The following is a 109,119-nucleotide window of genomic DNA, read 5'->3' on the forward strand; positions in this document are numbered from 1 at the left end:
GCATACTTTAATTTAAGGGGGTACTACACCCTGGCCAATTGTGTGCCTATTTTTGCATTTTTCTCAAAAATTATATCGCATTGGTGACAAGTAAGATATGTATATTATAGGGGCAAGGACTACAACTACTGCTCTGGAAAATTTATTTCAGCACAGACAACAGTTGTGGAGTTACAGTAAAAAATGAGGGAAAACCAATATTTGATCAATAACTACTTGCCTTGAGTTGCTGAATTTTCAGTGCAGTAGTTGTAGTCCTTGCCCCTATAATATACATATCTTACTTGTCACCAATGTGCTATAATTTTTCAGAAAAATGCAAAAATAGGCACAAAATTGGCCAGGGGTGTAGTACCCCTTAAAGCAATAATGTGTGATTTGCATAAAGACTAGATTCCTATTTAAATGTTTGTTTTCACTGATCACATTATCCCCTTTAAATTTTCGAGCCACACAAATGAGGTTTAACAAACAAAATTGCGATTTCATTTTAGCGCCTACAATGCGTGTACTACGCTCGCCGATCGTAACATGTAATACTGCACACGGAGCATCGCGCTCTACGTGTGTACACATAAGCTGACATCCACGGGAGATGTTCAAGCAGTGGATCGATGAAATCTGAATAAAACCGGGTCGACCTGGTTTTAAAATAAAAAGTTTACTAGTTATTAAAGCACTTCAGGCTTAGTCTTTTTCGTGGTATTTTAGTACACCACTGGGCATTATAATTATGCAAAAAGTAGAAATCCAAGTAAAATTGAGGGCGTCGCTGTGAAACAAATCACACATCATGGCTTTAATTAAATTAAGCTTTTCCTGATATAGGTGTCACACATTCAAAAACAGTTTTTATGGTTCAGTGAATAAATTAAAATGAATGCTGCAGCTTATTTATGTCTTTCAATAGAGGTTATCCGTGTTCTATAAGCTGCATATCCTACCAGCGACTCCTATACCTTTCAAAATAGCCCGCCAAAGTCATGCAGGTAACTCTGAGGTCGTGCATTGAATTAGTTTGACTGAGGAATACTACGGGAACCAGCGCCTTTTGTTAGAAGTCACGCATGAGTAAAGTGGATAACCTCTATAATGAATAGGCCTTCTTTCATGTGAGATGGCTTCCAAGCATAATTCCTCTCTGCTGTTGGTCAAGCTGGTTCCCCGCATGCTGCAGGATTTGCTGCAAAGTCCTTGAAGGTGGTCTTGTCCAGTTGTCCCTCACTTCTCCGCTTGTAACAAGTTGAGTCTTGATAACGGCCGCCATATAAATGTTTTTTGAACCATTCAAGGAATGACCAATGAAACAAGTGTATAGGGATCCAGCATAAAAAATCTCACCAGGAATCTGTTGCTCCATTGGTTAAATTAATCAATGAACACAAGATTTATCATTGAAGTTTATACAGTTTTTCCTTCCTAATAAATTTAATTAGAATGAAAAACTTGTTAAATTTATGCATTTTAATGCATACAAAAGCCAATTTATAAAAGTGCAACTTTTGTTGATAAATAAAACTTCATAAATGTGTCCATCCTCCACAACTGAGCCCAGATGTCGCAAGTGCCACTATTGAGATATGCTCCATCGAACTTAACAATAAACAATAGGAAACAAAGGATTTATTGACTGTTTTATTGATTTTTCACGACTTAAATGTCAAGTACTATAGACATGATATACATCATTTTAAAGCTAATTTCAAGCAGAATATTTTGGTTGAATATCTCAAAAATGATGATTGGCGACTTCAGGGCTCAGTTGTGCTGAGGGGTCACAAATGGCTATATCATTACTCACTGAACCATAAAATATGTTTGAAATGTGTAAAAATTAAGTTAATCAAGCGCTATCAAGTATTATCTAACCTCACCATTTTAAACTTGAATATTACATGGATTATGATTATGTCCATGTATTAATTTTTATAGTGATAGCTAGAGAAAAATTTGTGGAATTAGTTAAAGAGACTGGTTTTACAATGTAATTTAATTTTATATAGTGGCAACTCTTTATCACGAACCCTCTTAACATGAAGTTCCTGATAACAAGAAGTATGTTTTACATTCCCAAGCATACATTGCACATGTTATTAGAACTGGATAACACGAAATCCTGATAACAAGAAGTAAAATTTTAATTCCGCACAACTTTGTGTTAATGAGTTTCCACTGTAGTTAGAATCAGTACCAACACAAATGTCTTATATATTATGTGATTACAAGTATATAGAGATGGTTCCTCAATAGTGTTTCTAAAGTAATGTTTCAAAAGGGCATTTCGTGATCCACAGCCTCATCCCCCACTTTTCTCAAAAAAAAGTTGAGATTTTTATACCACTGGAAACCTCTGGCTACATAATGTTTATGTACCAAAAATTTCTTGCAGATTAATTCGTTGAGCAAAAATATCGTCATTTTGAATTTCGTTCTGATATACCAGAACGAAAAATGTCATAAAAAGAGGATGCTAGGATCACGAAATCCTCCTTTAAATGTTCGCTATGTTAAAAACAAGGTTCGCTATATTGAAAAATAAGGTTAGCTAGGCCTGGTTACGTTTAGGGTTGGGGTTGGAGTACTGGTCAGGGGTAGGGTTAGATTAGACAAAGTAAACCTTATTTTTGACATTTCGACCTTTGACAAACAGAAGTGGGCTACCATACTATATGGATTTGGAGAATGTAATTCATATCAGCAAATATAATATGCAAATAAAACTTTACTATAAATAAACAACAAAACAACACTGCATCATTTTGTCTTCTTACAGTTTTATTTGTGTTATCAAGATGAAGATGACAAATTTATCATTCATTGACCTGTGTTATGTTCAATGGCATCGCATCTGGGAGGGGTGTTCATTCCTGCTCCACACTTGTTTTTCCTCCCAGTCATGACAAAAAAAAATTCACATAAAATCAACTATTTTGGGCCAAAATTGTCAAATTTAAGGAAATCTTTGCTTGATCCGAGGCTCTCCTCTCCCCCATCTCCCATCCCCTTTCAAAGTTGAAAAATCACGTAAACCTGGTAAAATTCAAATGGAGTGCCACAAATTGCTTGCCTCCCCTCCCCTGCCAAATATTGCTCCCACGGCCTGCCACCCCTCTTTAGCACATGCCAAATTTTAGGGTTCCCAATTTGCAAACTTTAAATGGTCTAGAGTGCGACCGTAGCAGGAATTTTTTTTAATATTTAAAAGGTGCCCCATAAATGTGTGCCAATAATTGCTTGCCCCCATCTCGGCCTGGGCAAAATCCCCCCCCCCCCTTCTCCTCCACTCAAGTGTACAAAATATTTTATAGCGGTGAGACAAGCAAGACAAGACAAGATATTAAGTTATCAGCGAATCGATGCATGATCTGTACGCTGATAGCCACACCAGGCGTTTTGTGCAGTAGCAGACAAGACAAGCGCCCGTAAGTATGGGTGACAGCAGAGAGTAGTTATTCTTGAGAGGGCACTCACCTCATTTGCATGGCAAAATTACCCGTCTCCTCTGCAGCCAATTTGGTTTCGCTCCATCGAAATCAAGCTGGTCACGGAGGAGACTACTTTCCTTTGTGTTTGTTCATTTGTGTATGGAGAGCCCTTCTTGGAGTCCGTTTGGACTCAGGCTACGCTCTCAGCTAGAGTCCGACGCTGCATTGTACTAGAAACACCTTCTCTGTGAACTCGCTAGAGCAAGGAAAATAAAAACTGGTTTCATTACTATCTGTTTTTGAGCTTTTTTGCAGGTCTGCGACCATGGTGTTACCACAACTGTCTTTGCGTCATTAACATGTGCTGGAGTCTAGCACAGGTCAACCAAAGTCCCGGATTTTAATAAGACAATAATGATTGACACACACACCAGGAAGTTTCTCATCCAAAAGAATGAGAAAATTTAAATTCTCACCATTTTGGCCGTTTCTCATCAAAATGTCCGTTTTCTCATCCAAAACTTCCTTTAGTGTATTAAGTTAGCTTAGGCCTATTGATCCTAAATTTGCTGGTAGGGTAAAACTCGTTTTAGGGGGTGTTTAAAAAGTTGGCCACACATGCGTATAGGCCTACATTATCATACTTGAGTGCCCCTCCCCGGTGAAATTTGAGACTCATTTGGTCACCGTCCTAAGCGTCCTTGCCCACACGAGTCGCCCAGGAGTAGGCCCTACCCGGCATTATGTTAAGGAGAATACACGAGAAAGTATTGATTCGTAGATCCGAATCCACGAGCGATAGCGAGTGGATTGGGATCTACGAATCAATACTTTCGAGTGTATTCTCTGACTTAAACCATTGCCCCAAATATAAATAGGCCCAGAGAGTGGATACATTTTATTAATTATTTATTTATTTATTTATTTCAATTTCTTTCTTTCTTTCTTTCTTTCTTTCTTTCTTTCTTTCTTTCTGTCTCTCTTTATTCATCTTACTATAAATAGGGAAATGTTGTATGTATCTATGTATCTATGTATCTATCTATGTATGCCTATAAAGGCTCCGTCAGTTTCGATCCAAATGTCGCCAAATTCATACGGGAGATCGATGAATATACGGGAACGTGTTTAAACTTTATTTGGTTGAAAACGGTCAAGAATTGGCTGCAAAAACAGTGAAAATATGGGTAAAAACGGGTTTTTGTTATGAAAATCGGTTGTCAGCATACGCGTCACTGCAGCTGGCCGGCAGCGCGTCGGCGCCTCGTGCGTAATGCGCACTACGCCAATGGGCGCGTAAACGGCGCAGAGCCACGCGACTAGCGAGCCAGAGACCAGTGGACATGATAATACGGAAAGAAGGAAAAATAAAGGACAAAAAGGTATATGGACGGGTCACGGGATTATGATAACGGGTGAACAGATAAATAAAATGTACCTTTTCAATGATTCTACCTGTTCAGTAATTATTCCTCTTATAGTGAACGCTCCCATCTAGCGGGGACCCGCGCGTATGGGGTTATATCAGATGAGAAATTGTTTTTAGGTACCGCACCGCTCCCCGCAGCCCCGCACCGCAGCCCCGCATCGCTCCCCGCAGCCCCGCATGAGCCCCCCGCAGCCCCGCACCGCAGCCCCGCACCGCTCCCCGCAGCCCCGCACCGCAGCCCCGCACCGCTAAAAGTTATATACACCGTCCGTCAAGGTCATCGTAGAGCTATTTTTGACACTACATAATGTATTCATTATTCTAGGAGTGTGGAAGAGGGGGAGGTTGGAAAAAGGAGGTTTTTAAAAATCCCACAAAAAACACCCCATGGTTAAACTATGGTTTTGAATAGATAAATGGTTGAAATGGCAAGCCCTTTGTGTAGATTTTCATGTTGGACCCTCATCCTGCATACACTTCAAAGTTGAGGTACTGCGTTTATCATTTATATTTAAAGCAATTTCATTTGAGACCAAGGAAAAGGCATATAATAATTTATTAAAGTAAATGATTAAATTATACTCATGATATGGTGTGTTTTTCCCTGCAATGAAAAGCTGCTCTGTTAATTTAGACAATCTTGAACTTCAGCAGCGATAGAAACACCAACATGAAATTAGGAAAAGGTGTCGATATCGTAAAGCATTTTTAAACATTGTAGGCCTATATGCATCGTTTTTTGATCAACACTGTTAAAACACAGTCTATTAAAACAAAGTATATTACTATAAGGGAGAGGAAGCCAAGCCAAAATGTTTGAGAGAACCAGTAAAACATTACACGTGATTTGATATGCTTTCAACATTCACAAGGAAACTGGTCAAGTAAAGGTATCAAAGCAATTGTTCAAGTTTCCTCTTTGCACGAATCCATCCATATCATGATAATTTGTAGAAGAGATCACTTTAATGGTAAAGGAATTTTTGGAACACCCTGTACTTAAAAATATTCATAATAAACACTTACTTTAACCATAACCCTATTAACCCAATGGGCTTCTAAATTTAAAAAATTTCAAATTTCAAATTCCAAAATTAGCCAATGGACGACTATTATAGCCAAGCCTCTGCTGTGCGGGAATGCGGTGCGGGGCTGCGGGGAGCGGTGCGGGGAGCGGTGCGGGGGCTGCGGGGAGCGGTGCGGTACCTAAAAACAATTTCTCATCTGATATAACCCCATACGCGCGAAGCGCGGGTATCCCGCTAGTCTTACTATAAATAGGGAAATGTTGTATGTATCTATGTATCTATGTATCTATCTATGTATGCTATAAAGGCTCCGTCAGTTTCGATCCAAATGTCGCCAAATTCATACGGGAGATCGATGAATATACGGGAACGTGTTTAAACTTTATTTGGTTGAAAACGGTCAAGAATTGGCCTCAAAATCAGTGAAAATGTGGCACGTTGCTATGCTGGGTAAACAAAAAAGGGAGTCAGTTGTCAAGCTAGCCCGTTCGCGTCGTACGGGCGTATCTAATGCCAAGCCGCTCGCGTAGCGCAGCGATAGCGCGCAGGTAACGCAGCACTACGCCATGTCGCGGGTAAACGACGCAGAGTCGCGCAATGAATGATAATACGGGTGAACGACCGACCGTAGGCGTAATAAATACGGGGAAAAGATGTGTGTTAAAAGGTAAAAACAACATGAAGAGGTGGGCCTACTGTAATTAAAAAAGAAAACAAAATGAGGACAAACAGGTAGGCCTACGAGTATGTGGGTTAGCCTATAGTTAGTCAAAGTAAGAAAATGAAAACGGGAATAAAATAGGCTAAAGAAGGAAAGAATAATAAAATCTAATAAAATTAGATGATTTAAATTTAAAAAAAAGCTATTAAACTGAGGACAGAACTAAATAAATAACATGAAAACGGGAAATCACAAGCTAAGCAGCAAATAAAAAATGAAGTCAACAGGAAATGTAAGAAAGGACAGATTTAGAAAATAATGGGAACGGGATTGAGTAAATAAAAAACATGGTAACGGAAATTTGCAAGCTTAGCAGCAAAATGTTTTTTAAAAATGGAACAAAATTGGCCCATGTAGAAGAAACTAAAAAGAAAGAAAGAAGCTAAAATGGAAACTTAGGCTTAATGAGGGTCAGACTCAGATAAATGAATTTTACCTTTTCAATGATTCTACCTGTTCAGTAATTCCTCCCGTTTTAGTGAACGCTCCCATTTACTCACCTAGCGGGGACCCGCGCGTAGCGCGGGTGTCCCGCTAGTCTTACTATAAATAGGGAAATGTTGTATGTATCTATCTATCTATCTATCTATGTATCTGTGTATGCTATAAAGGCTCCGTCAGTTTCGATCCAAATGTCGCCAAATTCATACGGGAGATCGATGAATATACGGGAACGTGTTTAAACTTTATTTGGTTGAAAACGGTCAAGAATTGGCTGCAAAAACAGTGAAAATATGGGTAAAAACGGAGTTTTTGTTATGAAAATCGGTTACCAGCCTACGCGTCACTGCAGCTGGCCGGCAGCGCGTCGGCGTCGCGTGCGTAATGCGCATTACGCCAATGCGCGCGTAAACGGCGCAGAGCCACACGATTTGCGAGCCAGAGACCAGTGGACATGATAATAGGGAAAGAAGGAAAAATAATAATGGACAAAAAGGTACATGGACGGGTCACGGGATGAAGCGGTACTATAAAGAAAAATTAAATTAAAATGAGGACAAAAAGGTAGGCCTACGAGTAATTAGATCAACGGGTTAAAGTAACTAAATGAAACGGGAACGAAACAAAGAAGGAAAGAAACTATTCAGGAAATGTAAGAAAAAAAGAAGCTAAAATAATGAGAACAGAATTAAATAAAAAACATGGAAACGGGAAATCACAAGCAGCAAATAGAAAAAAAGATGCTAAAAGGAAATGTAAGAAAGAACAGATTTAGAAAATAATGGGAACTGGGTTAAATAAATAAATAACATGGAAACGGAAAATCACAAGCTAAGCAGAGGAAACTAAAAAAAAATGTTAGAAGAGACAGATTTAGATAAATAAAATGTACCTTTTCAATGATTCTACCTGTTCAGTAATTCTTCCTGTTATAGTGAACGCTCCCATTTACTCATCTAGCGGGAACCCGCGCGAAGCGCGGGTATCCCGCTAGTCTTACTATAAATAGGGAAATGTTGTATCTATCTATCTATCTATCTATGTATCCATAGACATACCACCTAGACCTGTAACTGCCCATCCCTAACCATGGCAGTAGGTGAAGCCACGTATCCAAGGTGATTTTGGTCGGGTGGTCGGACGCGGAGAAATAAGCGTTCATGTCTGGAACGAAAAACGCGATCGTTTGCGTGATTGCTGCGCCGTTATCGCCCGCGTCAAACGCAACATGTTCTGCAGACGCGAACATGTCTGCTTGTTTGCGTCCGGGTTGCGTCCTTGTCAAAATCGTTGCTAAGCAGTGTTGACTTCACTACGCAAACCAAAGTTATAGGTCTAGGTTCTTGTTTGTCTGGGTATGTATCTATGTATGCCTATAAAGGCTCCGTCAGTTTCGATCCAAATGTCGCCAAATTCATACGGGAGATCGATGAATATACGGGAACGTGTTTAAACTTTATTTGGTTGAAAACGGTCAAGAATTGGCTGCAAAAACAGTGAAAATATGGGTAAAAACGGTTTTTTGTTATGAAAATCCTTTGCCAGACTACGCGTCACTGCAGCTGGCCGGCAGCGCGTCGGCGCCTCGTGCGTAATGCGCACTACGCCAATGGGCGCGTAAACGGCGCAGAGACACGCGACTGCGAGCCAGAGACCAGTGGACATGATAATACGGAAAGAAGGAAACATAAAGGACAAAAAGGTACATGGACGGGTCACGGGATTATGATAACGGGTGAACACGTCCGCAGACACGCTATGAGAGGACGTATAAATACGGGAAAAAGATGTTTGTTGTTTAGAAAAGAAAGTGTAAGAAGAGACAGGTTTAGAAAAATAAAAGGTAACTTTTCAATGATTCTACCTGTTCAGTAATTATTCCTGTTATGGTGAACGCTCCCATCTAGCGGGGACCCGCGCGAAGCGCGGGTATCCCGCTAGTTTATTTAAGTATTTATTTATTCATCTTTTCATTATTTTTTATTCACTTATTTTTTTATTGATCTATTATTATTTTATTTATTTGAAATTATTATTATTATTTCATTTATTGCATGAATATTTATTGCATGACTAGGTCCAGAGAGTGGATACATTATTTATTATTTATTTTGTATTTATTTATTTATTTTTTATTTATTTATTTATTTATTTATTTATTTATTTATTTTTTTATTTATTTATTTATTTATTTTTTTTTATTTTTTTTTTTTTTTTAATTTATTTATTCTCTGTTTCTTTCTTTCTTTCTTTATATATTCATTTTTCTCATTTATTTAATTATTTATTTATTCATCTTTTCATATATTTTCTTATTCATTTATTTATTTATTGATCTATTATTTATTTATTTGAAATTATTATTATTATTTCATTTATTGCATGAATATTTATTGCATGACTAGGCCCAGAGAGTGGATACATTTTTTATTACTTTTTCTTTCTTTCTTTCTTTCTTTCTTTCTTTCTTTCTTTCTTTCTTTCTTTCTTTCTTTCTTTCTTTCTTTCTTTCTTTCTTTCTTTCTTTCTTTCTTTCTTTCTTTCTTTCTTTCTTTCTTTCTTTCTTTCTTTCTTTCTTTCTTTCTTTCTTTCTTTATTTTTATTCTCTCTTTTTATTCTCTCTTTCTTTCTTTATATATTCATTTTTCTCATTAATTTAATTATTTATTTATTCATCTTTTCATATATTTTTTTAATATTGATCTATTTTTTATTTATTTGAAATTATTATTATTATTTCATTTAAGGGGGTACTACACCCCTGCCCAATTTTGTACTTCTTTTTGCATTTTTCTCAAAATTATAGCGCATTGGTGACAAGTAAGATATGTATATTATAGGGGCAAGACTACAACTACTGCACTGGAAATTTTATTTCAGCACAGACAACAGTTGTGGAGTTACAGTCAAAAATGAGGGAAAACCAATATTTGATCAATAAATCAATAACTACTTGCCTTGAGTTGCTGAATTTTCAGTGCAGTAGATGTAGTCCATGCCCCTATAATATACATATCTTACTTGTCACCAATGTGCTATAATTTTTGAGAAAAAAAGCAAAAATAGGCAAAAAATTGGCCAAGGGTGTAGTACCCCCTTAATGCATGAATATTTATTGCATGACTACGCACAGAGAGTGGATACATTTTTTATTACTTATTTTTTCTTTCTTTCTTTCTTTTTTCTTTCTTTCTTTTTTTTTTTTTTTTTCTTTCTTTCTTTTTTTTTTAAAAGCACTTCTAATAATATTTAGTCTTCATTTAAAATATTTCATTCACTTCCAGCATTATATTTGTATATTATTAAGAACATGCACTAATGCGGCATTGAATCGATTTATATTACCTCACTTGTTATTTTAACACCTTTAAAACCACTTGTTGAGTCATCGAATTCCTCCGTGGTCTAACGGGCTAAGGCGCTGGATGTTTAGATTTTCTGTGTTAGACCTATGTAAATGTATTCTTTTATCATGTTGCGGGTTCGATTCCGTGGGTTTTTTTTTTTTTTTTTGGTAAATTAAATTAATTGGTGAATTCAATAAAGCATTCACTGCCAAATTCAGTGTAATAAAAACATGGTAAAGACAAACCTTTCATGATTTGTGTTCAAAAAACAAAATATTCCATGATTTTACTACGATACGTCAATGGCAGACTTGACTAAGCATTGTTACGTGAATCATCGACAAGGTAGCAATAGTGTAGTGGTCAGCATTGACACCTCTCACGCGTGCGACCCGGGTTCAATCCCCGGTAGATTCGGTGGATTCGAACTTACGAATCCACACTAAACCGTTGATTCGTTCAGAAAAGTGTTGATTCGTAGATAATAATCAACAGTAAATTGAATAGAGTGACGTCACGGCAATGGTTTAATAATTATTAGTGGTTAGCCTCCCTAAATACAGTCGCGTATCGTGTTGTCAATTATCGTTACTTGTGTCCATGGATATGACCCCATGTATAAGTAGGCCCCTAGTCTTCATAGAATTCACACAGTCTATGCCATGTCATTTACGGATACAAAGAGGATAATAATGTTGAGGGCGCCCACAAAATCTTACACCGTCTTACACAATGTTCCAAGGCAAAGTTCAGTTTAATATTTACTCATCGTAAAAATACAGACGTTTTATTATGTGATGATGTTGTCTGGATGGGTGGACAGTTGTCACACTGTGGAAAAACAACAACCGGGAATCCGCATTCATTTACAAATAGCTTTAAATTAGTATCACATAGTGGCCTCCGTGCAGTGGAAAACCTTAATTCTTTCATCAAAAAGAAATGAAAATGACAAAAAACCGGATCCACCTGTACGCCTATAAAATGGGCACAGAAATTTGTCTCAAATATGAATGAATTTTAAGAAACATACGGGATATGATGAACCAATGACCTGACGCCATGATAGTAGGATCTATTACATGAAGTAGGCCTAGGCCAGTGTTTCAATTTGGATGATTATATATAATATATTTTAACTTGGGGCTTACGAGTAGGCCTAATCAAGGTTTAATAATGAAGAACTACCACTTAAAGCCATATTACAACATTTCCAAGCTTTTCAATAAAAAATAGAATTGTATTTTTTTTTTGGTATAAAATGTTAGTTTTCACTGTCAGATATGTTATCTTTTAATTTGGGCCCAAACAGACGAGGCAATACAAAGAAATCGATATTTATACCAGCGCATATGTCGCCAATGGGACCCTCATTCGAATGTGAGTTGTGTCGGTTCTTTAACTTCTTTTGATATGTCACGACTGCGCGCCCGCACGCCATGTACGTACTGTGTTATGCACATCGTGTACGCCTTCGAGTAATATTTCCATCGTTATAATAAATCATCTTCAAAATCTCGGATTTTGACAAAACTACAGCACCTCAAGTCTTGATTTTTGCAGGGTATGTTAGTTTACTAATGTAAACAAGAAATGTCTTTAAAAAAGACAATGCCTCAAGAGATTCCAGCGGGCACCATCTGTTATTTGCCATAAGAGATACTTGAAATGCTAGCTTTAAGCCTAGTACAAGGAACTTATACGATGTCCTCATATTCACAAACTGATACTATCTGTCCATCGTATAAGACTATTACCGTAAGGCAGCGTATTGAATGAATATTAAACAGTCAAGAATAAGCTCCGCCACCCGCTGTTTCGGATCCCTCACTGTCTCCCAAAACATCAAAAGCGTTGCGCGTATACTTAAGACTGTCCTTTTCACACAACGCAGACAAAGTAAGGCCAACTTGCCTACAAATGGTCAAATTTTGGCAAGAAATATCTCTGTGTAATCCTATGCAAGTCCCACATCACATCCATCACATCGATATCGGCGATCGTATTTTTTTTACTGAAGTTAGGCTAGGCTGGTTACCACCAGCGTCATGCGCGTGACGTGACACAGCTAAAATAATCAACCGGAAATCGGGGATCATTAAAACGTCAACAATTTCAAAATACGCAATGACAGTAAACTTAATGGCGAGCGGTCCCAATTTTGAGCCATACAAGTTTACGTGGTGAACTAGCTTTATTTAAGCCATCTTGCAATGGTAATAATTCTGATGTATTTAATGCAGGAATATACACACCCAGTTTTTGCCCACTTTGTACATAAATTTTAAATTTACACCCCAGTTTTTAAATTTACACACCCAAACCTTCTGATCCTGCCTAAGACCCTGCCTAGCATGGAGGACAGGCCTAGGCAAAATAAAAGCTTTTTTCTAATAATTTCTCCATAAGCGTCATTTATGTCAACAAATTGTTCGCAAATCCACAGCAGGGTTGCAAATATACCATATGTCACTCGGAGTGCGACAATTTGTACAGATAAATTTATCACAGGTATTTTTCTATTAATTTGGCCATTCGTCTGCATATTACCAAAAATAATGCATTTTGGGCGACCGTTTCTCCACGAACGTTATTTATGTCGACAAATTGTTCGCAAATCAACCACAGGGTTGCAAATATACCATACGTCACTTTCGGAGTGCGACAATGTGTACAGATAAATTTATCACAGGTATTTTTCTATTAATTTGACCATTCGTGTGCATATTACCAAATAATTTTTTTATAACCCATTTTGGCCCACCGTTTCACCGCTGAACGTCATTTATTGCGACAAATTGTTCGCAAATCCACCGGTTAGTTTTAAGAATATAATACATGGCATAAAATGTGACAATTTATCAAAATAAATTGATAATGAACGCTTTTGTGGATATTTGCCAATACAATTATACATCTGACATGTATATGAATTATGATTGGAAACAGGACACCTCGCCCACACGCAACTTCGCCTACACGGCATCTCGCCTACGTGCCATCTCGCCCCCTATGCAATGCAATGCATTGCAATGGCGGTTGTGGATGTATCATGACGATCGATGTGACCGGAAGGGTCGTGTGTTCCTGTGTTGGTAGCAGACTATACGATCAAGGATTCGTTCCAATGAATGCACAGGAATATTCAACAAATTTGTGTGTGTGTGTGTGTGTGTTTTATAAATTGAAGCCCCTACCGTCCCGTCCCGGTGTAGGAATTCCCGGTGCAGATTATGTTCGGTTTTTAACACACCGTGCTGATGTGATTATAACAATATTTTTTTAATATTTTAATATGTGCATGCATTTTTTCAACATGCATTTTTAATAATTTGATAACTTCGTGTTAAAGTGTGTTATACGTGAATTTTTATGAAGATAATTATAAAGAAAAATATGGCAGTCTTAATTTTTTTATTTTTTTTTTATTGTTAAAACTTTCAGCCTACTTTTAATAACTTGATAACGTGATAAAGTGTTTAAAATAAATTTTGGCCATTTTCAAGGAGCAGGGCCTGTGCTGTGCGTTTTGCCCCTTTTTACACCGCGGGTATTTGCTGCCGACAAGTTGACAAGTCCCCTGCGTGACTGCCAGCCAAACCACGGAATTGCCCGGAAATGGAATATACTGGATACGTTGCGTGCTGCGGTGACAGTGCCATTGATTTACCCATGTCATACCCGGCGATTTCGCGGAAGTCTTTACTTGCCAGCGTGTTGGAGGACGGGTAGTGTGTGCAACAAAAAAATTGTAATTGCGGGCCGTGTTAAAACATGTTTTGTGCTTGTAAGTCCGTACCATGCACACGAAGACGAAGGAAAGCCATTGAATTATGATACAAAATCATAAGGGTAATGAAAGTTGATTCCAAGTTTCCCATCATCGTCATCACTTTTTTACATTATATTAGCTTATATTTTCACGAACAATAATTAATTTAATATGTCTGAAATTAAGGCCTTATAAATGTATTTTTATGTTAAATACTTAGGCCTATGTATTTTACTTTTACAGATATGTTTTCATGAACAAAAGAATCAATTAAGCCCTATTATATGTGTTATTTTATTTTACAAATTATGTTTGCTTCATATAAGTTCATACTTTTTAGTGTTAAATTAATTATGGCCAGTATGGCCTAATAATTTATATAATATGGCCAAAAAAGCGCTTGCGAGTTTTGTGTATTTTTATTTAATTAACCGAATCATTCATTTTACCGGCTCAAACTCACTTAAAATAAAGTTAGAGATGTTCAAAACTTTTAAAACTTGCAGTCCTATAAAAGATATTAAATCAGAGAAGATCTTCTTTGACATAGCCTAATGAAACAATTAAGGGAAAAATAATTTTTCAAAGACAAATGCGCACAACTAGCAAAACAAACGCCAGCAGCATGCAGCTTTGAGATATTTTGTGGGGTGCTGTGCAGTGACTTATGCCCCATTTTGCACCGCGTGTTAACGGCGGATATTCATTAGCTACCACTTACACGAAAACGCCGGGTGTGATTATGTTCAATCAATGGTACCATGATCCAAGCACGCAAAAATGCCAGAATACACCAATGTACCTTCCTTGACAAGGCCGGGCCCCGCGCGCGGCCGCATGGCATACACACAGCATACACACTGATGTACGATCGATTGCTTGACAAGTCCCGGTCAAGTATGCTCTCAGTTTGATTAAGACCCCGAGAATTATACGGGCCATGTTTTGTGCTTGCGACGTAGGCCTATCGGAGGCACGCGAAGAAGAAAAAAAAGTTGCAAACGTTTGCAAAACTGGTTAATACTAAATACGATTTCGGTAAAATTTTAATTTGGGGTTATTCTTTGTCAAATATTATTAGTATTAACGTGCTCCCTTATAGGCCTACACATCCAAAGACCCATCATTTTCTTATAATTGTTTTCACGCAAAAGACTAGCCCCCAAGGAATATTTCCTCCCAAGACCATTAAGTTTTAGAATATGGCCCAGAAAGAACTCTTTTCTTTTCTTTTTTCTTTTCTTTTTTATTGGGGGGGGGGGTCTTCCCTCAAAAGGCCTCCTTTGTTAGCAACTGCCCTCGAAAGACCTCTTTTTTGGATCCTACTCCTATTTATTGCACAATCCCCCCCCGAAATACCTTATGAGCGCGAAAATGGAAAATGTTACTTTTGCGCGCATAAAACTGAATCTGGAATCTGTGTTTTGTTTTCTTTCTCCTATAATTCTATAATGACTTTGGTTTGTTTATTTGTTCTCTCTACGTCCACTCCCGCATACACACCCCACCTAACACTCCATACACACCCCTTCATGAACACATCTCGAAGAATCAAGCGCGGAAATTGAAAATGTTACTTTTGCGCGCATAAATCCGAATTTGAATTTTTTGTTTTTGTTTGACGGTTGTGTTTGTTAGAAATCAGTAAAGAAATATGATGTGCATATGTATAATATACAAGAAGGTATACACATGATAAATGAAAGAAAGATAATAATTATAATAATAGAAACAAGGAAGGAATTATTTTAGACAAGTGTTAATTGTGTGTATGCCCAGCCTGATCATGCAAACGACATCCGAGTAATCCGGAGGCACTCCCTATCTGAAATGGCAGGGATGTGCCTCGGCCATGTTAAAAGTAGGGGGCATTCAGGTCAAATGTACAATTACAAAAATATGGGGTCATTCAGTACACAACCTGAATAAAAATGGGGTCATTCGGTATGAAACTTTGAAAAAAGGATGGTCATTGGGGTATTACAAAAAGTAAAATGGGAGTCATTGAGGACAGGATTGCCAAAAGAGTATCATTAAGTACATCAATAAGTGCCAAACTGCGTAAAAACAACTAGGCCACCTTGGAAATGTGAAAAATCTCATTATTTCTGGAGGAGAACACAAATACCACCTAAATTTGGGAATTAAAAGGGGGTCATTGGGTATAGCAGGAAATAGAAAAAGGGGTCATTGAGTACATGAATATTTTTAAAGGGGGTCATTGGGTAATAGGTAGGACCATAACACAAAAAAGGGGTCATTGGGTACAAGCCGGTTTGAAAAAGGGGTCTATCCTGAGGCACATGATGCATATCTGTCATGGAAGTGCCCCCCCCCCCCCGGAAGACCCATTCGAACATGAACAGGCAAAATAATGATTTATATGAAGTTTAAAATGAAATCATGTATGGTATTTGATAGACCTAGAAGACGCGGTGCGCGTGTTAATAGGATCTAGGAAAAATAACGAGTTATATGAAGTTTAAAACGAATAAACATTGCACAGATAACAAATCTTGTACATTATTCATGTAATTTGTATTAGTGTTTAAACCATTTTTTGTTCACATATCTTGTTGTATTGTAGCCTTTAATGTTTTAAAATGGATACCAATGAGTTGATTCTTCTACTTTGGAGTTGTGAATTCAAATTACCCTCAAATTCATCATTCATCATCATTCATCATCATGTTGGGGGTACCATACAGAAAAAGGTACAGTGTGTTTGTGATGCATTGTACATGTATGGTAAAACAAGCTATTATTTTTCAGGAATTTGTGTTTACGACATTTGTGATTGTGAGTCAAAATTGAGATACTAGAAGTTTCATGTTTAATATCAACTGTTTTAAAGATCCTGATTTCAAAATCTGGTGGATATAATAGCTTATAGTACCATACATGTACATGCACAGTACAAAATTATTAACATTAGAAATTCAGTGATCATTATAGATGTTGAGACTTGTAGCACATAGCATTCCATTCCTGTTGCACCCTGTGTATTAACCATGTTAACAGATGTAAATGGCTAATCGACAGTAAGGCGAAGGAAAAAAAGAAACCCTGTTCTACAGGTGGACGGACTTTTCAAGTAGGGTCGGTCGTTTTTTTGTTTTTTTTAATAACCCTAAAAATCACCACAATCTGTAAATAATTTGCAATTTCAGAAAATACAAAAAAAATTGTTCCTGAAATTTCCAAAATTTGGGTCGGCATTCATTATACAGGAAAAATTTGTTTCCCTTTGTCTTTTTTTCTTGGACAAAAATAAGGTCGGTCGATGATTTTTTTCTGACTTCGGAATACATTTTTTTTAAAACTTGAAGCGTGATTACTGATAGCACATAGAGTATCCAAGTTCCTGTCCATTAATAATGTACAACTTGATCCAAAAATAGCATTTTTTTGGTAGCAGTATTTCTCCGGTTTCCAACCTTGAATAACAAGTAATTTATGGCCTATAACTTCTTTTTAAATTGTAATTTCCATGTAAAGCTTATTTTGTATGTTCTGTTTCTGTTTCCCTGTTTGTAGATCTGATTTTCACCAAAGGTAGATTAACTGTTGGCGGAGACTGGGAATGGGTGGCGAAGTTTCTAGGCGTCAGTGGGCCGAATGGGAAATACTTCTGCAACTCATGTCTTGCTGTTACCACAGACATGCCCAAGAGTGTACCACATGCTATGCACATATTTCCCAAATATCAGGATAAGACTCAAGGTAGAAGCAAAGTCCTACCAGATGACAGTGACTTTCTGAGGACTTTCGATGCATGTCATGTCAAACACGAGGAGTATGTCGCGGCTGGTGAAGACAAAAAGCATGCCCAGAAGTTTAATAATTGCATCCATCCGCCGCTCATTAGAGGACCAGAATTCACGGTAGATACCATCAGCACTAGTCCCCTTCATATCAGCCTTGGCCTTGGCCTTCAGGTTTTAAACATTGTAGAAAATACTGCAATAGCTCTGGATCAAGAAGTTAAAGAAGCGCATGGAGACTATTCTCCATTTGAAACTGTTTTTAATCATGAAAAAGTCATTCTTAAGAAGTGTCAGAATCTCAATAACAAGATTGAAGGAATTCAGGAAAAGATTTCAGTAGCCAAGAAGAACAAGAACTATATAACATCAAAAAATTAAAATAAAATAATTTTCCTAAAATGTTATATTCATTTTAAGTTCAGATTTCCGGAAATTCCCGAAAATTTCCCGAAGGGGGAATATACCATATCTCCGGAAGGGAAGGTGGTACGAAGGTCAAACAAGCACCAAAATGTGTATTTTCACCCACACTATAACGTTATACCAATAACTCAATTTCGGCCAGGGGTGGTCGTAAGCCCTTTTGCATCTCAGCTCTATTTGCCTTGTGTTTATTCCTTTGTTTACATATAACAGATTTAGTAAAGATTGAAGGACAATTTTATGTACACTGTAAATCCAAGTGTTTAGGGTTTCTATAACACTTTTTAAACACTGCAATGTGTTTTATTTTTCGTTAACACAGTAAAGGTATAGGACCTTAACACCTAAACACCAAAGTAAACACAAAGTAAACACATAAACACAAATAGTAAACATATGAGAGTATTTAGATTCTAAACATTCAACATGTTTACTTTCAAAATTATTTAGAAAGTAAACACACCAAATGTTTACAAAGTGAACCAGTGACTAAGATATGACGTATTCACTTCGCGACAGCTAATTACATCAAGCAATACCATGGAAACGACAAGGATTGATATCGCACTTCGCACAACTGTCAGCTTGATGGGTTTTGGTTTCAAACGGATTTCACACCGTGGAGATCCTGGGTGCGATTCCCAGCTCTGCCAATTTTTGTTCAAGAGGGAAAAATACTACACTTTCTGAACTGCGAATTTATTTTACGCGCAAGGACCATGATTAAGAGTTAGACCATTTCTGATGGCTGTGTCTCTTACCACTCATACAGACACACCCCTTCTGGAATCCAAACCACGGATCGCCCTCTTGAAACCTCTTAAAGTTGCGTGTAAATATAATCTACTATAAAACGTTGACAACGTAAAGAAAACAGCAAGTGACTCTAATCCAGCGGCGATGTAACATATGTTTAAATTACAGTCTCCTTTATCTGTTGTTTATTTTTCAAAACTTGCTGGTCACAGCTACCGCGTGACTCCAAATGTACGGGAGAAAAAATATAAATGCAGTTTTAGCTTGACCATTACAACAAATGTGCTTGGTCTACGGGAAATAAACTTGTTTTTTGTTTAGCCTAACAATAGGTTTTTCATTAATTTCTACACAATTTCCTCTTTATTTCTATCTTACTATAGGTCTGGTAGAAAGAGGGAACGCGACACCCTGGAGCAAGAAGACAATTTTTGGAATATTTCCTATAGAGGTAAAATATGCGTCATTATACACTAATCACCAAAAGTATTTGAACCAGTGCCGCCGAGAGCCATTACGGGCCCGGGGGCAATGTGAACGCACGGGCCCCTTTGATCAGTGATGACGGTGCAGGACTTCATAAGGTTGGTGTAAAATCCTTGAACATATGTTGCAGCGGAGCGAAAGTAGCAGTTTAGCTGCCAATAATCAAATAATAATGAACATTGAAGGAGACAAATGCGTGCGAAGCTCCGCACAAATTTGCAATTTGAATGGCATTTTGCTCCCAGATTAAGTTTCTCTTAACAACTTCCACGCGAATTTAAAGCCAATTTGAAGCTAAATTGATCCAAGTAAGAATCAGTGAATTGGACAAATGCGCGCGAAGCGCGAGAAAATTTGTAAAACGCTTTTAAGAGGCCGTCCATAATGTTTGCCATTTTAAGTTACGCACAAAGCGTACGTACACCACCAGAATCCTATTGCTGCCGTACTCTGGTACTTACTCTGTGTGTACTCTAGTGTAGCTACAAAGTAGCTGGGCAGCAGTGTACCTGAAGTGTAAGAGACTGAGTGGGGGAAGTGGGTAATAATTCCGGGTTAAAAAAAACAAAACATAAAAGTGAAAAATAGAACAATAGAAACCGGACAGAACTGGCGGTCAACCGCCTGTCGAGTTTTGATTTCATCCTTAACTTAATAACCAATTGACCTAAGAAATTTTAATGAATTGTTTAATTCGTTGGAACAGTTTATATAACATACCAACACCAACAGTGATTTTCTCTTAAATGTTGAGTCTAGTATGCACAGCGGTCCTTACCCATTTTGGAGCAGCTGACCCTGTTATGGGTGGGAGACAGTGGGAGAATAGAGAGATTGCGAAGAGGCGTTCACTGCAAACGCCATACGGGATACGGATTACGGCATTATGCGGTAGAACGTGATAATGCCGTTCACATCCAAACTAGCCTCCTACACAGCCAGTTTGTGTCGGTCCTAACGCTCGTCGTTCCTAGTAATGTTTGTGATAGCCGCATAGAGCTCATGGTGGCAAATATATCTAAAGATATACGCTGGCGAAGTTACGTAATTAATCGGATTAATTACCATAGCAATAGGTGAAAACAATTTTGAACATATCGCGCTGCACTATGAGCAGGTTAAACTAATCACCTGTGTACATAAAGCCAAACAACCTATACATCTTCCAAATCTGGGGAAAATAACGAGTTACGTGAAGTTTCAAAAACGTAACACTTGCAGCTGTAAATGCGTAGGTCTTTTAGTTTTAGCTTTAGTCTTTCACATTATCATTTCAGTACACCCATTATAATCATTTTTTCTCTTTCCCGTCCAATTATGCTTGTTTTGTACTCCGTCGGTAATCAAATGGTTCAAACTATAAACGAATACCGTATTAGATTGTTAAACCCGGTTTCCTCCTTCAGGCATAAGGCCAAAGTCTTTCTTTCCTTATGTCCTTAATTTTCTTTATTCAATCCTGTTCTTTCTTGAGGCCCTAGGCCTAATTCTTTTTCCCTTTGATACGTTATTGTATTGTCAATGGTCATGTCATATACATAAATAATTCAAACTTTCTGACTTTGGTTTGAGCTGAGACTAAAATACCTAAACCCTTACTTGCATTTGAATCAAATAAATATATTATATAGGATACATGCTAAATACTTGAAGCCAAAGCAATTAAGTATAATGAGTCAGATCATGCTGACGGTGTTTATGCTACATCATATGCGCAGGTGCTCCTTTGTTAAAAGGAAATCCCTGATGAGGAACGGTCAAAGAGTAGTTCTCGCCAGTCAAGAAAGATAAACTGTGAAAGTCCACTTCCCGAAAAGGAACTTTCACCAGTTCGTCTTCATGGTCTTTCTTACGCCATGTGAGATACTATTAGTGATCATATATTCTGAGCTAAGCATAGTTTGGTAACTATAAAGAAAAAAAGGTCCTACTCGTCCGACTGTCAAAAAGCTGAGACGGTTAAATAAAAGCATTGCATGAGTACGACATAGAGTAGGCCTACTAGCTTAAACATATAAATCATCATTATCAGTTTGTTTTATAAAGCAAAGTTTCAAATTATACGACATGCATGAATAAAGTACACATGACATAGGCCTACGTATCTTCCAAATCTAGGTTTATCAAACTCCCAGATTTGGAAGTTATATGAAGTGGTCCTTTTTTATTGTTATTCATTTTGCATTTATATTAAACAGGACAAAACACAAATAACTTGAGAAAAAAAAGATAGAAAGAATAAAAAACAACATACACAACACAAATACAAAAGCATCTCTAACATTATAATATAATGACTAGTACAATATTATGCATATTTTTTAATTCGTTTTATACTTTGTTTGTCCGTGGGCACACGAGAAAGACAATAATATGTTATATTAATTTATGTAATTACTAATTTTCTTTGTTGTTACATTATTTTCTTACACAAAACATTCCCATTTCATACGAAGTGGTCCTTCAATAATGTGTGATTTGCATAAAAATAGCTTCCTATTTAAATGCTAGTTTTCACTGATAGCTCTTATATATTAGCTCGTACTGATCACATTATCCCCTTTTAATTTCGAGCCAAACAAATGAGGTAAATTTAAAACGAAGAAAATTGCTATTTCATTCCAGCGCCTACAAGGTAGCTCGCCGATCATATTATTATCGGGCGGGAGCTAAAGGAAAATTATGGACCCAAATCATACCGATCAGATAGGGCCTACCGCAGAGTCAGACTCAGATGCCAACAACAACCCACCAGGAACCACGGAAATCCATCCAAAAGTGGCAATATAATAAGAAGAAGTTAAGAACACATGCAGTAAAACATAAAATCAGACCAAATAAAAGAGGCGAATAAAAGTAAAACAAAATTGTGACTAAAAATATTTAAAAAAAGTAGAACCACATAACAAAACAATAACATAACACATAACACATAACAAAAAGTAGAAAAACAAACATAAAAATAGAACAAAAAGGCCTAAATCCAAAAGAAAGCAAGACTAAAGAAAAGCATACGCAAAAAAAAATAAAGAAAGAAAGAAAGAAAGAAAAAAGAAAACCATAAAAATGGAAAAACAAAAATAGGACAAAAAAAGCCCAACCCCCAAACATGTCAGAAAACAATACCAAATAAACAAAATCAAAAGGAAACAGTACAAAATAAATATTAATTGATACAGACAAAATAAAACAAACAAAAACGCATAATATACAAAAAACAATACGATCGTACCAAATTAGTATGTAGTAGGCTACAAAAAATTACAAAATAAAGAAAAGGATAACCAAACCAAAACGAGCCAAAATAGAACTAGAAACGTAACAAAAACAAGCAAAAAGGCCTATCCCAAACAAAGAAATTATTCACCAAACAAAGAAAAGCATAAACAATACACTAATTAAAGGAAAAAACTAAATTGAAAATATATAACCCAAAACCCACTCAGACAAAGCTCTAATAAATCCAAACGAAGAAAAACAAATAAACAACATAACAAATTATAGCAAGAACCAAGAACAACAACAAAGCCAAACACTAAAAAACATTACGAAATATGAAAGAAGAATATTACAAATTACCCAATAAAGAAAACATCCAAAAGTCCAAAAGACTATTAAAAAAACGGTACCGTAGGAAACGTAGGCCTATTAAATTTTGATGCACTATACTTTCCTTATTTCGAAAACGCAATACTGAGCTACTATTCTAATTGCCGATATAGCTAAATTAGGTGAGGGGGAAATACAACTATTATACTTCTCAACTTCAAATCACCACAGCACCATCATCAAATCATCACCTATCGACACCGGGCTATTCTCAAGACTACAACAGGACGTGGTCACTATATTCTCGTCCATTCAATGGGGGCGATTTAATGAATACATCATTGATAGTACGATCTGAATACACACACATCCTGTGCGCATCGATCGTATACATCCACAATGCCATTGCGTTGCATTGCCGCAATAGCTAATTAGGGGGCGAGATGGCACGTAGGCGAAATGGCGTGTAGGCGAAGTGCATTGTGGGCGAAGTGTCCTGTATTCTTATGATTATGTCTTCAGGCTGTCTTCAGTCAGTAGGAATTCAGATGAGTACATGCAGCTGAGACTAGTCAATGCTAGTCTCAGGTTGTAGTAAGCTACAAATTTCAAATGTAGGATTTGTTCTCATTGCTTACCTGTGTTTCACATCATATTTTGTGGTCAAAATGATTACAAATGTGTAATTTGCAGTCATTTCCGACGGCTAGTAAGGATTTGAATGCACACTAAACCCCGGGCCGTGACACTCGTATTCAATCCCTGTATAAAAGTGAACGGCAGTTGACACATCGTAAGTTTGAGTGACAGTTGCTAGGCATTTTAAATACAAGATGGCGGATGTCGATCGAGTACGTGCTATTTTATCAGCAAAAATACAGCTGATTTAGCCAAATTCAACATGGGGTCATCGGTTATAATATTTTCTTAGCATATTGAGCTAACACCACAGCTACATGGTTTTTCACAATATACTAGTAATAAAATAAAGAAAATCAGTAAGCTTAAGACGAATATTACCAGGGAAGTGCAAATTGCACTTCCCTGATATTACCTAGGGGAGATCGGGGGAAAGTGGAACATATTTTTTGTCCAGCCCAAACAGGATTACGAGCAAGCAAGGCAAAACGTAAGGTTTACAAGATACATATTTGGTGCATACGCACCAATATGAACCTCGCGCCAATCAACCTTTTTGTTCCTTATGACCGGAGGAAAAGTTCGACATATCGCACGACTCTTTAGGATATTTGATTAAAAAGATACAGAGTTAAGTGCACAAAGTACAATAAGTGACTATATCTCATTAACCAATGATCGTACAGATACGCGACCACTGAATTTTTTGTTCCTTATGACCAGACGAAAAGTTTGACATATCGCACGAATCTCTAGAATATTTGGTTAAAAAGATAGAGGGTTAAATGCACAAAATTGGAAAAGTGTAACAGCTCTATCTCATTAACCAATGATCCTACAGATATGCCACCGCTGACTTATTTGTTCCTTATGGCCAGAGGAAAAGTTTGACATATCGCACGACTCTGTGGGATATTTGGTTAAAAAGATAGAGGGTTAAGTACACAAAGTAGAAAAAAGTGACTATATCTCATTAACCAATGATCCTACAGAGATGTGACCACTGACTTTTTGTTCCTTATGACCAGAGGAAAAGTTTGACATATCGCACGACTCTGTGGGATATTTGGTTAAAAAGATAGAGGGTTAAGTACACAAAGTACAAAAAAGTGACTATATCTCATTAACCAATGATCCTACAGAGATGTGACCACTGACTTTTTGTTCCTTATGACCAGAGGAAAAGTTTGACATATCGCACGACTCTGTGGGATATTTGGTTAAAAAGATAGAGGGCTAAATGCACAAAGTAGAAAAAGTGACTATATCTCATAAACCAATGATCCTACAGAAATGCGACCACTGACTTTTTTGTTCCTTATGACCAGAGGAAAAGTTTGACATATCGCACGACTCTGTGGTATATTTGGTTAAAAAGATAGAGGGTTAAATGCACAAAGTAGAAAAAGTGACTATATCTCGTTAACCAATGATCCTACAGATATGCGACCACTGACTTTTTTGTTCCTTATGACCAGAGGAAAAGTATGACATATCGCACGACTCTGTGGTATATTTGGTTAAAAAGATAGAGGGCTAAATGCACAAAGTAGAAAAAAGTGACTATATCTCATAAACCAATGATCCTACAGAAATGCGACCACTGACTTTTTTGTTCCTTATGACCAGAGGAAAAGTTTGACATATCGCACGACTCTGTGGTATATTTGGTTAAAAAGATAGAGGGTTAAATGCACAAAGTAGAAAAAGTGACTATATCTCGTTAACCAATGATCCTACAGATATGCGACCACTGACTTTTTTGTTCCTTATGACCAGAGGAAAAGTATGACATATCGCACGACTCTGTGGTATATTTGGTTAACAAGATAGAGGGTTAAATGCACAAAGTAGAAAAAAGTGACTATATCTCATCAACCAATGATCCTACAGAGATGTGACCACTGACTTTTTTGTTCTTTATGACCAGAGGAAAAGTTTGACATATCGCACGACTCTGTGGGATATTTGGTTAAAAAGATAGAGGTTAAGTACACAAAGTACAAAAAGGATGCAGCCAAAGATAGGAGCTTGTAGTCACCTGCTCCGCAGCCGACTGATGATTCCGCTTTGCCCCGTGTTCCACTTTGCCCCGATCTCCCTAAATATTCGTCTCAGGCTGAACTATTTAGCTACCGTTCAAAAAATTCGACATTTTTGTAAGACGGGGGTGCAGGCCCTTTAAATATCCCTAAAATCCTTCACAGATACCTTATTTCAGATTAACTTCTTTAAAACAATAAAAACTTTACACATTCAAAGCTTTATATTCTTTTCAAAGTCCAGAATCAAGTCAAACATTTTTATAATCACTCTTCAAGGCAAACATTTTACTACAACCCCGTATAAAGAATTTATGACCGTCCCTGTCATTTTTTTTTTCTAATGCATAATTCATTAGCCCGAAATGCAGACTCATTGAGCATTTTGTACTGTAAGAACTTCGTGGCAACATGGAAAACGTCGCCCAAATGTACTTGACAGAATGATTTGTCATGGCAATCCGGCCATTATTTCGCCCAATAGTCGTGTTTCATGTTCCAATTCGAATACATACTGCTTTCGGCAGAAAAACAGAATTTTATTGATGGTGTCCTCCTCAGCAAATGTTATAATATGGCTTTAAGCAGCAGACAATCATTAGTAATAGTAGGCTTGTGCATTATAAAGTAGAGACTGAAATTCTAAAAACATTGTCTTATTTTTACAGTAAAGGATGTGAACAGTCACGATGGCCTTGCACACATACTCTAGTGAAGGGACTCAGATTGCTCTGAAGAGGAAGTGGATCATGGACGCATAGGTACGTTAGTTTATCAAATTCTTAATTATCAATACTAGTCTATAGGCCCAATATGGAAAACTACATCTGGGGTTCTAAATAGGTGGCCCGCTGACCACTTTTGGTTAGCCCCTTGAACAAACATTGTTCTAAAAAATTTCTAATATTGGAAAAGTTTGGGATGTTTTTGTCTAGGAAAAGTGACCGGGTACATATGGTACAACTAATAATTCCAACAAATAGGGCCTAATTGAGGTTTGCATTAATATGTGATCCCTGTTATGTTATTGTTTGCTTCCTCCATACCCCATCACTGTTCCTATTTACCCCTCAAAACAATCACCAAAAGTCTCCTTGAAGATAATTGTTCAATAGCCATGTTGGCGGCCTAAAAATGTAAAAAAATAAATAGATAGATAGCAATGTAGGCCAACCCTTTAACAGCTATCTAGCTAGCACATATTTTTGCTCTATTCAGACAGCTGCAGTAACACAATTTATGAATTATACCAATTTGCATTGCACTATCCCTATAGGACATGTGGAGGGCAAGAGGGATGGTTTGTGCATGATTTCTTTTATATGTACTATAACATTTTCTTTTTTCTTTTATCTCAGATTACTGGCGGAGATGAGAGTTTCTACCCCGGGTTTCTACCAAACCAGCTGCAAGGACTCCAGATTATTTTGTCCAATCAATTATTGCCACCATGCAGTCCCGGGGGGGGGGGGGCACTCAACTTAAATTTTGGTAGGGGTGTGCGGCGCGGAGCGCCGAACTTTGGGAACTGAGAACTGATTTTCGGGCAAAATAGGGGCTTGAAGAACTGAAATTTGGGCCAAATTATAGGCTGTTGAGCTAAAATTTCCAAATTTTTTTCCAAATTTGAGCTTAAAGAGCTACAATTGTCAGAGTTTGAGGCTCAAAGAACTGGATTAGATTCAAATGTGGGGCTTAAGGAACTGCCGAAGAGCCTGAAAAAGGGACCCTTGACCGCCGCACATACCCGTACCACCTTAACATGTGAGTGCCCCCCCGGGCATGCAGTACATTGAGATTCTTTGTCTGATCAAGGACAGTGCACAATTGCCACTGGATGCCATGACAGTGCTATCGGCTTCTGGAATACTCCTGCTGGCCTACCCCGCCCCCAGTTAGTGAGATTTGTGAGGCTTGTCCGATCAATTGTACAAGTGTACAATTGCCACTGGATGCCGTGACAGTGCAATCGGCTTCGGCTTCTGGAATACTCCTACTGGTCTAGCCCCCAGTTAGTGAGATTCCACCCCTCCCCTACCCACCCCTTTCTTATCCTCTCCTACTGGCCTAGCCCCCAGTTATTTAGAGGCTTGTCCGATCAATTGTACAAGTGTACAATTGCCACTGGATGCCGTGACAGTGCTATCGGCTTCGGCTTCTGGAATACTCCTACTGGTCTAGCCCCCAGTTAGTGAGATTCCACCCCTCCCCTATCTACTCCTACTGGTCTAGCCCCCAGTTAGTGTTCTCGCCCCCCAGTTAGTGAGATTCCACCCTCCCCTATCCACTCCTACTGGTCTAGCCCCCAGTTAGTGAGATTCCACCCCTCCCCAGCCCCTCTTTGCCCCTCCCTCCCCCTCCCATTGTACTAACATTCTCTTGTGTGTGTTTTTTTTCTTTTTTCTTTTTTGTATCTCAGATGGATGGTGCAGATGAGGATTGGGGTTACTACCAGACCAAACCAAACCAGACCAAACCAGACCAGACCAAACCAAACCAGACCAAAGCAGCTGTAAGACTCGTGAGGCACGAAGGGGACACTACCAGGTAGAAATAACTTTCTATTTCCACACTGAACACTAACAGTCATTGAACCTGGTGACAATTGAAATCAAATGACAGTTAAATACCAAAGATCAAAATTTCCATAATTATGATGGACAGCTTTTAATCTCAGCTACATACACTTTATCATTAGATTAATGCAATTTACTCCAAACTGTTAGATTTCAAAAATATCAATTTTTAATCATTTGCCATAAAATGTGTATTATATTGCGATTTCAAAAAATCAAAGAAGGACATTCCCACTACAGACCATGCATCAACAGTCAAAGTCCCCTTGCATTGTATGCTGTGAATTCTCGCATATTCATGAGGGCTGATTGTTCAATCGTGCCTTGTCTAACAATCACGCTAACGTTGCGTGCCTTACGCGTTAGAGCATTGCGCGCCTTTGTGATTATGCAATAGACCATAAACTTTTAATGTTTTGGACTTTTTAAACACTTTTAAAAGCACTTTGAAAAAGTGCTTCCAAGTATAAAGATGAAGCATATAAATTAACATACACATATATTTTAATTTCATTCTGAAAGGCAAGTGGTCATAATTTTTCATATTCTGTTTTCTACCTAACATTGAGGTACCATTAAACACCCTTTGACTTGCATTAATCCTGTTATTTTGATATGAGAAGCAAAAACGGGAAGGATAGTACCACTTTTTTACACAATAGTAATGAGAAAAATATGAGCTTTCATTCTTGTGATACCAAAATCTGTTTCGATATAGAAAAATGGGACACGATCTGGTCACGCCATTAAATGTTTGTATATTTCTATCTCTATTGCAGGCCATTGGTATAGCGAGCAGAAGACGGGATGATGCTTGATGATTGTTTGTTTGTTTGTGTCTTTGTTTATTGTTATGCAAGATTCTTGAATCACCCGATTCTTCGAATCACCCCGATTCTTCGGAATCATTGTTGGATAGCATGCGTGTGGTTGGATAGAAATGGGAACCCTGTGTCCTGTGCCGTCCTGTAACGAGAATTTTAGTGGGCTATATTGTGTGGGCTCAGATGTCATAGTTTCCTTGAACCACATTTTTGGTGTAATCTGCTACTATTCTCAGTGAAAATGCTACGCGCTGCAGGCTTAGTCGGCATTAAGGTGGGGTTGAACTGGATTTGCGTGTCCGGTTGTAGTTGTTACCCTTATGAGGCACAGCCAGCTCTGTCTCATGGTGTGGGTTCTCTACCCAAAAGAATCATAACCAAAAGGGGCCTACCTTGACGTGGTGGTTATGCTTTAAACTAGACGGCTACCAACTGGCATATGTATAACAAACAAACACATCCCTAAAACATCCCACCAACAACAAACAATTTGAACCGTTTTTGCTCATTTGACCTTAGATGACCTGTAATGACCCCGAGATGACCTTCCAATAAATTGGCTCTAAATGTTGAATGTACCCTTAAAGTTTCATGCCCATATGACAGTTTTTACTAATTTGACCTCAGATGACCCCTGGTGACCCCTAAATGACCTTCCAAATATTTGGCTCTATTTGTTAACTGTACCCACCAAATTTCATACCCATACGACAGTTTTTACTAATTTGACCACAGATGACCCCTGGTGACCCCCAAATGACCTTCCAAAAATTTGGCTCTAAATGTTGACTGTACCCTCAAAATTTCATGCCCATAAATGACAGTTTCACTAATTTGACCTCAGATGACCCCTAAATGACCTTCCAAAAAATGTTGAATGTACCCTTAAAGTTTCATGCCCATATGACAGTTTTTACTAATTCGACCTCAAATGACCCCAGGGGACCCCGAAAGGACCTTCCAAACATTTGGTTCTAAATGTTGGCTATACCCGCCAAGTTTCATGCCCATGAGACAGTTTTTACCAATTTGACCTTAGATGACCCCTGGTGACCCCCAAATGACCTTCCAAAAATTTGGCTCTGAATGTTGACTGTTCTCACCAAGTTTAATACCCATCTGACAGTTTTTACTAATTTGACCTCAGATGACCCCTGGTGACCCCGAAATGACCTTCCAAAAATTTGGCTCTAAATGTTGACTGTACCCTCAAAGTTTCATGCCCATATGACAGTATTGACTAATTTGACCTCAAATGACCCCAGGTGACCCCGAAATGACCTTCCAAAAATTGTTTCTAAATGTTGACTGTTACCACCAAGTTTCATGCCCATACGACAGTTTTGCTAATTTGACCTCAGATGACCCCAAGTGACCCCGAAATGACCTTCCAAACATTTGGGTTCTAATCGTTAACTGTACCCACCAAGTTTAATGCCCATCTGACAGTTTTTACTGATTTGACCTTGGATGACCCCTGGTGACAGGTGACCCCGAAATGACCTTTCAAAAAGTTTGGCTCTAAATGCGGACTGTACCCACCACGTTTTATGCCCATCTGACAGTTTTTACTCATTTGACCTCAGATGACCCCTGGTGACCCCAAAATGACCTTCCAAAAATTTGGCTTTAAATGTTGACTGTACCCACTAAATTTCGTGCCCATATGACAGTTTTACTAATTTGACCTCAGATGACCCTTGGTGACCCCGAATTGACATTTGTAAAATTTGGCTCTTAATGTTGACTGTACCCACCTAGTTTCATGCCCATCCGACAGTTTTTACCAATTTGAACTCAGATGACCCCTGGTGACCCCCAAATGACCTTCCAAAAATTTTGCTCTAAATGTTGACTGTACCCACTAAGTTTAATGGCCATCTAACAGTTTTTACTAATTTGACCTCAGATGACCCCAAAATGACCTTTGAAACAATTAGGCTCTAAATGCGGACTGTGCCCACCATGTGTTATGCCTATCTGACATTTTTTACTCATTTGACCTCAGATGACCCCTGGTGACCCTGAAATGACCTTCCAAAAATTTGGCTCTAAATGTTGACTGTACCCTCAAAGTTTCATGCCCATATGACAGTTTTCACTAATTTGACCTCACATAACCCCAGGTGACCCCGAAATGACCTTTCAAAAAAGTTGGCTGTAAATGCGGACTATACCCACCACGTTTTATGCCAATCTGACAGTTTTTACTAATTTGACCTCAGATGACCCCTGGCGACCCCGAAATGACCTTCCGAAAATTTTGTTCTAAATGTTGACTGTACCCACTAAATTTCGTATCCATATGACAGTTTTACTAATTTGACCTCAGATGACCCTGGTAACCACCAAATGACCTTCCAAAAATTGAGCTCTGACCCCGAAATGACCTTCCCAACATGTACCCACCAAGTTTCATGCCCATCTGACAGTTTTTACTTATTTGACCTCAAATGACCCCAGGTGACCCCGAAATGACCTTCCAAAAATTTGGTTCTAAATGTTGACTGTAACCACCAAGTTTCATGCCCATACGACAGTTTTTACTAATTTGACCTCAGATGACCCTTGGTGACCCCGAATTGACCTTCGTAAAATCTGGCTCTTAATATTGACTACCCACCTAGTTTCATGCCCATCCGACAGTTTTTACCAATTTGACCTTAGATGACCCCTGGTGACCCCCAAATGACCTTCCAAACAATTCGGTTCTAAATGCGGACTGTACCCACCACGTTTCATACCCATCTGACAGTTTTCAATAATTTGACCTCAGGTGACCCCGAAATGACCTTCCAAAAATTTGGTTCTAACTGTTGACTGTACCCACCAAGTTTAATGCCCATCTGACCGTTATTACCATTGTACCCACAGAATTAAATTCTGTGATTGTACCTCAGATGACCCCGAAATGACCTTTCAAAAAAGTTGGCTCTAAATGCGGACTGTACCCGCCACGTTTTATGCCTATCTGACAGTTTTTACTAATTTGACCTCAGATGACCCCTGGCGACCCCGAAATGACCTTCCAAAAATTTGGTTCTAAATGTTGACTGTACCCACTAAATTTCGTGCCCATATGACAGTTTTACTAATTTGACCTCAGATGACCCCTGGTAACCACCAAATGACCTTCCAAAAATTGAGTTCTGACCCCGAAATGACCTTCCCAACATGTTCCCACCAAGTTTCATGCACATCTGTCAGTTTTAACTAATTTGACCTCACATGACCCCTGGTGACCCCCAAATGACCTTATAAAAATTTGGCTCAAATGTTGACTGTACCCCCAAGTTTCATGCCCATACGACAGTTTTTACTGATTTGACCTCAGATGAACCTTGGTGATCCCGAAATACCATCCAAAAATTTGACTTGTAAATGTTGACTGTACCTGCCAAGTTTCATGCTCATAGGCCCTATGACAATTTGACCTTGGATGACCCCTGGTGCCCCCAAAATGACCTGACGATTTGACCCCAAAATTATGCCAAAAACCTCATCAGGTCAAGATTTCCTGGCCCCGCTACTCCCCACTAAGTTGCATCACTGTACCCCGGGCACTGTACCCCATACGGATCTCCATATAATCTGTTCAAAAGGTATTTTGCTTGTTACACATAAATTATGCAAATTAGGTACTTAGGGGAAACCGGGGCAAAGTGGACCACGGGGCAAAACGAAACACCCCCGATTAACTTCTTTATTATGTTGCCCTCAATCTCCAAGTTCATGTAAACTGAGCTCAAAAAGAAACTTATAATTTTTCACAAGGTCATGTCTTGAAATCCTGTCCATCAAATTGAACCAAAATTTGTTGTTCACTTAGGGATTCAATCATGTTTCACCGTTGTTCATCACCGATTAACAACGATGCGTCCGCGTCGTCTGAGTGGTTTACTTCGCGAGGGCAGCTTTAGCTCCAGTACAAAGGTATAGGAAGAATTGTTGAATTGCATTTCAACAACTCTTCCTATACCTTTGTACAGGAGCCAACCGTGATGAACCCACACTTTTACTGTAGCGTATACGCGAACGCGAGCGAGACTACGCGTTACGCGAGATCGCGTAAAATTCGTCATGCCTGGAACCTTTGTGCGTATGCCAGCTTACAAGTTGAATTCAGTATTTTTCAGGTAGCGGCTAAACATTGCCGTTTTATTCTGTAGTTTTATTGCTGATATCAAAAGAGAAACCATCGAAGTTTTTGTAAGGCTGGGTGGCAATGATGAACTGACATTCCTCGTAAAATAATCGTGAATTATACGATTTTTAGCTTCTTTTCGTTGTTGAAAGGGATTCAATCATGTTTCACCGTTGTTTAACAACTCGCGTCCGGCGCGTCTGCGTGGTTTACTTCGCTCGGGCAGCTAAAGCTGCCCTCGCAAAGTAAACCACGCAGACGACGCGGCCGCTTCGTTGTTAAACGGTGATGAACAACGGTGAAACATGATTGAATCCCTAATTTGTCAATTCTTTATTGGGTATATTATATATGTCTTTTAATGTAAACTTTGCTGTAATTTAGCCTGCGGGCTACAATGCATTGTGTTAATAAATTAGGGGTTCATTCATATATTTTCATGACTAAACGATTGTTTATGCCCGAGGGCTTTAGCCCGTTCATACATACGCAACATTCTGCTTGCTGTTATTTTCCTCCAAAACTAAAAATACCATCATTTTAAACTAAAACTACCAGTTCCTTATCATTTTTAACAGTTTCTCCATCGCTAATTGTAAGAAAACGTTTACTTGCTCAGTCCACCGTGCTTGGACGCGCGCGAACATCGTGTACATCACTCGCGCTTTGCGTAAATAGCTCGTGAACATAGACGCGTAATATCCTACTCGCGAGCGTCCATCAGTTCTCGCGCGGCTTGTTTATGACCGGAACGCCGGGCATAAACGTTGTTTATGCCCGCCTATCGACCAATCACGCATGCTGTTATATAGCGAGTATGTATGAACCATAAATGAATGAATGAATGAATGAATGAAACACCGGTTTAGCCTACTTCAATACTCTACTCTTAACACATGTCAGTAACCAAGCAGTTATCCAACTGACACAACAGCAAAATGCACTGACATGGAACAGCTTCCTGGACCACATTCACAGCCCAGCCCTGTTTCATGAAAAAAGTGTATGGAAAGCAGTACCGTTTTATCATCTGTGCAAGGATCTTGTGTGCATTCTCACAGATTTTTTGTGCTGGGTGCCAAATGTTGGGCTGTGAAAGTGGAGGAAGTCCAGGAAGCTGTCCCATGACAGTGCATTTTGCTGTTGTGTCAGTTGGACAATTTAATACTGACATGTGTTTTGAGTAGAGTATTAAGGTAATCCTGTGTGTAATTTTGGTTCATTTTGATTGATAGTATTTCAAGATATGACCTTGTGATTCACAAGTTGTAAAAAATTATAAGATTCTTTTTGAGCTCAGTTTATTTAGAACACTGCATGGATCCAGCATTGTTTGTGATAGGGGGCAATTGAGGGAGCATACTGCAGTTACTGTCCGTTTTCCTATACACAATACACAGTGCTCTCACCATTGACGTGTGACCTCAACAAATGATGTATGTTGGGAGAATGGACACTTGCCTAGTTAACATCACTGTGTGAAAATAACCAGCCAATATTTTATTTATTCTCCAAAACTTCTAGCAAATATATTTCTCTAACATGACCTAAAATTACAGCTAGGTTAGATGTTCAGAAATGGTCGTACTTTTGTAAAATATGAGTGAGGGCAAGGCATAGCTAGCCAACTCCCCGTGTTAATTGAATGGAGATTTGACCGAAAATATTGGTATCGGACCGCTCACTTCTGAAGGATGCCACAAAAAAACGGTAAAAGCTACATTTAAATTATTCTAAATAGGTTCTAGAATATAAAGTTTTGTAACATGTCCTAAATTTTTAGCTAATTTAGATGTTTGGAGAGGGTCGTACTTTTGTGTTTTAGGAAGGATATGTAAACGACAGATAACACCAAAAATATGAAGAAATTATTTCCAAACTGTGTTAAGTCAACAATCATTATGTTGCTCATTTTGAAGAATGCTGGTTAACAAAAAGCAGTTCTTTGTGTCATTTCGTGAACAATGGTACACATACCATTGTTTCCTTTCGTTTCCTTTATAATCGGTTACCCAACTGAAGCTGTAATACCAGCTTTATTGCGATGTCGCACATTGAAAACAGACACTTGTACACAACCAGAGAAGATCTGATTTAATCAGTTGAGCTGCTTCAATGAGTGTTATCTTGGTTTAATAGCTTTTAATGGGGTTTAAGTCCTGCAAAGGTCGAGATGAATTGTACTGTAGACATGACTGCATCATGGTCCGGTATGTGTTTGTATATAAAATGTCTGTTTTTCATTATAATTATATTTAACCCGATATTTATAGATATATTATTATTTATTATCTGCCAAAGCACTGTGCTTTTGCTGTATTACTTCCGACAGCCATATTAATGGTAACAGGAATAGCATACATTAGCGTACAAGATAGTGATGCATGTCAAGAAAAATCTCACCTGGTCGGGGCATGACATGGCCGCCTTCTATTTAGGTGCTGGTACGTAGGCCTACAGGTGAATATGGGGCTGTGCAATAATTATGAGCTCCCAGGGGGGTAAAATTTCCAAATGGCTCGCCAAAATTGCTTGCCCCCCCTAGCTCCCTTGGCCCGCCAAAATTGTCCCCCCGGCCCCCCCCCTCGGCCCGCCAAAAATCTTTGCCTCCCCCCTTGCACATGCCAAATCTTGGGGATCCCAATTTTCAAACGTAGTGCTCTATAGGGTAAATTGGGGTAAATGGAACGCTGAGAATACAATTCCCTCAATCAAGAAAAAAATTGGGCAACACCATACCGACTGTTCCATTTACCCCAACGCCATATCACGTTCTGCTTTCGTTTCATACCACAAGCGTGGGTTTTCTAGGTATTTGAGTGGAAGAGAATCTCAAATGTTGTCACTGACCTTGAAGTGGTGCTACGGTTCAGTGAACATTACTAATTTAAGGGTATTGATTCCTAAATATTTGAATGTTGTGCTGAGAGTTGTCTTACAGTATTGGCAATCTGTTTGTTTTCTACAATAGCATAAATGTTTAAAACAATAAAATAGCAGATTTTAATGATGAAATTATGCAAATTCATATGCTAATTAGCTAATTAATTCGTTTGGTGTTCCATTTACCCCACAACAGATCCACTTGGGGTAAATGGAACACGGTTGACTGACTTCAAATATATATAACATGTTAATATTTTTTTTTACTAATTGGTTTAATTATTATGAAATTAGGCCTATATACTACAAATAACTAATTCATGGTAGATTAGGCCTCCTATTGATTTTTTAAAAATCTGAAAACCATTTTTTTCTGTTATGTACCGAGAGAAAGTGTTTTTTACGTGGTATTTTACCATGTTTATAAAAAAACATGAACACAAAATTATTTTTGTTAATCTTTTGTTTAGTCACAAAATATATGTTAAATAAAATATTCTGATTTCCTTTTAATGTAAATATAGCTATGAATGTAGGCTCCTTACAAGTAATGCCCCTTGTTCCAATTACCCAACCCACTGTTCCATTTACCCCAATTTGTTGGGGTAACTGGAACACCATGACCATGCATGTATTTGGACCGATACAAGAAACAAAGCCATAAAATGAGAGTTTATCTGTTAAAACAAGTTGTAAAAACATATTATCTACTTATTGAAACAAACAAAATTCATTATGAATACCCTCTTGACCACAGAAAGTGATTTATTACTTAAGCGTTCCATTTACCCCAATTTACCCTATAGGCCTACATGTTGCAAAAAGCGCAGCGAGCAGGAAAATTTGCAAAGCGTTTCCGTACGGTTTTCCTAAGCCTTTTATTTTTTCCTTGAGCGTTTTAGCCTATTGAGGCGCCTAAGACCGGGCCCCGGACCGGGCCCCATGTGCCAAAAATCGCTTCCCCCTCCCTCTCGGCTTGCCAAAAATTGTTTGCCCCCCCCCCCTTTCGGCTCGCCAAAAATTTCTTGCACCCCCCCAATTTTATCCTCCCCAGGGCTCATAATTATTGCACAGCCCCTACTGAATGAAATGGATTCTGTAGGCCTAGGTGCAATCCCGAGGTGCAATTTGCCGTGAGCTTGCAAGTGTATTTTTTCACCAGCAAAATTGTGAAGGAAAACGCACAAAATAATAAAATATAGCCTATAATAAATCATTTATCATTTTTATCAAAATATTTCCCCCGTGTTCCTTGGAATTTTTATATCATGAAAATCAGCCCCGGAAATCAGCTTGCATGTGAATTAGAATCGCAAGCCATCAAGACTTGAGTGTTAGGGTCTCACCTCAGGATTTACCCAATGACAGAGGGAGGGTTTCTCATAAATGTAATAGCCGTCTCTACGAAATTTGTCGCATTCCCATTGGCCAACGCAATCGACACAGCTGATGAGTCAGACTGGGGCGAAGTCTAATCGAAAGGTTGCTGTCATAAAAATAAAGATGACCTAACACCAAAATATATAGTTTTGTGTTTTACTTGTCACAAGAAGGGTTGGCTGCAAATTACATATTTTGAAAAATATTACATATGCTAAAGTATTTTCTAGCTTATTTTTCTCATGCAAGCTGTGTGTAATATTGCGTCATATAAAATCAATTTGCTGAAAGAGGCAGTTTAAAATCCAAGATGGCAGCCTCCAGGCCTGGTGAGTTGTCAATATTTTTACTTTCGTACTAGAAGCGTTACTTTTACCGATGATTATGTATGTAATACCATTTTGCCCGAGTGGAGTGATAGTAATTGGCACTAAATGCAATATTGCTGATTAACTGAAATATATTCAAAGACGATCAAATTAATTTCCCGGGATTAATTTTAAGTAAGCTTAAATTTAAAATATCAGTCAGTAGGTACATGCCAACACATTTGCTAGTCAGCCAAATTCGCCTAGACACAATACATATTTACATAGAAATTTAAAAGCACAGGCCGGTCAAGGAAACCTACATGTTGTCTATACTTCACTTAACCCAAATATATGATTTTTTGATGGTGTCTTGGACTTGGTGATAAGTCACTCGCACATGGAATTTTAGAGGGATTTTGATAGCAGTTCCATTAAAAAAGCTGCTATCAACATGAGACGTAAGATCTAGAAACACCACAGAAATGCTTTTTTGGGGAATTTTGCTAGCTGAATCTTTTTGATGAAAGTCAATCTTTGACGAGATGTAACTTTGCTACGGAAAGTGCTATGAAAAAAAGGTTTTCAGTTTTGGCTTTCTTAAGGGGGTACTACACCCATCACATTTTTTGCAGGTTTTTTGCATTTTGCGAAGAAATGAGAAAAAAAAATTGGTCAAAGTGGTATGCAAAATGAAGGGGCAAATCCTCTCGTTCTATTGGTGGCATTGATAATAATGTAGCTTACATGCTTTTAATGGTACAAGCCAAAGGGGGATAACTATTTGGCTAGTTTATAGCATTTGGCTAGTTAAATTCAAAATCAATAGAGGGCGTCCTATTTTGGCTAGTTAAATGTTGGTCGCCCAGGCTAGTTAAAATTTTGTCCCTTAGGCTAGTTAAAATGTTGTCGCTTAGGCTAGTTAAAATTTTGTCCCTTAGGCTAGTTAACATTTTTCCCTTAGGCTAGTTAAATGTTGGTCGGCCAGGCTAGTTAAAATTTTGTCCCTTAGGCTAGTTAAATGTTGGTCAGCCAGGCTAGTTAAAATTTTGTCCCTTGGGCTAGTTAAATGTTGGTCAGCTAAGCTAGTTAAAATTTGGTCTCTCAAGCTAGTTAAATGTTGGCTCCTTGGGCTAGTTAATTGGCGGCCCTCATTTTTTCTGGTTCCCTTACTTTCCTAATATCAATGAAACGATAAAACAAATGCAATGTCAGTAATACAAACATACACCTTTGACATGATTAAAAATGTCTTTGTTTTAATTAATGTACCAAATACTGTGAATATTTATATGACTTGTTTTGCATTTATATAAATAGAGTTTAGGAGAAGTGACCTTCATCTGTCTGAGTGGTTTACCTCACAGGGTCAAGGGGCGTCTGGGCCTCCTTGTTTTGGTGGCTGACCACATGCAAGGCTTATATTAACCAGGCACCCAGGCTTTTTTTACCCCATGGTTGCCCAGTTTTGGCTCCTGGTGTATCCAATATTTTACACTGCAAACTATAGGACCAGGAGCCATTTTTGGGGCCAGGAGCTCATTTTAGCTCCTGGTCCAGCCATACTTAATATAAGGCCTGACCACATGATTGATGGGGAATACCCCTTGATTTGAGATGATGGGGACAAAAATTTTAACTAGCCTAAGGGGAAAATTTTAACTAGCCTAGGGGACAAAATTTTAACTAGCCTAAGGGAAAATTTTTAACTAGCCTAGGGGACAAAATTTTAACTAGCCTAAGGGAAAAAATTTAACTAGCCTAAGCGAAAATTTTTAACTAGCCTAGGGGAAAAAATTTAACTAACCTAAGGGAAAATTTTTAACTAGCCTAGGGGACAAAATTTTAACTAGCCTAAGGGACAAAATTTTAACTAGCCTGGGCGACCAACATTTAACTAGCCAAAATAGGACGCCCTCTATTGATTTTGAATTTAACTAGCCAAATGCTAACTAGCCAAATAACAAATCCCAAGCCAAAGAGAGGTACATGAGGACCTTGTCACAATTTTGATAATTTTAACTATTTCAGAACTGATACCGTGAAACCACTTACACACATATTATCACTTATGGTAGACTCTAAAAGTACCAAAATATTTTTTTTTTGGAAATGCATTAATTATGCACAGCTTTGAAAAGAAAAATTATGCATCAATTTCATGTTATCAATGAAATTAAACTTATTTTCCCCTTCCAGTTGACAATGATATGCAAAATTTGTGTTCGCAAGGCAGCACATTTGTTTCAGATTTCATAAGGTTGAAATTAAAGAACAGTCAATTCCTTGGTTTTCAGTATTAGGGTGAATTTGTGCTCATTTTTCTGAGAAAATAGAAAAGCTTACTTAAACGCGATTTATATGTGTGTGGCTATGTTCACAATGGTAACAACTCGATATTAAACTGATGGAACACCCTTACTTCTTTATATTTCGTCACTTACCTGTTGCCTACGATTATTCCTTCCATTTGAGAAAATCCATGTTTAAATCACGGTGAAAAACACTTAAAATCAGTGCACTCACAGCTCGGAAGGCAAAAATGCGCGACGCCATATTTACTACTGATTTACTAATTGGTTAAGGTTGGGCGGTTTCTTCTGCTTAATTACTCCTCAACGCTACAATCGTAACCAGGCGAGGAGGGACTCGACACTGTCAATTTTCCCGATCTGCGTATACGATACGGTATACTTTACAGAATAGGCCTAGGCCTATAGAGTTATTTTATGGAACGTATTGACAAAAAATATTCGAAAATTGAAAACAAAAATAAACGAATATTCTAATCTTTCATTCTCAATATTTAGCGACTTCAGGTAGCGAATAAATTGTGTGGTAGGCCTAGACTATCTCCAACTCTAGTGTGATGCAGAATTCACTGCTTAATTGAAGTATAAATGATCCAGATCCAGATCTCGCAGCTAGGCCTACGTCGCATTGTACACTGTATAGTGTTTTGATTAATCAAATGAATTGTCTATGGGATAGTGCACTCAGCGGTACATCATGGCGAGCATTAGCGGCGCATGTACACGATAAAACATTTCAGGGTGTGCACTGTTTGTTATGTTATATTTAGGCCTATTACAATTAAAAATCTCGATTTTGAAAAATGTTACTTTAAATAACAATTGTTTTCTAATGTACTTGAAATGTCACAAAGCAGCGCCCTATCATTCAAATTCAAAAGTGTATAGAAACTAGTTTACGCTTAGGGATTCTCATTTCATAAAATTTTTAACAATAGGATTTTTCACACACCCAAAGTTTTGGTGTCCTTGATCATTGTAAAGTGGCAATGTTCGATCCCAATAAAAGTAGGGCCTAATTGCAAATCTTTTACAAACTATTTTACAAAAAACACGGTTTAATATAATGTTACTGAAGATTTGAAACTAGCCAATTGTATTGGTTTTGTTTACAATTATTTTCAACACAAAAATTGTGTTAATAATGTTTTAAACTTAAATTGTCAACAGAAAGAGTCAGCTGATCATCAAGTTTTATGTCATCTTTTAACAAGAGTTGAAACAAAGGGGCGCAAAGAATGTGCAAAATTATTGACTTCGGCTAGCATCTTAAAATTAAACTCTGAGTCAAAAATAAGCTTTGTTTCATTAATTTAAAAGAAAGTTGTTGCATCTTGTTGGTAAAGTGATCGATGTTTGCTACTGGTTTTATTATCACCTGTGTTGTTTGTGTTTACGATTCGTAATCCCACGAAGAGTAAGTTTAGTTCGTTAATGTGGTGCGGTAGGCCTACAGCCACATCGCACCCGCATCCCAACACATCAGGTGCGGATTCAGGGTGGAGAGCGCCGACTGGCCCGTTAACCCAAACACCAACAAACAAAAAAAAAAGAGGAAAGAAGAGAAGAGAAGAGAAAGGGGGGGAGGAGAAGAGAAAAGGGAGAAAAGGTGGAGAGAAAAGGTTAAATTTCACGTAATTGAGTAGGCCCATGCTTAATAAAAACCCGCACAGTCGGGTCGATCGGAAGTAGGTCCTATAATAATGGCCTCACCACCGTCACCAGACGGCGGATGACATGATCGAGCCGGCAACTTGTGAAACCGCCCGGCCGTGTGGCATTTTCCAATATAGTCGGTTAGTTTTGTGGGGTTCATTATCGAACCCCAACGGATTTAGCTTGTATTTATATTATTTATCAACATAGGCCTATTTGTTTGTGACGGTTTTAAAATTTCAAAATAATCCCATTCAATTACACGGTTGACGATGAAAATTTACGGAATATAGAGAATGCAATGCGGCCACCACCTGGCCGTCACCGTGTTAGCTTGAAGGCGGGTCCGCATCGTAAAAGCATGTGAAAATTACTATACGGGCCCGCCGATATGCAGGGTCCGTCACATTTTGCCACCGTGACCAAAGTCATTATTAAGACGGACTCCATACCGACTTCATCGATTTATGCATGTTTTTACCATGTTTACGAATCTCGAATTTTGCAAATTGACTTGGGCCCTTTTTTAAATTTAATTTCCTATGTTGACAATTTATAGGGAAAACTTGTCCACGGAAGGTTTCATGGACCGTCATTTTACAAATTCGCGGCTTTTTCAAACTAAAATTTTACACACTAGTACCAAAATGGTCCACCAAATCACTTTAATTTAGTCTTCATTTTACCCTCCCCTGCGTAATCGATATACAAGTGGCCATTTTCGCTTCTGCTTTCGCGATTTATGTTTAAAACAATTCATAGGCCTACGATAATAGGGAAACTTGTCCACGAAAGGCTTTCACAAATTTTCGGCCGCCAAACTAAAATTTTACACTAGTAGGCCTAGGCATAATAGTGCCCGAATAGTCGCCAAAATTGTCCACCAAATCGCTTCAATTAGATCTTCATTTTGCACACGTTTTTTTTATTTCTGAGGGGGAACATCCTCCTCAGACAACCCCTCATGTCGGCATAAGCGCGCTCCATGACCATTTTTCCCCCCTTTTTTTCATTTTATTTTATTTTTTCTACAAATTCGACCCACACACCCTGACTGCTCTAGATCGACAAACGGTACCAAAAGCTGGTATCGCCCATCCCTATGGAGATTGACTCGTACTCTCGCTAAATAAAAATCCCTTAAAAAGGGATGAATAAGCGTCCTTATCAACCAATCAACAAATTAAGACAAATAGGTGAAAAACGATGTTTTTTCATAATTTTTTTTATTTCAAATGATCCGTGCATATATCGCCTAGCTATAAATGAAAAAAAATTTTTTTAGACCAATCAAATCAATATATGGGTGTAGTACGCCCTTAATTAAGGGCTTAAATTTGATATATAAAATGATGCAGTTTGATGGCAAATTTGAATTCACCTGGCATACTAATAGTTCACCACGACGTCCATTTAAACTTGTATGGCTCAAAATTTGGACTGCTCGCCAAATAAGTTTACTGTCATTCCGTATTTTGAAACGGTTGACGTTTTAATGATCACCGATTCCTGGTCAGTTATTTTAGCTGTTTCATGTGTATGACGCTGGTGGGAACCAGCCAAACTAAAAAACATGATCGCCGATAAGTTAACGATGTGATGTGGGACTTGCATAGTGCCGTACTACAGGGTGTCCCAAAAAAAAGAGGCCCCACATTGAGCCCTCTTTTTTTCCTATTTCTGAAAAGTTGATTAAATATATTTTGGTATGTAAAGAAACCTTTAATCTTTAGCTTTAATAAACCAAAACAATTATTTTAATCGGCTCACAACTTTTGAAGATATGCCATTTTGAATAAAAGTACCCGTTTTTCACTCTGTCCACGGATATCAAACAGAGTGGTTGGAATGGCTCATGCTGTGGAGTGGCCTGCACGTTCACCAGACCTCACACCACTTGATTTTTTTCCTTTGTGGCAAAATCCAAGATCTTCGCAAACGTATTACTGAATGCATGCGCAAGTATCCGGCGTATACCAGGTAGAGGGCAGAGCAGCACAGTAAACTCACTTCAGAAGAACCAAAGACAAACCAAACAGCCTTTTAGGGCTACCCTTTATCCTAAAAAGAGAAATGACTTATATTGCAACTAAAAAAAGAAAGCAAGAAACAACAAAGTAAGAAAGTAAGAAACATAATAAAACAAAAAGGCATAAATAACCAAGAAAAAATAAGTAATTGCAAGTAAAGCAAAAGAAGTCCCATTCGCATCCATTTTACCCACAAATTAATGACACTATTAACAAAATCCATTGCCCATAAACCCACCGGTAAAGCCCATTCCATAAATAAAGTTATTTTATAAAGTTATCATTGAGGAATGTTTGATATTCATGCATGGTATGTGTACTCCTTTTCAATCTTTGAAGTAGCCAAACCTTCTCCGTGGACAGAGTAAAAAACGGGTACATTTCTTTAAAAGAGCATATCTTCAAAAGTTGTGAGCCGATTGATATAATTGTTTTGGTTTATTAAAGCTAACAACTCAAGGTTGTTTTACATACCAAAATATCTTTGATCAAATTTTCAGAAATAGGAGAAAAAGAGGGCGCAATGAGGGGCCTCTTTTTTTTGGGACACCCTGTATTAGTACGCTGCCTTTCGTATTTCGACCTCCTCGTTTGTTTACAAACAGAGAGGTCCTGTCAAAACTGTTCCGCTTGTCCAAATACTCAAGTATCAAAAGGATGGTCCACAAGAGTGATTCACGCAACATGAATAGGGGATTAAAAAACTGAAGTAGGACCATGTGCTTCTTTTGTCCAATTTGGCATCAAGATTTCGAATGGAAACAGTTCAGACCCTGAACACGATCATGTCAGAAATTAATATTTTGTTCTGGGTCTGATTATTCGGACTAGGACTTGCATAGGATTACACAGAGATAGTTTTTGCCAAAATTTTACCATTTCTAGGCAAGTTGGCCCTACTTTGTCTGCGTTATGATACGTGCAACGCTTTTGATGTTTTGGGAGACTGTGAGGGATCCCAACAAACGGAAGATGGAGCCTATTCTTGACTGTGTAATATTCCTTCAACACGCTGCCGTATGGTAACAGTCTTATACGATGGACAGATAGTATCAGTTTGTGAATGAGGACATCGTATAAGTTCCTTGTACTATCAGTCAGTGTCATGATGACTCCCGGCTTTCTCGAGAAGTCTAGCCAAGAATTTGCTCACCGATAGCTTCACATTCTAGGCTAGAGACCGCTGTCTGACCGAAAAACCATAGCTAGTGATAGCAAAGCATTCTACCATCCCTTGACACTAGCGAGTTCCCCAAGTATTGGTTAAACGCAAATATTTCCCCAATTTTTAAAAAAAGGGACAGAACCCTGGCATCTAATTATCGGCCCGTGTCATTGACCGTATATGTTGCAAATTATGCAAAGTACTTGAACATATTGTTCACTCAAATATCATGTGTACCACTTTGATTTACATTCAATTCTCACAGACAAGCATCATCGCTTCAGAAGTAAACATTCCACAGAATCCCAACTCATTCTCAACGTTCAAGATCTGGCTCTTTCACTTAACAACAAAACACAAATTGATATGGTGATAATGGACTTCTCTAAAGCATTTGATGTAGTCCCCCATAATCGTCTTTTACAGAAATTCAAACGCTACGGCATTCATAATAAAACACATGCTTGGATCACTAGCTTCCTCAAGCATCGTGTCCAGAGGGTCGTCGTCGGTGGTGAGCATTCGACGTGGACTGATGTTGTTTCGGGCATCCCTCAGGACACGGTGCTTGGGCCGCTATTGTTCCTCGCATACATTAATGACTTACCAAACAACATTAACTCAAGTGTTCGTCTTTTCGCAGACGACTGCGTATTATACAGAGAAATCCAAAACGAGTTTGATTCCAAGTCACTCCAAGATGACTTAAACATGTGCACTTGTCGCCTGGGTAAAAGACTGGCAAATGCACTTCAATCCCCCAAAATGCTTTGTGATGAGACTCACACATGCAAGAACAGTAAAGCATTTTCAATACAATCTTGGGGAATCAATCTTGGAGCAGACTGACAGTCACCCATACCTTGGAATATTAATAACAAACAAGCTTACTTGGAATAAACATGTTGATAAAATCACTGCAACAGCTAATAGGACCCTTGGCTTCATCTGCAACTAGAAGACAAACAAGGCGTCTCGCTATTCTCCATAAGTCAATTCACGGTCACCTATCCCTACCAGTTGGAAACCTCCTTCAGCCCACCCTACGATCCTCACGGCACTCAAACTCCAAAGCTTTCAAACCTTTATCTACATCAAAAGACTGCTATAAGCATTCTTTCATACCTCGAACAGTTAAAGACTTGAACTCACTACCTGAAACAGTGGTTACAATAACAGAACCCAAACAATTCAAAGAAGCAGTAGAGAATTACCAAAGAAGCAACCAACCAGACTAAATTTCATCTGCATGCGCACTACCCTGACCGCTTGATTCCACCAGGGATGTTGGCCAGTATTTGAAAAGAAGAAGAAGAAGAAGACATGAGACTTGTGATGTCATTGCCTGGTAGTATACACGCGCATCATCACTAGTGTTGGGCGACTAAGTCACCAATAGTCATTAGTCGCGACTATTACTTGTAGTCGCGACTATGACTATTGAAAACCAAAAGTCGACTAACACAACTATATTCTAATGTTAAAAAATCATGTTAAAAGCGCCAGATATCAGCACCAAAACCAACCAAGTACTAACATATAAATTGCGAAAAATGTCATGGAAAGTTAAAGTAGTTGAATTTATCATCGCTTTTTTTTACTGCATGTGTGGTTGACATCATAAAATATGCAATATACACAAGTAAAAAGCATGTACTATCATTGAAATGTTGTGACAACTTGTCGTTTCTTTATTTCCATATCTTACTTGAATATTCATGCATTATAAATACTAAATTTACACCAATCTTCCGCCTAATTTTGCAGCCCAATTTGACCACTGATAGTCGTAACTATAGTCGTAGTCGTGACTATTTGCTGTCGACTACTAGGAACAAACTGATAGTCGCCCAACACTAACTAAATCATCACAATTTACATTCAAGCCTTGAAATAAGCTGGCACTGATGGGAGCAAATTTGCCCTTGTAAAGCCACCAATTGCTCCTGGTCTTTGTAAAATTCACATGAGCCAGGAGCAATTTTCTAAAACAAAATGCTCCTGTCCTGGTTCCAGTTAAATGCACTTGATGCAGTAGTGCTGTATTGCATATGCAGAAAAGGATTTACTATTTGAAAATTACTCCTGGTTCTTGTAAAATCGCAGTGAACCAGGAGCAATATTCAAAAATAAATTGCTTCTGGTTCCAGTCCGCTAATTATTTCAAGGCTTGTAATACATTGTTCCATGCCTGGCAGTATGTGCATTATATTTTGTTCAGGGCCTGTGCTTTTAAATCTCCCGCCACATCACAATAAGGCTATTGAACAATTTGCTCAAGCTGCATATCGATATACCAGTCCCTTACCTTTGTTGATAATTATTTGAGAACAACTCATCTATAGCTAGAGTCAAGTCATTTTTAAGTTGTGACTCGGGTCAAGTCAAAGTCACCATTTCTAACTACATGTATCACAAAGTGTGAACCACTTTTGGGGCTGTACAATTTATTTGGTGTCACATATGCATACATACAGGCATTTATAATGCGCCAGATTTTATTTAGACCACGGCACAGCAAACAATAATATTAAAAAATACAATTTAACGTAATATGAAACAAATTATATTACTGTAGATACAAAAGTGATTTGACAGCCTTATTGAATGATGCGAATGGCATTGGGTAGGTTATTCCACAATGATGACAGAGGTGTTTAAAGAATGTTGCCAGCGACAGATTTCAGTGTCCTGTTTCGGAGTTTGTATTCAACCAAACAATGTCTTAATACTGGGAAAACTGGTCAGGTCTGCTGAATATTTAACATCTGCTGCTGGCCGGGCTGCTGGCATCCAGTAACTGGGTGTAATTTACATAGAAATTTATATACTACCATACTATATTATTAATGGCCGTGTGTCCTGAACTCGCTACCCTTAGCGTTACATGACAAATATTATGAATTTTTACACCAACCGGGTTTCTAATTAGATTATCTCCACAATCATCAACCCTAAACTTGCAAAACTATACATTTTTGGAAAGCTGAATGCATAAGCAATTCAAATATATACATTTTAACTCATTATACAGGGTGACCTGCAAGTTATACAGGGTGGAATAAAAAAGATTTTGATAAAAAATGGGCCACTCAATGCATTGCTTATTACCAACTTACAGTAATAAACTGGAAGTAAACAACATTCATTTGGTTAGAGGATATGGAGAGCCAACTGACTTGGGAAGAAACCAAAATCACAGCTGTTTGGTAATCTCGGAATATAGGGTGTCCCAAAGTATGTTAGATTTTTTTACAATTCAACATATTTTGAACCTAAACATTTTCCCCCTAACCCATACAGAAAAACTATGTCCATATTTAGATTCCTTGTCAAATTTCCCTTCAGAAAATCTATACTTTGACTATGATAGGAAAAGTAATTAAAATTTTACAGTAACTTTTAGATTTTGAAGACATCTGCATTACTTACTACAGTGTTTAATATGACAATGGGTAGTTTTGTATGGAAAGGTTTGTATTTTCTAGACTAAACCAATCATAAATGAATAAAACAATTAGTAGAATTGTTTAGCTGTAAGGCCATTAGTCTTTTAGATGCTAAATAGAGTCCAAATCCAATTTACAGCCTTTACAGAAGCAGATTACGCACTAAAATACCAATCCCATAGAGTTTGTGTGTACCACATCCCCACCACCACATCCCCCACCACCGCCACCCTGCCCATTCTGAATTCTATGAAGCACAGTGTCAGTATTAAACAAGTTCAAGTATTTCTTTTTACAGGGTTGAAAGTGCATTTTATTTAGCAATAAAATGAGACCACAAGCATGACAATAACTTCTTGCTTGACAGAGATATCACCATTTGTTTTGAGTCGACTTTGGCAAAATGTAACGCCGCCACCTTTTTTTTGGTGGCGAGCTCAAGACACACAACCTAATTCTAATTTATGTGGTGGTAAATTGCAGGTAATCCAGATAGGGGCTGGAATGACCCTCCTATGTTCCTGTACAAGCCAGAGAATCAAGCCCAGCAATCACCAAAGAGAACAGCATTAACACAAAGAGTGGGGATGCCACAGAACTATCCAAATCTTGCCAAAACAGGTATGTCTAGAAAAATCAAAATGGGACATTTCACTTGAAATTCATACCCCTCCGGAAGACATCATTAGACATTACCTAAATACATTGTATTCCACACAGGGAGTAAGTATTTCAAATGGAGTTAACTGAATGTGCAATTCCATTTGAAATCTACACTCCCTGTGTGGGAGATTAAGGTCATGTCTTCCATAGGGGTGTATGGATTTCAACTGGAATAGCTCATGAATCAAAACCCAAGATGTGAGATATGTTTGTTGTTTGCTAAAATTGTTTTGGCTTACGCTATGGAATAGAGTAGACAGTAAAACCACTGCTGTCCGACCATGTGTGTGTGTGATTATAGGCCTATCAATATTCTCAATCTTGTGTTTGTAGTACACAACTAAAATAAGATCTTTTCTACCAGGACTCAGTTTGGAAAAAAAAGTAAGTCCTGGTTCACCTGAATTTAGTCGGGACCAGTACTCACTTTAAACAAGACTCGCTTTTGTTTTAGTAACAGTCAGAATTTAAGCCCAAATGGTCTAATATCTAATGGCACTGTTCATTAGTTGACTTTCTGCAACAACAATAGCTCGAAATCTGACCTCGCATTGCAGAGAAACCCCATTTTGGTTCTGCATTTCTTGGGTATCTTATATGTTTGGTGATGGGCTACAGTTCAGGACAAAAAGTGCCAGGTGTTGTGAATTTTAATCTCAATACAACTGTAATAGGCAACTCGTGGATCAGAAACAAGGCCCGTTGCCCGCTTTATTTATTTTCACCCTTGTGTACATGGAATGATATGTAAGATCAAAATTAAATGGTTTCTTGAAACTTAAGAGACTTCTCTTTCAAAACTTGCCCACCAACAACTCTTATTTACCTATATGTTCACCATCTGTATGGCATGAAATGCATGTAGGTTTCATGGCTCTGACATGTGCATGAAGGTTGATATTGGTAAATTGGATTGCCATCCGTCATAGGACTGGATAGCTCTGATGGTAGAGCACTGGACTTATAAATGTTCTCTCTCGCTCCTGTCTCCATGTTTAGTGCAAATCACAATTACATAAATTATTTATTTGGTATAGTTTATGTTAAATACTTAACATATCCACCAATTAATCATCTCTCTCTGCAGATTCACCAAATAAAACAAAAACTTTGTTGCCAACATCAGGACCTGCAGCAAAAGGACCACCTCCGGCAGGGCCTCCCCCAACAGGACCCCCTCCATTTACAGCACCACCACCCTATACATCAAAGGGTCCTCCGCCACCCTCAACAACTAGCCAAAGCGGTGATGTGAGTCAAGTAGACAAAGAAGAGCTTCCTGTGGATTTGTGTGAAACAACTCTAGCCAAACTTAATGCAGTACTGCAGTCATGTCAAGAAAAAATACAGGTAGGGTTCAATGGGCTATTCCAGTTGAAATCCACACTACCCATGTGGAAGATTTTGGAAATATGTTCCATAGGGGGAGTATGTTTTTCAAATGTAATTGGTCTGGGTTAATAATTTTGAGACCAATACTCCCTCTATATTATGGCTTTACCTAAATCTTCCACAACTGGAGTGAGTATTTCAAATGGAAGTTACCCAATTGTCTATTCTGTTCAAAACTCATACTCCCTCAGTGGAAGACTTTAGCTAAATCTTCCACAGGGGTAGTGTGGGTTTTAAATGGAATAGCCCAATGCACTTGTAGAATATCACTTTGTAATCAGGTCTCATAATTCAAGAACTAGGCTCTTATGCTGGTTTCATACTTTCTGCCGCTTGCCGCTGAGTGGCATGGTGCTTCATCATGCCACTTGTACTTTTCTGCAAGCCGAGTGGCAAGCCGCTGAGCAGCACAATGCTGAGTGGCAATGGCATGACTATGAAAGCCAATGTTGCTGCTCAGCACCACCAAAAACCATTTCACGTTGACTTGAATTCAACTCCTAGCGATATACCACTTTGAGCAAAGTGGTGGAGTGATCGATATATTGCCGCTAGTCACCACTACCGTTTCTGGTGCGATTGCACAGTGAAGCAAAATCATTGTCAAAGCGGCAAGTGGCAGTATGAAACCAGCATTAGACTTGGCCTTGGTGCATCTTAATGTCACAGTTTCAATTTGTGTCCTTTGCTCACTCTCCTTTAAAATGAGTACCATTTTTTTAAAAATGTGAATTTTGAGGCCTGTTTAGATGTATGTTACCATTATTTTCTAATTTGCTTTCCCACAATTTTTTTTCGTCAATTATAAAATGATTCTAAAACTATTGTAAAGCACAGAAATGAAGTGATTGTCTACATAATTTATTTATTTATACCATTCGGCCCATAGGCCTGGCACAGATATTGCAAAAGCAATAAATTAAAGGGAGGCCAAAACATCAAAACAGCAAAAATAAAAATAAAACTTAAACCAAAAACACAGAAAAAAACAAACAAACACCAAACGAAACAAGGGAACTGGCTAGCCAAGATGGGCACGGAGGGCTGACTTAAAGGACTGCAGAGAATTACATTGGATAATGTAGTTCCAGAGTGTCAGAGCATAAGGGTAGAAAGATTTTTGGCACAAGGTCAGATGACGGAAAGGAGGAACAATGGCTTGGGGAGTTCAAATTACGGAGTGAAGGCCGGGGGTGAGGGTTGTAAGGGTTAGAAGAGGAGGAAAGATGATGGAGGATCTTATACAGGTGACAGAGAGTAGCATAGTCCCTGCGTTTGGAGAGTAAGGAAAGGTCAGACTTCAGGAGAAGGTCCTCATGGCTGAGATTCCAGGACTGCAAGATAACCCTGGCGGCGAAACACTGACAAACCTCAAAGCGATTGGTCAGGGTAGTGTTTAAGGGATGCCATATGACACTACCATATTCCAAGATTAGGCGAACAATAGCAAGAAAAAGGATGCTACGGGTGCAGATGGAGCACTGGAGAATACCCTATGGATAAAACCAATTGTGCGACGAGCTTTCTTACATATATGGTCGATGTAAAGAGACCAGGAGAGGCTGACAGAAATCAACATCCCAAGAAATTTCGCTGAGGACACCCTCTCAATAACTTGGTTGTCAAGGTAAAGTTGCATATCCGGGTAGGGGTTCTTTTTGGTGGTGATAACCATGGCCTTTGTCTTGGAAGCATTGGCAGAGAGATGGTTGTTAATGAACCAGCCGTGGATGGTGTTGATATCAGCTTGGAAGTCAGACAGGTCAGAAGAATGAGAAAGAGGCTTATAGAGAGTAGTATCATCAGCGTATACATGTAGGACCAGAGAGCTATTGGAAGAAAAGTTAGAAAAGCAAAGATCATTGATATAGACAAGAAAGAGTAGGGGCCCAAGGAGAGAGCCTTGGGATACACTAGAAATAACAGGGACAGGGTCAGAATCAACGCCGTGCACAGCAACCAGCTTGGACCTTTTAGAGAGATAGGATTTAACCCAACAGCACCAAGTTTCCACAGGAGTGGGTGGTGGGGAACACGATTGAAGGCCTTTGATAGGTCGAAAAGGGCCATAACAATACTCTTCCTGTCTTCAATAGAACCATACCAATCATGAAGGGCAGTGATTAGGGCATCGGATGTAGCTGATTTGAGAAGGTACCCGAACTGGCGTTTGGTGAGGATGTCATTGCTGGCAAGGTGATCCAAGATGTTACTGTGGATGATTTTTTCCAGCAGTTTGGCACAGATTGGTTGGAGAGATATCGGTCTGTAGTTGGTGGCAGCATGGGAGTCACCGGCCTTAAAGATGGGAATAACACAGGAGACCTTCCAGGCATCAGGGACTCTGCCGGTGATGAGCGACTAATTAAATAGTCTGCAGAGGATGTCGCAAAGAGAAGTAGCAGTGTTTTTCAGCATACGAATAGTGATACCGTCCATCCCTGCAGTAGAATTGTTGTTAAGCTTTTGGATGAGAGAAAGAATATCAGAGCTAGAGCAGGAAAAACAGGAAAGAGTGGAACTGAAGTTGTACTGAGGAATGGGAGTATTGGAGGCGTCAGCACGGTTGAAACACTCAGGGAAAAACTGACTAAAGGTATTGGCTATGTCAGTAGGAGAGCTAGCACAAACGCCATTGTAATGGATGGAGTCAGGAATAAGGACCTTTGATATATCGATAACAAATCCACTATCCAATAATATCAAGTCACCAATATCACTTTCTGAAGAAAATCGATACATATAAGTTGCGATAATGAAAAAAGTATCAAAAAATACCCCCCAAAAAAAAAAAGTGGTTAAAAAAAAGCGACTAAAATTGAGCAATAATTGTCCTAGGCCATGTGATATTGTACCACTGGGGTTCCATGGAGATAGGGTTTCCATACTAGCAACGAATAAAAAACTGAGGGATGAACTAATAGCAGATGTACTACACATGGTTTTTTCTGGACCAGTTTCCTCTATCCTGAGAACTTTCCTACATGTATGAAGGCACTTTGTTCAAAATGGCTGCCAAAATCCAATGAAAAGCAACTATGCTGTTAAAATAGTCTCATAAAAGATACATTGACTAGATTTTAGATTGGTATTGATGAAGGTTATGTATAACCAAGTCGGGGTATTGGAAGGTACCAGGGGTCACAGTTGGGGGGGGGCGCTTATCAAAATGGCCGCCAAAATCCAATAGTCACTTATGAGTTATAATTGACCAGATTTTGGTTGAGAATTGATGACCACAATCCTCAGCACACTTTACACCTTGATACAATTAGTACTTCCTGCAAAAGGCAAAAATATTTTTACAGAAAATAAACACTTTGTTTGTTTGTGTCTCTGTGTTTTACAGAAGAGAATATTTGATGACGTCAACAAGAAGCTAGCAATATTTCACAACTGCTGGTCAAATGATAAGTTATCTAAACCAGTCAAGCAGAGAATGGGCAAACTAGCAGAAGGTGAGTGTGTAATGGGCTGTTACAGTTGAAATCCTTACACCCCTTGTAGAAGACATGGTCGTAATCTTCTACACAAGGAGTGTGGATTTCAAATGGAGTTACCTGAATGGGTGACTCCATTTTAAATTTACACCCCTATGTGGGAGATTAAGGTCATGTCTTCCATAGGGGGTGTATGGATTTCAACTGGAATAGCCCAATAATGTAGAGGCTCTAAAGTCTGTTTGCACAAAACAAGTTAGACCAGGTCTGACTTACGGAGAAGGAAGTTTTTGGTATTTTCATACCTTATTCTATATTATTGTAGATTCTAACCTCCATGGTTAGTCCAGGTCTAATGTTAGACATGTCTAACTTGTTTTGTGCATATGGACCCTATAAAGGTGGATGGTTCAATTTACATGTCTCATTCCCCATCTTTACTCTATCAAAATTAAGATTTTGACATCAGAAGATCTTTTGATTGGTATTGTATTAGGTTTATATTAATCCTAACAGCTATAAATCATACATACCTTTGTACAGGAGCCAATCGTTGTCAATCTGTGATGAATCTACACTTTGCCAGTGGCATATCGCTCATTCTACAAAATCCGGTGCCAATAGCCTTTTTTCCATTCTTTGGTCCACAAACACTTTGTCGAGCATTTAGGGCATCAAATATGTTGTTTTTCTGGTAGAACTCAACAAGATCTACACGGACATATGTAGTTTTCCATACTTTAAATGCTTCCTTCAGCCTGATTAACCCTTGCTTAAGTGTCGCATCTAACCCCGAATATTTTCTTTGAATAAATGCGATTTCTTTACATATTTGTTGTTTTTTAATTAGATAACGCACCATCATATTGTTTATCAACATTATTTTTTAGTGATTAAAATGTCTTTGTGTAATTCTAAAATAAATTGCACTTTCCACCAAAACGCTGTGAGCTACGTTACCCCTTTTTAACACACGCTATTGGAAAGAAGTAAAACAGAGGTATCAATGTAATTTGCGGTTTTGAAAGGAAACACTCATAGGTTTTTAAAAATCACAGTAAAAATCGTGATGCTGTAGCATTTTTGGCATAGAAATGTTGTAAACATTGAAATTTCGACCGACCATGTTAAGATTGGCGAGCTACGTTACCAGGATTCTATAGTATGCACTTGTATTAGATGTACTTCCTAATAATATGTGAAAGCTACCAGTGGTCGAACCCCATTTATATTAGAATTAACCGACATAACGTTCGCAAATCACATTAAAAACATTAAAAACCAGTGAACTACGTTACTGTGAGCATCTTCAAAACTTCTATGAAATGGTGAAATCTGTTTTACATTTCACTCAAGTGATCTTTAGTTTGCTTTTTATGACCTTGGATTGAGTAAAACCAGCCCATTTTGTAGTCGGTAACGTAGCTCACATTACATTGAGTTTTAGTGTTAAAAAACATCATGACTTCCTGAAAGAAAAATATGCAAGTGGTGTTGGCAATTTTTACATCTGAAAGTAGTGATACATTTACTCTTAAAAAACACAAAAAGCAGGTCTTTTTGAACAACTTTTATTTTTTCAATTTTTATAGTGGATTGGCACCGGATTTTGTAGAATGAGCGATATATGCTAACGCAAGTTGACAGAAATGTGCATATACATTACGTGTTAGTCATATATACGCACGCTTTTGTTAGCCGTGCCAGCGAAACACCCATGGCTATGGATTGAGTTCTTGGCACCCGATGGGTCTCGGGCTTGAATCCCGACAGAAACAAACAACTTCTTTGTATCATCTTCTCTCTTTTCGCTGCTCATAAAAATCACTCAAAAATATCTTTTTAAATATTTCTGTGGACAAAAGCTGATGCGTACAGATAACATACAGTGATACAGGTTTCTAAAGTGAGTATTTTACTAGATATACCAATGCAAACTTGCCAAAATAAAACCCAGGAGCCACCATAGAGTACCGAAGTGATGACGTCACAAAAAACTTTTTTTGCATTTCAGCATTTTCATGACCATATTTCAGTAGAACTGGTTCCAAACGGTTATGAACCAGGCCAATTTACACTGATTTCAATGGGGCTTATTAGGTATTCCTGCGGCCATATCGCGGGCCCTCATGATCCGATTCCCACAAAATTTGGACTGTGGATGTTTTTCATCATGTTCTACTGAAATATGGTCATGAAAATGCTGAAATGCAAAAAAGAAAATTTTATGACGTCACACTTCGGTACTTTATATGGGAGTATCTACAACTTGAAAACAAGTCCTCAAACGTTCGAAATTTGTAGTTACTACAACTAGTATCCAAACTGCTTGAGCAAGTTATCTCAAAACGTTGGTTATTGGCTTCCATGGAAGGTACATGTGATATAAGTGAACCCCCCGTCTTTAATATCAAATATGTGATGTATTTGTGGTTTCTATTTCACAGCCCTTCATAATCGGCAATATGATGAAGCCAATGAAATTCATCTGTCACTGATGGTAGACTATGTAGCTGAGGTAAGTAATTACAGGGCCAAAAACATTTTGTCTCTTTTTGTTAGTAAATAGTTTTTACAGTACAGTACAAAGAGCATTTGCGCCATTTCCATAAGGCTCAGAGCGCTTACAAAATACCTTAATACTACCACTTAAAACTACATTTTGAAGGTGCATCTTAAAATAATACAAATTACAATATCAATAAGAACATGTTAAGGGAACAGATAAGTTTTAAGCGCTTTTTTGAATATATTTGTAGATGAAGATTGTCTAATATAGACAGGTAGCTTATTCCACTCTTTTGATGCAAAAACTGTAAAAGTTCTATCACCAGCTAAGACTCTAGTCATGGGATAGTCCAGACGAAGATAATCATCGCAAGATCGGAGTTGTCTCTTAAGAACATACAATGATAAGCAATTTGACAAATATGTTGGTCCTTGGTTGTGAAGACATTTAAATACAAGCAAAAGTAATTTAAAAATGATCCTTTACGTATTGGAAGCCAATGAAGTGATTTCAAAAGTGGACCTGGTGAGTGTTTTCGGTCGACTTCAAATACAAGATGTGCTGCCCAGTTTTGAAGACGTTGTAGACGAATAATATGAGTAGATGGTGATGAGGAGAGAAGGCCATTACAATAGTCAAGACGAGTACTGTACTGTACTGTACTGTACTGTACTGTAGTTTTTCAAACATATTCAATATAATATCAATACCACCAGCAATGAACAGAAATTTTTATGATAAAATGGGCTCAAATTAGGATATGGCCATTGCGACTTTCAGATATTTTATCCCAGTGTAATTTTCTCCTGGTATTTACAGGGTTTTTGTCCGGTATTTTGAGTTGGGAGAAGAGCAACGGTTGGTACACCTCTAGAAGGAAGCATGATCCAGATAGAGTATTGCATGAGTGTTCAAATATGGCAGTGCATTGTTGGATCTTAATAGGCTAATTAAATCAAGCTCATGCAATTTCAGACAAATAAAGTCACATCATACGACCTAACTCTTTAAATTTGTTTTGCGTTTTGTGTACAGGTCAGTCAATGGATGGTTGGTGTAAAGAGACTCATATTTGAAGCCAAGAAACATCTACCTCATATAGATATTAAAGAAAATAACGATAGTAAACAGTCTGTGGAAGAGACAAAACTTTCCAAATCTGAGGAAGAGTCTGACATTTCTAAGTCAGGATCTGCAGAAGAGACTACTGATTCCAAATCAGAGGCTGAGAAAGAATCCAAGGCAGGGTCTGTGGAAAAGACTATTGTTTCTGCATCAGAAGCAGAGGGAAAGTCTGATGAAGAGACGAGTGTTTCTAAATCAGTGGATGAAGGAGAATCTAGTATTTCTAAATTAGAGTCTGCTGAAGAGACTGCAGTTTCCAAATCAGAGATGGAAGAAGATATTAAAGAGACTACCCATTCTAAAGAGAAACCCCAGACAGACATAGCTGAAGACATTACTACAAATTGTGAATCAAGTGAACAATGACAAGTATAGCCTGTCAATTATTATGGGTATATTTATAAAGAAAGTATGAAACAAAACAAGTAATAATTATCTGTATACTTTTTGCATACTGTAGTCCAACATATATCACACTTTTAGTATGTGCAGACATATTTTGATCATTTCCCGGTATCTTTCCCGATGCTACTATATTGATGTGACGATCATTGAACAGCAGTTGTTGATCATTGCTTGGCAACAGAGTTGCCAGATGATTTCTCCATCAATAGGTCATCAAAAATATGACTTAGGTTATATAATCCATTGATCAACAACTGCTGAAATAAGCGATCATAACATTAACAGTAGCATAGAGAAAGATAACAGGAAGTTATAGAAATGTCTGCCTGTAACTGTAATATAGTGACTGGTAGATGAAAAAAGTATAGTTTATCTGAACAGTCCTGATAAAAATATTCAAAAGTAATAATTATCATTCAGATCATTTGTCTGGTATTTTTCAGTAATGTTGAGAACAGTAAGGGAACAAACCAAAATTTTGATGAGGTCCTATAAACGTAACTAGTTTTGTTTTAACCCCATGAGAACTACCTGCCGATTGGTCAAAAACAAAGTTTTTTGTATCAATTGGCCCAATCCTGAGACGAATATACCTAAGGTAAAAGTTTTCGTTATCAATTGGCCCAATCCTGAGACGAATATACCTAAGGTATATTCGTCTCAGGCCCAATCAGCAACATTGTTAGAACAATTTCACCACACATAAAAATTGGGGTGAATTATTTGCAAAGCTCCATTCTGATTGGTGATTAAAGTGAAGATATCATGTAATTGACAAATCATAGGCAATGTTAGATCGGCAGGTAGTGCTCGGGGGGTTAAAACTGAACCCTCCCTCCCGATCTGTAATGAAATCGGAATTGCTTAAATATGTGTGTGTTTTTAAAGAGGATAAGGTATACATAATCATCTAAACCTCCCCTTCCCTGATGAAATTAGTTTCGTTCATAGACTCATAGTACTGCATCAATATTTCGGTTTGTTCCCTAAGTAAGGGATAATCAGCATGATATTTGAGTGATTTGTATGCTACCTTAAATTAATTATGTCATTCGTCAGGAGTTCATGTTACCAAACTTTTATAAGTAACTCATCGTAAAGTCACAGGTAGCCTTTACTCAACATGTTTTTAAGGGTTCCTGTTTTTTGATTTGTCAAAACCAATTGAAGACACTTACTTTCTTGCTGACAGTTTCGTCAGTGAACCACTAACTTTTTCAAAGTTTGTTGTTTTTGTGATGATCCAACAGCTGATGACTGACGGAAAGTTATGTTACTTCCGGTAGCTATGTTAGTCTTGCTAGCAGTCTCCAAAAGTGGATCAAACATGTGACTTGGATTGTAGATCCCCTCGTCTCTGTTCATAACTCCTTGCTCCTCCAAATGATCTTTCCTAGCACTCTCTCTGAGATTTTTGATTCCCCACAATTGATAATATGGTTAGCCATAAAACTTCTTATAAATCCTAATCCTTACCCTAACCTATAACCCAAGCCGTAGTTCTAATTCTCACATAACCCTAACCCAAAATCCAACCTTAACTCTAATACTCTTAACCCAAACCTGACCTAACCCTATCCCTAATAATAACCCTAACCCTAATACTAACCTAACACTCAACTTATCCTTAACCCTAATCCTAACATAAAATATCCTTAAAGAGGAAGCCCCGCCAGAGCAGTTCTTCTGGGGTGAAACAAACCTGCCTGGTTATTAAATTAATCAGTGACAAGGTTTATCTGAATTTGACAGGAGCTAATTGATGCAATAACATTATAAAATCAATTAGCACTTGTCATATTCAGAGATAACCTTGTCACTGATTAATTTGATAACCAGGCAGGTTTTGTTCACCCCAGAAGAACTGCTCTGGCGGGGCTTCCTCTTTAACTCTAAACTTTTACCCTTTTTAGACTAATGGGCTGTCCCAGCTGATGTCACACCTGGGGTGAATTAAGAAATAATTTTAGGGGCAGTCATGAAATTATTTTGTCATAATACGTATAAACTTAGTTTGCCGCAAGAGATCATTTCTCCCCTTTTCTGATGGCATATGGAATGGTCTTCCTGAACTTAATGTTTCCAACCAGGATACACAGAGCTTTAAGTAGGAGGTAAACCACTGTTTAAAAACCTCATACTTGAAGAGGTCTCCCAATATGTCGCATGATGTTTTTGATAGTTTCAGAATAAATTTGTGTATTGGTTATAGGCCAGAGGGGTAGCCAGTGGGGTACATACTACAACAGACTATAAATTTTAAGAAGTAACATCAGGAGGGGAAACACAGGGATGTAAATCTTCTGAAAATTCCTGGAATTCTGGAAATTTGGCCAAACGTAAAAAAAACACCTATATATTCAATTCCACATGCAAGCCCTTGGCCACCTGTCCAAGGACCAGATGGATTTTCAGGAAATGGATATGTTACATCCCTGTAAACATAAAATATGTATCCATAATGTCTTCATGATCTGGTCTTATAATTATCAAGTATAATGGGACACAAATTTTATGTTGCACCGGTTGAACAACAGGCTGGTTATGCGGTTGGTTACATGAGCTTAGTAAGATAAGCAACTACCTAGCAAACACAAAAATGTTTTTAAAATGTTATAAACCGGTTATAAACATTTTTTGGTTTTGGTCAAAATCTTTTAATAACATTTAAATGCTGGGTTATGTAAAGGTCATAAACACATTTTCAAAACGTTTTATATGAAAAAACACAACATTTTAAAAATGTCAAAATGTTATTGTAAAATATATTTTGGCAAACATTTTGTCACAATATTTTGTTAGCATCTAAAAAAACATTATGTTAGGATATTTTGTCATGTCAAAAGCATACACTTTTGGGCAGGATCGTAAATGGAGAAATAGCCAAAAATCTGCCCTGGGTGATTTTTTAACAATTTGGGTTTGTTGCGAATTTGTAATGTTGTTAATGTTAAAAATATTGTCTGATAGTTTTAGACTATCTGGCATCTTGAATTTTTTGAGACATTTTTCAAGGTACTTCCTACTCTCAACATTGTCAATAATATTTTTAAAGGCCGATATCTCAATTTCCAATTTTATAATACCATAGCTTACAAACTAAATATCTTCGCTTAGGAATGTCAAATTCCATTGGGGAAAACGGCGTTGTGGAGCAAAATATCTTTTTATTTAAGATATGTAAAAACCTCGAAATTGATAACCTGCCCAAAAGTGTCTGCTTTTGACATGACACTTCACAAATGTGTTTCAATGTAATTAAAACATTTTATTCCCTTTATTGAACCCGATATTTAAATGTGTTTTGTATTTGCTGGGTGATATATAGGCCTAGATTCAAATGTCTGTTATTTTTTGGTGCTCGATATTAATGAAAGGCCAGTGGAAAGACTAAAAAAGTAACTATATAAAGAACACATTTTCTACTCTACACTTGCCAACAATCTACTTAAATTTATTGATATATTTATATACTATATAGTCATTGGAAATGTGAGCGGAAAGAAACAAATTGCCTAGTCCAGTTGTAATCCATACTCTCTTGAATTGGCCGATTGAAATATGTCATCTTTTAACGGTTGATGATAGGAATCAATCTAAATAGATTGAAATGTTTTTTTTGTTTTCACTCTAACTCTCTTTGTAGACTGATTTCACTATCTAATCAAGTGTTACTCGTAATGTACTGCCAAATGACATGTGTTGCATATGTTTGGAATGTTTCAAACTGTTTTAGAGTGAACATTTTCAATCTGTTTTCAACTGGAAAGGACTTGTCCCTAATTTGGGACGGCAAAAAATTGAAAAAAAAATGAAAATCAATCCTTTCTACTGAAAATTCAATCAAAAAAGATTTGCCCCTAACTTTAATCGCTAAAAGATTGAGAATCACCCCTTTTGATTGAAAAAAATTCAAATCACCCGACTGAATATACAGTCAAAAACGATTTGTCCCTAATTCGGGATGGCAAGATTGAAAATTCAATCTTTTTGATGGACTATTCAATCGGGCAATTTAAGAGACTACACCCCTTAAGAAAAACAACCAGCTCTCATTCAAGTAACCCCATTTGAAATCAGTGGCGACTGAAGCATTAAAATTTAAGCAGGGTAAAGCATATTTTGTGCCAGTTCTGGTTGGACTTTGAAATGGAAAATGTTTGCACAGACTATTTTAGCTTAAAATGAAGGTGAATTTAGGTATTTGATGAACCAGTGCACGCGAAGTGTGTAAAATTGTGCAATTTTACCCTACTTAGGCCCAAAACACTGTTTTTCTGACTAAAAGGGAGATGCACAAGGCAATTGTTGCTTTATTTTTTCTTCTATTAGGATTTTTAGGGGGAAGGGACGGTCCCCATTACCAATTTAGGGTGCATGTCCCCTGCTTATGTTTGAAATTGTCACTCTAGCTGTGTGTGAATATTAAGGTCATGTCTTCCTTAGGGAGTGAATGGATTTCAACTGGAATATCTAATGCTATCAATAATTATCACCCCGCTCAAGTATTTGACAAATTGTACTTACTACTTCTACATTGACACATATTTTATTTCTTATTTTTATTTATATTTAAAAATGTATATAAAATAAATATATTACTGGTACTTATATCACAGTAGAGTGTGTTTACTAGCATAATTTGTAGTTGCATGCATTATCAGGGATGGAAAAGTGGACAGCAATGGGTTTTTAAAGAAGGAATAATAGTAAAATGTGAAAAATTTTAATTGGTTTGGTTTCAACTGTCATTTTATTTGTGTCAGAATTGCACCTTTCCCTAGAGGAAAATGTGGACATGTAGGCCCCATACACAGGACATTTCCAAAATTGGACTAAACTGACCAAAAGTTGAGCAATTTTCCCAAAAAAAAAAGTTGTGTAAGTTAACACAGGCGTGCATAAACTCAACTTTAAATTTTGCAAATAATGTTTGTGACTTTATACCAGGCCAGTCCATTTCGAAAACCATTGAACATGTTGGACGTGGCAGAAAAATCACTCTGTGTAACGTGATATGCTGCCCTCACACAAACCGATAAAATGCGCACAGGATAGTTTGGCAACTATATCCAGCCGCATGCTAGTATTCTGGCGCTCTTCTCCTGTTCCATGCAGTACTAGGGTGCAGCCATGGAAAAGAGTGGAAACAAACCCCATAATTGCTGCCAGATAGAAATAAAATTGTGATTTAATACGAACACAAACAAAGCAAACAAAAATATATGAAAGGTATGTTGCCCAATTGTAACAAATGATATGGTCCGCCCTGACTAAAGCATTAGGCACATTCATGGTCGTCGGTAAAATGGTTGTAATTGACTCCCACCTTATTCCGGCTGGTATAATAGTTAATAGCGGCCCTGTGGGCCTATTCCAAGTTTTAGAGTTTAAGGCCTATTCAGTTATTTGCTCATCCAGATCATAAAAATTACCAAAATTGACATTTTTGCACCTTTATTAGGGTCATAAATGTGCTATTTAGCTTCACATAGCCAGCTAGTGGTTAGGCCAAAAGCCGAGTATTAAAGACAAAACAAGACATTGCATGAATATGTAATTTCTCTACTTAATAAATAGAGACATTAACTACATGATTGGTGTTTCAACTTTGTCAATATTGTCGTTTTCCTTGTACCAAATTGTCCATTTCAAATTAATACGTAATGAAAATTGTAATTATTTATCCTTCACATTAAGACAATTGAGTAAACATTTTTTTACACTTTAGGTGGGATCACTGAATACGCCTTTAATTGCTGCATCGGTTTAGAAGCAAAAATGTAATAGAACATGACTTCCGGGGGTGTACATGCAGGTGCGTCACCAAACTTCATATTTTTGTACATATCTATATAATTATCCTTAAACGAAATATATTTCGGCCTAAAATGTTCACCGGGCGTAATGAGAAAAATATGAGCTTTATTCTGATACCAAAATCTAAGTTTTGGTGAACAAACGTGAGGGATGAGGCTCTCGGTCTGATCACAACGATTTTGTCAAGAGTGGATAACTTGACGCACGCACACCGGAAGCGGTGGCAATTCGTACGCACCGCCCCCCCAAAAAAACCACAAAAAACTAAACTTAACTAAACCATTGAGTTATCTCAATGACTAAACTAAAGACAAACAGCCGATTGCACATTATTGTTTTATCTAACAAAGGCATTTATCAATTTACTTATACTAATATCTTGAATAACTGAATAAAACACATAAGCACCCCCAGGCCACCCCACACCCCATCATACACTGCATGCCCATGCATCCAACCAACACGCACCCTACCGATACATCGCAGAACATCTAACAATCAAACATTCACAATCATGATTTTTTTTTGTACTGCAATTTTCCTAAATTTGAAAATTATTGTAACCTTTAGCTATAATACATGGATATTGGTCCAGTTTCTGCAACATCATTTGCACTAGTCATCAAAAGGATGCACTAGTGGGCCTCTTTTTTCATGAGCAGTATATGGGAATAAATATCAGACTCATCTCAAGTAGAGGTCACTTCAAATCATCCCAAAGTCACAACATTTCAACAATGTAGTGGTCACATAGAGTAGGCCTAGTAGAGGGTAAATACTTCACCCCTCCCCAAACACACCCCAAACAAGCGCTTTTGTATTGGTATTTATAGCGTAACCCAAAAGGCTAGGCCCACAACATTCCTAACAAACAAATTTGAGATACCAATGACATTGCTATTCTACAAGTCTTTTTATAACCATAGCTCTATACGATCAATCACGGACGCAGATACTAACAGGACTAATTAAAGTAGACTTTCCTTGTTCAGAATACCGTTGAAAATCTCACTTTTATTATATGGCATGCAGAAATACTTATTTAGGAAAACTGCAGCTCAGTAGCTCAGTGTTATAAAAGAGAGGGAACTATTTGATCATTCTCATCGCAGGGATATGCCCATCACTTGGCCGAAGCTGACATGGCAATTAATCGCTCAACAACCCGTTGAGTGCTATCTATTGACTCAATGACAGAGAGAATGGCATACCGCGGAAACAACTTTGTCACGAGTTAATGGCTAAAAGTGAGTGCTTAGCGGAACAAAATGTAGCAAATAAGAGACTCATTTGATCAGAATTAATGATAAAGCACGCCTTTAAGTGAATTAAATAGTCGGGAGTTAGTATAAACGTGGCTTTGAGAATTGTTTTTTTTTCACCTTCGTTTCTTCTCTTGTCATTTTTTTCACTGCTTCTTGATGGTGATGACTTGTTTGATAGCTGATCAACAATATCAGTTACATATACTTCTTATTATGAGAAAATGAAGTGTAGAAATATACCAAATATCAATATTTGCTTTGAATACAAGAATTCATTTTTTACTAGGCCTGCCCTGTTTTAAAAGTTTAAAGGGGTATTTCGAGATTTTAGCAACCTCGTTTTAGGGTATGGTTCAACAGATATTCACGTCCAGCATGAAGTTATTTCCAATATTTCATATGGCTCCGGCATTGAATTTGCGAGTTACAATGTACACGCATAATTAACGTTTTGTGTTTACCATGTTTACTGGGATTATGATATAATTATTCAGTGATGTCTATTACCACACTTTAAAATGCAATCTTTTTTTTTCTGAACAATTTACAGGAAATAGTCAAACACAAAATTTTAGCGGAAAACATAAATAATAACATTGGGGTTGTCTTTCAATCCATTATCCACAAAATATTTATAGTTATCTATTATATCTTTATGTTAAAATGCAATCCGTTGCCATTTGGCAATAGGTTCATGTTTAATCGTTAAACATAAACTAATATTTTTGGGTATTAATCACCAGGCGTTCATCTGCCGCCATTGCCCTCTACGTGATAAATATAGCAGATCCGCATGTTATATATAGCAGCGTGAATGGAACTTATACGGATGAAGCACAGACTCGGATAATCAAATATTCAAATTCGTATCACCGATATTTTATCTTAGTAATTTAATCAGTGATTTAATATAAAAATCATTTGTCCTGAATTCACCTAATTATGGCGTGTTTGTCTATTTACCGATATCGTGATAAGCTAAGGAGACCCGCCATGCGGCGATTGACTTTTACTATAAATAATTTCTTATACGTAAATGCTTTTAGGGGAATTTGAACTAAAAGGTGGGTGACTGGAACTGTTGGTGGTGGTGGTGGTGGATGTGGTGGTGGTTGTGGTGGTGGCAGTGATGGTGGTTATTGTTGGTGGTGGTGATGTGAGGTGGTGGTATGCCTATGTATGAGTGTAGGGGGTGAGTGCATGGGTAAGATTCTTCAAAACGTACAGACACCCTCCCGTTACAATCTGATTAATCGTGGACACGTAACCATCCAACCGTGGACGTCCACGGTATGTCACTTACCCCAGAAGATCGCAAAAGCCTAAAAACGGCCGGTGAGTCCTTTATAGGTAACGGTAAGCTTACATGTACATGGCTTATAACTGAATACAGTCATGTAATCTGTGTAGTCATTGGGAACCCTGCAAGTGGTAAAACTACATTACTTTATCATTTATTTTGTTATTATAGGTCATAATAAATTATGTTGTACTCCGAGGTAGACCCGGTAACGGTAAGTTTACATTGCTTAGAATTGAACCGTTTTATTATTTTTGTATTTATTTGGAACCCGGAAAGTGGTAAAACTACATTTCTTTGTCATTTTATTATTATTATTATTATTGGTCCTAATAAATTACATTGTTCTCTGAGGTAGTCCAGGTAACACTAAGCTTACATTGCTTAGAACTGAACACTGTACTGTCATGTAATTTTTTTATTCATCGGGGACCCAGAAAGTGGTAAAACTACATTGCTTTGTTATTTGTTTTATTTGTTATTATCAATTATATTGTTCTCCGAGGTAGTCCAAGTAAAGGTAAGCTTACATCGCTTATAATTGAACACAGTCATGTAATCTTTGTGTGGTCATTGGGAACCCGGAAAGTGATAAAACTTTTTTTTGTTATAAAATAATCAATTATAATATGTGACCAGCTCAAACAAAACCCTGAACAAGACGCCAGACATGTTTTTGAGTTAAGGCCTTTAAAGATGACATTCCTATTTTTAAAAAAAAAATCAAATTTTGGAATTCTTTAATTCATGATATTTGACTGTGGTTTATTTAATCAATAACTAACATTTGAACTATGATAATCCCTATTCAATCCTGTGTAAGACATGAAACTAATTGGCCCATTACTCAGAATAGCAAAAATATCAAGGTATCATTTACAAAATTATCCATATCTTGAAACGTATTGGTCCTATTTAATTAATTTTGGTTAAAGCTTATTGTCTAGTGCTTACATTTTTATTCAAATCATGAAATGTCAAAAATGCCACTTGTTCCTGGTTCCATGTAACGGTAAGCTTGTATTGCTTATAATTGAACACAGTCATGTAATCTTTGTATTCATTGGGAACCCGGAAAGTGGTAAAACTACATTGCTTTGTCATTTGTTTTGTTTGTTATTACATAATCAATGACATTGTTCTCCGAGGTAGTCCAAGTAACGGTAAGCTTACATTACTTATAATTGAACGCAGTCATGTAATCTTTGTGTAGTCATTGGGAACCCGGAAAGTGGTAAAACTACATTGCTTTGTTATTTGTTTTGTTTGTTATTACATAATCAATTATATTGTTCTCCGAGGTAGTCCAAGTAACGGTAAGCTTACATTGCTTATAATTGAAAACGGTCAATCTTTGTGTAGTCATTGGGAACCCGGAAAGTCACTGCTTTGTCATTTGTTTTATTTGTTATTACATTATAAATTATATTGTTCTCCGAGGTAGTCCAAGTAACGTTAAGCTTACATTGCTTAGAATTGAATACGGTCATGTAATCTTTGTGTAATCATCGGGAACCCGGAAAGTGGTAAAACTGTATTGCTTTGTCATTTGTTTTGTTTGTTATTACATAATAAATTATATTGTTCTCCGAGGTAGTCCAAGTAACGGTAAGCTTACATTGCTTATAATTGAAAACGGTCATGTAATCTTTATGTACCGTAGTCATCGGGAACCCTGAAAGTGGTAAAACTATATTGCTTTGTCATTTGTTTGTTTGTTATTATCCTAATAAATTACATTGTTCTCCGAGGTAGTCCAAGTAACGGTAAGCTTACATTGCTTATAATCAGTGGCGTAACTAGGGGGGCAGGGGGGCGCCAAATTGACCAATTCTGCATCGATTCTGCGCCCCTCCAAGCAATAAAAGTCAAAATTTTCGCGCTCAAAATTCAGCACAAAATCAATTAAAAGAACATTTTAAGACCGATATTAGTTAGTGGTAGGCCTTATTTGTCCAAAATTTCGCGCGCGCGCAATTGTTTTAAAAGAACATTTTAAGACCGATATTCAACTTCTAGTAACCAAAATTAATTAATGGTAGGCCTTATTTGTCCAAAATTTGGCGCGCTCCGCGCGCAATTGTTTCAAGAATTGGGGAGGGGGCGCCAATTTTGTTTCTTGCCCCGGGCGCTACCAACCCTAGTTACGCCACTGCTTATAATTGAACATTGTCATGAGTTTCGAGTTTGTAGTCACTGGGAACCCGGAAAGTTGTAAAACTACATTGCTTTGTCATTTACATTGTTTATAGGTCATAATGAATTACACTGTTCTCCGAGGTAGTCCAGGTAGAGGTAAGCTTAGAACTGAACACTGGGAATATCTTTGCATTCATCGGGAACCCGGAAAGTTGAACATTGCATTGCTTTGTCATTTGTTTTGCTGCCTGTATATATTATAAATGGTATGAACAAAACAAAGTAGCTTGGTGGTTAACAGACCGGAAGTCGTGTACTGTTCTATGGGCCACTAGGATACAAATTTTTGTTTCTAGAATCCAAATCACTGGAGCAACTTAGAGAAAGAATGTCTGCGTAATGGGTCGTGCCTCAATGTAAGGTAGAACACACAGTGTGTTACAATTGCCCAATCGAATCTCATCTGGTCACGCACTTGAATATACTTTGAATGTGTTTGTGTTTGTCAGCATAGCAAATGGGTGCGGGCTGTGAGAATGAGAATGAGCGCACGTGGAGTAGCCAGGACTTTTTCAGAGAGGTGTCACAGAGGGGCAATGGGGAAAGGCGACTTTCAAGTGGGGGGGGGGGGCTCAATTTGACGAAAATTGGTCAAAGTGGAATAAAAAGTACAAAAATGCCTAAAATATGTTGATATCAGGTCAGCCAGTATCCCATGCACAGGAGGGTTTATAAGAGGAGTCAGACTTCTCATATGGGCAACCCCACCCCATTTCCCCCTGGCTACGCCACTGCTGGGTGGTATGCGGGTGAGGATTTGTGTCTTTATGTACGTATAGTCATTTCATATACCAGAAAAGTCTTAAGGTGTGCATGTGTAACACAATCAAACCATCGTTTGAATTATATTTTAAAATAGTAATTTCGTTATCTTAAAACCAGAGTTATACCAAACAAAATGTAGTGCGTGTTATATCTGTCTTACTGCTCATCTTATTCATTGAATTATCATTCTACATTCCATGCAAAATGGGCTGTTCCGATCTAAACTCACACCCCTATGGAATACATGACCTTAAATCTCTCACACAGGGAGTGTGAATTTCAAATGGGGTTACCTGAATGGATGACTCCATTTGATATCCATACCCCTTGTGTGAGAGATTTAAAGTCATGTCTTCCATAGGGGGTGTGAAATGTAACCGGAACAGCACATAGTATTAAAACCACTTCTAAGAGCAGAGGTGTGCTGATAACAATGGATTCCCTTTGCAGCAATGCCATGCCACAATTTTGCAGCATCATTAAGATTGTAATTATGTCTTCCATACAAAACGGCATGACAAAAGAAAATAGACAAGGCGACAGTATTCTCCATATATTACATTTCATTATTTAATATCACATTTTTTTCAATTGCACAATGTTTTCAAGAATAAAAGAAACAACTGCATAATCACATTGTATTTACAAAATGGGCTGTACATGTATGTTATACTCGCATTATGTTCTCTCTACCAATTTAAAATTCAACACAATAAAAATAATAGTTATACTTTAAATAATAAAAACTCGCCTGAGCATTACAAAATTCAAAACATAAACATTATTTTGCAGGACATTGTTTATTTCAAGACCACGATATGGTAAATAAGTAACGCCCTGTTGAATAAGAACTTTGATCAAGCAGGCTTATATTTTGCTGTTCGATATATAGATCATTTCCGTAAACCCCGAAAGCTTTTACGATTGTTTGAATCCCTGATGAAGCATCATCGATATAAACATTTTACTGCCTAATTCAACCAGATTCAACGTGCGTAGAAAAGATATACCGTAATGATTCGCCTAATGGCGCACGTGGGCTCCTTCGCCATAGGGTAAAATTTATGTACAAATAGAGGGACCCTCCTCTGAAAATCCCAACAAGAATTAAACGTCTGTGCCCTTATTTGCTGACGGATTTTTTTTACTTATAGAGCACTTTTAATTTGTGCATCAATTCCAGTTATATCAAGGGAGCCATAAATGCGCAATTAGGCGAATCTTTACGGTATACGGATCGATTAAACGTCATCAGGGATTCAATCGCAAATGTTGTAGGATTACCAAAATGGATCATTCCTAAGATTAAAACGCTATTGAGTGCACACTATACAACATGTAGACTTTGAAATATTGACATGAGAGACAGTCGTGTATGATGACTGACAATCCTTTAGACTTAGGCCTACTTATTATTAGATGGCGTTTTTCTTTTTGAAAGTCAATTATTAAATAGGCCTATATTAATTTTTCAATCTTGGGATTTTCAAGACAGTATCTAATCACGTGACCAGTTGTGGTTAATAGCACTGGGGAGATGTTTTTTTTTTGTCAGTTGAAGGATTTTAAAATTATGAAATAATAAACTCATTAATAGTCCAAAGCAGAAAATTGTATACTATATTGTAATGAATGGCTTTGAAAGGGTCGCTCACCCCCACGGAATTGCATGTGAATAAATATGGGAAAACGAAGAAAATTAAACGTTTAGCTTAGCATTCAAAATATCTAACAATTTGCATATCTTTCTTTAAATATTATAAAATAGAGCCTACTTCGAATTGCATTTTGAAATGGCGATATATTTATAAAAAGAATCTTAATCAAAGGTCTTTATAGGACATAAAAAGGAAAATTATTAAATAAAGGAAAAATTGTAATGAAATGAAACCGCATGTTATAGGTGAATAGGCATCTCTTGCGTTCTTGTTTCATTGAAGAATTCAAATTAGAAAGACACAATAAAATACGTAATGGTCTCATCTGATTTCAATTCTCACAATAGTAAACTGACCAGTTGCAAATGAATCATAATACAGGGCCATAGAAATAGACGGGCAGTCGGTTAAAACGCTATCAATCATATAAATGCATCTTCCAACCGTACGCACTCGCCATTTTCGACCTCAACTAATCAAATTAAAGTCCACGGAATACGTAGATATGGATTTCATGTACCTCGTATAGGGTTTTGTCAAAATAAACGAGTGTTGTATCTTTAAGTCTTAGGTATGTGTGTCTACATATTTTGATAGTATATATATATATTCCCATGTTTATTTCATGCGATGATTATAATTATAATATATAATGTTTAAAATCTTCCATTTTTGATTTTCATAATAATTGTCGTCAGGGTTTGACATGAAATTAATGGTTAGATTTATTAACCCATGAGATATACCTGTCGATTGGCCAAAATGAATGTTGTGTCCAATTTTGAACCAATCAAGGATGGTATAAGATCATCTGCAAGTGCTAGTTTGACCATGAAAGCCTAGTCATTATTGGCAACTGAAATGAGCATCTCAAGTTATCAATCAATCAGAAATGCTGTTAGATGACCAGTAAGTTCCAGAGGGTTAAATGACTGATCACATTCCAGTTTTGTCTGATCGACGAAGAACAACACTCTTGTACTGAAGATGAATTAATAATGTTGCAGTGATTTATAAACCAAATTATAGCGATATTTTTTATTTTTCCTGCAGTGAATTACGCTATTTTAATATGAGGACAATTTTGATAACATCTTTTGAATTTTTAAACTGGGAATGTTATTGTTTCAGCTTGAAAATAGATTTGGCGTACATCTTGTTTTTGATAATTAAAATCGGATTATAAAAGAAGAAAAAACCAAAATAATAAAACAAAACAAAACAAAAATATAAATAAATGTCCTTTTATCATTGTAACAAAAAGAAAACAGTGGTTTAAATTTAAAACAAAAAATATATCTACAAGAAAGAAAAATCCATCATTTCTAATTTGCTTTGTATTCAAAGTATTGAAATTAAAAGCACATTCTATAGGCCTAACGATATAAATCTAATATACAATTAACATTGGTATAGTCAGCCCCCACAAGACATTAGGTCGCCATTATATACAGACAATGAAAGGTGAACGAAGATGTGATGTATAGGAGTAAAAATACACCTTTTGTTCATCTCATATACGGGCTTGAATATCTCGCAACAAAACAATGTCATCCTTTTGTGCATATCTATACATGCCGTAACGTATTCTATCTTGAAACATATAAATAAGGTGCGGACTATACAGTGTACAAAATATAAAAGCCCAAATATTTCAAATGTTGTGCAATTTATACATTATTGGTGATATTAGAACAAAGTTTCCGCTCCATTGTTTTTTCTGCGTCGACAAATCATTGTTAAGTGTAGTTTTTACTAACAATGATTTTGTTAACAGAAATATATAGCGCTGAATGATTCTTTTCGTCATCTGCGCTCAATGTCAGCTGAAGTGTAAGTTGATGTTATAAATTAATGATCTAAATAAATGCGATTCTGTTTTGAAGCATAAATTATTGCACTCTTATACACGCATCAAACACACCGCCCATTAACACAGTTATTTTTATAAGAAATTAAAACCACTATTTATGTACTTGAAGTTAGGTTCGTTGTAAAATACATTTTTTCAAGGCTTGATAAAAGTAATGAAAATGTGATTTTTGCCCTTTCCTATAGATGTACAAAGAAATGTGGTATACAATGGCATTTTAATAATCGTATTCGCTAAAGGTGATGAATTTAAGCAACTCATAATTATATTGCATGCTTATTATATCGCTCGCTATAATAATATGCATTTGTCCAGAAACATGCCGATGCACGGTCGATCTGACAATGACGCTACTTGAGATATTTTTTTTGTAGTTTTAAGATTATATGTACATTCTTTTTGAGGATAAAATCCGGTAGTAAAATACTGTGTTTTTTCTATTGCACTTAATTTGGAGTTTTACATACCTCGAAATAAGATAAAAGTCAGAATTTGGCACACATATAACAATCATACTCTTGATATAAAAAAAATACACACACTATAGGATTGACAGGAAATTTTGGAATGCTTAGTGACAATATTTTGTTGTCTTTTACGATAAAACATGATAACTCATTAATGCTCAGTATATCCTGATCATTAAGACCTTTTCTACCTTTTCTCCCATTATATTAACCCTATGCTTATTCACCCTTCTAAAATTAGGAAAATAAGATTGTCATTATTACTATTATAAAGAAAATAATCACAACTAAATGTGTGTTTAGTGAAGCGTACATTCATTTAAGACAATGTTCCCAAACAGTATAATTTTATTTTATTTTACCCTTTTACACTAATGAATTAATACAAGTTCTAATCAATGTTATGAAAAGTGAAATCAATCAAAAGCAACATCATGAAGTTTCTGAAAATTGTTTTCAAATTATTATAATACTTTTTTCATGATATCACAATGTTACCATGGTTACAATGGGCAGCCATTACGCTCGTACAATTTCTAACCCGCATTCCTTAATACACACAAAGTTTGGCAATGTTATACTCTCTCAAACTTACTGTTTATATCAGATACTGAATTATATCATGCCCCCGTTCCATATTTTATTGATTACTAGAAGTAAACTCCTCACAGTCTTATATAATTATGTATCATTTTGTTAAGATGAGATGCAGGTTGTTCTCCAACGCAGAACGTCAAAGAAGAGTGTTCACTGTTCCACATTAACACGCCATTAGTTCCAAATTTAACACACCACCTAGGCGGTCCAGGAAGCGGAAAGACCACATTGCAAACAACGGTTGCTACTGCAATCTATAGATACATGTCGGTTGACGATAGTTCAAAAACAGTAAACACTTCTTGATGTCATGTTTGAGTTGTTGTAAGTACTGCAGAAACCACAGCCTAAACAGTGTCTCCATTGTCTGTAGAAAGTCGCGCAACTTGCAGAGCTCAGTTCTTCAGATCAAATTTTTATCAAGTTGATTGTTGATGTTCATATAATTATATTCTATATACTGCTGCAAAAAATGCAGTATCTTGATTTGAGAAAGAAAACGTATTCCTTTCAGATTTGATGATACCATTCAGAAATTTTAAAAGTCACAGTATGAAACATATTGAACACGAATGCAGTTCGTAGAAACTATATACTATATATAATGTCAGCATTTTACTTGTAGAGAATTTGAGTTCACTATGACAAGTTTTTCTCCATAAATTGCGAGAATCTTATATAGCCATGCGATCTACACTAAGTTAGTAGTTAAGCGGGAATAGCGAAGGATGAGAGCTTTTGACATGAGATGATTTAACTTGGCTATGTGATAATGTAGGGAAGATAGTTGAATAAGGTCCATGAAGTGACTGAGTTGTGGAGATGGCACTACTTGTCCACGATGATAATGGAGTGTTGCTTACGATCGCCGCAGATGATAAACCAGAGGATAAGCTTGAACATGTGGTGATGCCTGGATTAGAAGAACAAAAAATATCAAGAGAATGTTAATGTATTGTTGGAAAGATTCATTAAGATTTTGGTATAAGAGAATCAATTCAGTGCTTTTGTTGAAAATCGTCTTAATTTTATAGGATTTGAGGTTAAAATAATTCGATGTTTTCCCTTCATGAATTACAGCAGGTTCTGATCCTAATAAATGTAAATTAGATCAGCTGTAAAACATCCTGATTATAGGATGCATGTATAACATGCAGGATACTGCAGTAAAGTGCATTTTCTATACAAGGACATGTACAGGTATACACCAATCCGAGAAGCGTTTACTGTATTTGGCCCTCTATTGACGGCAACACAGATGTACCAGAGCGGGAGATTTAATTCGTAATTCAATACTCATGATTGTGTATTGAATATCACTGTTGTGTACAATTCCGGGTACAATTCTGTATAGCACACAATAAATAATGGATAGAACCCCCGACCTCGGGACACCGCAGTTTTACATCGGGGACACCACAGTAATGGCGAAGTCGGATAGGTGTATAGCTCTTTTGCACACAGGCCCGGCAGCTTAACATCCCCTCCGAAGGACCACATTCTCTCATCATTCATATACCCATTATCTAAGAACACAGAATAATTATCATGACTGTGATAAGTAACGTGCTATGTTGGTATAAATTTAGACCTGGAGTAAATATTAGAATTGGTTTGGCACTCTCAATGAAAAAAATTCAAAAAGGGTTCAAAAAATATCCTCCTATAAGAGAGCCTTCAAACACACGAAGTTCCTGACAATTCAGGCGCTTCAGAGAACCAAAAATTTCCTGACCAAAGATTTGTATGGTTCTTTTCAAGATTCATCAAGGGCTCTCATGAGTTGATAAAACAAAGAACTCTTTATGAATGTTTTTTCTAAGAAATCCATACACACCCTATAGGCAATACATGAGCTTTATCTCCCACACAGGGGGTGTAAATTTTAAATGGAGTGACTATTCATGTAACCTCATCCACTGTGTGGAAGATTAAGGATATGTCGCTACGTTTAGCATTTCCGTTGTCCGAGGCAGCCCAGGAAACGGTAAAACGACATTATGTACACGTATATATCGTGTACACTTGGCTAACCATAATGAATTCTTTTACATTTTATATTCAATGTTCTTATTCATTGTTTAAATACATAGATTATTGATTATCATAAAATATATATATAGGTAAATTTATTATTACCTAATAAATGTCAGTCAAGTTTATCTTCATTTACATAGTAAATATTAGGCATCGACTATTAGGACGGTATGGATACGCTGCACTAGTGTCTTCACCGTGTGAACGATAGAAGTCATAATAGGTTCCTGTCAACGAAACAATGAAGTTTGTCTTAATAATTGGAATCTGATTTCTAATACCAAGTCCAAAATATAATGATAAACTATTCTAGTGAGAGTGTGTAGTAAAACAGAGCTAATGAAAACACACATAACCACCCCACTTACATGCCAGAATTGAAAAAACGAACAAAATAGACATAAAATACACATTAATTTGGCTTAAGGTTGTAAACATGTAGGTACATAGTTTAAAAGTTGAAGTTAATTATAAATAAAGTAGTCCATGAGCAAATTAGAATGCGCAAAAGGGAACGTTCTATATACGGCAGATGAAATAGAGGGAAACACTTAACAATTTATGCAAAATTTGTTTTGTATAAGCCTCTATGTGTTTTTATGGGGAAGAGGTAAAAAATATACATGTACATAAATAGTTTATATAGACAATTTTACAAAGGGATGACAATGTGGTCATAAGTGGTCTGGCCACACTCCTTAATACCCCTGAAAGGAGCGAAACTTTTGGGCTATACAATCATTGGGTGTCATATTGATGATGAAAATACACTCACGTATTTTATATACAAGTATATATCACTTAAGTGACTATAGTACATTATTAATGACAAAGACAAACTTCAGTGTTGTTGACCGAAAACCTATTATATGCCATATCACCAAATTGTCGTCTTCATTATGCTCAGATATTTGGACCTTTAACTAATTATTGTGCAACTATAATTAATTCCAACAGAATGTTTTAATGATGTTATCCTGCAAAGATATACACCAATCAAATTGGCAAAGTCAATTGGAATCCAATCAAGGCCTTTACATGTGTTCTGACTTTCCAGTTTAATCTCTATAATATTTTGTTATTTACCTGTAGCGGCAGCAGCGGAATTGACACTCGAAGAGTTCGTTGTCGCAATTGGCGATTCATCTCTCCTCTTTATTTTCGCTGCAATTCCCGGTGACGGACTAGTGCTGGTTTTCTGCCCAAGAACTGTCCCCGATGAACTACTGCTGTTTGTATGCGTCCCCGACGACTGTTGGGTACCTGGAGTTGACGGCCCGGTATTATTGCTACTGTTACTGCTATTCGTCGTGCTGGTTGAAGTAGTACTTGTTTTATTGGTAGTGCTTGGTGTTATTTCCCCGCTACTGTTTGTAGTGCTGTTGGTTGGGTTGGCAGGCGCGTTGTTGGCACGCTCTACCTTGCGGAATTTGGCTCGTCTGTTTTGGAACCATACCTGGAATGAGACAAAGATTGGACCGTCGGTTATTAAGATATGCACAACTCTGCAGTTTTCAATCTTTTCTTTGTAATGCGAGAGAGCCTCAAACATTAATCTTAACCTCTTTGCCCCCCCCCCTTCAGATTACCGCGACACGGTCGTGTATTACTTGCGTTTTTGCAACAAATTTCTCACATATTTCATACCAAATGAATCCTTATTTAGGGTTGTCTAAAAAAAGTAGCCTATACTCTTTAAACCCTTATATTTATTGCTCCTCATATTTTCGACACATACATGAAATAAAATTGACAGACAATTTTCCACTTATATACATGAAATAAAATCGGCAGAAAATGTCACAAAATATGTATGCTCGCGTTTGCTGGACATTGCAACACACATGCACATGTAAGACGCAACGAAAAATAAACCCCAAAAAACCTACTTACATCCAAAATTACACATAGTAGTTTTTATCTACGAAAAACTAGATATGACTTTATATACAGACAAATTCATGATCACGAACCACCATGCTTAAATTGCGAAATCATGTTCAATCTTACTCGTCCTGATTAAGTTACGCGCTCAAAATGAGAATTCAAACGCTGATAAGAGAATTACATGTAGTAGCCTGTAGCTGCAGCACACAGTAGCACTGCTTTTTCACAATTCTCTCTTTTTTCACTTTCATCATGTACAGAATATGTTGTAAATACCTACATACATATTTATTTTGATAAAGCATAGTTCTCTATTTACTGAACATGAATGTCTTTCATCTGTTTTTTAATCAACAATGGTTTGTTGCGATTCGCGATTTTTATGGCACAGTGGCTATGTAGTGTCATATTATGACCAGCGCCAACAAAACCAATTTCGGTAGACCTACTTTTGAGATATGTGTGCCTTAAAATATGGTCGAATTTTGAAGTGTTTGGGGGTATGTGGTACCAATGTTTTTGATTGGATTTGATTTGTTCCCACTAAGCCTATTATGAAGCTTATTTTCAATAATTTAAAGTCCATTGTTAACCCCGAGACGGGTTTGGATCACACCCCACTCAAAACTGACTGCGAATGTCCCCTACATGTGCAGGTATAATGACTCTTTTGCATACGAGACCGATGGGTTAAGATCGGGCCCCTCCGAAGGACCAAAATATCTCATGGTTCAAATACCCAACTCTAAATTTTCCATGTGGAAAGTGAAAGTGTGAATTTAACATACAGGTGTTGCCTATTAAATTCAGACTTTATATTTCCAGGTTAATATCCCAGTAAGTTTTCCACCGCCGGTGATCGAGCCATAGACCCCATGCACCTGCAGAAGTTAGAAATCTAACCACTGAGTCACGCTTTCGCGCTAATATAATGCATTACTTATCGTACAAAAGTATTTAAGGAAATTAGGATAATCACCGGAATGCCCTGCATTTTATCAATCATGTTATCGTTTTGTTTTGAATGATATTATATGAAATAAAGTGTGCTATCTACTGAAGATGACAACCATAACCTATTTAAGAAAGCCAGAAGTTTTGAAGATAAAATCGAATGTGCTGCTATCTATAGTGTGCTATCTACTGAAGATAGCAACTCTGACCTATAGAAGAAGAAGAAGAAGAAGAAGAAGAAGAAGAAGAAGAAGAAGAAGAAGAAGAAGAAGAAGAAGAAGAAGAAGAAGAAGAAGAAGAAGAAGAAGAAGAAGAAGAAGAAGAAGAAGAAGGAGAAAAAGAAGAAGAAGAAGAAGAAGAAGAAGAAGAAGAAGAAGGAAGAAGAAGAAGGAAGAAGAAGAAGAAGAAGAAGAAGAAGAAGAAGAAGAAGAAGAAGAAGAAGAAGATGAAGAAGAAGAAGAAGAAGAAGAAGAAGAAGAAGAAGAAGAAGAAGAAGAAGAAGAAGAAGAAGAAGAAGAAGAAGAAGAAGAAGAAGAAGAAGAAGAAGAAGAAGAAGAAGAAGAAGAAGAAGAAGAAGCATGAGGAGAAGGAGAAAAAGAGGGAGGAGGAAGCGGAAGAAGACGAAGAAGAGGAGAAAGGAGAAGACTAAGCAGAAGAAAAACATCAAGCAGAAGATGCAGAACAAAGAAGGAGAAGAAGGGACATTACCAGAGTACCAGTAAGTTCTTTGAACTTATTTCTTTCTATTTATAAAAATGACACATGTGTGATTCCTCGATAATTTGTATTAAATTACATAAAAGCTGACCAATTGTACATGTAAAGGCTTTATACGGAAATACTTTTGACCCGACGTTTCTAACCTTCAGTCGTTCAGTCATTTTAATGACAAATAGCTATTCCAGTTGAAATCCGTATCCTTATGAAAGACATTCAGGGGTGTATGGTAGATTTAAAAAACGGTTCTAAGTAGAACCTAAAATGGTTTTCGAGCTCTCCTATATGTGGAACCTTAAATGGTTCTACAAAGAACAGAAAAGGGTTCTGGAAAGGTTAGAAAGAACCATTTTAGACCTGAAAAGGGTTCTGGAAAGGTCAGAAGGAACCATCATGTTCTTTCAATTTTAAAGAACCCTTTTTTCTTGAGGGATCTTATACAGGACAGCCAAGAACCATTTTGGAATGGAGTCACCCATTCAGGTAACCCCCTTTGAAACTCACACCCCCTGTGTGGACGACAGCGTCATGTCTTGCAAAGGGGTGTTAATTCTAACTGTAATAGCCAAATTCGTATTTATAGTTAATGGCTATTTTATATTTCCCTATCTCATTTTGTATACCATGATTGTCAAAACAGCACGTGTCTCGCGTCTATTTTAAAATTAAATTGCTTCCTTTTATTAGTCATGAAGAGCATACAAAAATGCATTATGCCACTGTGTCGAGCATGTCGTTATTATAGTCATGAACAAGGCGAGAGTGACATGCATAATATACACGGTGTCTCCCTATAGGTCGTTACCCTATACACTATAAATAATGGTATTTTAGCAAGCTTTTGGCAACAGTGCTTGAAAAATAGATATGTTTTAACAAGATAAAACATACAAACGACGTTACATGACACACCTCTGCGACACACCATGTCCAATTTGCAGTGACGGCACCAAGAGTCGGAACATTGTCCCCAAAACTTGGGCTTGACCATGATTGCACCCGTAGTCAGAGCAAAAAATATCACCGAAAAGTCCCACTATTTTGGACAAAAAATGCAAAATTTGTGATTGCCCCTGAAAAAATTATGTTGTGGCCCCTAATTGAGACATGTCTTCTGGTATGACATGCCCATCCAGTAGACACAACAGTAAAACGTGTATCTATCAAAGCTGGCGTCGATTGACACGTCTTACATAATACGTAGATATAGATTATGTCTGGCATGCAGACTTGCGTAGAGACATGTCTTTGTGTCTTAAATTTGGAGATGTCTGGCGCAGAGACATAATTTTGTGTCTTGCAGGGAAAGTATCGCAAACCGTCCTCATAGGACATGTCTTAGATTTATTTTAGACAAGACATGTGATGATATTTCCTAGGCCATTTATCATTTCTATTGTTTAAAATGTACGTAGACATGTGTAACTGCAACACTATATTACTAAGACACATTTTTTTACAGTGCAGGCTACTTGTACGAAAATTAGTCTTTGAATTGTGTATTTTGTGCTTGTGATAAAGTAATCCAATTGCTTTTGTTTTACCAGTTACCGATTAATTTCCCTTGCAAATTAGTCTGTCTCCTTTAATTTAAATTTAAGACGAGAATTGTCAAATTACAGTTGATTGCAAACAATTCGAGGGTTCAGAACCAGAAAGCCGCAACTCACTGTGACCAACTCTCACAAAATGAGCATAAAGTTGGCTCTTTGTGTTGGTCTTCAAAATTAAACATTTCCTCCACAATGTCTTTTGGTGTCTATTGAATTTTGTCATGATTAATGGACTGTATCTTCTATAGTGCCCCGGCGACTTTATGCTCATTTTGTGGGAACAGGTGATTGTGGGTTGAGGCTTTCTGGCTATCAATCCTCGAATTGTCATATGCCGAATATATAGATGGGTAGCCTTGATCAAGGCTTCCTCCTTACTTTTTCTCTATTCATGCTCTTCATTGGATCCATGTATAATCAGTGGTAGAAGTAGGCCTATCATATACTGGACTCTCTAAACTTTTTAGTCAGGTCAGATTTTTGTGTAGGACGCAACATGAGCTAGGGAGGAAGTGTGCCTTGTGGGGTGGGCGTGGTGGCATTTTGCTCAAACACTACCCCTGCAGTGCACAGTATGCCTGGAGTAAAGTAAGATAAGAAAGTCCACTATCTGGCCTCAACAATTCAAATGTCAAATAAATTTTTACAAAGTTATGATGCTAAATAATTATTTCTAAAGAATAACTTTTGAAACAGAAATTTTTGTGGCAAAGCTTCCATGAATTTTACATTATCTAACTATGGACGCCAAAGGACTTGAAACAAGTCTAATAGATGGGTGTTTGGATGTTTAATTCAGTTGTTCGTTCATTAATTAATTTACATATTCATTCGCTTATTTACATAAATTGCCTGCAGTCATTCATTCATATTATATACATACCGGCGTTAATGTAAAAAATTTATGCCTAGGTTTGCTACTTTATAATATTTTTCATCCATCAATCTTTTTATCTCTTCTATTTTTACTCGTTCATCCCTCATTCTTTACATCCCCAAGTAGCCCTTTCGTCAATGATCGCGCGTGAAGTGACAACTCAAAAGTAAAATAAAATAGTCAAATCCTATTTCGGGTCAGTTTAATTGTAGGCATATGGTACAGCTGCAGCCGCCATGTCACGGCCAGACCTGCGGCACAACTATACACCAGCAATTTCTTCATGTATCAACTTGAAGACTGCTTGGCACACGAATGACACGTTTGGGAGGTCGACGGGAGAATATAATTCAATTTGTAGGCCTATATCGATGCACAATATGACAGGCCGGACAAGATGAGGCTTTATCGATTGAAGAAGGCGAGCTAAAGCTTTGCTATACTTGATATCCCTCCATATATTGCCCAATGCGTACATTTTGGTTTGGTTTAGTCATAGGGTCGTGTCACAAATCTCTTGGCTGTCACTCATAATGCAGTGGGGAAGGCTTTCACATTTCTTTGTAACCTTTTCAATTTTGTTCCCTCTTGTCTTTCTAAATATCAATGAGATATCAGCTGGGTTATACTCTGACATGTTCTCTGTAGAATTACCTTTGTCGTAATTTTTTTAATTATTGTTATTTGTGTTGTTGTTTTAATATCATTATCATCATCTTTATCATCATCAACTTCATCATCATCATCAGCAGCAGCAGCAGCAGCATCATCATCAACAGCAGCATCATCATCATCGTCGTCGTCATCACCATCATAATCATCATCATCATCGTCACTATCGTCATCATCACCATAATAATCATCATTGTCAGCATCACCATCATCGTCATCACGGCCATCATCATCATCATCGTTGTCGCAACAAATCATCATCTCACAAAAACACATACAATTTATTTTATTTATCATCTATTTTGTTTATCAGGTCACACTGAATTATATTCTCCAAGGCAGTCCATGTAACGGTAAGATAACATTGCACATTCAACACAATCATGCAATCATTGTAGTCATTGGGAACCCGGAAAGTGGTAAAACCGCATTGCGTTGTGTAGCATCAAGTAATATACTGCGCCAATAAAGTATCCTTACACTTGGAAAAATAAATCACAATTTCAAAACTGAACAATATTGGGGTAAATTTGTTTTTTTAATAGATGCACTATCTAATCTTGCACATTATGACACCTCACTGAATCCAATATGACCCCAGGAAGTAAAGTTACAAGCAATTGAATAGACAAAGGTCCTGTTTTAAAAGTGACAAACTGGTCTATACAAGGCGTAAAAAGATTCCAACAAGCGCAACAAAGAGACGACACAGTTTCTTCAATGAAGGGTTATTTAAAGCAGTTTTTATTTCAGTTTTTACTTCTCTGTTATTTGTCAGTTCTTTTTTTTTTTTTTCAGTTTTCTTTTGTTCCTTTTGTTTTAAATTTAAGCCAAACGCATAAATTTGCCATTCACCACTCTCAAACCAGATGTCTAGTCTGTGGAGTTTTGAATAGGCCAGTTTGTCACTTTTAAAATAACTTCGTCTAATCAAATGCTTGTAACTTTGCTTCTTGAAGTCACATTGGATTCAATGTGGTGTCATAATGTGCAGGATTAGATGGTGCATCTATTAAAAAATTAATTTACCCCAATATTGTTCAGTTTGGAAATTGTGATTATTTTTCCAAGTGTAAGAATACTTTATTGGCGCAGTATATGATACTAAACCCCATATGATCGTTTTAGTCATTGGAACCCGGAAACACTGGGAATGTGGTAAAATCGTATTGCGTTATAAAACGGCAAAATAATATACTAGAAAAAACCCATGTGCTTCATTTTATTTTGTTTGTTTGTTAGGTGGACAAAATCGTTTTCAGTGGTAGTCCAGGTAACAATAAGCTTACATTGCACATAATTTTGCACAGTCAGTTAATCGTATGTGGTGGTGGGTGTTTGTGGAAAGGATGTGTTCGCGAAGGGGTTGGGTGTCGTTTGTTTGTGGGGGTGGGGTGAGTGTATGTGGTAATCGTGACAAAAGTGTAAATTAGAATTGATGAGTTATCATCTGTAGGATAAATGTAGATAGACTACTTTTAATTAATTCGCCTTCATAAAAAATGTTCTCCGAGGAGAATTCTATATGTTCCGCTCATATTTGTCACACAAGACGTGTCTTAGCAAGCATGATACCTGCTTACACCTGACATCAATACGTTACCACCAGGATATTGGTGGGTAAATTAATTTACCATGTAATTTGTTGAACAAAATCATGTTAATTTTAAATTTCTATACATAAATTGTCAAAATCACCTAATTTTACATTAACAGAGATGTTAGTAATACCACGATTAAAAATCTCCCCGAAAGGTGTGCTTCTTGGTATAACTGAAAAACATCACTTCAAGATATTAAAGATAATTTTTGATAATTTTTAATGTCGATTTCTAAACATTTGTAAAGCTTTTTGATACTATATTCAGCTATGAATTATCAACGTAAATCCTTTCAAAACGGTTGGTGAAGGATGATTAAATTATAGCATATAATTACAATTCTGCCTCAATACGTCTTCAGAAATGATTTCCCCCGTATATGAAGTGCTCTTACAATAATTATTGTACAACGTGAGGATTATATCTTGAGGTCAAGTGCTGAGGCGTGAAGCACTCGTAAAACAGTTGAGTACCGTATCACTTGAGTATAAAGACAATTAAAGTCGTCAAATTATTCGATGAAAAGAATAAAATAAGTGCGATTTAATTGAAAGAATAAAATAAGTGCGATTTACCGTGTTCGCCATAGGCTTCAACAAGAAGTCCAAGTTTTCAGATATTTTCTTAAAATATTAAGCTATCTCAAGAACCACTGAACCAATACATGGCTTGCTTGTACTAATTTTAATGTATTTTTCATGCTTTTAATATTCCAAATAATTATGGTCAATCAAATGCCCCATTTTGATAATTTTGAATATTTAAAGAAAATTTGGAACTTGTCGTCGTCTGCAGTATACATGCACTCGCGTGGAGAGGGTGAGTAAATTACAATGTTTTGCGAATAAAAACAAAAAACAACAGCAAATAAACACATAATTTATATAACAAACTAACAAATAAATAAATAAACAAGAAACACCCATATAAATGAATGCTGTGGTGATCATTATGTTCTATGTTTGACCTTTCAAATAACACAATTAATCAATAATATAAACAGAATTTCAATTTGACATTTTTACTTTTGTAACCGATTAAATCAAATTAATTTTACTAATTATCTAAATCGTTTTTATTATTTTATTATATCATTCATTATTACTTAACATAACGTGCCGATGGTTGCAAACATAATACCAGATGGGCGACAACATTGCGCTGAATAAAATGCACGCATCGCTTGATTAACTTGACGATTAAATTGTTACAAAAAGACATTAAAACGATATGTTTTAGTAAGATCTCACACGGCGAGCTTTTGCACAGTCCCACGGAGTTGTCAACGCGTGACGCCCAGTCATTTTCACGCCTCATTTCTTGTTTTCAAAAGCCTTTGGTGACCAGAGGGAAACAGACACTTGTCTTAAGCGTTGGGAAACTACAACAAATCAAAGGCTCGTCTCAATAAGAGATGAACAGGTTTTTAATACTGAAGACTCGTTTAAGAAAATGAGATCGACTCAATTTGTTAATTGGCATTCTACATTGGGCTGCTTGATTGCACACAATAAAGAGAAACGAATGAAATTGCATTGTATTTCAAGATCAAAAAGTCGTGTCGAAATCGTGAGAAAATTTATTACGTGGAGAATTCCTATTCTTTTTTATTAAAAACAATATAAAAAATGTTTGAGATGCACAAATTCATTGCGTCCGTATTAATTCCCTTTTTTTTTTTTTTTTTTTGCTTTGTTTTGCAAATGGTAGGGTAGTGCATTGAATTCGAATTGGAAGTAATTGTAAAATATTCATGAGTGTATGAGTTTTATTTTTAGACTGGGCTATAATTGATTCGACATGTGTTAGAAGTAATTATGAACTGTCATTACACAATTATTGATTAACATGAAATAAAGTATGCTATCTACTGAAGATGACAACCATAACGTAAGAAAACCAGAAGTTTTGAAGATAAAATCGAATGTTTTGAAGAAGAAGAAGGAGGAGAAGAAGAAGACGATGAAGAAGAAGAAGAAGAAGAAGAAGAAGAAGAAGAAGAAGAAGAAAGAGGATGATGAAGAAGAAGAAGATGAAGAAGAAGAAGAAGATGAAAGAAGACGACGAAGAAGAAGAAGAAGATGAAGAAGAAGAAGAAGAAGAAGAAGAAGAAGATGAAGAAGACGAAAGAAGAAGAAGAAGAAGAAGAAGAAGAAGAAGAAGAAGAAAAAAAGAGGATGATGAAGAAGAAGAAGATGAAGAAGAAGAAGAAGAAGAAGAAGATGATGATGAAGACGAAGATGAAGAAGAAGATGAAGAAGACGATGAAGAAGACGAAGAAGAAGAAGAAGATGAAGAAGAAGATGAAGAAGACGAAGAAGAAGAAGAAGAAGAAGAAGATGCAGGAGGAGGAAGAGAAAGAAGACCAAGAGGAGAAAAGAGAAGATGAAACAGAAGAAGACAAACAACAGCAAGAGGAAGATGAAAAACATCAAGCAGAAGAGAAGGAGAGGAAGGAGGATGAAGAAGACGATTAAAAAGAAGAGGAAGGTGGAAAAGAATGAGAAGAAGATGGAGAAGAAGGAGGAGGAAAAAAGAAGAAGCAGCAACAGACGAAGAACAACAAGAAGAAGAAGATGAAGAACAGGAAAAACAATATAAGAAGAAGATGAAGAGCAAGAAAAACAATAAAAAGAAGATGAAGGGAAAAAATTAGAAGAAAAAGGAAACAAAAAGACGAAGTAAATGAAGAGGAGGAGGAGAAGAAGAAGGTCTCAATATCTCACCTGTACTCTAGCTTCAGTTAGATCCGTCTTCAGTGCCAGTTCTTCTCTTTTATAGATGTCTGGATAGTGTGTTTCGCTAAATGCTTTTTCCAATTCCTTGAGTTGCGCACTAGTAAACGTAGTTCGAATCCTGCGTTGTTTTCGCTTTTCGTGTAAGCCATTGGATGCTGAACCCTCGTGGAGAATCCGATGCATGTATGGAACGCCACCTGGGCAAAAAAAAAGAAAGAAAAAGAACATAAAGTTTTGTTAGCTTTTAATTGTTATATACCTGTAATAGTTGTCATATTTATATAGATTTTGACTTTCACTAAGTTTGTAACTTACGAATAGGACAAGAGAAGTTACAATTTGTGTAAAAGTATAACAACAAAACACACATTGATTATTATCGTTTGTGGTAATGTGTAGGGTGTGTGGGGTGGGGGTGTGGAGGGGTGTACATATGTGTGAAGTGTTATTTTTTGTGAGGTTAATAGTGTGTGTGGTGGTGTTTGTCTTTTTGTGGGCCGAGTGGGGTGTGGCAAAATGTAAAGTGTGCAATTCTTGTCATACTTGTCAAAAAGTGTCGAATCAGTTAATTCCACATCTGTATGGCTATTTTCAATCAAAGTTATTTTTATTCTACATGCTATTACTTACAAGTGCTACTTATCGTTATTGAATGAATTGAAACGTGTAAGATAAACAACAAAAAGGATATTCGTGAATGCTTCAGACACAATAGCTTGAAATAACATCAAAATAGTAAGAAAAAACAGGTCATGATGAAATCCCATGCAAGCTCGCTATATATGAGACAGCAGAGAAAGAGATAGATAGAGCGAGAAACGCAATCTCGCGGTCCCAATGCCCCGTCAAATCCATTAGATTTATTAAACAAACAACGCGCTCTACAACCAAATACGCTCTCTTAAGTTTGCAACCTCAATACATCAGATGATGCAAAACATTCCATCAAAAAATGAGACTACTGAAATTTAAAAACATTTCTAGGGAGTTTGCCCTATTGATGGTATTGTTATCAAAAACGCCATATATAATACCCAGGTTGCTTTGTTGGTTGGAATGCTATATAGTAGTATTTCTTGCGTCTTATATTGTCTGTGAGAATGCAGCCGAAGAAAAGACGCATGCACCGAGCAGGCAGTACCACTTTAGATGATGAAAATGAAATACTGTGACCCTGTCTTCATGACATTATCAGCTCTCATGAGCTTGACTTGAGATGGATATATAAGAAAGGTCTTGATCCTTTGTAGCATACATGATAGAAGATGTGATCTTTCGATGAGGGATTAAGCATTTTTTTGTTCACAAAGTTTCAAGGTGCTCATAAGCTAATGAACAAGCCAAGGCTCCCTTAATGTACGTGTTTGAAAGTAGCTTTTTTATGCTGGTATACATGTAAAAACCTGCTATTTGGGGGTATTTTTTTAAATGATATGTGTAGTTAACACAGCGTCTATTAAGGGATACAAGTCACCGGGAGGATTCAATTGTTATGTTGTTGTAAATAAAGACTTCTATTGTGACGTGCCTCTCTTTGTATTTCCCATGTATATCATTTGTTACGCCTTTGTGCGTTTGGGAATCTTTGTTTTAATCACACTTTACCACTTGGTTCAACTAAGGTGTTTTAATCAACTCCCAAAACGAACAACCAAATCATGCGTGCATTTTTGACCACAATATGTGTACATTTACTAGATGAAAACTAGAGTGAAAACTATGCCATTTTGTGGTATCCAGAGAGGGTCAAAATGTAATCACTTAAATTGCCTGTATGTTTATGTTGCAAGAACTCCCACCTTGGGTAGATAATAAATGATTGCGATTTTATTTGCTTTCACTATATAGCTGCTATTCTTTTTTCCACAAGTTTATATTGTATTGTACTCAACAAAATGCATGTTTTTTGCCTTTTTTGTTAATGAGTTCTTCCACCCGATTGCAACCGTTTCACGGTACACGTGTATAGAAGGGGTGTTTCAAGCTCCACTGATGATTAAATCCAATCGGAGTAATTTGTTCGATGAGAAAAAAAAAATCTGAGGAACAATCTGTCACTTATTTATTTTTTATCCAAGTATACAATCCGTACAATTGCGATCACATGCACTCTTCTAAAGATCAGTTACGGTTTGAAGCCGTATAGGCTATTCCAGTTGAAATCCACACTACCCCTGTGGACGATTTTGGTAATATCTTCCACAGGGGGAGTATGTTTTTCAAATGCAATTGGTCAGGGTTAATCATTTTGAAACACATACTCCCCCTGTATTAAGGCTCTACCAATATCTTCCACAACTGGAGTGAGTATTTCAAATAAAAGTTGCCCAGTTTGTCTATTCTATTCAAAACCCATACTCCCTCTGTGGAAGACTTTAGCTAAATCTTCCACAGGGGTAGTGTTGATTATTGCATTTGGAATAAAGCAGGCTTTTCAATAAACACCAGAACTAGTGGGTACCAATCATTTTGATACACCCTGTAGGCCCGATTTCTCGAAGCTTGGCTAATGGTCAGGTTTCCTAAGCCAGTTGGCAAGTCCTACCAATGTGGATCCATGGTGTGAAATTGTAAGCATTGGTATATGACTAATTGGGCTTAAGCCTGATGGCTTAGGAAGCCTGACAAATAGCCATGCTTCAAGAAACCGGCCCTCTTGACTTAAACATAACATGAGATGAGGATGCTATAAAAAAGCAAAGCGTGAAAGCTATGGTACCCCTCGGTTACAATGAAAAATTAGAATAGTACAAATAATAATAATGATGATAAAAAATAATAATAAGTCAAAGGAAAAAAAATCAAAATAAGAACAATACAGAAACAGTCCAACACATCTTCGATTGAAGATAACGATGACTTGAAGTAGATTGAATAACGAATATTTGATGCATTAGATATTTGACGTCGAATTCATGCTTATAATAAAGAAAGTAAATCAATAAATATATATATACCATTTTGGGGAGTTTGGGCATCATACAGGGAAAGAACGTCAGAATAATGCTTTCTAGCTGAAAAACAAATGAAACAGAACAAAGTTATACTTTGAAAATACATAACACATTATATAGACGTCTATATAGGCACAGAGGCATAACACATCAAAAGGACAAACACAGAGACAGAGTAAGTAAGAAAGAAAAAGAGAGGAAAAAAAAAAGAAAAAGCAACATAGAAAGAAGGAAAAAGAAAAAAGAAACAAACAACAAATAAACAAACAAACAAAGAAGGAAAGAAAGGAAAAAGAAAGAAAAAGAGAAGAAAGAAAAAGAGAAGAAAGAAATAGAGAAGAAAGAAATAGAAAAGAAAGAAAAAGAGAAGACACTTAACGAAATAAAAAAAAAGAAGGAAAAAAAGAAAGGCAGAAAGAAAGAGAGACTCACACAATCTTGCACCTGCAGATTCTAAAGTAGACTTTCCAGCCTTCGGATACCCGCGCACCGGGCCCATGCATAATCAATTAAGTACATGCCCTACTTATGCACAAACTATACTTGTTAGTTTAACAGGTATGAGGTGCTTTAAACATTCATTTCAAAAGACAAACATATTATTATATAACAACATCGGGAAACATAAAACGTGCATGCGACATTTAATATACCAAAACGAGTTTGTGCTTAATGTTCTGTTTTATGGTATATAGAGAGCGATATTGTATCTGCGATACGACGATGGGGCATGCAGATATGAAAGATTTTAGTTCTTGACGCTGGAGGAAAATCATAGACCCCGAAGAAAACCCCCCTATGAAATAGATATGCAACCAACCCTGCATGGTATATACCCTTGAGGCGAATCGAACCCCGAACCACACTATTCGGGTAATATAACATTAAGTTAAACGGAGTGTCATATATATACGTGTTGTGATAACTAATAATCAGCATACTTTTAAATTATTAATTTTAGATACTTATATTAACAATAGCACTTGTTATATTAATTAAGTGAAATCAACATCATAAACCGTGTTTGCGAGCTTGCATACGATACAGCAGTTAAATGGTTTATAACTAAAATTGTACATGATGATTTATACCATTCTCAAATGTATTTTATGAGTGTAATGCTTAATTTTTTCAATTACAAAATACTTTATAAATTTAAGTCCATAAGGGAGGATTTTTTTTATCAAGGAAATAATTCAGTAATCATCATCACTTTTCTATCATTCCTCATTTTCCTGGAGCATTTGTTTTGATTTCACCTATTCTGGGCTATCACTTTCATCCACACTAAATGCGGGTGATTTTAAGTGGATCATTTTAAATCACCGCCGTGTGCTCCCGGGAAAATGAAAAACCTGACACTTCATCGTAGAAGTCTACAAGAACTCAGAAAGATAGAATTTCTTTTCCCCAATGGGTTGTTCTGCTGCGTGTGATGCATAATATACCCCGTTACCCTATGGCACAACGCATATGGAATGTCTTAGCGATTTGCTCAGGACATAAACAGCTATATGATGAGCTAGTGAGTTTGAACACATAAATTCAATGCTTATAGGTCGTATGGTGCGGTCATGTTAGCTAGTCTACGGAAGGATTGAAAAACCAGCTACAGGGCACTTTTAATTTACTTTCCCTGTTCTTATTATATACTATTACTCCAAGATAAAGCTCGTTTTTCGATATGTACGCTGCCCTTAAGACATGTCAAATGATGGGCGTTACTTTTATACAGAAAGAGAGAAAGATACTTGGTTGAGTAGAGCTTGTTTAAAGTTGACTCCGATTGGGTAAAAATAATCTATATATAAATTATACACACAGAGAAGAGTAATGCAGTGAAGTTTGTTTAATTTGTTCTTATTAAGTGTATATCTGTTGATGATTGGCATCCAAACAGTTCAAGAAGCATGGTTTATCGATATAAATACTTGAAGGAAAAAACCCACAATTAAAAAAAATAATAATGATTTTATAAGATGGTAGTTGTTAGATTCCACTATTGTACAGGTTTTAAGAAGTGTGACTGCGTATGCTATGTACGGTAAAGTATAGATGACATAAACTCAAAACAATCTCGAGTTCAACTTCATATAACCCAATCAAGTTATCTGATTTACCCGCTAGGAATAGATCTTTGTATACAATCACTTGGCTTACTCCAGCCATGACACCAGCCGATCATAGAAAACTATGTCAAATTCATTATTTGAACTCCCCCGGATCACAGTATAATTTCATCACCGAATCAAGTGGCTCTAAATTTGGTTAAAGTGTGTCGGGCGACGTGCTAAATGATGTTTTAGGTACTAAGACAGAAGAAGTCATGGTCGTCAAGTTTTAAATGTGATATGTTGAAGGTGGGGTATGGGTATGTATATAGGGTGGGGGTGTAGGTGGGGTGTGTGGGAGTGGGTGTAAATATGAGAATATAGATAATTCTAAACAAGCTTAAGGTTGTCTGTTTCGGCTTACCAATATCATAGTATAGCCTATATACTTAACGTGTCGTTTAGCGTGGAGGTCCGGGATCTGGAAAGTCAACTTTAGTGTCGGTAGTTGAAAGTGCAACATCGGCTATAATAGCATAATTTATGCAGCTCAAAACAGTAACTGTTCAATTCCTATGTATTGGGTGTGTTGTGTGTATGGGGATGTGGGGTGGGGATGTGTGTAAATGTGCGAATGTAGATATTGCTAAACAACCTGAAGTTTAGCTGGTTCGGCCTACCACTGTCCTATAGTAGGCCTACATGTCATTTAGTGTGGAGGTCCAGGATCAGGAAAGTCAACTTTAGTGTCGGTAGTTGAAAGTGCAACATACTTCGGCTATAATATTATGCATCAGCTCAAAACTGTTCAATACCTATATGCATTGAGTGTGTTGTGTGTAGGCCTATTATGTATATGAAGTGGGTCATGTGGGTGTGGCATATGTGTGTGGTGTTGGGTGGGGTGGAGTGGGTTGCACGAGTGTTTATGCAGTTGTCTGGTATATTTTTGCTTTGGGTCGTCATCATTGTACCCACAAATTATTTCTCACGAAATTATTTCATCCAGGATGCTATCTAGACTAGTATATTTTAAATTATATCCGCCAGGGCACGAGCCAGACAACCACTGATCTGTATACCGAAAGAAATCCCCGTGGTTTACCCAGCGCGTGCATGGCAGCTTGCACGGCGAAGCTACTTACACGCGACCAAACTAAGACAGACTGTCCGAAAAAGGCGGGAGGGCGTGGATCTGGTTGTTGTCGCTGGCTGCTTTGCCAACGATCAATCACCATTAAGTACAGCTATCCATGTATAGTTTAATTACAATATTGGTTATAAAGACCATTAACAAATTGGTGATTAGGTATTAATTGTAAACAGTCCAACGCCGGGTGCTATATCACACGTGTTGGAATTGAAATATTATCATGGAGAAGGGTGTAGGGGCGGATTTTCTAAACGGTTCGTCTTTCGCCCGCCATTTTAAAGTAATTATAAACTTATCAGATGTTTTCTAATTTTCTTTTCCCTTTATAATTTTCCCTACTGTTGGATCATCACAAAAATAATAATAATAACACTATATATAACCCATAAAAGGACAAACAAGGCATAACTTTTGTAATTCTGTTCGTTTAAATATTACATTCACGGTCTAACCGCGTATACAGTTGAGATTTAAAACCCAATCAAATTTTCGCCCCGACACACTTTAACCAAATTTAGAGCTACTTGAGTCCATGATGAAATTATACTGCGATCTGGGGGAGTTCAAATAATAAATTTGACATGGTTTTCTATGATTAGCGTGTGTCATGACTGGACTATATGTTAACTGGTTGTATACAATGTATACTTTGCGAACAAATCTGATTATTTGATTTATGGCGAGGGGTTTCCTTAATTTTTGTCAACTGTCATCTTTGAAAATGAAGATATCTTTTGGTTGTGGATTTTGTTCGTGCTTTTTTTTTTTTTTTTTTTAAATATGCGTCAAATGCTGCTATTTGTTTCTTTCTTTATGTGAAAATGAATATCTTCAAAAATGTGATTTTTGTAACTGCTGCATATATTGTACAATGTTTTCATAATTAAATATGTGATTAAGAATTACATGATCAAAATTATCATGAAATTGAAATATCACGAAAGTCATCACACTAGCAAATACACATACTTCGTGGACTAAAAGTTAGTTTTTATTTCAAATGCAATAATGCTATGCTTATAATTGATATAACATTTTGTTACTTAGTTTTTGTTGTCTTGATTCAACTTTTGTCCATCTTTTTCAATCAACGTCTTTTCTTATATTTATACCTAGACAATATTTTACCGAGAGACAAACAGTGCAGTGTAATTTTCTTACAAAGTCGGCTTTTGTATCTACAAATTGACATGTTCATTTTTGTTTCCAATGTATGTTTTCCATATTACGTACTTTGAAGTTAATAAAATAATAGACGGGAAATTGGTACCTAATTCTTTCTCTTTATTAAACAATAATTTTATTATATCACAGACTACAAACATTTGCCTTTTATTGTAGATTTCTTTTCATAAAATAGTTATTATTGCATTCCAAAACAAGCGTGAAAGAATAGACTGCAAAATGACTTGATAAAATTACCAAATAAGTTCCTCTTTTATTCCAAGCCTCTGATATTTTTAGCCAATTTATTTTATTGTCCGTAAAATTTTACTTATAGAAAATCAATAATCCATTGTGTTTATAATCATGTAATTTTACAAAACGCCAATAGAGTAGATAATAAAAAATGGGATGGCTCCGTGCGAAATAAACGACAATAAATGAAATTAGGCATGATTTAAAAGAGTATAATTTTCCACAATAGTACCTCAAAATTACCTAAGTTGCACAGTTATTGCTTCTGGCAAACTACACATATGAAAACACGAGAGAAAATTGTACAAAAAACAGAATAACAAATTGAAAAATAAAGACAGGTTTTACAAGGCCCATACATGAGACTCTCGTCGTACAGGCCGTAATCAGTCTAGATCTAATTATATGACTAGCCACAATGCCTAAATTAAATTCCACCCTTTTATTAGTATACGCGACTGGTTATATAGGCTCACGTCACTGGCAAACGGAAAATAATAATTTTACATAAAATGGTCCGTTCTTTCGATTCAAGTTATTTATAGTTGCTTATTTTTGATGAACATAAAGTTAAACTTTGAAATTTGTATATGTTTGTCTATAAACCATGAAACTAAAGTTACAGAAAAAAATTAAGGTATGAATTTTATTTTAATAATAACACTTTAATTAGTTAGCAAAAAACCCCCGAATTTCATACCAGTCTTAAGACAATAACACCAAACTAAATATCCAGCATTGAAATAACGCAACAACACAATACACCTCTTTGTCACCAGCAGTGCGAAAAAGAACAATATAAATGGTTAATCAATCGCCCGCGTTTAACTTAAAAAATATTGACATATATATGTTACTTTTTGCCTTCCTCAATTGTTATAAGTTGTTAAAATTGATTTGTTAAAAACCGAGCAGATGGTTCCAATAGCTGGGATGAATTGCTCTCAAATTGTCCCTAAAATAATATTGATTTCCTTTTTTTCTTTTCGTTGTGACTTTAAAAACAAAACATGAGCCCAAACCTTAAAAATAGCAGGTGGCGAAATAGGGAACTCAGTTTGTCTTTTGGAGAAGTACCCGTTTGGAGTTTCCCGTTGCCGTATTTGCTTGACAAACACAAGATTTTTACCAACTGTCGCTAAAGTTAGTATGATATCAATATACCCGTATAATAGCCTCTTGAAATGTTGAAGTGGTGCTGGAGAAATTGCAGATAATGCTGAGCGATTTGTGACGTGAAGTGTTTTTTATTTTATCTAAAATATAATCACAGTCTGTGACGTGAAATAATTGATCTTAACCCTTGAAAATCACATCGAAACACAATATTAATAACAGCTTTTGAATACGTATATAATAGGACTAATAAAGTTATTATACTTCGTAAACATAGATTGTTGCTTTTTTGGAATGTGCATTTGGTTTAAACATGATTGCGTGTTGGATCGCTGCACTGGTTGATTGTATTTTTCAAACTCAATCTTGAGGATTATTATCTTGCGTCAACCAACAGTTAATTTTGAAAGAGGCTTCATACAAATTACAACGGCAAAGGTTTTTGCACTTCTGACTTAATCTGTGAAGGTCTGCAGCATGAGATGGTGTCAAACCATGGCGTTCAATATTTTTTTAAGTGCTATCTTCAGTAGATAGCAATGGAGTTTGTTGCGTAAAACATTGTTTAACAGTTTAAACAACACTGTTTAAACGGATGAACTGAAAACCCAGTTGCTAAAATATTTTCACATGTTGTTTCAGAAATTTTAATAAAATGTTCAATTATTTTTAAGCAAAAGCAATGCAGTTTGTCCATTTAACTTTTGAACATTATATAGAAGTCCATAATTTAAGGATAGATAATAAAAGGCGAAATGAAAGAAACTTAAATAATTCTTAGCTATTACAACTAACGTATTTCAGATAATTATATCTAGACCTATTTACGTTTTTCTTAAATCGCTTGATTTTGTACAATTTCTGGGATATGTTAATCTTCCTGTGCGCCTAGATTCATCATGAGGTTCATATAAAAGTAACATTTACAGCGACTTTAATTCTTTAATCCTCTTTGTGACGCTATTAATAACATAGGGTTATTCCAGTTGAAATCCACACATCCTCTTTGGAAGAAATCTCCCATACTCCCTATGTGGAAGATTAAGGTCATATCTTCCACAGGGGGTGTAAGGATTTCACCTGCAATAGTCCAATTGCCCATTTATTTTTACAATCATGAATTTCCTAAATATATAAACGATCGGATCGCTTCTGTCGCGTCGTTTAGTAAACTCAGCCATAAAACTTAACATAATATCATTAGAGCATTTACCCTATGACACAACGTTTGTACGTCAACCTACTTTAAAATAAAATCTTACAAATCACTCATGTATCATCGGTACACACGTATCACAGTTCAATGTATTTTTATGCATTTTTACACACCATACGGTGAAAGCACCAGGGTTTGAAAAGGGCTTGAGACGATAAGAATGATCTGGCATGGCGACGTGCGTGAGCCCGCCCGGAGGCTTCGATGCAATTCACTCAACGACGCAATTAGAATATTTGCAATCTTCCTTACTCCGTCTTGAATCACAATATCTTGCCTTGTCGCTCCATACCTTTGGGCTTCAACATTTTTTTTTTTTACTTGGTCATTTTCCAATTGTAATGAATTAGTATGAGAGTAACAATGAAGTTGCCTCGGCATAATAGACTGGGTGAAAACACCAGGGATACCATGATAAAATTACTTTCTTTTATCAAAACTATAACAAAATTGGGTCTAATTCTAAATCATGATATCGCCGATGATTTTATCTACAACGATAATCGATCAATGCTTCTTATTAATTCAATAAAATTATCCCGATTAAAGTAGAATGGATAAACATTGCCTCCTTACGAATTATGACCTACACGTATAATGTGATATGAAATTAGATTCGTCTTTTAAAGTGTAAAATTTGTGTTCTTTATTGAAATTTATGGAATTTTTTTTTTTGAAAATGAGCACATCAATTTCATGACCATGTACTTGAAAACACGCATATATTCAGCGGGCTAATGGGAATCTGGTTAATATTAAAGAGACACAGAAAATGCTATTTGCTATTTGCAAATCCACTATTTCAAGTTCAATCAGAAATCATTTGTAATAAACCACATTTGATTCCATTCATTGTGACAAAGAGTAATCAAACAATGATAAAAATGATTGGTTTATTATTATTATAATGTAGTGTCAAGACCATGCAAACAGCAAGGTTATCACGATAAATATCACAAAATGTTATATATTGACCTATTTTATGTGTTAAACTGGAATTAATAATGGTAAATTTACTGATATTAAAGGTACATATGCTTAAATATGGAAAAGATAAACTATAATATATTAGTTAAGGATGTTATACCGTGTGAAAAATCTAGCATTTTTATTGGGCATGTCTATTTTTAACTCTGTACAGCACCGTCGTCGTAATGTCATAAAACAACTGGAAGAAAGAATGAAAAAAGAAGAAAGCAAATAGAGGAGAAAAGAGATAAAATCAAATCCTTAGAGTGTTCTCTTTATTAACACACGTCCGTCCCTCTTTCTTGTATTCAACTCGGATATTTCGCGTTGATGTGCGAGCTCAATTTGCGGGGCAAAAGAGTAGCTTGACGAACGCCGTTGATTTCCCACGAGGAGCTGCGATTACTTAGGCGGTATAGTCGTATAACGAGCAAAGGCCTTGAAGCTCGCTACATTCCTTGACAATAAGACCCCGACTAGCTATTAATAAAACACATTGTGATTATTGCGAGTTTTATTGGCTTAAAATTAAAGAGATGTGTATGTTTTGGTAATGTAAGACAGTTTAATAATCGGATATTGAACGGGTATTACATATATTTTACGTAATCCTTTTGTTCCGATAATGATAATACGTATTATCATTATTCAGTTCTATAGTGAGTGTAGTAAATTAGTAAATTGTACAAAACTCCTTTTAGCATCTTCATTTGACATTCGTCTGTGCAAATAATGACAAAGGCCAAAAGTCTCGCTATTATATTATTTCCTTTTCACATACTGAAAGAAAAAAAATCAGAAATCTTTTTTTATACGTAGCACCGCGGCACTCACATTGACTCAACAAAACCGACATAATTCTCTGAAGACCGTTGCCTTCTCTCTGATGTGTTTTTGAATGAAAAGCCTTTCCTCTTTTTGTCCTCTTTGAATAGAAGATGAATCGACATGCTATACTTGAGATTTGGTGAAAAGGGTGTCTCAGGGAAACCAGAGTTGTTTTTCCTGTTGATCACTATTCTATATCACGCAATCGGACCTGTACCAGGTTTTGCAAAACAAGACCAAACTTGTATTGACTTTTCTTATTTTCGTATGATGTATCCTATTTGGTCCGTTTACTAGATATAACTTTGAGGGAGAAAAGTTCGATCTTTAGAAGACAACAAGGTTATGAAATGTAGAAAATGCTGTTTTATTGTCTTAAAATGCAATAAAACATGTATTATGGGAGATTTTAAAAGCAACAAGTGATATGTATTATTGTAAACAAACAATGAAGCTAACGAATGTACTTGGAGTTTGAATAAAAGTGTTATCTTCAGTAGACAGCAATTCATTTTGTTTTTGTAAAAGGTGCTATCTTCAGTAGACAGCAATGCATTTTGTTTTTGTAAAAGGTGATATCTTCAGTAGACAGCAATGCATTTTGTTTTTGTAAAATGTGCTATTTTCAGTAGATACCAACACATTTTGTTTTTGTAAAATGTGCTATCTTCAGTAGATAGCAATGCATTTTGTTTTTGTAAAAGGCGCTATTTTAAGTAGATAGCAATGCAATTTGCTTTTGTAAAAGATGCTACCTTCAGTAGATGGCAATGCATTTTGATTTGTAAGCGACGCTATCTTCAGTAGATAGCAATATATTTTACCTTGTAAAAAGATGCTTTGCAAAAATCAAATCAAATGAATAGAAAGGTCATTCTATTGTGATGTGATTATTACATATAATTTTATAGACAAAATGTTATCGGACTGGTAACATTACAATGATTAGATTGACTTTGGAACAATCAATGCTAACAATAGTCAAACTTTAAATGATGATTTTAAAATTAACAAAAACATGTGCTATCTACTGAAGATAACGATTCTTTGTACAATGTCATTCAAATGTACAGCCATACACATTTATTATTGATAACGTACTCCCCTGATAAAGAAGCAGTAAAGCAGAATATTTGAAAATATGATATTAATTGTGAAATTTGCTTGCAATTCAAAACCATTTTTGAAGTGTTATCAACTAATGGCTAGTGTTATCTTCAGCAAAAGGCATGTGACTTACTTTGACAATCATGCTATCTTCAGTAGATAGGAATGGAGTTTGCTTTTTTATAAAAAGCTATCTCCAGTAGATAGAAATAGATTTCACCTTATTAAAAAAGTGATACATGTAGGAGATATATGCCAACGGGGTTTGCCTCGTAAAATGTGATACATTCAGTGCTATCTTCAGCAGATAGCAATGGCGTGTATTTGGAAAAATGTCTATATATCGTCACTACCATAGGCAATGGATTTTGCATTACAATTGATATTTTTAGTAGATATTGTGTCAAATTGTGTTTACTTTGTAAACGATGCGTTCTGTATAGTGCACAGCAATAACCTCTGTTGCAATGGGTATTATCTTCAGTAGATAGCAATATTTATGTTCTGTAAAGAATGCTATCTTCGGTTGATAGCAACGGCATTTACTGTGTAAAACATGATATCTTCAGTAGATAGCTGTAGATAATTATGTTGTGTAAAAAGGTTCTATTTGTAGCTTAAAGGGTACTCTCTTCCGTAGACAGCAACAGTAATATCTTCAGTTGATAACAATGTCGTTTACTTAAAAAGGGTGCTATCTTCAGTAGATAGCAATAGAGTTTGTTGTGTAAACAATATGCTATCCGCAGGAGTAAGCAGTGATTTTTTCTTTGTAAAAGGTGGTGTTATCTTCAGTAGATAGCAATGGCGTTTAACAGGTGCTGTGTTCAGTAGATAGCAGCAGGTTTTGGGTTCTGTAAACTATGCTATCTTCAGTTGATAGCAATATAGTTTAAACGGTGCTATGTCCAGTAGATATAGCAACAGTTTTTGTTTTGTAAAACATGCTATCTTTAGTAGATAGCAATGGCGTTTGCTTTGAAAACAAAAGTCAAATGAAGCTATATAATTGTTTACAAACATTTTTGTATATTAGGCATATAAGCTTAACTTAAATTTACACAAATCCTTTTGAAAACTAGATTTTAGATAACATAATCACTACACTTGTGGGGTGAGTTATTCTCCTAATTCTAAACCCACAGTGGCGTTATATAACAAGCAAGCATTGGAATTCAGCTTCAATGTAACTAGCATTAACATTAACAGGCAATCTTTGTTTTTACAAGCCGACGTCAAACGTCGGCTTGTGCTGTCTCTTCTCAATTCTTCTTTCTTCTTCTTTCTTCTTTCTTCTTCTGGCAACCGCAATCAACTGCATGTAGCTCCGCAACGGATTGACAGATTTCAACCAAAGTTGACCCAAATGACCATTGGGCTAGGCCAAACCTTCCATTTGACTTTGACCTCGCTGTGACCTTTGACCTAGCTATAATGGTCAAAAAATGTGATTTCACAAAAAATGCTACTCCTTCCACAAATTACATGCAATGATCATGTGACTCATGCATATGAATCAACATGTAGCAGTGCTTATACCGTGCTAAAAAGAGTTGAGGTCAAAGGTCATTAAGGGGTCATTTCCGGTCTGAAAGCTAAAAATATTCAAAAAAATCACTGTCTTTACAAATTATATAGCAGAGAGTCGCCTTTAGCACACATGCATCGCTACTAGCCAGGGTCTTTAGGATGCCTACAGTTTTGGGGTCAAAGGTCATTAAGGGGTTACTTCCGGTCAAAAACCGAAATATTCAAAAATTTTATCTCAAAATGTAAACAGACCAGAGTAATATAACCATAATACATGAATCAGTGTTCCCTGATGTATGCATGGTATTTTTATTTTGGGGGTCAAAGGTCATTAAGGGGTCACTTCCTGTTTTTAGCTGAATAACTTTAAGAATTTTTATCTCAAGAACTAAACATGTTAGAATTTTTAATTAAAATTGGAACAATGCATTTTGTCGGTGTACACAAGGTTTTTTTTTTTCATTGAGGTCAAAGGTCATTAAGGGGGTCAAAAGGTCAATCAAAATTTTCAAAAATCAAAATCCATGTATAAGTTCCGATTAAGCTGAAATTCACCAGGAATATTTCTTATGACCTCCTAAGCACAATGCAAGAGCAGTTGACCCCATCCGTAACCCAGGGGTCAAGTTATAGGGGTCAAATTGCGGCTTGTATCAGCGTCTGTTGACTCTAGTTATAACTGGTTTTAAAGAATCCAATAAGTTTACCTATTCTTCCAATGAACAAATCGGTGCTTGTTTAACGCACCATATATTTTTATTAGAATTAAACCTAGTCTTCATTCACATAACGCCTCGATGGCTTTTTGACATTTTCAATATTTTTGCATCTATCAATGAGACAAAAGGACTGACAAAACAATCATCGATCCAATTGAAGAGAAAAAAACCTCTACCATGTCATCAACTTGAGTAACAATTGAGGCGGAAGATAGAGCGGAGGCATTTCGATGTTGTTGTAAGCAGCAACAACGACGGAGTTGCATAGCGGTAGATAAAAATGTCGAACCTTTACGAGTCTAATACGGAAGAGCACTAATCGAAGTAGCGAGCGGATGTTTTAATTGCTTGATCGAATGCCTCTTCCTCTACTACAGTGTTGAACGAAGCTCTCAAGATACCAAATAAAACAGTGCTTAAGGGGTTTGCTTTTCACTAGGCAAGTTTTTTCAAGTGCTCGTAATCAACACCAATCGAAAATTATAGCATTTATCCTTAGTGGGATGAGGGAACAGGCATTAGTTTACTGGTCTATAGGACCGTGCTGGAGGGGTTGGTAGGGTTCGACTTAAGGGACCTGTTCGTGGCCGTGTGACCAGCCGGTGGTATGCTTTAGTAAATCAAAACCAGGCGTGTTAATCCTCTAATCAGTGAATTAGTTTCATAGTGAGGCTGGGCTCATCAACAACTAACAATGGTACCAGTCTGTTTAAGTAGTATACCCAGTCGTTACGCGCCCAACAACTATATAGTATTAGTATATACCTACTAGCAAATTGTTTGGAAATATTCAATAATTTCGATTGGCGGATTATACATAGACAAAGAGAAAATCAAATCAGTCATATGTCTACAAATTTGTACAAATTGTGTGTGAACTATTAGCGATGATGAGATTGTGGTGAGAAAATTTGACTGATCACAAAATAGAATAATGATAATTAGATTTTTTTTTAGCCCAAAGTCAACTTGTGAAAGATATTATCAGAGATAAATAATAGAAATGATAAATTAATTGACTGGTTAGCTTGGTTAAGTTGAATAGGAAATAGATCCTGTATACACACAGGTTTGCTTTAATAAACTTTCATCTAAAATGCCAGAGGATAAGGGATGAAGAACCAACGTATATTATAGTAATTTACTACAATTTGTAAATAGAACTGATAAATTAATATTATATAGTTAAAGAAGTAAGACTACTTGTAAGGAAATGGTAAAGATAGAACAAATAATAAACATATTTTCTTACAAATTTATTGACATAATGCAGTATTATTTCTAAATATGTTTGTCATAATGGTCCAAATAATAGAAATAATAATAAGAAGAAGAAGAAAACGAAATTTATAATACAATACAAAGCAAAGTAATGCTATTTAACGTACATGTCATATAACCGCATGTAAACTTATTAGAATGGCCATACATGAAGAAAGAACACATAAACACAACTCTGTATAAGATGCAGCAAAATGTAGAATTGAAATGTTATAAATTACATTAAGATCTGCTAAATTAGTTTTTCTTATGTTAAACTGACGTAACAAATATATACGTAGTGATGTAAAAAAAATTGAAATAAAGTCGGTAATTATAATGTTGTTAAAATGTGTAAAAAGATTTACTAGATAACGAAGACGATGGAAACGCGTGCGATGTAATACAAGACGCAGTTAAGAGTAATAATCAAGTTGCCACCATGACTGTCTATTGAGTTTGCTTTTTAATTTGCAATTTTCGCACCAATCCGCGCAATTAAACAAGCTACAGTATTGAGCTTAATGTCATTTGCAAAACATTCTTAACTAAGTTACCAATAATTCACTTTGGCGCAAATCAAATCACTATGGCGTTCAAATCACATAATGAACGATCATAAATGACACTAAAGTACTCGAAAAACAAAACCCCACAAATTGATCAAATTATCGTGGCGCGGGAAATTTTGTTATAAAATTTGGGCACTAAATCATGTTTAAGTTGCATGCGGCGTTACCCTCGTCACGGCATGCGATACCCACACCGCTAATTTTATCAATGTGTTACAATCTAAGTATATAGCTCACTGATGAAATTTTCGGTGTGCTATTTTGGTGCTTGCGGGAGTCCGGGAAGTTAGGAAACATAGTGGCTGCGCCTGACGGAGTAATAAAACTATTTGAAAACACAGAGAGCTAGAAGACTGATTAACTTACCACTGGAATAGGGAGAACATTGCTGAACTTGCTGGTGTTCCATCATAGATGCCAGATTACATGCCCCTGCCATTCCGCTGCTACTCCCGTAGCTTACAGAGGGTCGAAGGCTGCTGTATGGGTATGGCTGGCTTGGTTGAGACGAAACCGTGGAAAATTCCCCATACGATGCTTGGATTCCTAACCCGGAACTCTCAACACCACTTAGACATGAATCGTAGGCATTTTGCCCTAAATATGGAGAATAATCCATCGTTGTTGCTTGTTTGGATACGGTCTTGGCAATAGAGCCGATATGGAAGATTACCACCAAAGTTGAGTCCTACTTTGATTAGGAACTGCGAACTTCAAAATGAGATGATATTACTTGCTAGCAGAGGATGATTGTACCGATTGTCTTGAACTGTGATTGGCGTTTAACAAACTCAAGTTACGAGAACTAAAGTTGATCAGTGATGAGTATCCGCCCTCGGGTCACCGTTGGCTTCTGGGGTCGGGGATGTTAGTTTTACCAAACTGCTATAATGGTATGAAGTGTCACAATTGGACCGACAAGACGCACCACCTATTCTAGTAATGTCCCGGTATCAACTGAGTACAAATCTCCGAATATTTGCCTTTTTCAATCAACATCTACAAGACCAGCTTGTTTATATGGCGACTTATTAATTTCGTCCCTCTCTTTGCTTTTTACCTCCGGATCTCTCGGGCGACGTGTGCAGCGCTACTAGCGCATTTGAACGCGGTTGAGCAAGTAATCACAATTTAATACACTTAAGAAAATTGGAGGGGCGCGTTTTAATCAGGCTGAAAATCATACACTGTGATTAAGACATGGCACTTATGATGGGCGAGTCGTACTGCGGACCCGTGAAACTACGATGCTGAGTCACGTGAGCCTATCGCCACCTATTGTCACTCTATATTGTAGCTACCATGTGCGTTTTGATTGGTGCGTTCCCTTGGGGGAAAAGCTTGATTTATTTACGTCTATTCAACGCTCACTGCTTGGTAAATAATACAACCTCATATGCTATACTACTGTGTATACCCTGTACTGTGCAAGTGACTACAAAATCATCAGATTGATGAACAAAAAATCAGCCAAATATTTCTAATGCTAATGAAATTTTGCGATGTTGTCACCTCCCAGCCTTTAACCAGCATATTACAAGCATGATAATTTGAAAATGATCAGCAGTTTGTATTTGGAAACATTATAAAGTAATTTGTAGCCTAATTGATTCAATCAATTTGTTAGTTAATTAATAATTCAATCAATTTGTCTAATAACTGATAATATATCAGCTTATCATTTACCTTATAAGTATAAGTTAGTGAGGGGATTTGATTCAATAAGCGCAGTCGACACTGTGATGAAAAAAAATCTTACTTTGCAATGACGGACGAACAGGAACACACGATGTATTGATAGATGACGAGAATTTCCGGAGTGTGTTATACTCCGGAATCAGCTGACGGAAACCATTCCCGTATACCATCGATCGACGATTTCCTGAACATGATAACTTTGTATTCTTTGTTATTATTTAACGGTGTTATTAATGAGCTGGTCCAGTTTAAATCCATACACCCCTTATGGAAGACGCGACCTTATTCTCCCACACAGGGGGTGAAGATTTCAAATGGAGTCACCCATTTTGGTAATCGATTGACGAATTCCTAAACATGATAACTGTGTATTCTTTGTTACTATTTAACGGTGTTGTTAATGAGTTGTGCCAGTTGAAATCCATACACCCCTTATGGAAGACGTGAACTTCTTCTCCCACACAGGGGGTGAAGATTTCAAATGGAGTCGCCCATTTTGGTAATCGATTGACGATTTCCTAAACATGATAAATTTGTATTCTTTGTTACTATTTAACGGTATTATTAATGAGCTGGTCCAGTTTAAATCCATACACCCCTTATGGAAGACGTGACTTTATTCTCCCACACAGGGAGTTTAGATTTCAAACGAAGTCACCCATTCTGGTAATCGTATTTGAAATTCACACTCTCTGCGTGGAGCATTAAGGTCATGTCTTCAACACAGGGTGTATGGATTTCAACCGGAACAGCCCAATTGTTAACCTCATTTTAAATCGTTGTGGTATAAACTCATCAAATCTTGCCAAATAAGACCGTTTTTTGCATTTTTGTCTAAATCTAAATCGACACATATATTTTGCTAGAAAAAAGGCAATACTCTTAAAAGGGTATTGATTTTTCTTAATTACTTTTTTCTAATTAATAACATTCTATGCTCTCTGTCAATTAATATAGGGCACCAAGATATATCTATATAGTTTGAAGATCAAATCCATTTTTGATTAATATCTTCGATAAGTTTATCATGACATGACTATGCTATCTTTAGTAGATAGCAATTATTCTTTCATTATTCACCTCGCCCGTTTATAGTGAACATAAAGGAATGCACAAGGCTGGTTGTGTAAGATTGTGATTAACGCACTAAGTGATTTTTAAAGCCAATAATATTTAAACTTATGCTTCAAAAGAGAAGAATGTGATACTTTTACTTTTTACTATTTCATATTTTTATCAAATTATGTATTTCATTCTTGGCATATGGTATAACATATCACTCCTATTTTGATAAAAATCATAAAAAACATTTTTTGGTTTTAAGAATTCACATCCAAACTTATTTCTCTTGCAGAAAATTTTATATTTGCATACACATTCTTCCAAATCATAAATATATATCATAAAGCTTTTGAATAAACAATATAAATAAGTCAATGAATTATATAACCAATATTGATTAGATATATACCGGGTATACAGTATACAGACTTTTTATTGTACGTACAATATTGTATGTACAATATGTACGTTATTTAATCTATTGCCATTCTATTTCCATTACTGTTTAAGTTCTAACGAATGTTTGATGACGTAAAATCGATAATATATTTCTGCTAGATATTGTATGTAACATATTATCGATTTTTCGTCATCAAACATTCGTTAGAACTTAAACATTACTGGAAATAGAATTGCAATAGATTAAATAACGTACATATTGTACATACAATATTGTACGTACAATACTCGGAGTCTGAAGCGCGCTTACTGATATGTTGATATATTGATAAAACCAAAACACATTGACCGTAGCTCACAGTTGTCTTTGAAAACGGACACAGTGAAAAATCAATACTAATGTTCTGAAATATATAAATTCTAGTTTAGACTCATGATTTATGAAAGATTACCTTGATTTTTTTATCATGACAAAAGGTCTTTATCATTGTGGCCAAATAATGTAATATGGATATTATAGACTGGTATTTAGTTGATAAAGAAAAGCTGTCTTTATAGTAAACTTGCATAGTTGGCAAATTTGAATACTCTCTACAGTATAAATAGTAATATTGTTTAGTTGCAAATTTTAAATGGTGTCTTCATTGCATATTACTGTTTCATACAGTAGCAAATTTGAAATGCTATCTTCAGTAGATAGCAATGCTGTTTAGTTACAAAACGAAATGATACTAATGTAGTTGCAAAATTCGATTCTACATTCTGCAAAACAAAGTATATGCTATCAGTAGATAGCACGTATATTTAATTGCAAAACATGATGCTATTCTCAGTAGAAAGCGTTGACGAGCAGCTGAAAAACAAAGTGCTATCATCAGTAGATGCTAACGTGCTAATCATGCCATGCTAACGATTAGTTGTAAAATTTAAATGCTATCTTCAGCACAAATATTTCGTTTCAAAACATGATGTTATCTTCAGCACCGTAGATAGTACTAATGTTTAGATGCAAAACTGATGCTATCTTCAGTAGATAACACTGGCATGTAGCTGTAAAACAAGGTGCTATCGTCAGTAGATAGCACTGATGTTTAGTTGCAAAATTTGAATGCTATCTTCAACAAATAGCACGTATGTTTAGTTACAAAACCTGATGCTATCTTCAGTAGATAGCACTAATGTTTAGTTGAGTTGCAAAACCTGATGCTATCTTCAGTAGATAGCACTATTTATTTAGTTGCAAAACCTGATGTTATCTTCAGTAGATAGCACTAATATTTAGTTGCAAAACCTGATGCCATCTTCAGTAGATAGCACTAATGTTTAGTTGCAAAATTTAAATGTTATCTTCAAAAAATAGTACATATATTTAGTTGCAAAATATGATGCTATCTTCAGTAGATAGCATTGACATGTAGCCGCAAAAAGTGATATTGTCAGTAAAGAGCGCCACTAATGCTTAGTTGAAAAAATGTTAATGATTTTAATGCTATCTTCAGTAGATAGCAATGACGTGTAGCTGCAAAATAAAGTGCTATCTTCAGAAGATAATTCGAATATTTAGTTGCAATATATGATGCTATCTTCAGTAGATAGTACAGACGTGTAGATGAAAACAAAAGAGTATCCTCAGTAGATAGCACTGGTATTTATCTGCAAAGCAAAATGCTGTGTGAGTAGCTTTTGTTAATAGATAACACTGTTGTTCACCTGTAAAACCACGAAATAGTATCTTAGAGTCATAATGTACGATTTCAGTCAAATTTTAATTTTGTTATTCTTTACCCAAAATGTTGAAATAATATTAGTAATAACTGACATGAAGGCTTTCTGCATTGTAAGATTAAATAACAAGGAAAATGAAAGAAACCCCACTGGTTATTTTGGTCGTTTAACATTGAGTTCTATGGTGGACATAAAGTCATAATTACATGACTTTATGTTAAAATTGCTCTGTTGATCTACAAACACAACACATTTGGCTGATTCAATTTTGGTGT

The 109,119-nt window shown here is 36.7% G+C and overlaps 3 protein-coding genes and 1 long non-coding RNA gene across 6 annotated transcripts; 3 read left to right on the top strand and 1 right to left on the bottom strand.

The window, feature by feature from the left end:
* The first annotated feature begins 37,798 nt into the window (after positions 1 to 37,798).
* LOC140161073 (steroid receptor RNA activator 1-like) lies at positions 37,799 to 58,316 on the top strand. The gene is made up of 6 exons (XM_072184461.1): positions 37,799 to 37,961; positions 49,036 to 49,173; positions 50,303 to 50,565; positions 53,957 to 54,065; positions 56,495 to 56,565; positions 57,592 to 58,316. The coding sequence occupies exons 1-6, from the start codon at positions 37,943 to 37,945 to the stop codon at positions 58,045 to 58,047; spliced, it is 1,056 nt and encodes a 351-aa protein (XP_072040562.1). The 5' UTR covers positions 37,799 to 37,942; the 3' UTR covers positions 58,048 to 58,316.
* Positions 58,317 to 58,331: 15 nt separating this feature from the next.
* On the top strand, positions 58,332 to 62,816 carry LOC140161074 (uncharacterized). The gene is made up of 2 exons (XR_011860069.1): positions 58,332 to 60,247; positions 60,299 to 62,816. It is a non-coding gene; the product is annotated as an uncharacterized lncRNA (long non-coding RNA).
* A 9,541-nt stretch (positions 62,817 to 72,357) lies between these two features.
* Positions 72,358 to 105,175, bottom strand: LOC140161075 (uncharacterized). Of its 3 annotated transcripts, XM_072184465.1 has the most exons (6): positions 104,327 to 105,175; positions 90,024 to 90,080; positions 87,055 to 87,263; positions 77,154 to 77,523; positions 76,170 to 76,294; positions 74,828 to 74,943 (listed from the first exon to the last, which is right to left on the bottom strand). In XM_072184465.1, exons 1-5 carry the CDS (start codon positions 104,577 to 104,579, stop codon positions 76,200 to 76,202), a joined length of 984 nt encoding a protein of 327 aa, XP_072040566.1. In that variant the 5' UTR covers positions 104,580 to 105,175; the 3' UTR covers positions 74,828 to 74,943; positions 76,170 to 76,199. The 3 variants fall into 3 exon arrangements, with proteins under 3 accessions (XP_072040564.1, XP_072040565.1, XP_072040566.1); XM_072184463.1 differs by lacking the exon at positions 76,170 to 76,294 and having other exon boundaries at positions 72,358 to 74,943; XM_072184464.1 differs by lacking the exons at positions 76,170 to 76,294; positions 90,024 to 90,080 and having other exon boundaries at positions 72,358 to 74,943.
* LOC140160430 (uncharacterized) lies at positions 77,881 to 79,630 on the top strand. Its single transcript, XM_072183665.1, is given in 2 exon segments — positions 77,881 to 77,919; positions 79,124 to 79,630. Coding segments are annotated over 2 exon segments (546 nt in total).
* Positions 105,176 to 109,119: the final 3,944 nt, after the last annotated feature.

Source organism: Amphiura filiformis, chromosome 9, assembly GCF_039555335.1.
Source record: "Amphiura filiformis chromosome 9, Afil_fr2py, whole genome shotgun sequence".
Lineage (NCBI taxonomy): Eukaryota > Metazoa > Echinodermata > Ophiuroidea > Amphilepidida > Amphiuridae > Amphiura > Amphiura filiformis.

Bases quoted from the DNA above. Each gene is read 5' to 3' on its own strand.
- LOC140161073 (XM_072184461.1), top strand. The intron at 50,566-53,956 runs GTAGGGTTCAAT...TGTGTTTTACAG, and splicing joins CATGTCAAGAAAAAATACAG to AAGAGAATATTTGATGACGT. The intron at 56,566-57,591 runs GTAAGTAATTAC...TTTTGTGTACAG, and splicing joins TGGTAGACTATGTAGCTGAG to GTCAGTCAATGGATGGTTGG.
- LOC140161075 (XM_072184463.1), bottom strand. From the start codon at position 104,579: ATGGATTATTCTCCATATTTAGGGCAAAATGCCTACGATTCATGTCTA. The intron at 90,081-104,326 runs GTAAGTTAATCA...TTTGTTTTTCAG, and splicing joins ATGTTCTCCCTATTCCAGTG to CTAGAAAGCATTATTCTGAC. The intron at 87,264-90,023 runs GTATATATATAT...TTTTTTGCCCAG, and splicing joins TGCCCAAACTCCCCAAAATG to GTGGCGTTCCATACATGCAT.